At 49.7% G+C, this 121,896-nt stretch overlaps 6 protein-coding genes across 11 annotated transcripts; 3 read left to right on the top strand and 3 right to left on the bottom strand.

Annotated features, from left to right (window-relative positions):
* The first annotated feature begins 502 nt into the window (after positions 1-502).
* On the top strand, positions 503-25,826 carry LOC310903208 (uncharacterized protein). Its single transcript, XM_083845963.1, has 31 exons — positions 503-1,091; positions 2,304-2,417; positions 2,972-3,115; positions 3,428-3,561; positions 4,304-4,510; positions 4,902-4,942; positions 5,501-5,625; positions 5,852-5,977; positions 6,815-6,912; positions 7,286-7,385; positions 7,669-7,709; positions 8,496-8,535; positions 9,066-9,174; positions 9,378-9,523; positions 9,616-9,741; positions 12,267-12,270; positions 12,544-12,773; positions 13,779-13,892; positions 14,231-14,374; positions 14,747-14,880; positions 15,252-15,458; positions 16,051-16,091; positions 16,721-16,845; positions 17,568-17,693; positions 18,817-18,914; positions 20,234-20,333; positions 20,758-20,801; positions 21,462-21,501; positions 24,164-24,272; positions 25,099-25,244; positions 25,534-25,826. Exons 1-31 carry the CDS (start codon positions 909-911, stop codon positions 25,660-25,662), a joined length of 3,525 nt encoding a protein of 1,174 aa, XP_083702089.1. The 5' UTR covers positions 503-908; the 3' UTR covers positions 25,663-25,826.
* A 7,937-nt stretch (positions 25,827-33,763) lies between these two features.
* On the top strand, positions 33,764-43,848 carry LOC310903041 (vitamin D3 hydroxylase-associated protein-like). Its single transcript, XM_083845599.1, has 15 exons — positions 33,764-34,076; positions 35,554-35,667; positions 35,989-36,132; positions 37,120-37,253; positions 37,633-37,839; positions 38,620-38,660; positions 39,019-39,143; positions 39,392-39,517; positions 40,058-40,155; positions 40,329-40,428; positions 41,315-41,358; positions 41,824-41,863; positions 42,493-42,601; positions 42,919-43,064; positions 43,185-43,848. The coding sequence occupies exons 1-15, from the start codon at positions 33,867-33,869 to the stop codon at positions 43,308-43,310; spliced, it is 1,764 nt and encodes a 587-aa protein (XP_083701725.1). The 5' UTR covers positions 33,764-33,866; the 3' UTR covers positions 43,311-43,848.
* An 877-nt stretch (positions 43,849-44,725) lies between these two features.
* NSUN4 (NOP2/Sun RNA methyltransferase 4) lies at positions 44,726-47,852 on the bottom strand. The gene is made up of 6 exons (XM_083845600.1): positions 47,700-47,852; positions 46,860-47,269; positions 46,396-46,550; positions 46,067-46,221; positions 45,420-45,544; positions 44,726-45,213 (listed from the first exon to the last, which is right to left on the bottom strand). The coding sequence occupies exons 1-6, from the start codon at positions 47,823-47,825 to the stop codon at positions 44,940-44,942; spliced, it is 1,245 nt and encodes a 414-aa protein (XP_083701726.1). The 5' UTR covers positions 47,826-47,852; the 3' UTR covers positions 44,726-44,939.
* A 1,234-nt stretch (positions 47,853-49,086) lies between these two features.
* On the bottom strand, positions 49,087-50,356 carry UQCRH (ubiquinol-cytochrome c reductase hinge protein). Its single transcript, XM_083845598.1, has 4 exons — positions 50,220-50,356; positions 50,116-50,139; positions 49,806-49,967; positions 49,087-49,360 (listed from the first exon to the last, which is right to left on the bottom strand). The coding sequence occupies exons 1-4, from the start codon at positions 50,259-50,261 to the stop codon at positions 49,328-49,330; spliced, it is 261 nt and encodes an 86-aa protein (XP_083701724.1). The 5' UTR covers positions 50,262-50,356; the 3' UTR covers positions 49,087-49,327.
* A 13-nt stretch (positions 50,357-50,369) lies between these two features.
* Positions 50,370-60,232, top strand: LRRC41 (leucine rich repeat containing 41). 2 transcript variants are annotated; one of them, XM_083845596.1, is made up of 10 exons: positions 50,370-50,719; positions 50,811-50,897; positions 51,527-51,597; positions 52,397-53,549; positions 54,963-55,208; positions 56,101-56,265; positions 56,840-56,938; positions 57,401-57,523; positions 58,452-58,527; positions 59,243-60,232. In XM_083845596.1, the coding sequence occupies exons 1-10, from the start codon at positions 50,551-50,553 to the stop codon at positions 59,475-59,477; spliced, it is 2,424 nt and encodes an 807-aa protein (XP_083701722.1). In that variant the 5' UTR covers positions 50,370-50,550; the 3' UTR covers positions 59,478-60,232. The 2 variants fall into 2 exon arrangements, with proteins under 2 accessions (XP_083701722.1, XP_083701723.1); XM_083845597.1 differs by lacking the exon at positions 56,101-56,265.
* Positions 60,088-83,541, bottom strand: RAD54L (RAD54 like). Of its 5 annotated transcripts, XM_083845591.1 has the most exons (21): positions 83,361-83,541; positions 82,769-83,277; positions 79,316-79,359; positions 78,556-78,636; positions 77,985-78,104; positions 77,249-77,309; positions 75,315-75,450; positions 74,466-74,535; positions 72,341-72,629; positions 71,697-71,821; positions 69,605-69,688; positions 69,348-69,498; positions 68,011-68,137; positions 65,877-65,951; positions 65,320-65,450; positions 65,102-65,212; positions 64,839-64,962; positions 64,442-64,520; positions 64,156-64,335; positions 62,319-62,482; positions 60,088-61,113 (listed from the first exon to the last, which is right to left on the bottom strand). In XM_083845591.1, exons 2-21 carry the CDS (start codon positions 82,869-82,871, stop codon positions 60,912-60,914), a joined length of 2,457 nt encoding a protein of 818 aa, XP_083701717.1. In that variant the 5' UTR covers positions 82,872-83,277; positions 83,361-83,541; the 3' UTR covers positions 60,088-60,911. The 5 variants fall into 5 exon arrangements, with proteins under 5 accessions (XP_083701717.1, XP_083701718.1, XP_083701720.1 ...); XM_083845592.1 differs by lacking the exon at positions 69,605-69,688 and having other exon boundaries at positions 83,361-83,538; XM_083845594.1 differs by lacking the exons at positions 79,316-79,359; positions 82,769-83,277; positions 83,361-83,541 and adding an exon at positions 78,753-78,842.
* Between the last annotated feature and the right edge of the window lie 38,355 nt (positions 83,542-121,896).

Raw genomic sequence — 121,896 nt, 5'->3', positions numbered from 1 at the left:
CGCCGCGAGAAGCCCGAAGGCTGAAGTGAAGCAGGTGGCCTGAGCAATGACAGCAGGAAAAATCAGGTCCGGGGGCACGCAGCCCTCCGTGGTGTCTTCTAGCTCGGCACTGCATCTGGCTCAGGCACAGCGGGAGCCTGCTGGGAGGCAGCAGGGAGATCCCAAACCCTTCCCAGCAGGTTTTCCACGAGAGCGTGAAATATTCGGGCGTGAACTTTTTTTTTTTTGCAAATGGTGAGGATTTTTAAGGTCAGACCCCACGGAAGGCTGGAGAGAAAGCAATTTTAAGGGAGTTTCCCTGAAAAGTGAGCGCAGGGCCCCAGCGAATACTTGTCTGCGGGAGTTCACCACTTTGCAGGCTGCAGCAAAGCAGAGCACGGCCACACACCCGTGCCGTGCCCGGGATGAAGCGGGCTGGCCTGGAGGTTTCGTCTCCTTTTTTTTTTTTTTTTTTCCCCTCGCCCAGCTGCCTGGCTGCGGGAAGCACGGAGGAGCCAGGCATCGCTCCTTCGATGTGCCTAGCCAAGGTTATTCCCCGAGAGCCGAGAAATCCCAGCGAGGCGCTTAGACAGCCGCAAATCCCAAGCTGAAAGCCACACTCGGAGAAAGGCAAACCCCAGCAAGCCTTATCAGAAAGAGCCCACCCACCAGCACAGAGCGAGGGACGGCTTCTGGGCTTCTTATCTCTTTCCCTACCAACCCTCCCCTCTGCCAAACCTCCTCCTCCCGGCCCGCCGCTGCCGGCGATGCCTCGAAGCGGTTAACTCCCTTCCGAGCTCGTCCAACGCTCGGCTGCCAGCCGCTCCTCCCCGGGGCTCTGCCTCCCCGTTCCCCGCCTCCCCGGCGGCCGGAGGCAGCCCCGGGAGCCGGCGGGGAGGGAGCGCGGTGCCCCCGGGGCCGTGCCCAGCATGCGGCCGGCGCCGCGCTCCCCGCCCGCGCTGCTCTGCTGCTGCTCCGCCGGGCTCCTGCTGCTGCTGCTGCTGCGATGGAGGCGCTGGAAAGGGTTCTGGAAGAAGGTGGAGGCGGCCCGGCAGAGGCAGGAGGAAGGCTTGGACAGGATGGAGAAGGCTGTGAGAAGCTTTCGGGAGCAGGTGGGTGGAAAGAGCCGCGCCGGGCGATCCAAGGGGGAGGGTGCAGGTGGGAGCTGGGCCAGCGCCCCGGAGCTAAATGGGGTGGGGATGGATCCTGGAGGGTGTAAGGGGGGGGCAGATGGGTGGTTTTTCGGCGGGGTATGGGCAGGTGCTGGTGTGCAGCTCGCTGCAGAGGCTGAGTTTTGCCTGGGAGCGAGGCGGGATCCCGACTCCTCATCCGAAGTTATCATTTTCTTTTTAACCACGCGTGCCCACACCCCCCGGAAAGGCAGCGACCCCCTGCAGCAGGAGCATAGCCAGGACAGGAGGAGGCAAGGCTTTATGGGGTCGCGCGGGGCGGTCCGCACGGTGGGGGCTAACAGGCAGCGGTGCAGGCGTCAGCAAAAAGAAACTCGCGGCGAGAGGAGGAAAATTCCAGCCTCTCATCTAAAAGTGCTATATCTGCTTCCACCTCTTCCGCCATGGCAAGACAGTCAGCCCGATTGTTAACGAGGCTGTAGGAAGTGGCAGAGGTGGTGTTTTATAGCAGAGGCCAAAGTCCAGCGGCACAGACGTGAGGGACGGGGAGCCACTCATGCCGAGGCAGGCTGCCATAAATCCGGCTCGCGCGTGCCATTCCCTCTGCGGTCCCACTGAGCTGCCCGGCTTGTGGTTCGAGAGGGCTAGCTCGGGTTCAGAGCCCACCCTGAGGGATGGGTACGATGCACTTGTGTGCGGGTTAGTAGATGGCAGGGAAATTTCTGCCAGCCCAAAGTGAACCCTCTGCTGTCAGCTGAGGCTCTCGCTGGTGTGTGCCTCCTGGTTTGCTAATTTGATGGTGCCAGGGGAAGAGCTGTCTGTTTTCCTTCCTTGCTGGAGCAATATCTAATAATATAGGCAATTCCCACTAGAGTTCAGCACTGCACTGAGCAGCTCCTCCAGGCCCCGCCAAGACCTGTCTGAACAAGGCTGGAGAAAGGCTTTCTGCAGGGGCTGAGTAATACCGGTCCGGCCGGGAAGACAAGGCTTTAAAATGCTTGGGCTTCTGCTGGCCCCACAGGTTTCCTTCCATGCTCCCCAGCACTGGGGCAGGAGCAGGACTGCAGTCTTGGGGCAAATATTGCATTTGATCACTAAACAGCAGACATTTTTAGGCTGGGATACAGTGGGCACTAGGGGGGGGGAGGAAGAGACAGCAGCAGTGTGTCATTCCCTGTTCATCATTTCCCTTAGCATCCCTCGGTGAACATGGTGTCCATCCTCTCTCTGTCTCTGCCGGAGCTCTCCAGGAAACTCCGGGATGGCTCCCTCCCTCCAGAGCACGTCTTCTACGCCTACCTGGGCAAGGTGAGGAGCGAGGGCAGCAGGGCAGGGTCTTGCCCAACGTGGGGCTGCCTCTCCTGGGAGAAGCCCAGCGCAAGGTTCAAATGCTGATTCGAGCCTGGTTCAGACACTGCTGAGCTGCCACCGCTTGGGGAGGTTGTGGAGTGCTGCTGTTGTCTCCTCATCATCTCCAAATGGGTTGGCAAACCTCAAACACTCAGTGTGCGCTTTCATTCTCTAGCCAAAATGCCCTGATCACCTCCTGGGTTCGCACTTTGGGCTTATCATTTTATGCCACCCTACAAGCACGATCCAGAAAACAGCCTTTTGTAATCTGCTGTGTTGAGTGCCTCTGCCCATCATGTCCCAGCTGGTGCTGTGGCCCTCCTCTGTCCAGACAAGAATTTGGAGTTTGGCACAAAAACCTCTTGGGAAAGACCAAAAAGGGCTGCCCTGGTACCAGCTGCCCATGGGGAGGTGGAGAAGCAGGAAGAGGCAGGTGTGCTTTGCAGAACAGAAAGCACTTGTGCAACACTGCAGGCTGTGTCTCACCCGCGGCTTTGCCTGCTTCCCCCAAGGCCCTCCAGATCACCAGAGAAACCAACTGCATCACGGAGTACATGCAGGAAAGCGAGACCCAGCTCCGGCAAGCGAGGCCACCGGGGAAGCCGGGTTTGCTTTATGGGGTGCCTGTCAGCATCAAGGACTCCATCAACTGCCAGGTACCAGCAGCACAATACCACGCATATCCTGAAACCCCTGGGGTTTAATTCTGGTGGCGGGGGGAGGTTTAACCTCACCATCTGGCTGGACTTTGTCATAGCTGATGGCAAGTGATAGGATTTGCTGCCCATCTCCCATACAAGCAAACAGAGAAGGCTGGTTAGATTTTATTACCACCACAGTATGCAATGTGTACGTTCTGGATGTGTTGTTGGAGATGCATGCATGTGTTTCTAGATTTAGATAAAAATACTGGGGGCAGGGAAAGTTGCAGTCCTTGATCTGTGAACCTCGTTGTACTCTGCTCCCAGGGCCATGACTCCACGTTAGGGTTCGTGAAAAACATCAATCAGCCCATGGCAGAGGACAGCGTGCTGGTGCAGGTGCTCAAGAGACAAGGGGCAATTCCCTTTGTGAAAACCAATGTTCCCCAGTCCCTCATCAGGTGGGTGAGCAGCCCAGGTGCCCCCTCCCCATTCCCACATCAGGAATGGCAGTTCTCCCTCCCTCCTCTCCAGTGAGGGCTTCTATCAAGTCTAATTCTCACTTCCCACCTCTTTTTTCAAGAACAACACCTAATCCATATCCCTAGTGTCTTTAAGTTTTAAAGCTACTCGGAATGATCATTCATTCTGCTTTGAAATAAAGAAACAGAAGAGGAGAAAAATTGCTGCCCTTCTGTCTTGTGCTGGCTGGTTTTTAAGCCACTTTTTTTTTTTTTAATCTAGTTAACCCCTTAGTGGCAGTTCTGTCAACTATACAGTACCATTATAAATGTACCCAAAACTTCCTGCCATATCTGCCAAGACCACCCTGGACATCACTGGCGTGGGGTGAGGTCAGGTGTGCTCCCCTGGGCAGCCGCTCTGCTCGTGTCCCCCTGCCCTGCCAACTGACCTTTGGTAGAGCTGCTCCAAGGGCAGCTATTGCCCAAGCCCTACGAAGTGCCTTGCCTTTCTTAACCGTAACAGGGCAACGACTGACCCTGTTTTTAAAAAGCCACACAGAGGGGTTGCCCTGGGGATTATCAAATTTTGCAAGTCACTTTTTTTTTTCACACTTTTTTTTTTTCACTCAGATTTTGCAAGTCAAAAAAACTTCTCAAAATTTTTTTTTGAAGTGACAGGGTCCATCCACATCAACAGATGTCTGCATTCCCCTCATTTGCACACTCTCTGTCTCTCCAGCTTTGACTGCAAGAACTTAATCTTCGGTCAGACGTTCAACCCCCTGCTCTACACCAGGACTCCCGGAGGTTCCTCGGGTGGAGAAGGGGCACTTATAGGGGGAGGTGGGTCCATCCTGGGCTTTGGGACGGATGTAGGAGGGAGCCTGCGTTTCCCCGCTGCCTTCTGTGGGATCTGTGCGCTCAAACCCACTGGGAACAGACTCAGGTACTGCTGTAACCTCTTGGGGTGAGACCCTACGGTCTGCTGTGTTGGGATGCTCGGGCTGCTGTGGGCAAGGGGAAAGCTGGGAGGTACCGGGAAGGGCTCACTTCTCCCTCCTGCCCAGACATCTTCTGAGGAATGAAGCACCAGTTCCCCCAGAACAGAAACAGAGGAAATCTCCCCACCTGCATGCTGGGGACAGGGGGAGCAGTTGTTCCTGACTGACCAGACATAAACCATTCTGGCCTAGGCTGGGTCTCGCTTGGGCTTCCCCTTGGCCTCTCCTTCTGCCAGCATCTGCAAAGGGAGGGCAGTGGTTTCATGAGCACTTCCTGCTGCTTAAAGCCTTGTCCTTCTCTGAAAAGTCAGCTGCTGTCTTTTTGTCTCTTTGCAGCAAGAAAGGAATCATTTCTGGTATCCGAGGGCAGAAGTCAGGTAGGAATCGATGGTTGACTTCCAGGGAGGGGAGGAAGGCAGGGCTGGGAATGACCTCGAGCTGGCTATGGGGAACCTTCTCCAGTACATCCAGAGAGGGAAGCAGGTTCCTTTTCAGGGACTCTTTCAGAGAGCTACGCCAATAGCACAGTTCCTGAGAAATGTGCTGGTGTGTGCAAGAGCTGAGAGGAGCGGTTTGTGTAACACAAACGCAGATACACCCTGTAACCCTCAGGGTGCTGTGCTGCCTGCCACAGCCTGGTGGGAGGTGGGGTTAGTGGTCAGAGGGGATGTTCTTGTGTCGTGATTGATAAAGCTTTTTGCTCACTTTGTAAGGCATGCAAGGGAGGCATCAAGGGCACATATCGATGGATAACAACCATGGGCCTGTTGGTGGGAAGGGACCTGTAGGCATCCCAGCCCCACTCTCAGAAGGGAGCTGTTGATAACACTAGGCTAAGTCAAAGCGATGCCTAGAGGTCCTGCTTTTACAGGACATGCTCCATGTAAGCCATAATCGACCCTCAGCCATAATCACACTCTCCTGGTCTCCTCCAGTGGTCGCAGCGGTGGGGCCGATGGCAAAAGACGTGGAGAGCCTGGCGCTGTGCATGCGAGCACTCCTGTGTGAGGACATGTTCAGCCTGGACAGCACGGTGCCCCCCCTTCCCTTCAATGAAGAGGTAAAGGACCTGAGAGGGGCTGAAGGGCTGTGAGAAAAGCTGCCATCCCTTTGGCTCAAAACACTAGTGGCTCCTGGTAGCCCTGTGGGACATGCCAGCCTGCCACGGACCGCGGGCTGGCACGTTGGTGAGGCGAGTGCTGCTTTCCAGGCCTGCAGCACGGGTGTACTGCTGGCTCCTGACACAGCTGACATCCTTCCAGCTGGAGCTCTTCCTTGCTCCGCAGGTGTATTCCAGCACACAGCCCCTCCGCATAGGCTACTACGAAACCGATTTCTTCACCATGCCCAGCCCTGCCATGAGACGTGCCATTCGGGAGACGAAGAAGCTTTTGGAGGATGCTGGCCACACGGTAGGATGCTGCATGAATCCGACTGTCATGCCAAATCTCTGCTTCCTTGGCACCATGTGCATTTACTCATGCCCAGGCCAAGAAGCACATTGTGTTGGGTGCTGTACAAACCGGGTCCTGAGGCAGTCTCCTCAGGGAGCTTTCAGTCGTGGTCTGACAGTGCTGGTCTGAGCCTCAGGGAGCACCTCTGTTCAGTGGCTGTGATCAGCTGGTGTCCAAGTATTTCTGTAGTTTCTTCTCAAGCCCATTTCACCTCTTTTGTATGACGTCCTTTGGCAAGCAGTTCCACAGGTGCACTGCACACTGCATAGGAAGCCACCTACTGATTGTGTATCTGGAAACAGGGGCCTAGGGAAAAAAACAGAAAGGCAGCTGCAGATGACAACTCTCCTGTAGCCCAGCAGTCTTCTACAGCATCTCAGTTTTCTCCTCTCCCCCATTTCAGCAAGTGAGCTGCTGTGCGTGAGGCACTGTGGTGGCTGCAAACCTTCCCCCTCCCCTTGCACAAGGGTCAGGAGGGAAGAGAAGAGCACAGACTCCTGCTCTCTGTCCTCCCCTGCCAGTTTTGGAGGGACCTTTGTCCCCTGGGGCTATTCAGGTGATGATGGTGGCAGAGCCCATCCTCTATCTTTTGACAAATCAGTTACTGCTCAGAGGGAAAACTGCATTTTCAGGGAAGGGTGGATTGGGTGGGAGAACCTGGTGGCCACGTGCTGGAGAGGGCTCATGTCAGGATTCCTCAGCCCTTGCGGGAAGGAGCCCAGAAGCCCATAATGCCTTCTCCCACGCAGCTTGGCTGTGCTTGCACCCCTGACACCTTTTCCGTCATCCTTCCAGCTAGTTCCCTTTGAAATCACAAACGTGGACTACGTGACTTACAACTTCTGCATCAGAGGAATGTTTGCAGACGGGTGCACCTCCTTCCTCAAGAACTTGTAAGTGCAGCCCAGGAAGGTTTGTGTGATTGGTGCCTCTCTGGGAAAGCCCTCGCTAGGGGGCCTGGCCAGCGTCTGGGTACGGGTAGCAGATCCACTGCATATAGACAGTGGCTGATGTGCAGAGGGTTTTACTGGGGAGCTTATGTTCAATTGAACCTTGGGGTCGTTTGGGACTGTTATCAGCCCTGACAGATCAAAAGAAACTGGGTGCCGATAGTCTATAAATACCACGGGAATCTGGGGAGCCCAGAGGAATGGAGAAAACCTTTTTGTCACTTAGGTATGCTGTTCAGAGGGGTTGGTCCTCTACAAGTGATCCACTGTAATTGCTTCCCAACACTGCTCAGCTAAACATCCTCTTCTCTTTCAGTGAAGGGGAGCTCGAGAGAGGCAGCATGGGGACATTCTTCTGGTTGGCGAAGTTACCAAACTGCCTAAAAGCTTTCGTGTCCTGGATTGCCAAACCCTTTGTAAGGTCCACTTTTTCCTAACATAATTGTAGTCAAGCAATAGGTGTCTCCTGTTGCAGTAAGACTTCACAAGAGGGAATTCTCTAAGCTTGGCTTCCTGGCTGTGCTTAGGCACATCTCCTCCAAACTGGAGTGATGCTGTTTCTGTTCCCCCTCTTCCCTCTTTGGGGAAAATCCACACGTCCTGCCTGAGCACTGAGTCAACAGCTTGCATTTGTGATAGAGCTGCCTGAGAGAGTGGAGCTGGGATTAACGTAAGGTATTTTCTTTATTACTTCCTCAGGTGCCTCGATTGTCAAATATCATAAGCAGTATGAGAACAAAGTGAGTAAACCTGAGTCTAACCAAATACTCCCTATCTAACCAGGATACTTCCCTAGCTGCATGCATCTGTGAAAATACAAGGCAGAAAATACAAGGGTGGGAGCAAACTGAGAGCTGTTTATGTCAGCCTCATAACCCTGAAGGGTTTGGCCAACTGTTCTGGTACTGAGGATGGGAATAAGGGTGGGGGCTCACAGCCTATTGCTTATGAACTGGATGAAGCTTGTGGGAATGAAACATGCTGGCAGCTTCGGTACTGGTTAATACATCTTCCATGCAATGACGTAGGAGCCCCATAAGATAGGATGAGAGGAAAACACACAGAGAAGAAGGCTTGCTCTTCCTTCCTGCGTTGCTGATGTTGGGCATTTAGGGGTGAGAAAGCACTCAAATCCTGTAGCAGAGAGAGTGAGTTTTGTTCTGTGCCTCCACGACACAGTAGGTCTGTGTTCATGGTAAAGGATCAGGCTGTCTCATCCAGCCTGGCCTTTGCGAAGAGATTCGTCTGGGCTTCCACCTCCTCAGCACAGTGGCAGTAACAGAGCTGGACACTTGTCAGGCCAAAGCAGCACTGCAACTAGATGCCATTAGTCTTCAGTCCTCTGTCACGGGCAGAAGCTGAAATGAGACCACCAGCCACTGAGGGGAAAGCCAGCACTTTGCCAGTCCTCCCTTCCCTTGGCTGCTTCCCTTGGCCCACCTGCTTTTTGATGCTCTCCCTGCCGCCTAAAGCTGCTCTTTGCAGTACCTCTCAGTGACTTTCGTTGGTTTTGCTTCCTTTTTCAGCACAGTGGATGAACTCTGGAGTCTTCACCAGGAAATTGAGGTAAAGTACTGAAATTTGGGCTTAGATAGTTCTTTTATTTCTGGAAACAAGTTTCAGTGCCCGCCAGCATTAGGAGATGACCAAGTCAGTGGTGTGAAGTAAGAACATGTGCCACTGCTGAACAGATCTCTCTTGGATGTACAAGTTTTCAGCACACTTAAAGATTAGAAGAACAATTCATGCATTCATGGTCCTTAATCAGGCCTGAATTTTCTTCTTGTACACCTGAAAATGTAGGCCATCAGCTGCAGCACCATTTCTATTCTGGTTTTCTCAGAAAAAAAGCCCTTATCCCAGCTTGCCCCTGCACTCCCCACCTCCAGTTTTAGCAGGGGACAGGCTGCTTTGTCCACTGGGAGGACTGCTGGCTGAGCAGCAAAGGGTTGCTGGATTTTAGCAGGGTCAGGCCTGATGCAGCTCACCCCACAACTCCTGCGGAAAGGCCAGGAGCCCAGCGGAGAGCCCAAGAAGAGCCTCAGCCCTGGGGCAGCACGTCCACCCCACTGACCACTGGTGCATTTGCTCCTCAGGAGTCTTGCCACCAGTTCATCGCCCAGTGGAAGAAGCTGAACCTGGATGTCATGCTTTGTCCCATGCTGGGCCCAGCTCTCGGTATCGGCTACCCTGGGAAGCTCTCAGGTAGGAGAAGGAAGCTCTCAGGCAGTGGCCAGTGCTGGGAAGAGCTCCAGCCCATGGGGTGCACCCAGGAAAACCACCCTGGTGTCTGTGGGAGCCAAGGGGCCGGTTTCCATCCTGCAGCCACTGACTTCCAAGTGCACACAGCCATTAACTGGAGGTGGCGTTGGGTGTTTGCCCTGCACTGAGCTCCCTCTCTCCCGCAGTGGCAGTCAGCTACACCATGCTCTACAACTCCCTGGACTTCCCGGCCGGGGTCGTCCCCATCACGATGGTGACAGACGAGGACGAGAAGGAGCTGAAGGGCTACCAGGGGTACTTCCGAGACTGGTGGGACCGGACCCTGGCAAAGGTAAGTCACGTCACGTCCCCTTGGGGGCACGAGCATCCCCACCTCACCCCAGGATGCCTCCCTGCCCTCTTCCCCCTGTGTTTGTGCCTCAGGCTTTTCATGGCAGCGTGGGGCTGCCCGTGGCCGTGCAGTGCGTGGCCTTGCCGTGGCAGGAGGAGCTGTGCCTGCGCTTCATGAAGGAGGTGGAAACGCTCACCCTGAAGAAAAACCAGCTCGTCTGAGTCCCCATGCTCGCTCAGAGTGGGATCCGGGCTAGCAGAGGTGCTAGCTGTCCTCTTGTCCAGCCCACCCTCAGGACAAGCGTTCCTGCCTGCGAGGATGCCCTGATGGCTGGGGTGGCTGCCAGCTTTGGGACGCGCGGGGAAAGTGAGACGAGCTCTGCTTCGGTGGAGCGCTTCCAACAATTGTCCTAATACAGTATTTTTTTGTTAGTGGAAAGTCTGTTATTTCAGGTGTGTGTTTGTGTGGAGGTTTGGGGGAGAATTGAGCAATCCTCTGAACCCCACCCAGGGAAGTGCAAGAACATTTTCCTGTTACAAAATGGGGACACTGAGGCACGGGGACTGGTTTTGTCTAACACGCCCAGACTCCTACTTACAGTGCCATAGGGAAAAGGTTTGTTCCCGTATTTCTCAGCTCCACAGAAAGCTCCCTGAGGAAGAAATGTTTTCCCTGCCACACACCAGCAATTGGAGGTCAAAACTGAGCCTGCAGCCTCTGGAAAGCAGGGAGGGAGCTGGACTGCTTCCCGCACGGGGGACTGCTGACACCCTGCCAGCGTGGGTGAGCACCAAGGGGAAATCTGGAGCGTGGAGCAACTCCCCTGTCCCTTAGGCACCTATACCTGCTTTCCACAGAGCAGAGGTATAAATTGCTTCATCTCAGTGCATTGCACTTACCAAGCAGCATGCCAGTGTCAGAGGCCAGCCTCTGCTGCACGGCCAGGTTTCCAGCGAGGTTCCCCAGCCGCTGGCAGGCACCCCCACCAGGATCTGCTGCTCCCCGCAGGTTTCCAAGGGTGCCTGAGAAAAGCGGCTCCACAATGCAAAAGCGTCTTCCCAGAGCAGCAGTTCCCAAATAGATCACAGCAAAGCTTTGACAGGAAAAGGTATGGGTGTTTTTGTTTTGTTCTTAAATGTGTTATTGTTTAAACCAGAGTCATGCAAGAACATAGTTTTTTTTTTACAAGGTCTGGGCAAAGAGTTTACCCTGGCCTATCCAGGACCCTGATTCTCTCTCAGCAGGCTTTAAAAAAGGAGTCTGTGTGGGGGGGGAACTCCAGCCATCCCAGGACTGAGTGCTATGTAACGAGTAGCTACAGAGGATCTTGGACTGAGTTTTTCACCAGTTTTAGGCAATCACTGCCCACACAGAAAAAGCTGGACGGGGATTTTCTATTTGCATTTTAAAATCCAAGCCTGGGGGAGATTGTCCCAGGAGAGGCAATGCCAGGTGCTGGCCCGAGCTGGCTGGATGCAGCCCACAGCCCCAAACAGCCAGGAGCTGCATTGCCTCATTAGTTTAATCAGTCTCTTCTTGGCGCAGAGGTGGGCAGGGTACAGGAGTCCAAGCGATGGAGATGCCAGTGGACCTGAACCAGTAAACACTCCTCTGGAAACCCCGAGCAAAGGCCTCCAGCGAGCTGTGCCCACTGCCAAGGATCACTGCCAAGGAACAGGGCTGAGGCTGCTGCATGGTTTTAGGGACTTGAAGTGGCTGAAAAGGGAGGTTGTGGCCACCAGAGTGGCCAGAGGGAGGTTGGGGTGGTTGGTGGCACTGAAGCTTAAGGCTGGGATGTGGAAATGAGGATCAACTCCCGAGTCATTGGGGAGAGGTTGGTGACATCCACATTGAGTTGTTTGACTCTTTTTATTCTCCATCACGGATGGCAGTAACACGACAGCAGTATGAACACTGGCTTTCAGCCCCCAGACAAGACCCCTTCATCAGAGAGCACTAATTACCTAGGACACAGCCTCCTTACAAGCTCTGCTGCCCTACTGCCTGCAGCAGAGGCACGACCCTACAGACCTGGCAATGCCACCTTGCATCTTGGCAATGAACTTTCAGAGTCATCTCCCATTCCTTTCCCATGGGCTTTCAGACCCTTGTGGTTCGAGAGATGCTTGATTTTCCAACCCCCTCTTTCCTCGTGCACTGCTTGGGAATGGTCCTATGGCTGCGGAGTACCCGTGGCAGGGGGCAGCTCCTGGACTGCATGGTCCAGCTCCTTTGCCTCATGCTGCCTGGAAGATGGCTTAGAAACTGGGAGTACATGGGATGCTGGGCCCATCAGAGGGGATTTCCCTGATGTGGATTGCCAAAAGGTTTCTCAAAGAGGCTTGACTTGGAAATGGCACAGAGCAGTCATACTCCTTGAAGGCATCTTCAGATAGCTCCAGCCAGACTGCCTTTCCAGAGGCACCGTGTCCTGCTTGCACCTGACCTTCACTCCAGCCCCTTCGTTCTCCCGAGCTCCCTGCTCTCTGAGAGATGTGATTTCAATCCCTGCTCTCTGATCAATGTTGATTTCACTCCCTGCACCAGGTCCCCCAGGGCAGGCAGGGCTCTGTTGTCCCAGGCTCAGAGGGCTGCACGTGCTGCTGTCAGGGAAGAGAGGTGACAGCTGGGCGCTTCTTGTTAATGGGCTTAACTGCTAATGAATTATTAGATGCGGGGAAAGCCCAGACCTGGCTTTTGCAGATGTTCAGCCCCATTAATCAGCTCTGTCCGCTCTGTGTAGCCGGGTACAGCAGCAGTCAGTGGCTTGGGGAGCCACAGCCTTGGGGGACATCCCCTCCAAACCCAGTGTGATCTGAGCACACTGCTTGCAGCCCGACCCACAATGGGCAGGCAGACCCTTTCAAAGTCCATGGTCTAAAAAGTCCATTCCTGGACTTTGTTAATGCAACTCTGTCTCAGAGCTGATCTTGCACAGGAGGCAACTGAGAGGTCTGCATATATCGGCTCTCCTTAGGAGAAGGTGGGAGACCCAGGTGCCTGTAGCTGACCCAGAACAGGAAGGACTGGGGGAGAAATCATGACCCAGGAGCGACTGTGGCAGGTCCTAGACCCATCATGGGCAGACCCTCGCATCCTCTCAGCCTTGCTCTGCGGTTCAGCTGCAGCAATCGTGCTGCTGAAACGGCTGGGGCACAGGAGGATCCAGCAGAAGATGGAAGAGGCAAGGAGAACACGGGATCTGGCCCTGGAACAAATGGAGAAGGCAGCTCGCAGGTTTAAACAAGAGGTAATTTGGGGGAGGGTGTGTGTGGAGGGAAGAGACTGTATTTTGGGTAACCGAAGAAAAAGGGGAGTCCTAATCAATCCCTCTTTGAATAATAGTGAGGGCAAGGGCAGGGATGTGCATGTTTTGGGTCATCATCAACCTTTTTTGATAGTCAGCACCCTGTATTGTCACTGAAAAACCCCAACCAGTAAAGGCAACATAAAGAAGTTATTTCTTAATACTGACCTGTTGTGGGAATCCTAAGGGTCCAAGCTGGGGACACTCTGAATCATGTCACCAGCCGAGAAAGTATTCCCAGACCTCCCTATGCCCTTTTCTCCTCCCTTGTTGCTCCTGCCAAGCCTTTCTGCTCCTATCCTCCTCACTCCGCCACTCGCTAGGAACCTGTCCGCCCCATCGCCCTCAAAGTACAGGTCCCTCCAAGGTCTGCACATCAGTGACCAAAAGCCATTTCATTCTGCCCACTTAGATTTTAGGAGGTTCAGTCCTTGGATTCAGGATTTGCCTTAAACCCCAGATAAACACTAGTTGCTATTCTTTTCTTGGGGAAGGGCAGGGGGAGGTTGCAAAGAGGACACACACTTTTTTTTTTCCCCAAGTTAATGATAAATTTTGTAAAACTTTAGCTGGCTTAGCTGCCATCCAACGCATTGTCTGTTAGTTAGAAGGTGGGTGAGGCCCTGCAGGAGGGTAAACAGAGACAGGCCAGGCCTCTCAAACCTCTTACAGATTCATGCAGTTCTCTGGTCAAGAGGCAGCTTTCTGCCTGTTTTGGATCTATCCCTACGAAGCAAGACTCAGCAAATTCCCCATCAGCAAATTCCCCGCTCCAGTACACAAAGTGCTATGTGGCAGGTCTGCATTTCTACAGGGAGTGTCTTTTAAAAAAAAAATCTCTGTTCAAGGTCACTGCTGGGCAGATGCTAGAACCGGGGATTCACAACCTCAACACCAGTCTTTTCGGTCATGTTCATCCCTCTGCGCCAAATTTCTTACCCTTTGCAGAACCCAGGCACCCAGACGGCACACATCCTCTCGCTGCCCATGGTGGAGCTGGCGGAGAAGCTGAAGGAGGGGTCCCTGTCCCCAGAGAGCGTCCTCTACTCCTACATGGGCAAAGTGAGTGAAAGCTACAGCGTGGGAGGGATGTCTCAGGGCTCTTCTGCTGAGGCAGCAGCAGGGGCTTTCAAACTGAAAACCAGCCCATTTTCTGGGAGAACCAGCAAGGCCGGAGACAGTAATTAGTCAATGCTGAGAGAGATGAAGGGTGGCTTGTGGGTGAATGAGTAGGACAGGGATCCAGGGCAGAAAATTATCCCAGAAAGAAATATCTAAAGTTTATGGGTAAAGTCTGAATAACGAATGCTGGAGGTTTGAGGACATTGAATGCTCATCTTGAAAACTCTATTTAAATGCTGTTTTCTTCCCTCCATCTACTCACTTGCTGCTCTGGAGAGGCTTTGGAGGTGACTCGGGAGGTGAACTGTGTGATAGACTTCATTCATGGCTGCGAGGATCAGCTCCAGAAAGTGAAGAAGCAGAAGGAGAAGGGGCTGCTCTATGGCATTCCCGTCAGCATCAAGGACCACATTAACTGCAAGGTACATCCCTAATACCCTTATCCTTGGTCTGGAGCTGGGAACAGAGCAGGATGTCCAGTCCTCTACCCTCATACAAGGAATCCAGCCTGATCCTTTTTATCTCATCACGACTGGCCAAAAGTTCCCTCAGGCAAGGATGTTCTGGACTATTTATTTGTGGGGTCAGCAAGCCTGTCTTTCTTCTGACAAAAACTCAGTTTTCTTGGAAAATTCCTAACTTGCTGTGATCTGGTTTCCATCAGGTAGTTCTGGCTGTGAGAAAAGTCAGGTGGGAACTTCGTCACAGGAGGTGTCAGGGCTTATGTCTGTAATTGCTAAGCTCTGAACAGCATCTGTACTGGTAGCTAAAGAACTGTGCTTCCCATCCCCAAGGGCCACGTCTCCTCTGCTGGGCTGGTGAAGCTTCTGGGCCAAGTGAAGGAAGAAGACAGCGTCATCGTCCAGGTTCTAAAGAGCCAGGGGGCAATCCCCTTCGTGAAAACCAACATCCCTCAGACAATGATAAAGTAATCTCGTGTTTGCCTTCCTGAAAACACTGTGTCATGCAACTCTTGTGACCTAAGGGTGGGTGGGGCCCACATGCACACGCTCCCACTCTTGTCCAAACTAATTACGCACAGTGAGTTAATTGCCTCCTTATTTCAATCTGAGTCATTCTGTCCTCAGTCTTGCTGCAGAATACTACAGATAAATTGTTTCTCTTATATTTGATGCCTCTTTCTTCCTAAACTAAGTGTCCCAACAAATCTACTTCACACTGATCCTACCCTCCAGGATTAATTCCACACTCATCCCTGCGCAGACGCTCAGTGCCTTGCATTTATGGTCTGCAGAGACAGAAGTACCTCACTCACCTGCTGTTTTTCCCTCTCCCCAGCTATGACTGCAGCAATCTGATTTTCGGCCAGACCCTGAACCCCCTCAACCACCAGAAGACCCCCGGAGGCTCCTCAGGAGGGGAGGGAGCTCTGATCGCAGGGGGAGGCTCCATCCTGGGCATCGGCTCAGATGTGGCGGGGAGCATCCGCCTGCCGTCCAGCTTCTGCGGGCTGTGCGGGCTCAAACCCACAGGCAACAGGATCAGGTACAGCCTAACTTCTGTCCCCTTCTGCGCCCACTGTGGAGGCTGAAGTGTCCCCCACTGTGCATAACCCTACAAAACAGACCCCACCGTGCATAACACTACACAACAGATGTCCACGTTTTCCTCCAGGTTTAAGTTACCACACTAATCTGCCTGTTCCCTTTCATCAGCCAGGCTGAGGACTCTGTTGATGATCTCCATGACACATGATGACCTCCAACTGTTAACGCAATAAAGACTTAATTTATGAGTCCCAGTCGGGAAGCTGAAAGGAAATGCTGCAGGAACATCTACTTTTTAGATGTTTTCCAGCCCTTGCATTTTTTGTAAGAGTTCTCTGTGTATCAGAGCTGGTTTACTCCCACGTGAGGAATTTCATGCACCAGGGAAAGAAGATAATAGCAACCATCTCTAACCCCTAGCAGCTCACAGCCCCTGATAGTCTTCCTAGTCTAGAAAGTGTCAAGTCTCTGCAGGACCTTTTGTTCTCTTGCTTGTTGCCTGGGGAGAATTAGGAAGTCTGCAGCCCAGCGTGGTGACTTGCCTTACAGCAAGAGCTGCTCCTAATCTATTTCTCCCATTACGTTCCTAGCAAACTGGGTGTGGTTTCTCCTATCACAGGAATGTACTCAGGTAAGTCCATCCAGATGATACATTACTACTGTCAAACCTTCACTTCTTGCATCTCCTTCTATTGCTGTGATGCCAGCTCAGTGTGCTTGCTCAGTTATGTGTTTCGCAACCAATTAAGACAGGTAATCTATTAGACCAGAGCCTGCCTTATGCTATTACCTTTTTGCACCATTTATTCTGTTCTGGACTGTGATAGGGGTTAACTGCATCACAGCAGAATTGAAGCAACAGACATTCAGGCAGTGCAGTGCATAACAGTGAGAATTGTGAGACGTGGATCTCAAAGGCCTGGAATATTTCACTGGATGGTTTGAAGACTCTGCTGGCCTCAGTTGCTGCCAGGCAGTATTGCTGTTGGCAGTATGGCTGCAGTCCTCTTGAGTGGGACTTGTGCCTGCAGAAGCCTGGCCCAGAAGGTCAACCTCAGTAGGCAGCACCAGGCCTCTGCTCTGAGACTTAGGGACTGTTGCTGCTGTGCTTTCTTGCTCACTTCTTGCACAGACATTGCCTTCATTTCCCATTCCTCATCCCTGACCTGAATTAAACTCCTCTCTGCTGGGTCACCACCAGTTACTAGAAGAGAGCTCCAGGCCCATCTGCCTGCAGTGATGGGATCTTTGTGCTTGCAGTGACAGGGACGCTGGGGCCGATGGCGAGAGATGTGGACAGCCTGGCCCTCTGCATGAAGGCACTGCTCTGTGAGGAGATGTTCCGGCTGGATCCCACCTTGCCCCCCATCCCCTTTGATGAGGAGGTAAGGCTCAGAGGCAATGTGACGCCTCCGTTTGCCCATCACTGAAGTGAGATCTTGGGAGAGTCTCAACTGGTTTAATATCTCAAGATAGTGAAGGACCTGGAGAGGCAAGCCTCCTTCTGAACAGAGGAGCCCCACATGAGCAACCACAAGAAGAATTCACACAGCAGGGTTGGCAGGCCCCTGCTGGCTTGCCCTGATGAGACCTGCTTGATACTAACCCCTTACCCAGCAATGACCAGGACAAGTTTGCTGGCTCCATTCTGGCTCAATTTCTAAAGGAACTGTTTTTTTCCTGATCAGAGAAACTCACCCCTCACTCTTTTAATGAGAGCCTGGTTTAACAGTCACTGACTTAAGAAATCTTTGCCTTTTGGCTTAGGTCCTAGGATCCTAGTGTGCTTCAATTGTCCCTGATATATGGACAATACAGATCAGACAATTACCCTCAAGGAACAGGCTGTAGCCAAGTGAACTGTTCAGATGCTATCACATCTGCTATCTCAAAGTTGGGACAAGTTCACACGGCAGGACGTAGTGTTTTTCTGACCACATCAAGACCACTGCTGTAGCTCTGTCTTCTGGGCAACAATGCTTTCCACCAGACCTATTGCTCCTGCCATTCCTTCAACCCAGGACACCTCAGCTGCTGCCTTCCTGCGCCCTAGAATGGTCTGATCTGGTACATCTCATGTGTCAAGCAATGGCTCCTCTCCTCACAGGTTTATACCAGTTCAAAGCCACTTCGGATTGGGTATTATGAAGGAGATGGCTACTTCCAGCCCTCACCCAGCATGAAACGGGCCATCCAGGAGACCAGAAAGCTCCTCCAGGAAGCAGGGCATACGGTGAGTTTTTATGCCTGTGGTTACCAGGAGCTCTTGTCCTTCTGTTTCTTACAAAATTTAGACAAGTCATTTCCCATCTCCTTTTTCACTGCCCATCAAACAGGGCCATCTCTCCCTGGCAAAATGCAATTGTCTGTTTCCCAAACCAAAGTGATCTTGCTTATGTTTCTGGCCTAGCAGACAGGAAAATCACCTTCAGATACCTCCAAGTCACTCTTCTCTAAAGTACAGCATGGGGCACGTGGTTTTGTTTGTTTGTTTGGTTGTTTTTGTTGTTGTTTTGTTTTGTTTTTGTTTTGTTCGGTTATTGTTGTTGTTGTTGTGTTGTTGTCGTTTTGTTTTTTTTTTTTCCCCATCATGTTTGGTGACCCCATAAATATCATCCTCACAGCAGCTTTCATAATCCCTCAGCTGCTGAATACAGTTTACAGATTTCTTGGTGTGCAAGGTTTTTGGAGCAGTTGACCCCCCAAGGGATGCTATCTAGCCTAAATTATACAGTGGTTCCACTGATGGTAATTTCTATATGGGTGCTGCTCCAATAATAATTATAAATGAGAAGTACTTGGTGTTTTGAAGCCTCTAAATATTCTTCTCAAAGGAGTGGAGACGTGGAGCCCATGCCAAGTCACATCATAAATAAGTGCTAATGCCTTGGAGACAGGAAAGGACAGCTGGCAGATGGCACCAGCCCAGGTCCCTCTGAAAATGGAATTTTGCAGAGTGGCACAGCCCCTACTGCGAGAACCCCACCTCCATCCTGCTCTGCAGCCCTAGGCGCCAGGAGCAGCTGGTAGGTGGCCCACAGTCATGGTGCCCAGCTGTTTCTGGCACATTGCTCCATAACTGTGTGAGCCCCAGGGGAGCCTGAGGCAAAAGACAGTGGTGTGAGCTGACCAGAGTTAACCTACTATGTCCCTTACGCTTCAGAAGGCATCACAGTGGTAGGCTGCAACCCAGCATGACCCAGGTAGGGGTGCAGAACTGCAGGCCACACACTCCTGCTGTGCTGCACCTTCCCACCGCTTCCCACTCACCTCACTGGTAAGGCAGGGAGGTTTAAGGAGAGCTCTGTGAATCATTTGTCTTTCTTGCTTCCTGAACGGGGATGGTTTTCCTGCAGCTGGTTCCCTTTGCACCGCCCAAGATTGACTACGTGGTAGATGAGCTGTTCACCAGAGGGATTTTCTCGGATGGTGCTGCTCACCTGGTGGACTGCTTGTGAGTAAAACCCGCTTGCTTTCAGTGCTGGCCCAGGGACTTGGCACTATATGGCCAGTGGATACATTCAGAGTGGTTTTATTCCTGTGGGTGTGTACTAAAGAGCGGGCAGCAGAGGAGCTATTTTTGGAAGGGTGAAATTAACATGGGCAGCAGCTAGTTCACAAGGGTGAACTCATATGCACTGGTAGCCCTGGAGGGTAAAAACATGCCATGTGTCCCCAGTGCCGTGGCAACTGTTTTTATGTGCTTAGCCTGTCATGCATAGGAAACACCACACACTGTAGGACGTCCCTTGGAGGTGGGTTAAACTTGGAGAGCAGCTCACTCCTCCTAAGCAGGAAGAAAATAGGATGAGAAAGATCGTGGGTGAGGATAAAGACAGGGAGATCGCTTACTGATTACCATCATGGGCAAAGCAGACTTAATTTATTGACTAGATTTGATGTTATAGATTTGGGTAGTGAGAAACAAAGTCAAGCATTAAAACAACACCTTTCCCTCCCCCTTGCCCAAGCTCGGCTTCACTCCTGACTCCTCTGCCAAGCAGTACGAGGGGACAGGTAACGGGGCTTTGGTCAGCCCATGACAACTCCTCTCCGCCGCCCTGTCCTCCTCCTGCTCTCCCCTGCTCCAGCCCCAGTCAGAAGGCCGGCTGCGCCACCGGTGCTCCTAAGGCTGCACGGGGGTCTCTGCCTTGGTGCCTGGAGCACCTCCTCCCTACTGCTCACCGGGCTGTTTCTCATTTTTTTTCCCCTCCCTTCTCTGCCTGTACTGTGTTTTTGCCCTTTCTCGGATACGCTTCCGGAGAAGCACCACCAGTGTTGGCGAGGGGCCCGGCTGTGCCCTGAGGTGGGGCCGGTGGAGCTGGCTGGAGCCGGCCATGACAAGCACGGGGCAGCCCCGGCCTCTCCTCACAGAGCACCAGGCAGCTCTTCCTCCGCACACCACAGTGGGTGCCGAGGCCATCCCTCTGCTCCATTTCAAGGACATCTACCACAGTCCGACCCTAATTCTTATGCATTTCGGTGGCTCTGAAACAGCAGAGCACAGCAAACAAGCACCCCTGCCTAGGACTGGGAGGCTGCTGGTGGCTGGGCAGAAGCAGCACACCCATCCAGGTGTCATACCAGGAGGGTGAAGCCTGAAGAACCATCTGTTATCTGGAGAATGTCCTCCTGGCTTGTCTTCTGGGCCTGGGGTCCAAGCTGAATCCAGCTCTGGACTTGGCTCAGGGATAGCATTGGCCGTCCCCAAATCTGGTACTCTCTGGCACAGGCGGCTTTTCCTGACCACTCCTTCACTCTCTGCCCTTCCAGCAAAGGAGACATCGTGGATCCCAACCTCAAATCCCAGTTCAATACGTACAGGCTTCCTGCTCTGGTGAAAAGAATCTTGGCTATCATTTTGAAACCCATAGTAAGTATGCGGACATTTTGTCTGTGTTATAGGAATTGTGCAAGGTGGGAAAGCTTCCACGTGAAGGGTGGTGGGCTGCTCCACCCAGAGCTTTGCTGCTTCATGTCAAAAGTCTGATGGTTTTTAAAGAAAAATGCACTTAAGTAAACTTAGTCCCTAAGCAAGGATCTGAACAACATCTCCACATCCAGGAGATGCTCTCCAGGGCTAGCAGTGTTGTCTAGAGCCTTATTTCCATGCGTTGTTGTGATTGAATGTATAAACTAATGTTGGAGTAAAACCACCTCATCGGAAACTGTACCTGTTCTTCAGAGCCACATCTGCTAGGACAAGAAGTGTGCTCAAAATACAGTGGCATGGTAGCCGTCTATTTCAGCTGCACTGTTTTTGACTAATCCTAGATTTTTCCTCTTCCCTCTGAAAGTACCCACGAATCGCTCGGGATCTCAGCGCTCTCTGTGGAGTGGGGTAAGTGGCACTAAAGTAGCTCTAGAGGAAGGGATGGATGCACATGAAAGTATGCCCTGGCTTCGTGCAGATAGATGCCAGCTTGCTGGACAAAGCCCTGTCATGGGGATGTGCAGCACAGGCTAAGCCTGCATGAATACATGCTGCCTCAGCACCACCTGGGCTCAGCATGGTGTTATCCAGGGCTGTGCAGCCAGAGATTATTTTAAGAGCTCATCGTGGCAGGGCTAGGAAGTCTCAGCACAGGCAGACACAGGCTGCTTTCCTCAGTGTCAGGGGAATTCTGGTACCCAGAGCAGCATGTGCCAACATGATGGAGAGGTGTCTGCATGTAGATGCAGTGTGGTGTGAAATACAGACCTCTCTGAGAGAGACAAGAAAAAGAGGAAAAAAAAACAACAAAAAAAAAACAACTGAGAGCAGCTGGATGTAAAAGACCACCATGATTTTTGTCTAGGTGCCAGAACAGGTGGAAGCATGGTGGTAAGCTCTTGTGGTGTACCTGTAAGTACTTGTGAATCTGTGCTATCATCTAGGTGATACTATAGCTTGTTCCCAGAACGGTCAAACAGTTTCCATAAAAATGGGCTAAAAGTGTATTTTTTAAAATGTTTTCTGTTGCTACAGTCCCATTGCTGATTAATTCTGCCACCTTTCCAGGTCTGCCAAAAACCTCTGGGATCAGCATGCAGCAGTAGCGGTAAGATGATTTCTTTTACCTTACTAAGTATAGTGAGATCCCTAAAATTTCTGAGCAGTTGCTTTCAGCTCTGTGATGGATTTGGTGTTAGAAATGGATCATGTGGAAATAAAAGGGCTGGGCTTTTCTTTGAAATTCAGTCTTTGCAAAAAGTGGTAAGAGCTCAAGGCAATAGATAGTCATGTGGACGTCTCTGCTTCCTGGAATATGGGGAAGAAAAATTATCCAGTGCCCTGCATTTTCTAAGCAGAAATAGCATAAAAATAACCACTAAAGATGAGGCTTCATTTTTAATGATTTCCATCTCTTGGTTCAAATCCCTCATCTCAGACATTAGGTGCTCTTATCACTAGTTAAAACCACACTTGAACTATCAACCAGAGATGCTAGGAGTCTGTTATGATTTAACCTGTCAGGCCGCTAAGCACCACAAAGCTGCTCACTCACTCAGAGTTGCAGGATGTGGGAAAGAACTGAAAAAGTTACAAGCGAGAGAACTCATGGGTTGAAATAAAGATATTTTAATAAGAAAAAAAAAAAAAAAGTAAAAGCAATGCAAAACATTATTGCTTGCCACCAGTCAACTGGTGCCCAGCCAGTCACTGAGCAACAACAGCAGACCCCCTCCCAACTCCCCCCTATATTTGTAATTCCACATGGCACACACGGTATGGGACATCCCTCTGGCCAGCCTGGGCCAACTGTCCCAGCTGTGTCCCCTCCCAGCTCCTCGGGCACCCCCAGCCCCTCGCTGGCAGGGGGCTGTGAGAAGCTGGGAACGCCTTGGCTCTGTGCAAGCACTGCTCTGCAACGACTGAAACAACAGTGAGCTGTCAACATTATTTTCGTTCTAAATCTAAAACACGGCACAATACCAGCTACTATGAAGAAAATTAAATCTGGCCCAGCCAAAACCAGGACAGAGTAAAAACTTGTGTTTGTGAACAGTTTGGCTCAGGTGTATTTTGTATGAACTCATTCTAGTTCAGGAATAAAGGACAGGAAGCGTTGTCCTGGACAACTGAGTCCAGTACTGCCCACAAACCAATCAGATTCATCTTCAAAACTAGTTGGATTTTTCATTTGTATTTGTTTTATTTGGCCATCTCCTCTCCTCCCTGCTCTGATAATTGTAAAGCTTTATATTTCGCTTATTTATTCACTTGCAGTTTATTCTCATTTTATTCCCGTCCTTGAGATTAAATAGCACCTCTCCTCTCTGGTATTTTCCACTGCCTCCCTTGTCCTTGATCTATTTATAGACAGCAGTTGTATCCCTTCTCAGCTGGTGTTTTGCAAGGCTGAAGAAGCCGAGCTGTTTTAGTGTCTCCCCACAAGCCAGGATCTGTGTTCTCTGGGACACCCTCACAACCCTTCCTGAGCACAAACACAGCCCCAGAGCGCACCATGCAGCTTCCATCAATGTCGGTCACAAGACGGAAGGGCATGCTCACTTGCAGCAGGTCTGACAGACCATAGATCATAGGAAAAACTTCTGTAAACCAGCGTGGGCAGATGGAAGGAAAAGGTTTGATTGTTCGGTGTTGGATTTTTCTTTTTTTTAAGGTGAAAACAGATAATCCTTCCCCCACTCCTATCCCTCTACTGCTCCCCCCCCAAAAAAAAAATCTCAAAAAGATTTGTCAACCGCAATGATATTTTGGATTGTTTTTCTTTAGCAAAACCGTTATTCACAGTTTCTACCGCAAGCAAAAGCTGATCCAAAAATTTTGGCTAGCTACCAGCTTTCCTCTGAGAAAAAAAAATGAGATTAGCTGCATTGACTGTATTTCCTGGAAACCCTTTCTTTTGTCAAACTTTCAGCAGGAAGGATCTCAGAATGCTGATGGAATTTGAGGTCAGATAAAAAATAGCCTGGTGGTCAGGGCTTTCATGAACGATGTGGGAGACCCTTGTACCGAAAAGTTGGGGTAAGATTGTACAGAACAGGGTCTGGAACATGGGACAAATGTGTCCTATAGCTAAGGTAGGCTGTGGAAGTAGCCACACTCTGGTCCATCTGTATCTATTTACTAAGAGAAAGTGGAACAGCTCTTTTGAGGATTGATTCATTCATTGCCTGATGTTCAGCAAAGATGTAGAAAACCAAAATGCAAATCTAGTTCTCTCTTGGATGTACAGTACAAACCCAAGGCTGTGACTCCTACATCATAGAGGAGAAGACTACAGGCTTACCTAACTGTCTCTTGCTGCTCTTTTTCTTACCTGTAACCCGATGCAGAATGAAAGAAGAATTTGTGAAAATATTTGGAATTCATGTCTTCTATCCAAGTTTCTTCTACCTAAATAACAAAGCTTTTAGGAAATGGATTTTTTAGTGAGCTGAACATAATTCTTTGTATTACTGTTGATTTCCATTCAATCAAATCTGAAGATAAAACTGTAAGTAAGAAGGATCTGGTTAATACTCAAAGGAATCAACTCTGAAATGCCCACCTAGCACCAATGTCTAGGTCTGAGCAGGACATGGTATTCTGCCAGAAAACCTAGAGTTGGAAGAACAAAACCCGTTGTGTCTTTCAAAGCACAGCTCAGATTTGATCTGAGTTTTCACTTTTATCCTTTTTCCATGCTGTAGGCATTGATCTGTCACTGCTGTCCAACAAACATTGTTCATCATTCGCTCTGTCTTTCCCTCTAGGTTTACCGTACCGAATTCATTGCTAAATGGAGAAAGCAAAGACTGGATGTGATTCTCTGTCCTGCACTGGGTCCAGCCTTTAACCATGGCTATGCTGGGAAGCTGTTTGGTAATCTTCAGTGAGATGTCTCTGGATGCATCCACGGTGGTTTTTATGGGCACAGCAGGAGCAAGATATTTTGGTCTCATTAACATTCCCCAAAGCATGTGCAGTGCCTGCTCTTCCTTCCAGGGAAAATAGCAAAGGGACGTCTCCTCTGGGTGGGCCTCCCCATGCCCCCACCCCATCTGAGCTGCAGATGTTTGGATTAGTATGGAACAGCATTAAGTGACTCATCTGTCCCAGCCACTACTGGGTGACTTTCCCTTGTATCATCTGTCCAGCACAGAGTGCTTGCGAGGATAGTTGTTAGAGTTCTGGCTGACCTTAGCACAAGACCAGGCTCTTCTGACTGTGGCTATCTATGTTCCCCAAGACTTTGCAAACAGCAGAAAGGTTGCCTCTGACTTGGAGAAAGAGGCAATTTCATAGCTTTCTGTGGTCAGGGTCCTCCGTTTCTCTAGCAGCAGCCCTCTGAGATCCAAAATGCCCAAGATGGTGGTGTAGTCTCAGACCTGGACATCTGGATTATCTTGAAAAGATAGCCAGGATTTTTCCCTGGGGTATGGATGACATAGATTCAGACTGTGTCACAGACCTAATCTCCACCATGACTGACAGTTGAAGTCACGGGTCTCTCTCTGATTTCAGCAGCCATGCAGCCCTCAAACTTCCCCACCAAAAGTCCCTTTGAAAACAGCACGTTTTCATTGTCCCTTTAGGTCCAGCAACTCCAGTTCAAAATCCCTCTAAACCAAATTATCACCTGAAAGTCCTTGCTGGCCCAGCACCTTTAAATTCTGCCATTTTATATACTCTGTGTCATCTTTTCCAGCTGCAACCTCCTATACCAACTTATACAATGTCTTAAACTTCCCTGCTGGAGTGGTGCCAGTCAGCACAGTCACAAGAGCTGATGAAGAAGAACTGAAGCATTACCGAGGGCACTATGGGGACCCTTGGGATAAGAGGCTGAAAGAGGTGAGCAAGGAAAGAACTTAAGTGTTAGCAGAAGGCTATGACTGGCACGGTGGCACATTGTCCCATTTCTTCTCTCCATCTCATAATGAGAGTGGAAACTTCTTCAATGATGTGGTTGCATATACCATGTTACCACCCTGAATGTGGTACAGATAAGCTGGTGTACGCCAGCCTGTCAACTGTCCCCTTGCATATCTTTCCTCATCTCTCTTTCTATACTGTCAAAAGACAGCATTTTCTCATGTGCCTCCTCTGGTGCTCTGACTAAACACCACACTTACTTTTGCAGGCTGTGGAAGGAGCTGTGGGGCTGCCTGTGGCTGTCCAATGTGTGGCTTTGCCGTGGCAGGAGGAGCTGTGCCTGCGGCTCATGAAGGAGGTGGAAACACTTTCCCGTGGCACAAGGAGAAATGTGTGATTTATCAGGATCTGCCTCCATGATGTTAACTTTTCGTTCCCTGTCCTTCTCTCCAGTCACCTTCTACCTAATGCACAAAGCAAAGTAGATAGCGAGCTGCAGACTCCAAACCACTGTTTCAATAAAATGGCAACAAATGCTGTTTAAAAACAATCAGCAAAATCTCATCTCTGTCCAAACTGTCCTTCTTTGTTAAATTGGGACAAAACTAAAAGAAAGGAATGAGAGTTCATGTTGGACCAAAGGAGTCCAGTAACTGCAGTGAAGTTATATTTGTTGTATGACATGAGGCCGAAGAGGTGTTTACGTCATTATTTTTTGCTTCCAATAGTGGGAGTAGCAGGTGTTTGTGGAAGAGTGTAACCTGCTAAGTGCAGGATTCTTTCTTTAGCTGTGCCATTCGTTGGCTTAGATACTTTTTGGCAAAAAGCTTTAGTCAGCCCATCAGTTTTAATAGCTGCCAAGAAAGCTGTCCTTCATGAACTTGTTGGGTCCCTTTTTGAACTGTTGGTCTCCACACCATCCAACAGCAGTGGGCTCTATGGTTTAATTGGACAGTGTGTAGTGGAAAGCTTCGTTTTCTTTGTTTAAGCATATGCAATCTGAAATGGTAATTAATCTTTCTGTGCTCCTGTTCCTCATTTTTTCTTCCAGTTAAGCAATTGGAAAATGAGGTTGGTCTTTGTTGTTGTTTATTTGTTTTTTATTTATTTGTTTTGTTTTTAATTGCTTGTAAGCACTTAAGAAAACCTAAGTTCAAAAATTTCTGTGGCTATGTTTAGGCCATTTGCACTTCTGGTACTTCCAGCTTCCCTGTGAAAATTGTATGCTGTTTCTTGGCCTATCCATTGCACTCAAGGTGGATGAAGAGGCTGGGAGGGAAGGTGCAAGCGATGGAGGAAAGCGAAAAGCTTTGAATAAGCAAGTGTGTCTGGAAACAAGACATCAACCTGAGTGATGTTCTGTGCCTCCTCCAAGCCTGCCTGTCTCTCCAGGTTACAGGGGCTGGACATGGTATTTGCCAACGGGAAGAGAGGCACAGGGCCAAGGGGCAATTCAGCTCCTGTTATTTATCTGCCCTCTGCCTCCTCAGGGCTGCGCAGGGATGCTGTGGTCATCCAGCAGCCTGACACGCTCACAAGTGGGTCTGAGTCACACAGTGAGTCCTGGCTTCTCAGCCTAATTCATGGACCTCTGTTCAGCACAGAGCTGGGAGAGGAGCCTCCCAGAAGAGGTTGTGCCTCGCAGGCTTGCTGCTGGGTGGCACGGACACAGAGCTTCTGCCTGATGGGGGTATGCCAAATTGCAGTGACTGTCTCAGGTCAGGAGAAGAGAATTTTCAGCTGTCGTCTCGCAGGGAAGATGGGAGCTCACTACTGAAATGATAACCTGGCTAGGAAGGGCACTGAGCGATCTGGAAGCACAGACCTTGTTTTGCAAGGAAGGGATGTTGTCCTGTGCTCCTGTATCCCTCCCTATCAGTGCAAGGCTGAACGAAGCAAAGGGGTGCTATTTCTAAAAGGACTTTCCCCATGCATATTTGCTCTTTGCTTTCCAGCTGCTCTCTGTGGGTGGCTCTGAAGGGGTCTTACTGTTCCTCCCACTCTCCCCTCTACAGCTTCCAGACAGTCGCTAGACCCCAGGATCCTACAGTGTTAGCAGCCGTTCCCAGGACCCATCACCCAAAGGGCAGGCTCACCACAATGCAGCAGGTCCTGCCTGAAGCCAAGACAGCCCCAAGGGTGCTCTCAGACATGGTCAGCAGCTCAGCTGGAGCCCTCCTGGTGCTGAAGCAGATGAGGTGAAGACAAGGTCAAGAAGAAGATGGGAGAGGCATGGGGGAGAGAAAATATGGGTTTGGACCAGATGCAGAGGGCTACTCAGGAATTTAACGAGCATAAGGAAAAGCAGAGAGGGTGATGCTGAGAGAAGGCTGGTGAGCTCAGGCACTGAAACTCAAGGAGGGAAAGGCCTTTTGTAGGGCATAACTTTAGGTCTGCAGGAGACTTCTTCCTGGGCTGGAGAGAGGATGTCAGCTCCCTCCCGCTCCCATCAGCACAGTGCCACTGTGCTTCAAACCCTCCTGCAGCCCCTGCACCGTAAGCTCAGGCTGTGCTGCCCTCAGAGAGCTGCTGTGCCTGTTTGCACTGTGCTTGCCCAGCCTCTTGGCACCAAGTAAAGTCCAGACTTTGGTCTGCCTTGGAGAATTAGGTGGAAATGCTGCTTAGGGCAAAAGGACTTTGTTCCCACTAGTTCCCAGTTCTGCTTATCTCCAGCACTGTGTCTTGGCTGTAGTCTTTGCTTTGATCATTTTTCCTCCTCCTGGTTTTAATAAGGACTTAAGCCTGCTAAATTTTCTCTTTAGTTTGCAGGGTAGACTCTACCTAGTTGCAACATCATGAGCAAATAAACTCTCCAGAAAAACTGATAGGAGCCAAACATACGTTGTTTGGACACGTCACTGGTCTTTTATAATATCCAAAGCAGACAGAACCATCTGTGGTGTAACATAACAGAAAGTGGTGGAGGATATTAGAGACATTGAGGCCCCTGGGATCCTAGGGTTACTTAACAAACAGGGTTCAAGGAAGGAGGTAGTTGAAGTAACTAAAAGCAAACGTTCAAAAATAGGTGGCATGAAAACTCTTTAACATAGGGAGATTCATCCCTGAAACACAAATGGAAAATGTGAGAATTAGGACTGGGCCATCCTTCACTCTGAAGCAGCTGTTTCATCTTTCCAAGCATGGTTTCAATCTGCTCTTCCCCCCTTCCTTTTTTTTTTTTTATTTTTCCACCTGCTTGCCCAGGATGAGACCAGTGAAAAGCCAGACTTCTCTGGCATCTCTGTAGCTGGAGAAGTTGTAAGTAGGATGCATAAAACCCACTTTCCTATGAAAAGGACCAAGGAAAACAGTGTAGGACTGTAGGAAAACAGTACCCATAGAAGTGAGAAAGCTGTAGGGATGGTCTGGAGAGAAGGCACGCAGGCCCTGCTATCGGAGGTGTGAGGGTTGGTATGGGACATTTCTCTCCCCATCTTATTGCAGCTTATTTAGGGAGAGCCAGCGGGGTCCTGGCTGAGTAACATAACAAAGGGGCGATAGAAACACCTCTCAGATGATCTTCTTGGTTGTTGGAAAGGTGCAGATTAAGTAATGGGAAGTTTCTGATCGACTGTTTCGTTCTGTGATTGTTGGTGGGTTTTGCCTGGAATTAAATTGTCCGTTTTTATGAAGGTCTTATGATTCCAATAAATATTTCAGGCTGAAATGAGTCAGAAACTGGAGAGTGCCCAGAAAATACTTATTCAGCCCTCTGAGTCAGTCGGAACAACTTCTGCAGAGGGGACCAGCCCATTTTCCTGTGACTTCAGCAACTTCTGAAGTACCTTTAAAGATGTTTCCGAACAACATAGTTAACACACTTCATTTTGTAAATTGTTTGCAAAACCACATCACAGTGTTTGGATCCAAAAAAAAAAAAAATAGAATATGGGATATAATTCTCGAGGTTCATTTTTTGTCATTTTCACCAAAATGGAGTCAAAGCTGACCTGACTTAAATATATATATATATATATATATCTATCAATTTTGAGGGAAGACAATTTACTTGTAGAAAGATTCTAACGGAAACCAGCCTACCTGAGAACTGAAGGTGTTGTGTGGAGTGTGACAAGAGTAAGCCAGTGCAGTTTTGCCTCTGCAAGCTGAGCTTTGCTGGGGACAGGAGTGGACTGACTGGGTTGGTCCAACTGCCTGCCTCTGTGATGGTCCAAAGTGAAGGAGATGCAGATGTCACAGTGAAATCCCAGATCAGCTGCCTTTTCTTATGTAAAGGTCTTGGCTTTCATTTTAACTCCTCTGATGAGTTTGGTTAAACCAGGAAATTAGTCTGGATCCCATCTTAATCTCCAAGATGGATTTATCTACATAGGAAATTAATCTGGATTTGAGGGGAGTGCAGATCTGGAGCAGAATAGCAACTCTCATTCATATGGGTATCAGTGCTCTTCTGAAGTCACACCCAGGAATACCATACCCACACGCATTACCACACTTGGCAAAGTATTTCATTGGTGCGAATCAGCCAAACTCCATCTGGGCCCACAGAAATACCAGAAGTAATAGTGGTGCCATCTGCCCTAGGGGTCAGATGAGTACTGAAGAGATGGGGATTCTTTCCTTTCTGTTTTGCCTCCATTCCATGATCCATCTAACTGTACTTCCTCTTAGTTTCCCTGCATTGCCAAAAATCTGAAAGCCCCAAGTGGAGTCAGGTAAGCGTTTTTATCTCTACATACCAGTCTAGCAGCAAAAAGAGGAAACTGTGAAAAGGACAGCAAGGGAAATCAGTTAGATGATTATTTGAAAACCTCTCTCTTCTATGTCACCAACACAGAGCTTGAGGCAGCGGGTCAGTGATGCAGAAAAAAATTATAAATGTCTCTGGACACTGTGTGATGGGACTGGATCAACTTTGCCTCCTTTAAGCTGATGCAGCTGGGACAATATCTGAATTAGAAGAGTGTTCAAAACTGAGAAAGGTAGATGTCATTGGAAAGCCAGGATCTAGGATGTTCCCCAGTTCGGCATCATGGTGGTATCTCAGTAGTGCTGAGGTGAGTCCTGGGATTTGGGTGTGTTATTTTCTTCATCCAATTTTGAGAGCCTAACTGAGGTGCAATGAGAATCTGTGATTCTGAGTTAGAACGTAAGGAAAGTGCTTAGCAATAAATGAGGCACAAGACTGTGGGACTACCTGTGTCCCATCTGAGCACAGCCACAACTACTTTGATGTTGTGACCTTGGACCTAGATTAAGTCAGGTCATAAAAATATCGCAGAAACATTGCACTTGGCCTTGGTTGATGGTCATCAGTGCAATGTGGAGGAATGAACACAGCACTGTGAGTCAGGCAGGCTGGCTCCTCTGCTAGGGACCTGAGGTTTGACTTGCGACATTCCGTGGGACATTACCTGCCTCAGTTTCCCCATGAGGACAGTGGTCTCTCTCAGCAGACTTTTCTCCCAAGCACCCTTTGCTCCCCTTTGCCTAGTCATAGGACCACACAAAGCCTCCCTCACCCCAGCCCAGCCCATTTGCCTTCAAGTAGCTGCTCCCTTCCTTGTTAGGGACTTGTCCTGGTTTGGGCTGGGCTAGGGTTATTTTTCTTCCTAGTAGCTGGTATGGTGCTGTGTTTTGCATTTAGGATGAGAACTATGCTAAACACACACCAATGTGCTAAAACCCATCGGGGACCCAGCCGGGACAGCTGGCCCAGACTGGGCAGAGGTATGTGCTGTACCATATAGCATCATGCAGAACAATAAAACTGGGGGGGGCGTTTTCCACCAACCCTGCCATTCGGGTACCTTCCACAATGTACAGTTCTGCTAAACCCCAGATGGGCTGCTGTCCAGCCTGCAGGGTCTGAGATATGGTCAGGGAGGGCCTGCTCGTACTCACCCGTTATGCCTGCTGCCCATTGCCAACAGAGGACTGATGTAACATTAGTTAATCTTAAACCATAGCCGAGCCGGGGAAAAAGCTACTCCACTGCAGATATCAAAGGTTATGGCCCCCCACAATCTCTGGAAAGCTCAAATAGGCTTTTCTCCAGCTGATGTATTTATAAGATAAAGTGACTGGCAAGTAGTCAAACTCAGATTCCTTGCCATTTTCTACTGTGGGGTTGCTGAGGCTGAAGAACAGCAGGTGCCGATCGCTCCCACAATGGTGTGCCAGCAGCAGTACCGCACCAACCGGCTCCCTGATTCCCATCCATGAGCTGAGGAAGTTTTTGAGAAAGGGAAGAAAATAGTCCGAATCCTTCTGAATTCTGGTTTTGCCATAAAACAAAATAAAGTCAAAGGACCTGCACAAGAGATCCAGTTTTTAGGAATAAAATGGCACGATGGACGTCATCAAATCCCAATGGATGTGATCAACAAAATTACAGCTATGTCTCCACCAGCTAACAAAAAGGAAACACAAAGTTTCTTACGTGTTATGGGTTTTTGAAGAATGCACATTCCAAATTACAGTCTGTTTGTAAGCCCTCTCTATCGAGAAGCCTTTGAATAAATTAAACAGGAAATAGTTCGTGCAGCAGCCCTTGGCCCAGGCCAAGCAGGACAAGATAAAAACTGTTCTTTACGCCGCAGCTGGGGAGAATGGCCCCACCTGGAGCCTCTGGCAGAAAGCACCAGGGGAGACTCAAGCTCAGCCCCTAGGGTTTTGGAGTAGGGGAAACAGAGGATCTGAGGCCCGCTACACGTGGAGACTGGCAGCAGATGAAGGGGTTCGAGCTGCTTCAGAAGTGGTTGGTACTGAAGCAGAGCTGCTCCTGGCACCCTGATGCTGGGCTGGATGTTCAAAGGGAAGGTCCCCTCTGCACATCATGCAGCTGATGCTGCGTGGAGTAAGTGGGTCACATTGATCACCCAGGGGTTCAGATAGGAAACCCCGGTCACCCAGGACTCTTGGAAGTGATCGTAGCTGCCTGCCAGGTTAAACCACAACGGGACTCTAATTTCATACGGCTTTTGGAGTGCCTCTGCAGCCCGAAGGTCTACTCGGAAGGTGCAAACCAGGCTTGGATTTTGAAGCCATCCCATCCCTCTGGGTGGATTCAGCCCTCTCCCCCCTCCAGTTGCTCTTCACTGCCTGTGTCCTCATTGCAGGCTGTGGCAGAGCCGTGGGGCTGCCCGTGGCCAGGCAGTGCATGGCCTTGCCGTGACCAGAGGAGCTATGCCTCCGGCTCATGACAGAGGTAAAAACACCAGTCCACCGATAAGGAAAGGGGCTTCCTCAGCAGCATCCGGCCACCTGGAAGCGCAGCTGCGCTTGCTAATAAAACCACCTTCTGAAATCCCGAGCTGGTTCGGACACAGCTGGCTTTGTCTCTGTTAAACATTTGCAGAATGTCTAAAGGGCAGGATCAGAGCACGGGACCCAGCGCGCAAGCGGATGTGGGAAGTCCGTGCCCTGATGCCTGCCAATATGGGGAAAAAAACTCCCACATCCGCTCAGCCCATCACAGGGGTCGTGTTGCTGTCACATACACAAAGAGCTCACCTCTGACTCAGGAAGCCTTTTGCATGGATCCCAAGAGGCTGGGAGAGGGTTTGGGTACTGCTGCGTGCTGACCCTGCTCACACGCACCTTCCTGAGGCACCTGCCCTACCAAGCACCGTGCAGCGGGAGCTGGGGGGACTGCAGACATGTCCCTGTGCTGCTGCTCTCAGAAAATGAGCAGTGCCTTCGCTGAGGAGGCATCCTCTGAGCAAGGATGCCACTAAAAGGAAAAACAGAAGGTGGCCAGCTTAATTTGTTACCAGCTTGCTAGTTGCCATCAACTCCAGACTATTTCTTAGAGGATGCCAATGTCAATTTTGTCCACAGTCCCTCATAAATTTTCCCGGTTAAAAACAAGGAGAAGAACACTCCCTACTAACACCAATTTCAAGATGAAACAGGGCATGGTACTTGTGTGCTTGTAGTGAGAGGTGTCTGTGCTGGAAGGACCTCAGCAGCGGCCATCTTAATATCTGATGGGAATAGTTTGCTTCTGGACTGCAACGCTGTGGGATTTTCCACTTCTAAAGCAGTAACCGCATGCTCTGTTGTGGGGCGAACCCACCTCTCCTGGTTCGTGCAGACACTGTGGCAGAGCTGAGCCCTATCACAGGTCTCCTGAAGCAGCCTGTGTCTGCCACAGTAGCAGCATGGGGGGTGGATGAGTGGGTACCCCACAGCCATGCATCCTCTCGTCATACCGTCTTCATTCCTGTGCAGGGAAATCTTGAGAGTTCAAGCTGTTTTTTCCCCTTCTTCCATTGTCCTCCTAGGCTATGCAGGAAATAGGAGTGAAGCTATTTCCTTGCTTCTTTTGACCAGCCGATCCCCCAGCCCTTCCTCCCTAGCAGAGAACTTCCCACAGTCCGGACAGCCCGTATAAACCCAATACAGCCCAGGGTTCACTGGCTGTGCAAACTTAACCTTTTGAACTTCTCCGTCAATCATTCCCCACTGCATGCCCCCATGAAGGCATCTCTTGCAGGGGTCAGCTTTGGATTTATAAACTACTCGCTGAGCTGAGACACTGGTGCTGGAAGAAGCAGATCTGGGGAGGCAGGGGAGCTCTCTGCCTTGCTTCTCTTTCTCCCTCCATCCTCAGAGATCAGAGGGTCCAGCAAAATGATCCAGCAGCAGCTGAGACAGCTCCTGCCAGAGCCAGAAGTGGCTTCTTCTGCTGCCCTCAGCCTTCTCTGTGGCTCAGCGGTGGCCGTGGTAGTCTGGAAGTGGCTGGGTGAAAGGCAGATCCAGCAGAAAATGGAAGAGGCTCAGAGGACCCGGGAGGAAGGTGTGAAGAAAATGGCAAAGGCTGTCCGGCAGTTCAGGGAGCAGGTAACCCATCCTTGTGGGTAGGCTGAGTCCCACTGATGTGTCTTCTGACGTTGTTCTTCAGCTCCTGCTGCTAGCTTTTGTCACAGAGAACCCAGGGGAGATGTTCCAGCAGCCTTCAACAAGGGGTAAGGCTGCCTTGGGAGGAAGGGAGAGCGCTGCTTTTCTCAAGCTGTATGAGATGTGGTGGGAGCCTACAGCCAGGGAGACATGAGTTACACACTGGACGAGGTTTTAGACAACAAAGGTGATGAAGCACTGGACCTTAATCCATCCAAATCTTCTAGATCTTTAGGGATCTAGAAATATCTCTCACCTCCATGGGTAGAAGAAAAAAGCTTTTTCTCTTCCTGACTCTTAAGTTTATACATCCGTCCACACCCCTCTGTCTTTGGCTCTAAAACCTGCCTTCTAGATAGCTCTTGGAGAGTCTTCAAAGGAGGAAGTTTCACCAGGATTCCCAGCAAGTGAGGCCTCCCGGCCCACCAATCTGCCCAGGAGATACTTGGCCTAACTTAACACTCATGAAGCACGGGGCACTTAATGCTTCCTGTGAGCAACCAGGACACAACATGGGGATAAATGAGGCAGGCACCCAACCAGCATGGATGTGGCCCCCAATTCCTGCAGTTTTGCAGCACTCATTTCTAACCCCCCTTTTCTCCCTGCTCTGTTTGCTTCTGCATTTGTGCTGGTTCAACAAGATCATGTCTACACAGGTAATGCACTTGGAGATAAATCAAAGCAACTACAAGTGATATATATCTTTACAACCTTTTTTCTTAAATATTTTGAAATATATATTTATATATATACATTAGAAAAAAAATGGTGTCACTGAGAACTGCCAGTTGCCTTCACCTAAGCAGTTTACCCACCTGTAAGTCTTTATTGACTTCTTCAATTTGCTTGGCCTGAGCTATTAGATGTTTTTTACCACCCTAGGTTGATGCCAGGGCTGTCAGCACAGTGCCTGTACCTATACCAAGGGTTGAAGGGCCAGCCTGAGGCTTGTGTGTAAGGACTTTGGTACCTTTAAGCCAGAAGTTGGACTCAATGATCCTTGTGGGTCCCTTCCAACTCTGGATATTCTTCTGGCCAGATTGCTTTCCTCAGCTGAGATTAACTCTCAGTCAATGGATAAGTCCCACAGTGTGGGAAGGGAGGCTCAGATGTGATTGTGATTGTCCCTCACTGCAATGGATGCATGAAGGTCTTCTACACTTTCAGAGACAGGTGGATTCCTGGGTTCGCATCATGATTGTGACATCCATGGGGCTTACAAAACAGCTCAAATTCATGTGAAGCATTCATCAGTTCAGAGTCTGATCCCCCTCACGCATGATCTGCCTTTCTGGAAAGCTTTGCTGTTAATGTTAGCAAAATACAAGGGACTTGTCTCCTCTGAACCCTGGCACAGGCCCGTGCCATGGGTACCTGGAGATGATGTCCCGCCATCCTTGCCGTCATCCTCTTGCAGGTCCCCAGTGTCCAGACAGATGCCATCCTGTCCCTACCCCTGCTGGAACTCGCTGGGAGACTACAGGAAGGGTCCTTGTCCCCCAGGACTGTCCTCTACACCTACATAGAGAAGGTGAGTGCCTGTTTGCAGCATGAAGGACAGATTGCTTATGTTCTCCTTGCTGTGGAGCATGGGCTGGTGATGGAGAAGACTTGGTGGAGCTGCTGATTATGGCAAGTCTTTAATCCAGCAGATATCAGAGGAGAAATATGAAAGGACAGGGATACCTCTGTCTCCTGGGTCATACCCATAACGAGATAGCCCTCTGAGATGGTCTGAGCTAGGATGCTCTGGGAGGGGCCACTTGCTTCAAAGATCCAAATAGCTACTGAATGCAGCTATATCATTAAGATGTTCTTAACTAACACCTCTTCCTCTATGTGTATGGCAAAGGCCCTGGAAGTGACCCAGCAGACAAACTGCGTGCGACATTTTATCCCAGAGTGTGAGGAGCAGCTCCAGGAAATACAAGGGCAGAAGGAGAAAGGGCTTCTCTACGGCATCCCTGTCAGCATCAAGGACCACATCGGCCACGAGGTGCTTCCTTTTGTCCCCCTGAAGCATCCCATCATGGGCTAGGCTGGGTGGTGATGTGGGGTGAAACAGAGGGTGGGGAATGGGCCCAGTCCCCCCCTTCCTTATACCACAGGAAGCCTGGCTGGGCCTGGGGCTGTAGCCCCACATCTCATTGCAGCTGCAGCCCTGGCAGTTGGGAGTTGCTGACCCCCTCATGTGAGGTGTGTGGATCTGGTGGGTGCTTTCTTTGAACTGAGTTAGGCCAGACAGAGTCATTGAAAGAGCTGATTTCAGTGACTCCACTCATGCTGGTGGGAGCAGGCTCGGCATTGATCTCACAAGCAGTTCTCCTGCCAGAAGATAAATCCTGAGCAAAGAGCCCCAGTTGCATGTCTGTTGCAGTGCCTCCATCTGTGAAAAAACAAATGATTTCTCCTCTGATACATGGGTGAGCACGAGCTGGGCTACATGGCATTTTGAGCCATAAGTTGGACTTACGCTTCAGCATTTGCTGTGTGATTGATAAGAACAGGGCTCAGCTTCCAAAAACTCACTGGCAGCAGGAACCATTAACCTTGAATCCCTGCAGCACTGTAGCTTGTCCACTGAGCCCTTTAGCAAAACAAGACCCAGGCACCAGAACTAAAAAGGACCACGCTGTGTTAGCCTGGACCTTATGCTCTCTCCCTAAACATTCGCTGGTGGCTTCACTTGGACAGCAGGACACTGGGTTTGATCCTGAGCTAGTGGGTGAACAAAGACTGCCTATAAAGTTGCATCTAGGTCAGGGGAGAGAAATAGCAGGAAAAAGAGCAAGGCCAGGTTCCAAAGAAGCCTTAACCCTGTAAGTGCATAGCAGCCCTCTGCTAAGGATGGAAGGAGAAGGAGTGCTTGGCCCTTTTTGCAAAGGAATAGATTAGTACTCCCCAAAGGGGTCACCAGATCTTCCTTCCAAAACTGCAGGGGAACTGTGCTGACCCTGTCCACTGTCCCTTCTCCTCTCTGCAGGGCCAACTGTCAACCTGTGGGCTTGTGCAATACCTGGGCACTCCAGAGCAGGAGGACAGCGTCCTGGTCAAGGTTTTGAAGAGACAGGGGGCCATCCCATTCGCTAAGACCAACGTGCCGCAATCCCTCTTCAAGTAACATACATAATTAGAAATCTCCCCTCTGGCTGTGCTCCTGAAACTAAAACCCATCCTGTAGGTCACGGACAGGCTCCTTCCTGTCTTCTAAGATGTTTCCCAGATGAGTCCCTCTTCCATTAGCTGCCAACTATCTCAGTTGAACTGAAAATGGCTTTTCTATAAGATTAAGGGGAAAAAAAACACCACGACACAACAAAAACTAACTGTACTTGTGCATGGGAGGTGGGGTCTCATGGGAATGAGCCTTGTCCCAAAGGGTATATGGGGTGGAAGGAGGAGTTGGGTATGCTGCATAAGCCCAGTGCAAGAGAGAGACAACAAAGTCAAGGTGCTGGACTCTTCCTGACAGCCTGTTTGCTGGTTTTCTCCTCAGCTACGACTGCAGCAATACCATCTTTGGCCAGACCCTGAACCCTCTCAACCACCAGAAGACCCCCGGAGGCTCCTCAGGAGGGGAGGGAGCTCTGATCGCAGGGGGAGGCTCCATCCTGGGCATCGGCTCAGACGTTGGTGGCAGCATCCGCCTGCCGTCCAGCTTCTGTGGGCTGTGCGGGCTCAAACCCACAGCCAAAAGGCTCAGGTAGGTGCTGTGATCTGCCCTTCCCACTCTGCAAGGAGCCTGCAAACCCACGCTGCTCCTTCCCAAGGCACACAGTGCCCCTCTGAGCTCACACCCACCTTGTGCACCTACCCACCGTGTTCAGGGAGGGCTCAGCAAACTGATGGGTCTGCCGTCTGGTCACACAGGACAGCGTGTTCCTTGGTGAGGAAACGGGAATTCAGACCTGCCTGAGTGTCAGTCCCTACATCTCTGAAAGCAAATAAAGGAAAAACCTAACTTATAAATTAGAGACAGAGAGAAATTTATTTGGACCAAACAGTCAAGTTGCCCTCAAACTGCAGTTTTGGAGGGACGGATGCTAATTGCCAAACTCAGCTGAAGGATGATGTACACAGCGAGTATTTGGGGGAAAAAGAGGACAGTTTCATAAATGCTGGCTTGCTTTGGTCAAAACCTTTCCCAAGAGGCAATATTGCTAGGTTCTGCCTGGAAATAGCAGTGCTTTCACTGTAAAACTGACCTGGAGTTTAAAAGAAAGAGGGACTAAGGTGGTTCAATAACTCCGAAATGGGACATTTTTGGTTAAACTACAACTAAGAGTTGTTGTGGTTTAGATTTATTTTTTTGTTGTTTTGTTTGACCAAAATTTTCTGTTTTACTCAGCTCAGATCAAATACTTTTAATAATTTATTTCTGGTTGAGGTCCTGAATGGAAGACTGCAATGCCCTGTTCAGATGTATTGAGAATATCTCCCTGTTACTGGAATTACAATATACTTTTTTTTTCTTTTTCCACAGCCTGTCTGGAGTGAATGGCCCAGTCAATGGGATCCTGTCAGGTATGTGAATTTCAATTTGTTTTTTTTTCTATATGCTGTGAAGAGCAGGAAGAATGGAATATGCCTGTCGGCTTTGTAGGGCAGGATGAGACTCTGGCCGGGGTTCAACAAGCCCAAGTGCAGAGTGCCATGGCTCCTGGGGGTCACCTCAGAGAAGTTATGTCATCTCTAAAGTCTTAAGTCATCCTCTAGGCAACAGGAAGGCCTGAGGCAGCCAAGACCTGTGTGGAAGCCACCTAGAACACCCCACCTCATTGCCTGATGGTTCCTTGCAGTCACTGTGGCCATGTGGAGGGACAGACCAGTGCCTGACACACTCCTTTGCTTACTATGGACATTTGCTCTCGTCCCATGCCAGTTCCCTCTGCGCTGGGGCCGATGGCGAGAGATGTGGACAGCCTGGCCCTCTGCATGAAGGCACTGCTCTGTGAGGAGATGTTCCGGCTGGACCCCACCGTGCCCCCCATCCCCTTCAACGAGGAGGTGAGCCTGGTCCTTAACGGTCCTACATGCCTTAAGGATCCAGTTATCTTTGTAGCACTGGTTTCTAGTAACTTCCTAGACCTCTTTGAGGGCATGATTCATAATTATCAGGGGGACAAAAAATGGTTAACAAAAATAAGTAGTTATTATTTCCGTTCTCTCAACTGGAGTGTGGTTTACCAGACTGAGAGACCCCGGCAAAGGGTAGGGAGGAAGGCAACGGCAGACTGGTGTCTCCTTTGCTCCAGGTGTACTCAAGCTCTGCTCCTCTGCGGGTCGGGTACTACGACACCGATGGCTACTTCCCGCTGCCTCCTTGCATGCGCAGGGCGGTGCGTGAGACCAGGGAGGCTCTGCAGGCAGCGGGGCACAAGGTGAGCACCACCACCCCACACTCGTCCCCACGGGGTGTCCCCAGCTTTGCCCCTTCCTGCTGTAGTCAACCTTCAGAAGCTACACAGAGCCCCTCGGCCCTGCTGTGGGATAAATTAACAGAGGCGCCATTTTAAATTACCACGGTACTGAGGGGAAAGGGCCACGGGACACAGGATGGGAAACACCTTTCGCTCCATGTAGGCATGCTTGTAGAAACATGTTAGTACTTCATAGCAAAGTGAGGCCATGTCTAAGGAGGCATTGATTCAGCTGGGACACACGGAAAACTGGTGCAGTTTCTGGCTCAGTGATTGCCTGGAACAAGAGGGAGGAGGAATGGAGAGGTCTCAGACCTGAGCCAAAAAGCTGCCAGGGAGGAATAATCTTATGGGGAGATGGCTAAAGGGCTGAAATGGGCCCCTCCACCAGTGTGTGGAGCCCAGGGAGGCTCCTGTTCTGCCTGTGAAGTATATCCCCAGTCAGGCCTTGGAAATTATTCACATCCTCAGGCTGCCGCGTGATTTTGTGTTTTGGTGCAGCTGGTGCCCTTTTCTCCACTTCGGATCCACTATGTCATGACTGAACTGTTTTTGAAGACATTTTTTGCTGATGGAGGCCGTGCTTGGCTGGATGAGTTGTAAGTAGGAGCCCTCTGGCAGGAGTGCTCTAAAACACCCCTATCCCCATGCCCCTGAGCACAACACACAGGCAAAACTAGCTCCTCTCACACCCCAAACAGGAGACACTCGGGTTTCTGAGAAAGGGCAAACAGCTTCTCTGGCATGATCCCCTCCTCTTGTCATCTCTCAGCACAGGAAATATTGTAGATCCAAGCTTAAAACCACAGGTGACTTGCTACAAGATCCCAAGGCTGGCGAAGAAGCTGCTGGCTCTGATTCTTAAACCTCTGGTGAGTTCCTGGCCTCAGGCTCAAAGCAGAGTGGTGTAAACAAGGCCCTGAGATGCTTAGAAGCATGACGGTACTGGGAGCCACCTCTAACTGCAAACACTGGGATTTTAGGCCAAAGCACATGCTGTCACTTTGGAAGGTCTTTTCTAGAGCCCTGCTGGGGTTTACCCAGTGCAAAGGGAAATGAGAAAAGGACCGGCCAAGAGCTGTAAAGAATAATGCAGAGCCAACAGCAAGTGGTTCTTTAAATGCTACATCTAGCGGTGCCCAGTTTCCTACAGATTCATACGTTGGGATTGCTACAGCAGGGGAACTCAAGTTTGAAGCTCTATCCCTGCTTTGAAGGCCTTCCAAAGAGCACACCTTCACAGGGGTTTCCTGGTGATTAATAAGAGCTGATCTGCACTGCAGCCCCATTCATACAATATACAATAAACATCCTCTCGTCCTGCATCCTCCGGTTTTCACTGCCTTTCTCTCCAGTTGGGTTGTTCTTAGCTAACAGGATCAAAAATGTAGCAGTGAGTGGGAGGCAACCAAAGCAGAAATCTTGTTTCTATGAGACACCAAGCAAAAAAAAAAATAAAAAAATCTGATTTATCAGAAATAAATGTCTTGGTTCAGGTCAGTGCATTCCTCTGTGAGTAGGAAATAGTGAGCTGTAAGGAAAAGAAAAAAAAAAAAAAGAAAAAAAAAGGAGAACCAACAACGTGAAGTTGGAAGCCAAGCAAAATGAGAACCATGTGGAGCATTCTTAAGCAATGTCATTCACCCTTAGCACAGCAGCCCCATAGACTGAGTCAGGGCATGAGCAGAGTTTCCTGGGATGGCACAAGTTACTGCACCCTCACATCATGCCCCTAACGGGAATCATTTGCCTTTCCAGTTTCCCCGCCTGGCTGACTATCTGAATGCCTTGTGTGGAATGAGGTAAGACAGCACCGTCCCAAGGGATGCCTATGGAAATGAACTGTGCTTTCTCCTCTAAGTGTCCACGATGGAGTGGGGGGCACTGGGTTCACAACAGGCTTTCTGCAGGTTTCTCTGTCCTGGACAATGCTTCAGTCTTAGGAACACATCTCCCCACTTCCCTAGTGTTACACTGCCCCTTGTGTTACTCTGAAAGGGTAAAGGGACTTGGACAAGGTCGTACAGCAAGCTTGTGGCAGAGATAAGCACTCAATCCAGGCTCACAAGGGAAACCTCTCTTCCATTTCCAGACATTTGTTGCTTAATAGCTTGGCTAAATGCCTAAGGAAACTTCAGAGAAATTGAGGAAGATGTATTGTTTTAAGTGATTGCTAAAATCACTGAGGCTTATCAACGTGGAGGATTATTGAAGCAGTTTCCCCTCTTCTTAAAGCTTAAAAATGTTACTATGATTTCCGCTTGCAGGTCAGTGAATGAGTTGTGGAATCAACAGCATCAAATAGAGGTATGTTTTGAGTGCTTTTCTCTCGGGCATCATGCTATGAGTTGAGGCATTATGGTGTCAGTCTGGCAGATAGGAGGGGGGTCAGTGTTTAGGAAAGGTGTTGTGCAGTGGGGTGCTGGGGAAAAGACAAGGGGAAAGACACAAAAAAGAGGTAAGAATAGGCTAGTTGGGCTTTTTGGTCAGTTCAGCCAGGACTTTGTGGGTTACAATGCTCATGCCCAAATACCCACACTCAACAGTCCCAGAGCAACAAAGGCTGTCCTGAGAGCAAGTCTGGCAAACGAGGAACCTTGCCAGCTCCCGCCCATAATTTGGCTATGTGCTGTGGAGGCAGACACTCGCACACAGTGTGGGTCTCCCTTTGGGGATATCTGCACTACAGGCTGCAGGAGATGAGTCCAAGGAGGTTCCTTTAGGGCTGGGCCAGCGGTGACACCGATCTGTCCTGATAGCACTGCGACCCAGCAAGGGTTCCTCCATCAGGCAGACACGCTGCAACCAGCCCTTGCCTCTGCTCTGGTGCACAGCTGCCTCCTCAGCCTTACCACAGCCTGGTGCATGCCCCAGAGAAGCCAAGGTGTTCCAGGCATGGACATGGCCTCGGTGTCATCTCCCCTTTCCTCCCAAAGGCGTACCGCTCGGAATTCATCACCCAGTGGAGGGAACTCCACCTAGACGTCGTGCTGTGCCCTGTCCTCGGGCCTGCCTTCACCGTGGGATTCCCAGGGAAACTCCTCCGTAAGTGAGCCTGAGACCTTCCTGGGAGGGGAGAGGACAACCATGGTTGTGACTGGACAGAAATGTCCACTACTGTGGAGCTTCACCACCGAAGCATTTTATGGGCATTAGGAAGGAAAAATAACTACCGTAAAGCTTGGCAGACCTCTGGATAAGGTGGATCTGGTGGCAGTTGTTTCTTGCAGTAGGACTGGGACTCAAGGATGACCATCCCTAGGCAGTTTTGCCTCACAAAAGTAGCTGGTTCTCAGGGCTTCAAGGAACACGTCTGAAATTGAGTCTGTAGCTGCCTGTGTTGTCTGTTTTGCTTCTCTCAGCTGCCGTCTCCTCCACAATGCTGTACAACGTCTTGAACTTCCCCGCTGGGGTCGTGCCCGTCAGCGTGGTGACAGAAGCTGATGAGGAAGAACTGAAGCTTTACCGAGGATGCTGCGATGACTCCTGGGACAGGACACTGAAACAGGTATGTGACACGGAAAGCCCTTGAGTTGGGAGGGACTGGCCACGTGCCTAAACAAAGCTCCCCAAAGCTGCTGGAGGTCCGAGCTCCACCACGTAACCCCTCACTGTGTCCCCTCTGCAGGCTGTGGCAGGAGCCGTGGGGCTGCCCGTGGCCGTGCAGTGCGTGGCCTTGCCGTGGCAGGAGGAGCTGTGCCTGCGCTTCATGAAGGAGGTGGAGACCCTCAGCCGTGGGAAGGGAGCAGCGTAGCCTCTGCAGTCCCACCTCTGCAGGGCCAGAGGCAGCCAAGACACAAACAGGACAGCTCTGCATCAGTTTCCCCTTTCGCAATCTGAATTGCATAGATTCCAGCAAGGAGGGAAGGAGGAAAGAAAACGCATTTCCTGCCCTTCTTCCTGCTGACAAGCACAGATCCTGTAAAGGACACAGCAGTTTCCTCAGTAGCCATTAAAAGGACTGTAAATCTGCCTCACTGTCCTCTGTCTTGGCTGACACTGCTGGATTCACCTCTAAACAGCTCAGCAGCTAATGCAGAGACCAAAACATCAGCACAAATCCTCCAGCACTTCATCATACAAACCCTTCACAACACCAAACTCCTTTGTTGAAAGGAAACCCTGTCTTGCCTGCATCACATTCTTCCTTGGAAGAAAAATGAGAATATCTGAAGACTCCAGATGGACACTGCAGCTTCACAACTTATCCTGTCATATGTTCCCCACCTCTTCTGCTGCTCATTCTTCTATCTCCCCTGTTTGTCCCAGTAAAGTGATATGGCTGAAAACAACCAGTTCCTTTTGCTGCATTAGCGACTGTTCTGTGTTCCCCACCAGCACACTCTGCAGCCACACTAACACCCGCGTTGGTCAAAGATGTGATGCAGAGGGCTAGAATGTCTAATGTTGGGTTCAAATGATCAAAAATCTATGAAGTGCACCTTCCTGAAACAATGGACATGGGTGGGAGTTACCCTCAGTAGTATTTTCTTGCTGGCACTGGATGTAAGCATGGGCTGCTGAGGCTAACAGCCCTGCTGGGAATACAGCCGTGTCTACCTACCCTCTCCATCACCATTTTACTTGAAAAAAAACATAAAATACAGATATTAAGCAAATGTTATTATAAACTTGAGTAACCCTCCACTGATGGATGAGATGATGAGATCATATAAGTGCACAGTTACTCCTCAAAATCATACACCTCCCCACTGGACATTAAACGGCACCTAGCACACGTGGCAGTGCTCACACCTCTCTCTGTCTGTGGGAGACGGCAACAGTCACTTGCCTCTCCACAGCACTGAGCTGTTTCCACCAGCAGGTCTCAAGCATCACAGGTGTATTTCCAAGCCCAGCGAAGCAGCATTCTTAAGAACCTCTTCTTTAAGAACCTCAGGCTGCTGTTTCTAAAAGCAGAGAGGTGACAAGCAGAGACAGATTATGCAGATGGTGAGATCTGGGGCAGAAAGCCTGAGATCCCCGGATGGTGTTTATTATTCTGAACCTGCTCACGTAGGATAAAAACAGTCAGATGCAAGGGAGAAAACAACGTCTGCACAGGACAATTTATCCTGTTCTGAGACAAATGAACTGCTCCATCTGATGAGACCTCTCTCTTTCCTAGATTAAACTCCTCAAACAGATAAATAGGCAGCAGACTCCACAGCAGGTCTTTCTCATTTATTCTCTGTCGGCAGTAAAAAGACTTCCTTAGAGACATTTTAACAAGAAAAATAAATACCAAGTAGTTTTGCTTTCCCTGGAAATATAGGGTATTTCATTACATCCAGCAGTGTGGAAGCAAGTTCCAACTGAGATGGCCCAGAGATGTACCATGAGGAACCTGGAGCTGCCCGAGAGCCAAAATCTGCCACCCCTTCTATGCTCGGCGTAATTTGCAGAAATACATAGGTCCAAAGTTGGCTGTGAGGTGAGGAAGAACGAGCTCCCCCAGCCGGCAATCTGAGGAGAAAGAAAACGTGTCCTGGAAGAGCGTGCGGAAATGGCTCAAGTCCTCAGCGTGGGTCGTGATGTTGAACTGGGTTTCTGCAATTTCTATCGCTCTCTCGATCACATACTCGTTCTGCAGCGGGGAGAGGGAGCATGTAGAATACACCACGTCTCCTCCTGGCTTGGTAGCAAGGATCCCAGCCCTAGGGGATGAAGAACAAACACACCATCACAGGTGGAAAAGGACAGTGCGGGACACCAGCACTGAAATCAGGAAGCCAGCACACGGCACATATGAGGTGGGGAGAGCTTTGTACAGGCACACATAAAGAAGAGGTTTCAGTGCTGACAGTAGCAAGAGCTGTTATCATAACACAGGTAACAACAAAACAGTATCAAGCTCACTCACATCAGCAGCTGCAGCTGCAGCATTGGCAACATCTGACGCTCCTTGGTTCTTCTTCTGTGGAAGATGTTGTTGTCTGTCTCCATCACAGAGTGCCTGTCCGTCGTGCAGGGCACATCCACGAGGACCTGCAGCAGCAGAGATCCTGCATCAATTCTGGCCTAGGATCGAGCTCAGAGGTCACCCAGCACCTCACCCAACACCTCCAACCCTGCCATGCTCCAGGTAGTACAGCAAAACTCCTGAGGGGACACCTCCTGGTGTAACAAAACCCCCTCCCCCAGGCAGAACAAACCACTAAGGGGCCAGAATAGCCCAACACGCTCCTGCCTGACAGGGGAATGGCTACGGGTTGAGAAACAAGAAGCAACCATCTAAGTTTCATATCTAATCCCTTGCAAGTGAAGAATTAGGATGGGATATTTATGGGCAATTATACAGATAAAGGTACGACTCAGGATGCCCATACTCACTAGATGCTGCAGAAAGGGTACAACTAGAGGAAATACTACTCTGTACGTGGCTTAGTCTCAGCATTTCAGGCTGTGCAAGACTAAACAATTATACTGTTGGATGAGCTGCTGTCTTCCTCTGAAACAGGAGGAAAGTGAAAGAGTTGGGCTTATCTTCACCGGTTTTCAATCACTTACCTTATGGAAAGTCCCACCTTCCAGCTCTGCCCAGTCCCTTCCGTCGTACGACGTGACTCTCACGGTTTCCCTGACATTCTTGGGGACGTAGCTATTGAGAATCTGGTACAATCTCTTTGTGCGGGACGTGGAGACATCGTTGGCTGCCAAATAGCCTGGGGTGAGAGGAGAAAACAGCATGCTGAGAAATTCACTCTGGAAAAAAACACACGATTCCCAACTCTTATAACCACAAAAGATTAACAGGCAGACAGGCGGTGCCATGTACCGCAGCACTCTTTCCCATCCCAGTTTTACTCGGCAGCACGAGGAACAGCCCCTTCGCTTACCACAAGCCCCAGTCTGCAGCAGAGCCAGAGTCTTGCCACCCGGAGCTGCACAGAGGTCAAGGACGAAGTCATCCGGCTGCACATTGAGGGCCAAAACGGGCAGGAGGGATGCTGCATCCATGAGATAGTAGCTGAGGAGCCCCAGAGTGTCTGGCCTGGAAACCACCATTACAGAAAAGCAAGCACGTGAGGAAACAAAACTGGAGGTTAAGATGGGCACATACAAAAGAAGCTGGTGCTAACACCCTGACGGTGGCAATGGCAACATTGGTTTGTCCTAGGAATGGTCAATGAAATGTTATTGAAGGCCTAGCTGGGGATAGTGTGGCACATCTCAAAGCCACCTAAAATTTTTTGGTTTTTTTTTTTTCAAAAACGCAGCTTCTTTAGCTAGTTCTATCTCGTGTGCCCGTGTGCTACATCTGGTTGATATCGGTGTGAAGAAAACAGGAAAACCATCTCACCAAGCAGGACGAAAGCGCGTGATGTCGCCCCTGGGGAAGGTGTAGCACTTGATGTTGGAGCTGACGGGGGCAGGCAGCAGCGGTGATGTCCCTGCCTGTGTCACAGTCCTGCCTCCACCAGGCCCTTCCTGGGACGTGCTCTCCCCCTTCTCCGCTTCCACTGCTGAGCCGCGCAGCAAACTCTGCGCCTTTTTGGCGGCTTCGGAAACGAAATCGGTGGCGTTGTGCAGCTCCAGCTCCTGGGCAACGTGGTCGGCGCAAGCGAAGTTGTTGACGAGGGCGCCGTACTTCTGCTCGCACAGCAGGCTGGCGCGCACGGCCGGCCACCGCTCCCGCAGCTGCAGGCTGTAGTTGGTGTCGAAGTGGTGCAGCGCCAGCCGCGTGGCGGGGATGCGGGGCGCCGTGGCAGCCTCGGGAAGAAAATATAGGATGTGTGAACAGACAAAATATCCAACGCCCCAGTGACCCCCAGCCCCTGCATTTCACTCGGTGGCCGCTCCGCAGCCGTGCAAGGAGCGCATGGGCTGCAGGGAACGGGGGAGCAGCGTCACGGGGGTGTGGTTTGGGTGTAAGGGGTGCAAGAGGGTGCAAGGAGAGCCGCGATGGGGTGCAAAGGGAACATAAGCGGGGCAGAGAGGGGCGGAATTGGGATTTGGAATGATGTAAGATTGAGGTGATGGGGGAAAGAGGAGCGAGGGAAGCAGCGAGCAAGCAGAAGGGTGCGGAGGAGGGAAGACACGGGGGTGCAGCGGGGAGAAAAGGGGGTGCGAAGGGCTGAGGGGGGGAAAAGCTGAGCTGCGCGGGGCACAGGCGATGCCCGGGGAGCGGCGGCGCCCTCACCCACTTCTCCTTGTGGCGGTGCCGCCGCGGCGCCGCGCCCAGCCCCGGCGTCCCCGGACCCAGCCCCGGTGCCCCCGGACCCCACCGCAGCAGCACCGGCACCAGCGACCGCACCCCCGCCGCCATGGCCCCGAGCCCCCCCCACACACAGACAGCGGGCACCTTCCGGGGCGGGCCCGGCCCCGGCCCCGGCACCGGGCGGGCGGAGCCGGGGGCCGCGGGGGGCGGCCGGAGCCGCACGGGGGCGGCAGCGGGACGGGGCCGGGGGGGGGCCCGCAGCAAGGTCCACGGCTTCCAAATCGTGGCCCACCGGGAGAATGAAGAATATGAAGGAATAAAGGTGTGCTAGCGTTGGGGTGGTGTTTGGGTCAAGCTCCGTTTGGGTGCGCTAGGGGCTGAGCTTGGGATCCGTCAGAGAAAGGGGGATATATAGGCTGCCGCGCTGCTAAAGAGCAGCCGAATTTAAGAGGTGATGTTGTAAGAGCTGAGGAAGCATTTGCTGCCGTTTCCTCCTTACTGATATCTTACCCCAAAGGGAAACAGAAGCACAGCCTGAACTGATGAGTTGCGCTCGGTGATCCTTGCAGGTCCCTTCCAACTCAGGACATCCTACAGTTCATGAACTCGACCCCACTGCCCCGCAGCCCCAGGCTGGTGCTTACCGATGATGCCACCTCGCAGCGCAGCACTGCCCAAGTCCCCAGGTCACCACTGATGCATCATTCCCTGTTCCTGCACTCAAGAGTAGGGGGAACCACCAGCCTGTGCCCGTCCTCAGCCCCAAAATCGGTCATTCTGGGACAGGACACAGAGCTGACCACAGCAGAGGCTTCTCCAACCTCTGCTGGCAACCTCTGAGGGGCAGCTGCCATTTTTCCCCCAAAGGCACATTAAACAGAAACAACTTCACCTCGCAGCTTTCTAGGGGTGAGAATCAGGTACCAAGTTTGGGAATAGATAGCACTATTTAAAAAAAAAAAAATCACAAAAAATGTCAAAAAAAAAAGGCTTCAATCAGTTTTTAAAAAAGTAATTCTATTTAGCTGTTCATGCATTTTACAGAAATCATGTTTCTTTCCTATAAAAAAGTCAACCTTTCATGTTTTTCCTCTGGAAGGCAGCATTTTTGGAAAAACTGGTTTAGTCACAGCTTATCAAGTGAATAACACTGATCTTGTGGGGCTCACAAATGTCTTCATGGCTTCAACAAATTCTTACCTACGGGATCACAGCAGCCACCAGTCATCAAGGCTGCACAAGGACATTCCCACAGGTGAGGAAAAGTCTCCCCCATGTACACACAGGTGGGCTCTGACCCCCAATCATTTCATCTTAACCCAGTACCAGTACAAGTGAGAACAAGAGACTAAGAAATAAACCAAGAGCGTTTCCACAGGAACTTTGAATGTTTAATATGGAAAATTACAGAACATCAACATGGTTTGTGCAGCTGCACATCTTCCATGAGAACAGATGCAGTGACATGCTGGCACTTGGTCACTGCCAGAAAGCCGCTCCGTTTTTACTTCACATTGACAATAAGCAGGCAGGAAGCAGAACTGTGAATCCGAGAACCGACAAGAGCTCTCTGTCAGATTATGGAAGCAGATGGACAATCACTCCCATGTTCACTTCAGCTTGGTAAAGAGCTTGTGAGCAACCTGAAAGAGAAGACAAAGCACTCGGTCACTGACAGTTTCTGTTCAAAAGGGCTGGAAGCCAGCAGGGTTTTACCACCCGTCTCTTGGTTTTCTGGGCCACCGATGCCCATGGCCCCACAACCCTCTTGCCAGAAGTAATTCCAGGAACTTAACGAGATTTCTTACAAAGCTTCACCTCAGATGAAAAGGGGTTAACTTAGAAAAGGCAAACACAACACTGAGATAGCAAAGTGTCACCCGCATGGCAGAAACATTGTTTGACATTATTGTTGAATAATCTACAAAACTTATGCTGGAACTGCTGTAGCAAACAGGAGAAGCGTTTAATAAGAAAAAGCACCAACATTCACAGCTTTTTGGAGATTCTGGAGTCACTCAAGAGCTACTAAGCATCACACTTTCACGCTCAGGAGCCTGGCTAAAGGCCGGCATGCTCTGCACTCACGCAGTGGTCCCTGGCGTGCAGGAAGTCGAAGAGCTCCTCGGTGCACTGCTCCTCCGTCTGGGACCTGGAGGACACCCTGGCGTCGCACAGCTCCAGCCGCTCCCGCGCCTTGACGCACTTCTCTGTCTGCTCGCAGTGCTCCCGCACGGTGGTCAGGGGGTCCTGGGGGGGGGCACAGGGCTGCGGTGAGCACGGGGAGCCCCGCACCGGGCCCCCCACAGCTCAGCTCTGCCCGTGGGGAGCCCGGCCCCGCAGCTCGGCGGGGACACGGACCGCGAGGCAGGGCGAGGGGCCCGCAGCCCCGGCTTACCACCAGCTCCTCCTCCTCCTCCTCCTGCGGACAGAGCACAGCACAGCCGTTACCGACACGCCGGGCACCGACCCGTCCCCGTCCCCGTCCCCGTCCCCGCTCACCTCAGGCTCCCCGCCTCGCCCGGCGGCGCCGTGCAGCCCCATGCCGGCACCGAAGGACTCCCCACGGTCACCGCCGCCCGCCCCGGCAGCGGAAACGTCCTCGCAGCGCCCTGCGCCCTCCCCGCCCCGCCTCAGCGCTTCCCCTCCCAAAATGGCAGCCGCCGTGCCCCTCGCATCGTGCCCCCCGCCTTTCCCCTCGCTGTTCCTCGCAGCCGCCGTGCCCGGCCGTGCGGGAGCGGTCTGACCGCCGGGCTCCCCTCACCGCCCGCCCCGGCGTGAGGCCGGGGCCCGCCGTTCCCCCGCTCCCCCGCCCCGCCTTGACCTCCCCAAAATGGCCGCCCGCCGCCTCCCCTCCCAAAATGGCGGCGGCGCGGCCCGCCCCCGCCCCAAGATGGCGGCGCGGCGCGGGGCGATGGCGGCGGAGGGGCCGAGCAGCCTCCTGGCGCTGAGCGCCGCGGCCGTCAGCCGCAGCATGGCGGCCCTGGAGCCCGACGTCTGGGGTAAGGCGCGGGGAGGCGGCGGCACAGGCGCGGGGCGGAGGGCCGGGGGCCGGTCCTCCAGCTGCCGCCGTCTCCTTCTCGCTCTCCGCAGCGCTGCCCGGGCACCTCCTGAGGGGGCTCCTGCCGCTGCTCTCCGTCTTCCGTCTGGAGAGAGCCGAGGCCGCCGCGCGGAGAGCAGGTGCGGCCCGCGGGGACGGGGGGCGGCCGGGGTCACCCCCAGAACTGACCCGGTGGGGAGAGGGTTCCTCACCCCGGCTCGGAGGGGTGGACCCCAAATGGCAGGGACCCCCCTCACGGGACCCCAAATAGCAGGGACCCCCTTCACGGGACCCCAAAGTGTAGGGATCCCCCCACACACACTGACCCCAAACTGTAGAGATTCCCCTCACAGGACCCCAAACTTTAGGGGCTCCCCTCACGGACCCCAAACTCTAGGGACCCCCCCCCACACGCACACTGACCCCAGACTGTAGGGACTCCTCTCACAGGACCCCAAAGCTGTAGGGACTCCCCTCACAGACCCCAAGCTGAAGGGACACCTTCACACTGCCCAACCAGACAGGGATACCCCCATCAGGAGGCATGATCCCAAGCTGGAGGAGTACCCCCCAACTTGTAAATCCCACCAAGTCTTTACCTCATCACATTCTACCTAAGGAACACAAAAAACCTTCCTTGTCCTTGTCTGAACCCCCTTCCCCTCTGCTTCCCCCTCACACGAGTGCCATGAGGGCTGAGCTCTGCAGCAGGACTGCTAACTGGGAAGAAGGGGTGACAGCACTTGTTTCTGTTTTTTTTTTGTTTCAGGGCTCTCCACGCAGCCCGTCTGGCGCAAGCTGTGGGATGACGTGATGAAAACCAGGCCCCCCAACTCGGAGGTGAGGAAACGCCGCTGGTGAGAGAAACGGCACGGCGCTGATGTCCCGATTCTGCTGTCCGCTGAAGGGTTTCACTCTGGAGCGTGCCACTGCTCCCGGTCACTGCTGGCGTTTACGTATAAGTGTTTGTAGAGCTCGGGACCGAGGCATGGCCCTGGTATAAAAATCATTTGGGGAAACAGAGTTCAGAATGGGACGTGTAGTGTATGCAACCTTGATTTCACACCAGTGAGTGTGCTGAAAAAATAAACTCTGTCTTTTCAGATGCAATTCTTAGGGAAACAGAAGATAAAAACCAGTATCTTCTGTCACACTTACACCTACGCTTGCAAAAATGTGCTGATGTATTAGAAGGTGCTGGAAAACCCTGACAGAAGAGAGTGAGTTTGAAAGAATTGTTTTGCATACGAAAGCTAAAGATCCATCAATTCAGTATTGCAAAAGAATAATCAACAACCAGCTTATGTGTAGCCTATAAATAGAGACTTGGGAAGAAAATTCCCAAGTTTTGGTTTCAAATCACTTAAGTATATTTAAATTAAGCCAGAAGAAGAATGAAAAGATAGCAACAAGAGCAATTCAGTTTTTGAACAATTAACACAGAAAAAAGGATGCTGGAAGCTAGGAAGGCAGTCTCAGTTGTGCTAGCAGTAGTGTTGTTGGACACTGCGTTTACCAGTGTAGCAGTCAGCAATAATTTGATTTAAACAGAACGAGAGAGATTGTGGCTGACTTTTTGTTCGCATGGCGCTGCTGAGGATATTTTATCCTGGTTGACTCTAAGGTAATTTCATTGCAGAATATAACCTGCTGGAGGAAGAAGTTCCTTGAAACATTCTTCTCAAACGTCCTTCATGGTGTCTTGGATGTTTCCTCTGACTGGCGTCTCAACGACCATCATTTTTCACCGCTGCTCCACAGTTCACCACACGTTACGCAGCTTACTCTGTGCAACATGCTGCAGGGCGCCGTGGAGCTCACTGCTGAGCACAACCAAAAAGTGCTCGAGAACCTCGCCAGCTCCCTGCGGATCCTGAAGTTCCAGCACCTCCTCTCCTCAGACCAGTCCATCAGGCATTCACTGGTTTTGCTTCTTCACCGGCTGATTCACCACGGCTCGGTCAGCCAGGTGTCCATGTATTCCTGGCCTGTTCCTGACACGGTTCTTCTCGTTCTCATTTTGAGCATGAGTGCTGGGTTTTGGCGGTCGGGAAATGCTCTTGCGTATCACAGCAGCCCATGTGGCCTTTGCAGAGAGGAGGGCAATACCCAAAGCCAAGAGTCAACACGAGAGCAACCAGAGAGGGAGTGGAGCGATGGGGAGAACCTGAAGGGATCCTGCAGGGCTCCGAAGGAGGCTGATGTGCAGGTGGAGGTGAACGGACCGGGGGCTGGCCCTGGCCAGAACTCTGGCCTCTCCGGACTGAGCTTTCCTCTGCAAAACCAAGCATATGAGGAGGCAAGCAGCAAGGTGTCCTGTGACCATACCAGCATTCAGGGAGGGTCTTCTCCCCCTTGCTGCTCAGAACAGCTGTCCTGTCGCCCGGTCCTTCGAAAGTCACGCAGACGGCTGAAATCTGCGGTAGGGAAGAAACGCCGCTGCCTCAGACGCAGCAGAGGACTGTGTGCTGACCCGGATGACCTGTATGATTTTGTTTTTACTGTTGCTAGAGAAGACAATTCAGGACTGCTTGACAAAAACAACATCACAGAGGGAGAAAACACTGGTAATTGGACTAGTTCCTCCACTGGATCTCCGTGCTCTGGCAATGCTGGCTGTAAGAAAAGAGGAGGATCTGCTGGGATCGTTTCTCTGAAAGCTGCTCACCGCTTCCGAAGTGTGTCCACGCTTGAATTGTTCTCCATTCCTTTGACTGGGGACACGTGTCGGACTCTGAGTAAACTGCTAAGCTCCTGGGTGTCTTTAGAAAACCTGGTTCTGTCTTACAACGGTTAGTGGTGCGAACAGGATGCTTCCTTCCAGCTGCGGTCTAATGGTCTGACTTTCTGCTCAGGTTTACCCTGATCTTACTTTTACTGGAATGGGCAGTACTGGTTCCTGATCCTGAGAACGGCATTGGTAGAGAAGTTTAATGAGAGGGAGGACTTGCTTGAGGGCAAGAGGAAAACCAAGAATAAGAGAGGAACCTTTATTTGTCAAAGGAAATGGTGCTGAGATGAAAACATGGAACTGCAAAAACATAGCATGTCAGGGGTGGAGAAGGGAGAGATGCGGTGTAAGCCCAGTAGGATCACAAGGGCAGATGGGGTGGCCAGGAAACAAAAGAGAAGATGAACCGAAGTCTGGTCACATACCAGCTCCACCTTCCTGGTGGGGAAGTGAGACAGGCCCTGAGCCTGCCAGTTTTTCCAGGCTGGTGGATTCCCGTGTTCAAAGGAATCTGTGCTAAGCAGGTTTTCATGTGGGCGCAAACCCTTCGTGGCAAGATAGGTGACAGGATGGGAGACCGATAATGGAAGATGGCAATGTGCAGTGAGTGAAGGATAGGAAGCTCTGAAGGTACCGAACTGGGGAGAGCAGAGCTGCAATGGTTTTACATGTCCGTTGGTCGGGACAGGAACCTGTCATTTACTGGGTTTGCATCTACAAGTGTTGCTCTGTGTAAAAGACCAGGGCCAACTGCTTAAAAGTCAAATGCTAACTGCACAGTCCTATAGCCTAGAAGTTATTTGGGTCCATTCCTGCGACATAGATTTTTCTCTTTACTTACGACTTAGTAAAAGACTCCTGGATTAATTTTTACCAGCAGGAGGCAAAGTTAAGTTTTGGCCTTGCATCCTCCTGCCTTCCTGTCTGCCTGGGAGAGACAGCGCAGCAAGAAACGGGATGTCTTGCAGCCAGGTGGGACATAAACAGTGACCAACTCCAGGCAAAACACATTCCTTTTTACTCTGACCAGAGCCTGAGACCTGAATAGCCCTGGGTTAGTGCATTAGGCAGTTGTAAAGGATTTCATCTGCAGTGCCAGGTCCCAGGAGAACTGGAAGTCTGCATGCTGCTGTATTCCAGCAAACAGCTGTACAAAGCCAGCAAGAGAGAACTGGGCCCTTCTGTCCCAGAACAGCACGTGGCCTTGAGCTGAAAGACCATCCAGAGAGGGCGAAGGAAGGAACCAGATCTCCATCTCCTGTCTATATATGCAGTCAGTGCTGTAACTTAATATGTGCATAGAGCATACACAGGAGGAACCTTCTCTGGCAGTTTGTGAGTTTAGCCTTAGAGTCCAGTTGCCTGGCTGGACAAGCTAAGCTGAAAGCTCTGCTGTTGGTGTAGCTCCAGCTGAGTGTGCGCGGTGCCTCTGCACAGGCACATCTAACTCCTCTCTGTACAAATGCTGTTCCAGGCCTGGGTGCGAACATCTTCTGCATCCTCTCGGGGCTCCGGGCCCTCTCCCGACACCCGGACTGCCACCTCCGCGTGGTGCGCGTGAGCGACGTCTTCTCCCACATGCCCTGCATGGAGCTTGTTCGCTGCATCCTGAGCGCCTTTCCCCAGCTCCACACGCTCTCGGTCAGCTTCGACCTCAAAAACCAGCTGGAGGGGAACAGGCCAGAGGGGAATCCAAGCTGCAGCGATGCAGAAATCCCAGGTAGGAGACAGATTCTGAGCAATGCGCAGGATGTGGCAGGCAGATAGGAGTTGTCTTGGCACACAAGAATTGAACTCTGCATTGTCACAGTGGCATGTAATTAAGTGATTACAGCCTCACCTTCCTGATTCAGGTGGTGGTGTGTACTCAGTCATTTCCAGTCTGTGATGCTCTTTGTGGAGCCTGAGTTTTGGACAAAGCACCTTAATGCCATATGCCAGCCTGCCACAACATCAGCTTTGCACAGGACCAGACCCAACCTGCCTAGCGGTGGCCATCCACGCAGCCCACAGGGAGCATATCCCACCAGGTCTTTAAATTGTTCAGGAGCTTCTGCTTTGCCCATTCCACTGACTGTGAGGGTCCAAGCCTTAGACTTTTAAGAAGAGGGAAAGTTTCTCTTGATGATCACAGTACCAGAGGAGATGGCAGAGCGCTGTGCAAGCTTCTGAGTTACAGCTTGGGAGCTGTAGCAGGGTGTTCTCAGCTCACAGGTCTCTCACCACCCTTATTAGCTCTTGAACAAACAGGGGATTAGTAACTAATGCCCGAGGCAGTACGGAGTGGGGTCAGCAAAGGGTTGTGGTCTGGGAAGACACTGACAGGTTTGTGCATAAAGGGTGACCTTTTCTCAAGGACTGTCTCACTGCCAGAACACAGTAGGAATGGGTGGCTCTGTGGTCTCGTAGGACCCTTGAAATAAGGGATTTACGCTACCATAGGCCTGAGTTGCCATACGGTGCTGTGGGGCCAGGCGCTTGGCATAAGCACTTCCTACCAACCTAAATGAGACATGTCAGGCACGCAGATTGGTTGCTCCAGGACCTAGCTACGTTGAAGACAGGTATTCCAGGCCAAGCTCTTTCATTGTTGTTTGTTTTTCTTGCCTTAGAGAGCTGCCTGGAGCAGCTGGAGATCCGATTCCCCAGGGAACCTCTGCACACCATGTTCCTGCTGCCAGTGCTTAAGGCATCAAAGTCCCTCCAGCAGTTGTCCCTTGACAGCGCCGCGCTGCCCTCTTCCCAGGAGCTTGGGCTCCTTTTGCAGGCACTTAAAGGTACTCTGCTAACCTGCAGGTAGCATAACTGCGACACGGAGTAGCTTCTTGCTGTGATCTTCCATCCTAGGAGTGACTGCTTGCTTTTTAGTTGGCTCAGACTCTGCCAGAGCCTGATGCAGCTACCTCTTGCTGGCAATTCTGCTGGGTGAAGCTTCCGTCTGGAAGCAGTTCCGCTGCATTTGTGGGACTCTGCTCACAAACTGCTAGTGCACATCTGGCAGCAGTCCTGAGGTGCTCAGGTACCTGAACCTCCTGTATCTAAACTCTGGGCTTTTGCCATGTCAGTGTCTTGCCAGTCTTTTTAGCATGGAACCAGTTCAGGTGGGTCTGTTGCTTCAGTGTGGACATCCTTGGAGGCACTTGAGAGAAGAAAATGGGTGTCAGTCATCCCATTTCCTGTACTGAGCTTGTGAATGATCTGCACAACAGGATGGTTTCTTTTTAATTATCCACAATCCAGCACAGTTTATCCACTGTCGAGTAGTTTGTGGGTGTTAGCTGGTAGTTGGGTCAGGTTCTTTTTATCCTAAGGCCATACAGTACTTTACATGAGAACTTGTTTTGCTTTCAGAGTGCAATCCAAGCTTGAAGAAGCTGAGCTTTCATGATGTGAACCTGGCTGACCACCAGAAAGAAGTTCTGCTTTTGCTTCAGGATCCCATCTTGCAAGGTACAGTAAACTCCTGGGCGTTGGTGCCACAGCTGGCTGTTTTGGCTGGCTGGCTGATGTTTAAGAGATGATCTTCAGAAGGTTTAGCCAAATGTCAGTGTCCCGGGGGCAGAGCTGTAGATGCTGGCAGAATGGGAATGTGTTGGTTTCTGTGTGCCAGCAGGGCAGAGAGGATCAGCTGCAAAGTTAGCCTGTGCTGCAAAGAGGTCTTAGCTATAAAAAAAGGTTTTTAACCTGCAGAAGACATCAACCTTTAACTGGGTCAGCTGGCAAAGCCACCTCCCTGGTGCAATGACTGCTGTCTTCATGTGACAGAACAGCAGTGATGTCACATGTGGTCTGCTGCCAGGGAAGCTTTGTTCTTTCAGATAGAACTATATGCAGGAATGCAGGATGTAATTAAGGAATAATGAAGCACACAGGGACTTACTAACATGTACTGGCAATCCATTTCTTCTGTAGAAATCACATTCTCTTTCTGCCGGCTGTTTGAAAGCTGCACTACTGAGTTTCTGACGGAAATAATCAATACAGTGAAGAGAAATTCATCTTTGAAGAGCCTCAGACTGCCTGGGAATCGCCTTGGTGCGTATTGTGGATGTTGGTCTTGACCTTGGACTAGCTCTCCTAGAGGTAGCTTCAGGGGTGGAGTTAGGACCATTGCTAGCTGGTGACCTCAGTGCCGAACTTAACATATGCATGGGCAGAGTCAGTTTAGTCACTGTCCCCTCATAAAATGAGGGGGCTGAGTTAATTTTTTTTTAGAGGCAGAATTTCAGTTGCATTCAGCAATGCACCAGGAGTCTTGGTGCTGCACGGGCATTACAGTTGCTTTTCTCTGTAGCTAAAGCAAGTTTCAGCAGGAGTTCAGATTCAACTGAACACTGATCTGCTTCAGCCTCTGACAGGAACAGATACAGCAGCAGATGCACTACTTTTCATCCAGAGACCCAGATTTTACCCAAGTTTGGGCATTTTGGGCCTTAAAAGCTTTAAAAACTCTTGTTAGGCACTGGAGGGGTAGGAACTAGTAAAGGAAGGGGTTGTTTTAAAGAAGCAGAACCAAACTTACAGAAGTAATTGCCTCTATGGATTACAGACCAACTAGAAATGTCTGAGAAATGAATTTCAAGTCCATCCAGCATATTGTTTTCTGATCTATTAATGAAATAAAACAGGAAAGCTTGGGAGCACCTGAAATGCACTTAATTGCCAAGGTTTGTGTTTAAGCCTCTGATTTTGTCTGTTTCAAAACAAAGCTGAATTTTAACTTGCAAAACAAAAAACAGGATTTTTTTCTAGTAAAACAAACTGTCCCATCAGTAAATATTTCTACCCCCTCAAATACTGTTTGGGGGTTGAACTCACTTCAGGGACAAACTGAAGATGAGTCCTTTGTGCTGTGAATGCATGTTCAAAGCCACCTGTCTGCACTAATCCCACCCCCACAACCCTTTAAATATTTAAGATAGTTCCCAGTTTGCATCTAACAGTTGCATTTCTCCCCTCTTAGGGAATCACAGGCTGGTTGCCCTGGCAGACATTTTCTCTGAAGATTCCTCCTCTTCTCTTTGCCAGCTGGATGTCAGGTACTCTGCTTAGTCAGTATTCTGTACTTATTGTTTCAGGAAGTCCAAGAGCTGGGCTCAGAACAGCAGGAAAAGCCAGAGCAGGGTTTTGTTCCTTCCTTAAGGGAGGTGTGCACAAGAAAAGCTTAGAGAGTGCTGCATTGTGGCTTGAGAATGGGCACTTAGAACCTCAGGGACCTCCAGTGCCTCTGAGGCCAGGCCATACTCCCGGAGGGGTTGCACTGCACTTTTATAAATGAATCAGGCTCCACCTTCAAAGTAGCTTTCATGTTCTGCTCCCCTGGGAGACTGCTGCAGCCCCTCCTTGCTCTGAAGGTTAGAACTAATGTATCTACATACACTTAGTCACAGGCATCAGCATGAACAGCTGTTTCCACCACCCCAACACAGGGAGTGAGCGCTGTCGTTGCCCCTCTCAGATCCTATGAATGCCTCTGCATTCCTTTCATCATCTTTGTTTTCAACCTGAAGTGCCATTCTTTTTTTTTTGAGCCTGAAGGGCCCTAAACAGAGGCAGTAACCTGCACTACTGTTTATTTTTTAAACTGACATTAAGGGATCATTCCTACTTTATATTGTAGAAGGAAGCTGTATTTTACATTGAAACATCCTCACATCCTTGCATAGGTAATTACTTGCTCCTTCTAGTAACGTAAACTGCTCAAATTATAGCCTAGACTCTTAATGACATTTTTGTCCTCTTTTTCCTGGAAAGCTCAAACTGCATTAAACCTGATGGGCTCCTGGAATTCACCAAGAAGCTAGAAGGCCACATCCAGCAGAGAGGGGGACAGATTCAATTCACCCACCTCCGCCTCTTTCAAAATTGGCTGGACCAGGATGCTGAGACAGCTCAAGAAGCACTTCGGCGTCTCAAAGCAGTGTGCAGCGTGGTCAATGACTCGTGGGACTCTTCCCAGGCCTTTGCTGACTACATCAGTGTCATGTGATGGACGCAGGAGGAGGAGAAGACAGATCAGCTTGAACTTGATCAGTTCTGTCCATGGCCAATAAGATTTATCTCAACGCAGGCAGGGTTTTCTTTCCATGGTTCAACCAGGGTGCAGTTGTCTTGTCGCTTTTCTGTTCCTTTGAAGAAGAGCTGCCACAGTGAAGTGATATAGGTGGCCATTTGTGTCAACAGCTGTATTTCCAGTTTGTCTGTCATCTCCAGTTGTAGACTTTAAGTGGATAGATACATCAGCTAAGCTTCTGTGACATCCTGCAGATCTCTGGACGAGCAGTTATTTATTTCACTGGGGTTTTTGTGCAAATTTCATGTTGGTTCAGCCAATATCAATAAATATCTCAGTCCTTCAAAACACTCAGAAGCTATCTGGACATGGACCCTGACAACTCAATCTAGGTTACCCTGCTTTTGAGCATGGCGGTTGGACAGAATGACAGAGATCCCTTCCAACCTCAGCCATTCTGTGATTCCTGAAATAAGAACTCCTCCCTCCACTTAAAATGAGTAATAAAAAAAGCTAAATAAAGCCCCCACATTTGAGCTTTTGTTTGGAAAATTTTACTTCATAAGAAAATGAAACAGCAGGCTGCTTTGTATATAATTATTTGCAATCGTTTATCAAGGTGTCTGGGAAAAGAATTCTTGCCTCTACCCCATATCTGCACTCATTTTTCAGGAGTTTTGAATAGTTTGTTTTGTAACATTTTTATAATAAAATAGAATTAAGACCCATCATGTACCATGTGTGTGAATTTTATTACTGGATAGTAATAAATTAAAACACTCTGCTAGATTTGGGGATCCCACCCATAATAAAGCAAGTGGTTTTAGAAATGGATTGACCTTAATTGAGCCTGATTTTCTACTGCCTGCGTGTTCTCTCAGGCAAGATGCTCAGCATAAAAGCTGAGGGTTTTTACAGACCCTTTTGTTCCTGAGTAATCACCAAGGTTCACATTTCATGGCAGAAATGGATCCTGCGTGTTTTCCCCTCTGCAGCTTTAAGTAACAGCTATCAGTGGAAAAAACATGACTGCACATGGAGTGCTCTAACACTGCAGGCTTAACATAAACCAGAAAGCAGGACTTCGCTGAGCAGAGGGCGTATACCACCAGCATGAGAACCAGCACTGAATCTGTGATCAAGTGCACAAGGTCCAGTTATTCCCAGTGTGCTGTTTCTCAGGCATAAAATACAGCAGCAGAGAAAAAGCCCTGAACTCATCGCTGTTGCAGCAGACACTGACCAGTGCTAAGGGCATTTCTGAAACCATTCTGTTCTGTTCTGCTAACCTACAGCCACACAGCAAATCCAGCACGTACTGCTATCCACTGCCCCTTTCCTTGAAAGGGATTAAAGTGAGGCGGACTGCCACAGCAGCCTGCCCTTGCCCCCACGGGGGACAGTAACCTGTTACGGAATCCCTCGCTGCTCCTCATGGGAGTGGTGATGAAAGGTGAACGTGACAGCGGCATCCCACGCAGCCTTCAGCACAGAGTCCTGCAGCCCCCGCTTGTCAGCACAGTGGTTCCACTGGGAGAGGTCAGAGGTACAGTCAGACCCTTCAGGAGGGGGCCGCACCTGGTGGCCATTCACGCAGCGACGACACTTGATCCTGGAACAGAGTCAGCGCAAGGTCAGTGCAAGGTTCTTCTGTTTTTTTTTTGGCTTATGGGTTGTTTAAAAACGCTGCCCAGTAACATCTGGATTGCCTCTGTCATCTGCAACACTGCAACTGAATTGTCAGGCAGCATGAATTACTGCTGTGTTTCATTTAGACTCACAACCACCCTCTGGCACGCGTGAAAGAGATGGAAAAATTTTGGAAAACCTGTGGTTCTGTTTCTAATGGTGCTTCCCCCTGCGTTTAGCTGTGTAGAAATGAGGCAGCAGGGCCCAGAGTAAATTTGAGATGAATTTCCCTTGAAACGTGAGGAATGTTGCTTAGAGCCAACCTCAAATGAACACCCCCGCTACGAACACATCTTTAGCATTGTGTCGAGCATTGCGTCAAGCTTTCGGAGCTCAGGAGAGCACGCCCTGCTCCAGGCTGCTCTGTCCTGGCTCCTGCCACAGCCACTGGGTTGTGCTCAGGCTGGCTAGGAGACGTCAGGTTGAGCAGCTGCACAAGGAGACAAGGAACAGCAGCAGTCCTGCCAGCAAGGCCTGTTGCCACACAGACAAGACACTTATACAGAGCTAAGCTTCGAGTCAGCTTAAAACTAATCCTCTTCACTTCTTGCTTGAATTAAGTCTTATTAACCTTCCCAGTGAAGCATTTTCCTGCACTCTGTTGTGTTTCTGGTGACTATGCCACCACAGGCCTTGGGGGCTGGGGGAACAGAAGGAAGGGCAGACAATGGAGCATAGGATTTTCGAGTGCTCAGAGCAGCACTTGGGTTGGCCTCCTGAGCTCTTAGCAGATGGAAAGCCCTGGCAGCGGAAGTAGCTCAGCATCTTGGCATTTGGAAATCAGGCAAACCACAAAGAGAAGGAATGGCAAGGAAGGACCAAGCTGGAGTCCACCAACTTGGAACAGTTCTGATCAATCCCTCTTTCTCAATATTTCACAGCCTCCAAACAAAGGCAGCTAACAAGTTAGGTTGCTCACTCACCCAGCCAGTGCAGCTTTTCTAACATAAAAGTAGGAAGGCAGCAAGGAATTGCTAATCTCCAGGTGGTTAACAGCTTCAAAAACAGCCACTTGAGGCCCTCCATTTTTGAGCTTCCTCCTGCTGCCTGTGGGACCACTGAATCAGCAGACCAAACTGAGGAGCTTTTGGTGACCCCATCCGTTCCGTTACTATCCAGTATACTCACTTGTCGTGGGTGTCACTTGTGGTGGTCTCATTCAACGTGAACAGCTCCTTGAGCTCCCCGAGTGAGAAGTGCCGTTCCACATCCTGCTCCTCATCCACCACACAGCTGCTGAGTGCCTTCTTGTGGGTCTGGCGCTGGAATATCTTCTCCTCTATGGTCCCTGTCTACAGAAGAGAAGGCCAGAGTTGAAGCACAGTCGGGATGCTAGGGTAGAGCACTGCATTGGGGAAGTGTCACAGAGCAAAAGGCAATCAGGACATAAGCTGTCAGGGCCATTGAGTGCCTTGCCAGACCAGTACAGATGTGAGGCACGTGTTATCAGCTGTACTCTGACCAAGTCCCACATGGTTACTGATCTAACCCTACTCTGCTTCTCTTGTCTTTCTCTGTGGCCACAGGAGTGGATCCCACTGGGATACGGATGAGGAAGAGGTGGAACTACCACTTGTGTCTGGAGCTCACACACTGCACCGGGTTATGTTGATGGGAAGAAAGGAAAAGTGCCTCCTTGCAGGGCACAAGCCTTCAAAGTCATGAAACCACAATCCTGGTGACAGCCCAGGCCACTGAGGTCAAGGCAAAAGTTTGCTCCCCAGTTCCTGCCCAGCCTAAAATTCCTGCAAGCAGCTTTCCTTTCCAGCACTTGCCCTTGTTAGCAGTTCATCACTAACACCCTTGCCAGAGGAGGCTCAGTAGTGCGGGAGTTAATAACAGCACTGTTTGGTAGAATCAGCTGGTAAACTACAAGACAAGACATTGGAGAGCCATGAAATCACTAGCATTGCTTGGCATTGCCTGCTTTGACTGGAGCACTCTCAGTCAGACGCTCCAGGGGCCAGACGACGAAAACCAAAAAGCAACAAGAGCTAGCCTTGGGTCAGAAGAGCATCAGCAGTGTTTGCTGATTCACCCACGCACAGATCAATCCCACGTTCTGTCTGGAGGGAGATGACTACTTCTAAAACAGATGTGCATAGAAGTCAGTATGTTACATTTTTGAAGCAAAAAATAAGAAGAAAAACGTCTGTTTTGCAATTAAATGTAATACAAAGGTGTGGAGGGGTTAAGTCAGATTTGCAGACGAGTTTGGTAATTCTAAAAGCAAAGGAGCTGCCTGCTTCCAGGTGCAACCAGGTCAGAGAAAAAGCGGAACAGCGTAAGGAAGAAAAGGGCAAAGAACATCTATTTTGTCAAAGTAAAATAACTATTCATCAAGGAACACAAGTTTACAAAAAAGGTCATCCTGAACAAGATGAAGTAAAGGTGAACTGAGAGGTGAAGGTGAACAAGGGCATAGAGAAGACATTTCTGAAGAGTAATCACTACCGATACTCCCACACGAACTGTTACGGTAGTGGCATGGAAACATTAGTCATCGTCATGCTTCTGCTTACAGAGCAGTTACCCCATGTAGTAACTGGTAGCCCCATTCCAAAAGCTGCTGTAGTTCTGTGAATGTAGTCACTTTTTATCAAGCACATTGATGCCCAGCTACAACAGGCTGCAGCCAGCTTGGTAAACAGCAACTTCAGCATCAGACAGCCCATGAAATTGAAGTCGTCAGATGCCTTAATGACTTCAAAAAAGCATTTAGCTGGAAAGCCTCAAGTGTTTCTATTTCTCAGAAGTCAGTCGTCATTAGAAATCAAGGCCTGCGGTAACGACCTTTCAGCTTGAGCGTTCATTGTTTTCCCCAGCAATTTATCTTAAGGACAAGAAGCAACCAAGTTCTGGTCTGACACAAAAGGGTTCTCTCCCTTCTGGTTCCAATCACACCAGCTGCAGTCCGGGCTGGCACTGAGAACCCCACGGGGAGGAGGCGAGAAAATTAACTCACTGAAAGCAGTCGATAGATGTAGCATGTCTTCTTCTGGCCATCCCGCCACACACGAGCCATGGCCTGTTCATCGTTAGCTGGATTCCAGTCTGGGTCAAACATAACCAGCCTGTTAGCCCCGATCAAATTCAAACCGCAGCCGCCTGCTTTGCTGCTTAGCATGAAGATGAACTCAGGGCTCTGGGGAGAAAGGGAGGCTTGGATTAAACGACAGAGGCAGCTACACTTTACTCACAGCTCTAAGAACTGGCAGGAGATCTGCCCACATCTGGCAGGTTCTACTTACTGAGGGGCTGTTAAATCGCTCCACAACCTTCGCTCTCTTTTTAATGGACATGGTGCCATCCAGCCGGACGTATAAATACCTAGAATATACGATGTTTACTACCATCTGACTGCTGTGACCTTTAGAGCATCCTACTTAGAAGACAAAAACCTTCCCCAAACTGCCTTGTAACAAGGGCCTAGGCTTTAGAAGCTTTTGCATCGGGCCAGAGCTTTTCTGCTGAGTGACCCCAGTAGCCAGAGCCCAAGCCACGTTAATTCCAATTCAGGAACATCTGAGGTACATGACAGGTCAAAAGTTCCTGCTGACAGAAGCTATAAAAATAGGCAGTTTCTTTTACAGTGTAGGCTGCAAGTACAATCTTGCAGGATTAGACAAATGAAGCCCAAAGACAAACCTTCTGTTCCTGCAGAGCTTTTCAAATAGGTCCAGTGTCTGAGTGTAGTTAGACACTAAAACCACCTTGTCATTACTGGTGCTTTTTGTAACAGCAAGGATGTAGTCCAAAACCAGCATCTTTCCTGGATAAAAAAGAAAGAAGAAAGCAAGCTAGAAAAGAAGTTCCCAAATTCCTGACCTTGGAGGGTCACTTAATAGGACACTACGCTCCTCATGGTTGCGTGTTAGTCAGCACATTTGTACCATTAAGCTCCACAGTACCTGAAAGCTGGGGCTCCACAGATTTGGTGCTGTAGCCAGCAGGGAACAAATCCAAGGCTCCCATAAATCCTTCTTCTTCTTCCACGCACTTATCATAAATAAGGGCAGGGTCTAGAGGACAAACAGAGCTCAGAGTCTGTGGAATGCACAACAGAGACCCAAAAAAACACCAGTGTAAAAAAAAAAAAAAAGCCCATTACACCAGTGGAAGAACTCACGATTGCAGAGTTTCTTTAGGGAAGTGATAGAAGAGAGAGATGACACGTTGATCTTGCCCTCCTTCAGCTCCTCCACTGGCTTGGCTTGCTTCAGGAAGTTCTTGTAAAGCTCAGCCTGCAGAGGTGTCAGCCTGAAACAGAGTAAGAGCCCTGCAGTCACCCTGCCCCCAAACCAACACCTCTCCTCCTCCATCTACACAGTGGCTTCATTTTAGCTCTAGTACCCATTTTTAGCTACAGCCCAGACAGCCTAGAACTGCCTCCAATACTGGTGGTGGATTGCTGATCTCTCTGCCCAGAGCTGAGAAAGAAACTCACAGATACTCGGCATAGCCCAGGACTCTGCTCCACACAGCTGCCCAAAGCATGCCAGTCACCTGGCAAAACCCCCAGCTGTGGGTTGTCTATCCCTGCTTCAGCAGGCAAAGCAACATATTGCAATCTTATTCCTAGAGGGAAGCAGTCACCACAAGCATAGACGTCACGGCTTTTTGCAGCTTTTTAGTCCTTTCTGTTGCTCCCCCACTCTCCCAGGCAGGGCATAAGCTTTCCAGTACCTGCAGCAGACCACCTGCTCTATCTTCACTGGCAGGTATTTGGAGAGAATGTCCGAAGTCCTTCGGATTAAACACCTGCAAAGACGAAAACAAAGATCAGATGCTTGAATGACAACAAAACCCTGTTTTATCAGTATCATTCCTCGTGAGCTCAACACAAAGCTTTGACATCTTATCTCTAAAAGTCTGTGACAATCCAACACATGGCAGAAGCTGGACACCCACCACCCGCTAAGCGGCTTCATCAGCCCATGCTACAGAAGCCAGGACAGCCTGCTACCTCTGTGAGGCTCCCAGCTCCTGTTCGTGAGATTTGGAGGGATCAGGCATAATCACACCTAACAAAGCCCAGTCCCTTAGCAGAGAAGTTCAGCTCTTCCTCAAACTACCAACAGCATTATCAACTTGCATGACAGCAGACCAGTGGCATGGACAGCAAACAGGGAAAGGATTTAACCACCACACACAATGGACAGAGCCCAAAGCAGTCAGCTCCTCTGGTAACTCAGTAGCCATCCTCAGCCAAGGTGGGTTCGTTGTCTGGCCCACGACGTGAGCTCACAGCATATCCTTTAGGGCTCTGGAAATGCCCCATGAATAGTTCTACCATACTTCAGAAAAGATGGGATGGACTAGAAAAAGTGCTGAACTGAACAACCAGAATTTAAAAAAAAAGTGCAGAAACCCAGTTCTGCCAGGAAATATCAAAAATATGATGTTACAAAATCCACAGAAGCAAAGACAGCAGGGATGTATCACAGCTCTAATATCTGTCAAAGGCTGTTAAAGAAAAGAATAATCTGGTCTCCAAACCCATAATCAGTAGGATGAAAAGTCACAGGCTTAAACTGCACTTAGAAAGATTTAGGTTACACATTAAGAGCATTTTCTAACTGCAAAGACAGTGATGCCCCGGAAAAAATGTCCTGAGCAATTTGTGAGGTCTCTAGTGCTGAGTGGAAATTAAGTTATGGGATGCTTTAGGTCCAACACCCTCTGCCTTGGTACAGCCAGATGGATTAGAAGCCTTCTCCAGGGCATTCCAGCCTATGATTCCACGTACCTTTGGATCACTGCGACATTTGTAAATCCAACCGATTCACCTGTTATTGCCCATGCATTTCATTTTCCCCATTTGTATATTATGATTGTTGCACAATAAAGGAAAGGACACAGACCTCACCACAGTCAGGCACAAGCATTCCGGAACACACTTTTACATCCCTTTTGGATCAACTAAAGAAATAATGCACCTCAAGAAAGAATAAGCTCTTCTCCTAGCCTTTTCTTTCTCTCAGTCTTCTGCAAGCTGACCTGAGTCAAGGCCACGGCTGTCTCTATAGAGAGGATATACTGTGTGAAATTCAATTTACCATGGCTGTGAGCTGCTAGACTGTATTTGTGATGGTTGCAAAAGCTAAGATTAAGAAAGAAAAAACAATGATGATAGTACTGCTAAGAATTCAGAAGAGCATCTAGTAAGAGTTATTAGGGGGTAAGTGATTGCCAGCAGATGTGGAGACACTGCTTGTATTCATCAACATAAAATAAACCAGATTTAAGCACATACTAAAAGTCAGAGAAATAAGACGGCATTTTGCTTGACAGAGGTCCTACCTAGGGATCAAAAGTCACATCTCTGATGCTAGCATACTAATCCCATCTACAGAGCAAACAGCTGTGAAAGCATGAGCTGGACTATTCTGTGACTTGGGCATCACCAGCAAGCTAAGCAACACCCCTCATACTCTGTCTGCTACTCATAGCTGGGTCAGATGGATCTGCAGTCGGACCCCATCTACGCTGTAGTTACATTAATGCAAATAAAAGGATGCTACCTGACTGTTCAGACACCAAGAGAAAACTGAAACGTAAGAGCCAAATCCCGAGTCAGTATCTGAGTACATCTGCTTGGGGGTGACTGCAGCTGACTGTGCCATTTCAATGTGCTACTTTTCAGACTAAAGCTACACGTCACGTAGATTTCTTAGGCAATAAACACTTGCACAATCACTTACTGAATAGACTTAACTGGCAAGGGAATTTGTTACAGCTACAACTTTAATTTGGGAACGTATCGATGCACCAAGGGTTTATGCAAAAGCTCTGCAAAGAGAAGAGGGATGAAGTTCACCTGTTCACAATGCTGATCAGCTCCTTAAGCCTCTCTTCTCCTTTTTGTCGCTCAGCATCACTCGCATCTGCATCTCTGCCTTTCAAGATGGGTAATTCAAAATGTCTTTTAAATTCCTGTGCAGTCCCTGCACAAACAGAGATGAAAAGGTGACAACTCCTACCAAATAACCTTTGATCAGTACCCCCACAGCCCCACTTATCATACCATAAGCATGTGGCCCAGCAGATAAAACAAACTCTTGCCCCATCAGCGCAATTTGGTTTTTGTTCTGTCCGGGAAAGATTCAAACAAGGCAGGCAAATCTGTACAACAGCAGATTATTTTCTATTGTAACAACGCTGCACTGCCAAAGCTAATGCAAGTTTAGTTAAACCCAGGTCCCATGAGGCACATACTGATTTGCTCACATTCCAGCTACAGTTTTACTCCCAGAGTTTGTCCTTGCAAACACCAGTGCAGACATTACGTGTCTGTTCCAAAATTATTTGCAATCAGTTCCTTGCTACTGCTCACAGGCTGAAAGAGGGAAAGTGACCACTGCACACATATAACTCTGATAGCACTACTTAGAGTGTTAACCTCATCTCAGAGAGAAAGTGCAAGTACAGGGAGACTAGTTTTGCCTAAAGCACAAGTCAAGGGACAAAAAAACATGTACAAAAAAATAAAAAAATGAAGCACGTGGAAATAACATCTGCCACAACATACACCGTATCACCATGCTCCAGCCACTTCAAACTCCTACACCAGATAGGTACAGAGACAGCGGAAGGAAGCTGTCTTCCAGGCCACCTCTGTACTCGATGCAAAGAGCATGTCACGTCAAACCCTGCTCTGGACAGAGCCTCTCCCACAAAGGCATCGTTCCTGGCCTAGATTGCTATTTTGCTATAGCCTTTGAGTCTTGTGGGGAGTATCGTTACAAGCTGGCTCTTCCAGCTCAGCCACTCCTGCAGTATCTCCAAACACTTATTATCATAGAAACTCCTAGCCTAAGTGGACACTTTGGCTGACCAGTATAGCTACGTAAGATCAGCCATGTAGTACTCACGGTCACATATCATCTTACCTTAATAATTAATAAACCCTCTAAAACTGTCTGATTCAAATACTTTAAACTGAAACAGAGCTCTAATCATGACATAATCTTGCCTCTAGACAAGAGGATCTTGACCTAGACTTTTCTAGACTCAAACTGAAGGAGAATTAAGTCTCCAATCTGCATGTGACCTTTCCTCTCACCAATGTCTTGCTTGCTGCTCTCACCGGTAATCAGGGGAGGCCTTGCCAGCAACTTCCCCCTTCCTCATGTCTCACACATTTTTATTTCTTACCTAGGATGCCGGAATTGACAAAATGCACCAGGCTGAAATATTCAAGCAAGTCATTCTGAATGGGGGTGCCTGAGATGAGGACTCGCCGAGGTGTATTTAAGCTGTTGAGAGCCTGGTATGTTTGGTTTTCAGAGTTCTTCAGTCTGTGGCCCTTTGAAAAAGAGAACACAAATGCAACTGATAAATCTAGTGGTCGTGATGGGAAGCAGCTTGGAGACCCTTATCAGGACTGACACGTCATGTTTGTCACAATCTACCTCAGCTTTTCCCGTTCCTGGTAGTACAGTAAGTGTTTTACGTGTATTCAGCTGCTGTGACACACATCTTTTAGAAGGAAGAACCTGTCGGGAAATCTGAAGTCACTGTGATGAAACACGGCATTTCCATTACAATATTCCCAGACTAGCGACATCTGAGTCACCCCCAGGCAAGACAGCCTGCCATGCCAATGCTGACACTCGTGAGCTCCAAGAACTGTTTCCCAATCAAAGCCAAGAACGCTTTCAGTTACCAACATCAGGCACCGAACTCTTGGCCTTGCATCGTCCAAGGTCAAGATCATCAAGTCATTCATACCACCTATACTCAGAACTGCCAGGCCATTGCACGCTAATAAAAGAGGTTCTGCATCAACAGATAGTAATCCAAATACAGGCCCATTTCCTGATCTAAAAAGGGGATGAGGTGGAAAACAAATTGCTCTACATCAGTGTTTCGCAGCATGTGTTCCATGGCCACTTACGGCCTGGAAGAACTGGAAGGAGAAATGAAAAATGACTTTCATGAAAAAGAAAAGAAAGGCTTAAGAAAGAAAACAAATCCACAAATACATGAGAAAATTAAAAAAAAACACAACAACACAGGAGTGGAACAAATCAAAGCAAGAGAAGAACATTTGAAGTCTGCTTCATTTTCCACAAACTGTTACATTGACACTGTATGTACACACTTGGGACTACTGACGCCTCTGATTCCCAAAGGATGACAAACAAAGCCCCCTAAAGTGCTGCAAAACCCTACGAGACAGCTAGGAAAAGCAGTTCTATTAGCATCTGAGTGTCTTGATGTAGGACAAAGCCTAGGTGGAGAGATGCTTGTTACAGGAGCCAGATTACTTCAGAGACAAGTATTTATTGGGAACACAGGCAAGATGCAGAGCCAAGGACCTGAATTCCCAGCAACCCAGCTGCTGGCCTGCCCTAGGGGCATGGAGAGGTGGAGGCAGTCAGAATCAGTGCCTAGAAGGCAGATGCAAGTTATCTTAGTCCTGGGGACGCTCTTTACATTTGTCTCAGCAGTTTCAGCACATACAGAAGCAAACCACCAGGTGGCACCACTTTTTAACAAATCTCTAACAGGCCACAGAGAGAAGACAGAGTTGGCTGAGGGCCCCAGCTTTATCATTTCAGGGAGGCGGAGGGCATTTGCTTTTTTTCAGAATCTCTTTGCCCCTCACTAACTGTAAGCATAAATACGTAAGGAGAGAGGAAAAAGCAACTCAGTTTCAGCCATGTGAAAACGCAGCTTGAAAGCTCAAGCCTGGCAAAGCTAGAGCCAGCAGGCAGCAAGCAGGGAGTCAAGCGAGGTCTGCTTGTTCTTGAACAAGCAGCACCTGAGGTACCCTCCCAGCCCAGATCTCCTCCCTCTGCTGCAAGCAGTAGGCTCCACAGATGAGAAGAGAGTCCTGCCATGGGGGAATCCTTCAAACTCCTTAACAAACACAGAAACAAATCTTCTGAGCTTGTGACTCCAAAGAGCAGGCCACTCCCCTACTTCCTCTGTGCCAAGAGAACAGATACCTTGGGAAACAGGACTGCTGGTTATCTGGCTCTCCTGAGGTCCTGACCCTAACTCCATGAACTGTCCGTTGTCCCCTGGAGAAGCACAACAGCACCTTATTACCCCGTCCTCAGCAGGATTCAGGCCTGGACAAAGAGCCTTAGAATATGGAGATTTGGAACATTACAGCTAGAGCAGCAAAGCAGCCTAGCAGTCAGGGAGTAGGGAAAAGGGTGAATAAAACCTGGGTTCAACAACTGACTTGATGCACTGCCCTCAGCTTCCAACAAAAAGGGACCATGACAGGTACCTTCCTCCACATCACAACTTGAGACCGCCAGACAATGGGCTGAGAGCAGCCAATACAACACACAAATGCATGGTGAAATCATTTAAGGCTTGGAGAGACCTCAGGACTCTCCAGCCCAGCCTCTTGCTCAAAACAGAGCCAAGTTAAAAATTAGTGGAGAGAACATAAGGCTCAATCACCTCCCACCTTTTAAGAAGCAAGATTTGTCCTGATCTCAAGAAAACATCAGGGATGTATTCTCCTTAGAAATTCCCCCATACCTCATCACATATGACCAGCCCAACACTGCCCTTCTGTAGTGCCTCAGCGTGAAGTCGGAAGGTCTCATAGGAGATGATCAGGATGGGTGAAGGCACTCGCACACCACGCTGGTTCATAAAGCCAACTGTGGATGGAAAGGGGGAAAAGGAGAAAGAAGGATGAAAAGAGTAATAGTAAAAGGGTCCAAACTGTGCAATCAAAATCAATCCTTTTGCACTAAAAAAAAAAAAAAGAGGAAAACCTTTTTGTTTGTTTCAATGCTGCTGGGCTCTGACAAAGAGCTGGTTCCTCTGTAGGCACCCTTTCCACCCACATATAGCAATGACACTTTCCCCATAACTGCTCCCATTTCCATCCCCCTCCCACCTCTGCCCAGTCCTGTCCTAGCTTCTGCCTGGAGCAAAGACGGCACACAGGGACTGCCCTGTCTTAATCACACAACTGGACTTGGGTTATTCCAAAAGAGCAAGCATTATCAAACAGGCAGTGACCCGATCTAAACATGTTAGAAGGAAATTTTCATCAGTTTCCAGTGCTCTAATGACAGCTCACAGATGCTCACATCAGCTGCTGTATAGGCTTCTTCCAACACAAGATTTTGACCTACGTCAACCGACCGCACCATTCGCAAACATTTCTGTACCTAGCTTACGGTCAATCTCTTCTTTGGAGCCTCCGTCAATGGCCAGTGGCTGGATCCTTCCCCCCAGCCATTTCTCTACTTCATTGTACCAGTTTCTCACCAGGCTGGAGGGAGACACCACCATGGCCTTCTCAATTTCAGGCTTGCAGTCTGGACTTTGCCGGAGAAGCGTCCACATGAGAGTGATGCACTGCAGGGTTTTGCCCAGCCCCATCTCGTCTGCCATGATACAGCCATGACTCCCGGGGATCCGCCGGCTCGTCACGCACTCCCAGAGGAATTTCACTCCCTGCCAAGAAATTGTTCTGTTAGAGCAGGATGGGGACATCCACAGAATGACAACTTCATTACAGCTTTATTACTGCATTGCACAGGACTGATATTACAACAAACAACATATCCGTGTAGCACGTCCCAAGGGATGTGCAGCATTCTAATGAGAGAGGGAAATCACCCAAGACACAGCTAAAATTCAGCCCCACCTAGTTTGAGAAAACATTACTGGTGCTGACAATTCGTAACATGTACACAATTTCACTATGTTTTAACTCTACAGTTATAACTAGCTCCCTGACTTGAATTCCCCAACATTTCTACCCTTGGCCAGGCTAGTTAGACCCAGGCCATCAGCTAACATGCATCAATCAATGCAAATATATGTTAAGCATCTTAACAACACCCAATGGACTGCCCAGTCTTGTCTCTACTCCCTGATTAACTCAGAATACCCTCAGCAGCCCTCATGCCTTCTGCCTAGAAGCACAGAACCACTATGACTCACTCACCTGGGGACTCAAAGTCCAAAGCAGATTTAGCTTCAGAGAAGGAACAGAGCTGAGGTTATAGCTCATGTCACGTGGTGGAAGAGCTCAGCCCGTTTGTTAGGCTTTGACACATCACCAGGACAGGATAAAAGGGGAAGAAAAAAAAGACTCTGCAAAGTGTTCTATCATGTGACGATAGAGAGTCAAAGAAAACCTGGGGCATTGTCCTGGCTATCAGCCGAGCAGGGAGTGACAGAAGACTTGAACACACCTCTACAAATTCCCGCCTGTACATTCCACTGTACAGGACCAGAAGATAGACCACTTGCACTTCCAAGCCATTTCCTTTCTTTCTTAGGCTCTTAAAAGCATGTTAATGAAGTTTATTAAATAATTGTTCAACTGGTTCAAACGCACTACAGACCAAAAAAAAAAAGGAAAAAAATTGGCTGGGGAACCAGCTCAGTAACCTCCCAGCAACCAGGCAAACTACATGACAAGGAGCAAAGCTGCACCACAGGCTGGGAGCATCAGCTGAAAAAGCAGCGCAGGAATCTCAGCAGGCAACGACTGATCAGTCAGACTAGAACAGAGACTGCTTTTTGAGCAGCTGTCAAAAAACAGACAATGCGCTCAGGATACCAACATAACTATCCTTACCTGACAAAAATGCCAGCAGGCAGGATCTTACCCAGAACAGAGTGCCTCCAGCTATATAGCCGAAGGCCAGCATTATGATGGGTCATGGGTTCAGCACCAACTCTGAGATAAAAGAACAAACCAGGAGCAGCCTACAGCGCTCTCAGAGCCATCTGAAGATCTCCCATGCAGGGAAACAACAGGCTTGACCTGCTTAGCCCGAAGATCAGCAATAACAGCTTCCACCAGTGCTGCCTCTAGGCTTAAATGATATTATACTGCATCCATGATGAATCTCAAACTCTGCAGATATCTACACTAGGTATTTGGGGATTAGTACCCACTGCTTCAATATTGTGATGTTCCACATTTTATGACATAATGTTTTTAAGTGCTCTCCACCTATAAATTCCAAGTCTCCCTAGGTCACTGATGGTTCACAACCACAAAGGACACACAGGACTGTTGTAACACTCCCAGACCACCCTCTTGCTTAATGCAGGACAGAATATTTACACCATACAGGCCTCTACGATGATGGTTAAAACAAATGTTTCACTTTGTTTTTGCAACAGACCAGAGTCTGTTTTCCCAGGCTGCTAGTTTGTGAGGGCTGTGCAGACCTCACAGTTGGTGAGCAACAATTACAGCAGAGGGACTACAGCTTTCTGAAATGCACCAAGTCCTCCAGCCCTGCTCTCACATCTTGGTTGAAGACTTACTTCTCTCTGATGAGGCCGTAAAACACGGCTGAGGACAGGATCCACCACGACATGGACAGGTACTTTGTCCCTGCAGGAGAGTCAAGAAAGATGACAGTATGATTAATGCACTCAGCACAGCATTAGGTTTTGTTTTTTTCTTTAAATCTCAATGCTATTCTGAGGACTCCTCAGTGGCATAAAGGAAGCAACTACCAATAAAAGTGAAAAAAGGATGAATTCAGTTCTGAGAACAGAGTTACACAGGCCTAATCTACTATCTAGTGTCAGTGCCCTAGAACAAGGGCAGAACATTATTCAGAAAGGCATTTAAAAGTCATTATTATTTTCCTTGTCTCAATAAGAACACTGTAATTGCATTACTGGAGAGACCGAATCAAGGAACATCCCCTTCTGTCTATGACTATCTAGCTGACAGCCCTTTTAAAGTTACAATGGCACAGAAGGAACTATGTCAGAATAAAAACCATTAGGCAGCCTAACATTCGACTGTCAGTCATCTCCCTCTTGCTGTCCCTATACACTGATGTTTCCTGAGCCATAAGATTTTCTAAACAGCTTCTACATGTGTGCATCCTCATTCCCTGCAACAGGTTTTAATTTTTGATGAGCGGGAGATCACAGCGGGAGATCACAGCGGGAGGCTGTGGAAGAAGGCAAACAATCTGGCATGGGCATATGCCTTCCTTTGACTGTTGCCATACCTGAAGCAACTCGGAGGCAGAATACTTGGAACCCAGCTTTCCTCGATGTCCAGACCCCAGCTCAGACAAAAACAGGAAGAAAGCACACAAACCTACACGTACAAGGAGGTCAGAGCTGAAGCATTTGCACCAGGTGATGACTCACTTGTCTATTTTCAGCTGTTCGTGGGCACTCAGCAGTGGGGGCTCATACAGAACCAGAGCTCCTTCCTCAAAAGGGTCATGGAGAGGACTCCTCAGCCCTGCCCGCTTGATACCCAGCGCCCGCAAGCCCGTTGGCCCTGAAAGCAAACACAGTCACAAGTCAAAGAACAACTTCCAGAAGAAAGCAGAGCCTTGCAGAAGCATCTGATTAAATTTAGAAATGGTGAATTAACTGGGTGCAGTGCTGAAGTGGAGAAGACAACTGTTGCAGACAGCAAATCTACGGAGGGCACTTGTTTGGCAGCGCTCTGCCGGCACACAGTGGGTAGTTCTGCCACAGGGAAGAAGGAGCAGAGGCAAAGATGGAGCAGCGGCACTGCCCGTGCTGGGTGCACCAAAGTGGGAGCAGCTGGGTGCAGCAGATGCCAGCTATGCTGGCACACAATAGGACACGCTAACTTGCAAGGTGACTGATGTTGTCACACCAGATCGGAGCCACAAACAGGCACAATGCTTCCCTTCGGGCACCACAGACACTCCTAGTACTCAAAGGTGGCTGTTTCACTTTTTTGAAAGACAAGCAGGATTCAAGGAATTCAAGGAATTCCAGAATTCAAGCTTCAGCAGCTCAAAAAATACATTTCCATGTACCTTGTATGTACTGGGACAGAGCCTCTTTTTGGATCATCTAATCCAGGCTCAGCAAGAGCTTTATCTTTTGCACAATGTCAAGAAGAAACCTCTAGACATTAAGAAGTTCTACAGTGTTATAGTTAGAACCATACTGCCGTTACATAGTCTAGGGTATTATTTTTCTCTCTGCTGAGCAATAGCAGATGTTTGGCATTGCAGCAAATCTCTCAGAAAAGTAAAAAAAATAATAAAAAAATAGGAGGAGTCCATTTTCCTAGTGTTATATTTTGATTGTACCATTTTGGAATTGAGATTACCATAGAAAGAACACAGACAAATCACTTCTCCTGTCAAAATTCAGCTCAAAGACATCTGAGTCCTAGGAGACAACTATGCTCCCAGGATTGATTTTGCTTTGGAAAGAATCAAGCGGGGTCAATTCCCCTACTGCTTGCAAAATCAGAGTGTATCACAAGTCGAGACAACGATGCCTCCACATCAAGAAAGAGTAAAGGAAAGAATCTCACCTCCCAGTTAAGAGAGGAAGGTAATGGTCACAGAAATCAGCTTTTACAGTTATAGGTCCACTTCAGGCTCCTGATAATTCTGCTTTTCCTACAAGCTAAGAACTACGTCAAACAAACTCTTCCAGGGCCACTCATTTAATATGCAGCCTGGCTGAACATGCCTACAGACATATTTTAAAACTAATGTCTGAGTGAAACTGACTGACCCATCTTTCAATTTTTCAGCTGGATAGTGAAGGGAAAGAAGGGGTCAAGAAATGCCCCATTTGTTTCTGAGATCTTCCGTTCCCTGATTCAAAACCAGCTGAGGCTTTGAAGTTCAAAACTACCCTTGCTTTGAAGATCACCTTGAGACTCAGCATACCAAGCAAATTTGAAAGAACTGTCTTTTTCACCCTGGCCTTCTGTCTGTTCGTACCATCAGGGTATTGTTTAGGTGATAAATTTCCATGGCTTAGAATTCATCTTGCTTTTGTGTTTGTGATGTGGTGTACAACCTTCTGGCACTACATCAAATACATAACCATAAGAATACAAAATCCAGTTCTGAAATGCAGGATTATCCAAACTAAACACAAGTAAGAAATACGAAGACTTTGCTAAGACTGGTGTATTTTTCTTTTGGAGTTAAATCAGAATTTCTGGAACACATGCATCATTCCAAAAGAAAAAAAACACCCACACAATAATCCCCACAGATATATTTGACAGGCCAGAGCATTACCTGTTTTACTGGAGTCAGAGAACACAGAATCCTTAAACCTCCTCATCTTACCTTTATAATTTGGAATGGGGATTCTGAAGGGTTTGGATAAAATGCTGCGGATAAAAGCCTCCTAAGAATTCAGAAAGAAAACACGCTTCAGAAGTTTGAAATCAGAGATCGGTCAAGACAGCAAGCCCAAAACGTGTTTTGAGAACTCAGTTTTGCCAAGTGTTGAGAGTCCCTCTATTCAATCTTTTCAAGCTCCAACCCCAACTATTTTCAAAAATATCCAAAAGGAAGAAAGTAAAAGAACAGCACAACTTCTCCACCAGCACCTCCACTTTTCAAAGCTATTTTCCTTTGGGTTTTCCAACACATGAAACTGACTTTCATGACTCCATCCTCTTAAATCCACTGGCATTACTCACTTCTTTAAATCCTCCCTAACCTCAGTAATTCGGTCAGGCAATTTACCCCAGCAAAGGGGCTGAGTTGCACGAGTGGAAGCCCAGAGAGCACAGAGCAAGTAGACAGCACCCGCAACGTGTGTGTGGAAAGCCAGCCACATATCTCAGCACAGTCCTTTGCCCAGGCCCTACAGAACTCTTATTCAGGCTTTCCAATGTCAAAAGTACCCCCACCACACCTCCTTCAGCATGACATGACTGGAACAAGCAAAGGTCCCTCCTAAAAACCATGCAGGACTTGTAACACCACTGAGCGTTACATATAACCTGAGATTATATGGATCTATGGAACCACCCGGGCTCTCCATACGCAACCCAGCCGCTGTGGGCCCACTCACATGCTGACTGCTATCCAGGCAGCGGGGCCCGTTGGTCAGCTGAGCCAGGGGCTTACGGAAGGGCGACCTGTAGCATTCCCCGCTCTCTGTCTCGCTGCCAGCCTTCCGTCTCTTCTGATTCTGAAAAACAAAATCAAAACAAAACTCACGGCCGTCTGGCGAGGCCGGCAGACAGATGTGTCGCTGTCACGCTCGGTAGGCGCCCAACCACGCAGACATCCCACAGCTGGCTGCGCGCCTGAGCAGAGCCCATCATCACCACCCACCTCAGCTGCCAACGGGCAGCACCGGGGTCACTAAACCCTACAGCCAAGCTGCACGAAGGCTGCAACCCCCTCCTCATCACGAAAACAGCCCCCAGACCCCACAAAAGCCCCCCCCGGACCCCACAAATGCCGGCTTGTCCATACCAAGACCCACCCCACAGCCCCCCAAGGCTCCCCCACGAGCAGCAGGCGCCCCCCCGACTGAAATCCGCCCCAAATCCGCCCTGTTCCGCCACCTTCCCCTCACACAGCGGGGGAAGGAGACCCCTGGGGGGGGGGGGGGGGGGTTGTCGCCCCTCACTCACCGCCGGCGGGGCCGGGTGCCAGTCCTCCTCCTCGCCGCCCGCCTTCCTCTTGGCCAGCCGGCTGGGGGCCAGGCTCCTGCGCTGCAAGAGAGGGGCAGGGGGACGCAGACGGGGGGGATGCGGGCAGGGGGGCGAAGCGTGAGGAGGGCACCGGGGCTGGGGGGGCCGCGCTCCCCCGCCCCACACCCCCCACTCACCATCGCCTCACGGAGGGAGGGGAGGGGGCGGGGGGGGGGCGCGGAGCGTTGGGCGCGCGCCGTCCCCGAGGCGGGAAAAGCGCGGGCGCGCTGTGGCACCGCCCCCCCCCCCCCCCCGGCAGAGCGCTAGGCGCGGCCGAGCGAGCGCCGAGCTGCATCGAGCCGCTCGGCGTGCTGGGGGGGGGGGGCTGACAGACTGACAGACAGACTGACTGACAGACAGACTCGCCAAGGAGGCCTGGGAAGGGGCAGCTGCCCTCCCTTTATAACCCTAGTGATAAATAAACTGCCGATTCTGCACCGTTTCGTGTCTTACCTACCTACTTCCCCCCTTGGCCACACAGGAGACCCCAGGCTCCGTGAAATGAGCCGATTTTTGTTGTTGTTTTAAAGCGTAACAGCAAAAAGCCAAGCTTGCTCTGTAATCCAGTTGATCGGGTTGCTGTCAGCAGTGGACAGGGCCACCACCTCCCTGTGCAGGAAATCCCACCTGTGGCCAGGCAGGGAGCGAAACGTGGCCTTCAGGGCAGTCTAGCAAATAAACATTTCAATAGGCAACGCACCACCAGCATAGCTCTTAGAAGAAGTTTGTCTTTCCTTCCTCCTCCTAGGATGAAAAGGAAAAGAGGAGAGAAGGATGATTTCCCATTTATTGATTGTTTCACTGGTAAAGTCGAGAAATAAATGCAAAAACTTCAGTCACAGTTGCACAGCTGACCTTAAATATCAAGAAACACAAGAAGCCCCTTTGGCAGTATCCCCACTTCACATTACCTAATAAACTGAATAGAAAAATAGTAAATATCTACATTAATACATTTATGCACCCTCAAAGCATAGATCATAAAGCAAAGCAGATACAAAACAAAGCTAAATTCTTGCAGCTTCAGGACATCTGAGGTGGAAGAGGGCAAGGACTGCCTGCAGCCATTTACACCAGCTGAAGATCTTGTACCTTGACTTAAAAGAAAAGGCCGGAAAAAAAAATCAAAACCATTTGTCAGTATTTTATTCCAGAAGTGCTTTCAGAGCTCAGTGACAAATGTTAGATGTTGCAATTATTGTTTCGCTGGGCAGAGAGTGGTTCTATAGGAAGCTAATTGGCTATTTTTCCTGGCATGAATAATATTCACATTAATCGCCTTCCTCACCATGGCTTAGAGAGCAATTCTGCCTTGTGCTTTTTGCCTGCTATGGGAACAGACACACTTTCTGGCCTAGGCAGGCTGGATCAATAATAAGAGGAAGGGGAGGCAAAATGCTCTTGCCTGCTCTGTGTAGAGAACTGCTACAGCAGCAAGAAAGGTCTCAGCCGTCTTACATCCAACACTGAACAGCTGAGTCCTACGACAGCTTTTCTCTGCTAATCATTCATGGAAAGATCCAGAGGGAAATCTGTGGAGATGCTACCATCTGAGCACAGTGGTGGGCTCGCTTATAAGGGAGCCACACCACAAGCCTGGAGCAAGGTGGGCAGGTGTGTGGGACAACCCCTTAAGATGGGTACAAACACGCTGGGAAGTGTTCCCAAACCTAAAGATCCTAAGAGATACAGCAGAAAGAAGGGGGTTTTGTTTTGTCTTCCCATCCTGAGGGAAGACTGAAGGACTTGCCAAGGCGACACAAGCTGTCAGTGACGAGGTCAGCAGTAGTGCTTCCTGGTGCTGTGGAGCCCAGCTCAGACACCACTCTGCGCTCTCTTCTCCACTCTTCTCTCCAAACTATCACCTTCAGGCGGAGCTTAAGTCATCCTTTCTTCTCCCTGCCTAATTACACAATTTACTCCTTCTCTGGTTGTAATCAGGTCCCATTTATACAGCCCTGAGAGATCACAGGATAATCACCAGGGGGAATAACCCCGTGATTTCCCTTGCTGCCTCTGCAGAATGCTGAGTCCCTCCAGTGACAGGGGAGGATGCCAAACACCTTCCTCAGGGACTCTGCAGGATTAGCCTGGTGTCCCTCTTCTCCCTCCTGGTCCCTATCCCACCCAGTCCCAGGTGGATGCAGTGACTCTCCAATGATTCCCCCAGCTTTTGGGATCTTCCTTCTTTAATTCTGCACACACATATTTTTTTTATTTTTTTTATTTTTTTTTTTCCTGAGGCTCCTTCATTTTGCTCTGGAGTTGAGAAATGCCTTGCAGGAATCAGGGTCTCATATTTTTTCTCAGCTCTTTGCAGGCACCAGGTAACGAGGACAGGTCCTCCCCAAGAGAGCTGACAGCCTCCGCTGCCCTCAGGAGAGCTTGTGAACCCAGGGGCAGACCAAGAACAGCATGAAGGAGAGGTAACGTGACAAAATGTCTGCTGATGGAAGCAAGCCTCAGACCTCATCTAACAGCTTCAGCCATACTGCAACAACAACAACAACAAAAAAAAACAGAGGCAAAAACCTGTAATCATGCTAAGGAGAGCAGAGCTGTAGCTTTAGCAAAATTAAACAGTGCCATGTGGATCTTCTTCGGTGAAGCTCTGAAGGGACCAGGGCTGCAGGATCAGCACCCTAGCCCACCAGTATAGCTTGGACATACTCAGCCAAGAAAGTAATTAGAAAGTAATTAAATATCCCCAGTTAATTCCTGAACAAACCACAAGAGGGAAACTGAGTACGGTCATACCAAGTTGCTGTCAGCCGGCGTTGTAATCCCATTTCATCACTGTCGGAGACAGCTCAAATGCCCTTCCACCAAAGCCACTTACTGAGAGAGAGGAAACATTAAGTGCTTTAAAAATATTCACTTCAGGGAGAGAAAAATCCTGTTCCTTTCCTGAGGTCGGATGCCGCTCACCATGGAGCCGGGCTGCACGCTGAGCGCCGGATGGAGGCGGCGGTTCAGCAGCAAGGGCCCAGCGCTGCAGCCACTTTTGGCATGTTTGCATGAATATCACCCAAAAGAAAACTGAATCACGAGCCCAGATTGGTTCAAGCTGGGTGGCTGGCATGGTTCACACCTCGGCTGTCTGCCTGCTGAGCTGCCCCAGCGATGAGCACTGGGCTGGGGCTACACCCGCAGTGCAGCACCCATTGTACAGGTGGGAACAGCCAAAGCAGGTCCCTGGTGCCCCCCAGCCTGGGGGCACAGCTGTGCAGCTGCTGCCTGCTTCGACCTCGAAGCCCTTTGCCACCACATACGAGATTTCATGGTGTCTTTCGATTCATTTATGACTGCTGTCCTTTTGGCCCAAGTGGTACCTAATCCTTATTACTGCTAGAGGAGAAAAAAATAAATCTCTGCTAATCTCGTTTATTTACAAAAAAAAAAAAAAAAAAAAAGACCCACAAAATCCTATTTCCTTAAAGCGGCAAAGGCAGAAGGAGCAGGGAGATCTGGGGCTGAGAAATCTCCACGGGCACTTCTCTAGTGAGCTCTGAGCCCCAGAAACGCTGCACTCCCCACTGCCATGGGTCTGGGGCTTCCCTCTCCAAATCCCTCCTGGCCCCTGTGGTGGAAAGCAAGCCGACCACCCCTCCATCGTGCTGAGCCACGTGCCGTGGCAGGGGAGCCATGAGGTGGAGAGGGAGCCAGGTGGCCTCCAGGAAAGGCAGCAACCTCCTCCAGGGAGGAGGGCCTGGGGCAAAGCCCTGGGCTTTCTCCTTGCACTTTGTTGCTGCATCCAGCACTGCTCACAGCTCTGTCCCTAATTTGACACAAAGCAGCTGATTCCCTTGCAGGCTCATGGTGCTGGCTGAAGAGTGGAAGCAGAGGTGCACCCTCCGACCTGGCTTAGCATCACTCACAAAGCAAAAGACCCCCTCAGAGCCCCCAGGACATCGCTCCACTCCACAGGACTGCTTTCAGGAACCAACCCTTCATTCACAAGGAAGGCTGTCCCCACCAGGGACTTCGCCCCGCATCACTTTTGCTTCAAGGTTGTTTTTTTTCCCAAAAAAAATATTTTTAAGTGCGCACAAATCTGACTCAGGTTTTGAATCAGCTCAAAACATTTCATTTGATGCAAAGCAAAGTGTTGTATTTTGTTTACAAGCTAATTAGCCAGTCTTATCTCCCTCACCTTTATAAGCACAGGCAAGCCAACAGCACAACCTGCAAATGTTAAAAAGGCTGGGTTTAGGAAACATCATACTCAAGCTGTGTTGGCACTTCCAAAAACACATCCCTCAATTCTCAAAAGGAAGAGGGAAGCTGAAATGACTTCCCAAATTCAGCTTGATTTTGCAAATTGGCTTAGCCCTGCTGAAGGTCCCTTTTTGCAAGAAATTTACAATCAGTTGCAATTTTCCTTGCCAAGCTCAGACACTTACAGAGCACTCAGAGAGCTGCAGAACAAATCCAAGGACAAATCTCAGCTTTACGAACCAGTCCCTGGTCGCATTGGGTCCCCTGTGACCCCCCCCCATCACCACCACCAGAGTTCTTTGGGGCTGTGTTCAGGATGCTGCCCGCAGGTACAAATGCACCTCTAAGTGAGTCCCAGCGCAGGACCAGGACTGAAACGAGTAGGGTTGCAACCATCTTCACATAACAGCTTCTACCTCCAACACATCACCACAAGTGTGAAAGCTGAAAGACAGAATACACATAAATGTATAATATATATATATATACATGCTTACTTTCTAAGTAGTTAATCTACCGGGTTTTACCGGACAGACAGAGCTTCATATTGCTCAGCCAGGTGCTCCAGAGCTGAGAAGGGAAGTGCCACCCCCAGCCACATGTCACTGCTTTCCCCAGCTGCTGTGCCTTGGCGTGGAGGAGCCCTTCCTCTGGCAGGAGGCAAAACATTATCCTCTCTGCCCCCTTATTAAATCTCAAACAGAATTAAAAAATAGAAAAATAAAACCTGGCTTCTATAAGTAATGGCGCAGGACAGAGGAAACATCATTTCATTGGGGCAATTAGCACAGGCTAATTAAACCCTAGCCTTCTGATCAGGCTCTGCTGATTAAGTTGGTTGCAGACACTCTGGATTATATTAACAAAATGAATCAGTTAATTACACGACAATCAATAAGAACCAAAAAGTAGGACAAGCAATTTGCCTTTAAATGACCATCTAAATTCATCAACATGATGCATGTTTGTAAATGTTAAGGAAAGGGGCAGACGTGACAGATCTCTTAGGTGCTAAGATAATCATTTCTGATAGCTGCTATTCACAAAAAGCAGGGAACTTACAGCATCCCCCTGAACAAAAAAGAAGCCATTATTTTCTATAATAGTTTACAAAACACTGAGGGCACAAACAAACTCAGCTACTGGGAAAAAAAATACAAACAACTCAGCTATTGGAAAAAAAAAAATCACAAACTTAGTCCTTTAATAAACTGAAAGTCTTAGTTTGGAGTTGTGACCTAAAATGATCAGCATTGCTTTGAACCAGAGACATTGTGGTCTTGAATGATTATCTGACTTAGAGCTCCCATCCAAATTGAAAACCTTGGTGAAGTGGAAGCTGGAAAATGACATTGTTAAAGAAGCAATTTTGCCCTGAAAAGCTTAAAGCCTGAATGGAAGGACTTAAAAAATAAAGAGGAAAAAACTATTCTGTGAAAAAAAATATATATATATCTGTTGTTCTCATTTTGCAGGGTTCAAAACAGGCAGACCATGAGGGATTTTGAGCATTTGTAATGAGTGCTTTTAATCATTAAAAAAAAAAAAAAAAAAAAAAAAAAGCTATATCAAGATGGCTATTGAGAATTTCTCCTCTCTGAAAGCTGCTTTTCAGTCAAGCTAAAAAGCAATAACATTTTCAAGAAAAAAAAAAAAACAGTGAAAATGTCATAAAAAATGAAATATCTGACAAGCATGACAATCTCCCCAACCCTGAAAAAAAGGAATTGGGTATTTTATTTTTGACTCTTTGCTTTATGCTTTTGGCTGCCAGGATAATGCAGAATTAGGAAGGTGACTTTTCCTTCTTCCTGGAGACCTTGGGAGCAGAAAGATGAGCCTCACCCAAAATGGTGCCTGCAATCACAGTCTCATTTGGGTGAGGGGAGACCTTTGGAGGTCTCTGGTCCATACTCATGCTCAAAGCAGGGCCAGCATCAAAAGTTGTTTGCTCTGGGCTCTGAAGACTCCAAGGTTGGATGCTCCAGCACTTCCCACAACCCCTGATCTCAGTCACAGAGGAATTGCACCCAACTTTTCAGCCTCCAGTATCAGAGCCCTGATAAATGCCCCTCACTGCCCTGAGATAGCCACGGCAGAACCAAAGCAGGGTCTGCACGCTTGGTGGCATCTACAGTCACAAGGGAAAGAGCCTCGAGAGCTTTTTGAAGGCTCTGGTCCACGGCCTTCAGTAGGATGTGAGAAGTGGAGAGCAGGTGCTCTCCAAACCAGCCCCTTCCAACCAGCCATGCTGTGGACACTCAGCCCCACCACAAGCCGGCCTCCAAGCCGTTCTCCAAGACTGTCATACCTGGTTTCTCATCCTGCTTTGTTTTCCCCCCTTTCAGTCTGCTAGCAGTTGCATTTCTGAGGGCACAGCGGTCACTTGTCAGTCCCCGCAGCACTAAAACAAAGAGGCAGAGCTGCAAAGCCACGGCCTGGCCGGCCAAGCAGGAAATCTTTCACATTTGTGGGCAATCATCTGCCACGTGCTGTTTGGTCTGTCTCGCACGGGGAGCAGGGGGCCTTCAGCTCTAAAACCTGCTAGAAGACTGAAACTGCCCGGGAGGAGAGCGGATGGCAGCGAGATGGCTCAGCAGCAGCTCTCACCAGTGCTACGAGCTCCAGGCTCCTGCAATTGCTTTCCCAAAGCCTCTCTAGCTGTCTGCCGAGGTGGAGCCTGCAGAGAGTTGAGGCAAATACCTTTCATCTTTTTTAAGCTCTGTTTCTGAAGGAAGCAGAATGATGCTGTTTTTCTCTTTTTTTTCTTCCTAATAACTTTTAAATCCTTTGGCTGCTCGCACCAGGTTTTTCACGGGGGGACTGGAGTAAACAAGCACCCGGGGAGAGGAGGGAGAAACTCTGCTAGTGCAAAGTGCCTCTCGGTGACAGTCACATGAAACATATCCTCTGACCAGAGCCGGGCCTCCAGGATAACTCCGCGGGAAATGGGCTGCTCTGGCTCAGCCGGCTGAGTCCCAGGCAAGTTGTTCTGCTTCATGGAAGGGTTTTGCAGCTTGATCTGAGCAATGCTCAAACAAGCAGGCGTGAAGAGCTGATCTGTAGCATGGAAGGAGGTTGTGCTCAGGGCATCTTCAGTCATGAGCTGCTTCAGCCACCCCATGTGCACCCGCTGAAGAGCTCTGCTGCATCCTGAGGTGTATCATGAGGCATAAGCCCTCAAATACATCAAGGTGTCATCCTTCTTCTCTACACAGTTGCAATACTGTGTCTGCTTTTGGATACCCAGCGTCAGTGCATACCCCTGTCAGGAGGAAAGAAGTGACCAGCGTTGTCAGGGCCCTTGAAAACAGGAAGCATAGAAGGGGACTCAAAAAGTCTGTGATTGTTTAGTCTTAGAAAAAGGGAAATATGAGAGCAATCTGCAAATCTCAAAATGTTCATGTGAAGGACTTCTCTTTGATCATAACAGGTAGGGGAAGAAGTGGTAGGCTTCAGTTGCAGTCCAAGGAGATACAGGTTAGAAATTAAGGAAGACCTTGCCAAGAGGAAAAATAATCCTGTCTGGGCAGGAAGGGCATTCCAGCTTTGCAGTTTTTAAGAACAGGTAATACACCCTTTTTTTATGGCTATGCTTTGGGTGCAGGTGACCCCTACACCTCTCTCCTGACCTAATTTCTAATTTCCAACCTAGTTTCTACCTTTCTGTAAGGAAGCCACTGTCCCTGAGAAGACCACCAGCAGGTTTATGCACTGCCTGAAATAGATGGGCAGCAAACAAACCTGAAAAGAGAGGATGACAATGTGTCAGCTTCTAGGGCATGCGTGGTGCTGCACAAAGCCCAAGGACAACCCCTGTCCCATTGCTCCAGACAATAAGGATGCTGCAAATTCCAGGTGATAATTCATGCCTACATTAATGCCAAAATTGTTGTACGTACTGGACAATACCAATGCTCCTCTGAACATTGAGAAGAAGGCTTTTCCTCTTCAAAGGCATCCTCGTTCTTCTTGGACAGTCTGCTTTGAAGGCACAAGGACCTTAAAGCCAGCTGACTGTGCCACACAGTCACATCAGCAAACCTGGCACGTTTGTGTGCAGAAAAGAGAGAAAAAAAAAAAAAAGAAAGAAAAAAAAAAAACTTGATCACTACTTGCATTTTACCTTAACTAAATCTGCCTTGATCTCACAAAACCCAGGGTGCTTGAGTACAAAGGCACGAGTTCAAAGAGACAGCAAGAAGATAATCTGAAAGCAAAAGGTGCTCTTCAGGAAGTTGGGAAGAAGTAATTAGAAAGCGCTGCTATTCCGAAGCTTCAAAATAAATGACATCAAGTCAGCCATTATATACTCACTAACCTAAGAGTATCCTCTGCTCTTGTCAGTCAAGAAAAAAACCACAAGACTGTAGACCCATGGGATTGTAAAGGCAGGAGCTGGGGCTCCTCGCCACCCTGCTCGAGCAGGCAAAGGCAAACACTGCAGGTGAGGCAGGAACTAGAGGCTTTAGGAGGCCCACGTCCATCAAGGCTTTTTGGGTTTAATTGTGCTTCTCTGTCCCCTCCACCATCAGTGTCCACTGTGCTCCATGAGCTCCACAAGCGTTCAGCATTCAACAGCAAACGTCCTGTTTTCATGTTATCCATACAAAATATGCTGGCTTTTCAGTTCTGTATATTAATTATTATTTCATTTCACCTTCAAAAACCATAGCTTTGCCTAGGAAACCTGGTGACAAGTCAGAGGACAACTCTGTATCTTCCAGCCCCAGTTAGAGGTAACGCCAGAGCTGCATTCAGGATCCTATTGCTTCAAAACTACAGCAGGTTCCCTGGACTGGTCACACAATTCTTCCCTCTCTAGCTTCCCAGCTGTAAAACGCAGCTAATCATTGCACAATTTTTGTCCTCTCAGACTGAAAGCTCCGGGGGCTATCCAAGGACACCGCGCAGGAGGAGCCCCTCCATCAGACAACCAGAGGCTGGCGTGCTTAAGCTGAATGCAGGCAAGGCTGGCAGTGAGGGATGGCATCTTTTATCAGGAAAATTGATCCACAGAAGTGAAGAGGAGCGGTTTTGTCTCCAGCAGGCAACATCAATACACACATATGGGTGCAGAGCTAGTATTTCTCCCACAGCATTTCACCATCCCCTTTCCACATCCCTCCCTACCCCTGTCTCACAACTGGTCAGCGCTGCTCCTACAGCCCCATGTGCTGGGGGTGCAAACCCAAAACCCCTTTCCCATGCCAGGAGGATTGTGGAGGTGCTGAGCAGGCTCCCAAGGTGCTCAGAAGATGCCCACGTGAGCGTGTGGTGCCACTCTCTGCTGTCAGCTCTGCTCGGCAGATCTCCACGAGCCTCCCAAGCTGGGGCTGCCGGCAGCAGTAGGAGCTCTGTCCCCTGCCGTTAGCGCTGATCCCTCCTAAAACCCAAAGTGATTGCATTAATCAGTTTGCTCCGAAGTAGGCCATGCTGAATGTGTTTGAGCCGGGCTGATAAAATGGGGAGAGGAAGAAGCGCAAGGAGATTAGAAAGGAATCGTGCTTAATTTGGGAACGTCTCTGAAGATTTATTCCAAAGCATGAAAGCCACGGGGAACGCTCCCGCCCAGAGATTAAAGATGCTCTGACTCACGTCTCCGAGGCCTGACAAAAGCCTATTCAGGAGCACTGCCTGCAGCCACAAGACAGGGGATACAGTTTTCCCAAAGCATTTCAATTTGCGAGAGAAAGAAAAGACGAGATTTCATTAGTTTCACCACATAACATGAGACGCGATGGTGCCCATCGCTCCCGCAGCTGGCTGTAGATCCCTGCCCTTTCGTGGGCCGGAGGGGAACCACAGAGAGCAGCTGGGCACAGCTTCTGAATCGCCACTTTCTGGTGTTTCCTATTGCTTGTGGCCTCTGAAGAAGAGCAGAGCAGAGCCAGCAGAAGGCAACCAGAGAGGAAGGGGGCGATCATCACCCCGTGCCTGCTGTGTCCCCTCACGTCTCCATATTTCACAGAAAATAAATGCATTGGGTATGTGGGTGGTGCCAGGGCATCAGCATCTCTCCCCCTGCAAGCACACGATGTCTGTGCCAGATCCAAGAGAGCCTCCAAGGGAAAGAAGGTGGCACCTGCAAGAGGGAGGGTGTAGGAACTGGTCTTGCATTTTCTCCTTTTCTTTGAGTTTGGGAGCGATAGGATGGGATCCATGGGGGCCTGTGGCATTTCTGCTGACAGACTGCCCGTGCTGCAGGTCCCTTTGGGGTGCTGGTGTAAGCAAGGACAAGCAGCACAGCTCCAGGGCATCGGGATGAAGAAATCAACACTTGGCTGACTCAGCGACAACTGGAACATCCCCTGTTGCAGTCACTGTAAGCACAGCCCTGTGTTTTTGCACACAAGGGCCTTCTGGTAGATAACCCAGTGAAGAGCTTGTGGCTGACCCTATTATCACCAACACCATCGGGATGAAGGCTAAGATGGGCTACAGCAGCTTTAGCTGCATTTGGGAGGTGATGGCTCATGTTTGGGGCTGTGTCTGCAGCGAGGGCTGCCCGTGGCTCCCGGCACAGGACCACACACCAGGTACTACAGCTCGGGGCACAGGGCACCACCGAGCAGGAGAGCAGACGTGGCACCGTGCTGCCTACACGTGAGATGTTCCCCTGCATGGCAGTGCGGCAGGTCGTCCTCAGCACAGCGTTACAGACGGTCCTTTCTGAGCAGCTGCGATTGCTGCTCCTTGTTCTGTTCTCCAAGACAGCTGGAGCTGAGACAAGTCCGGCACCGTCTGAGCCTCTGCAGAGTTTGTTTTGATCTTCCTGCTGATGGGGAAGGACAGCCAGAGCCAGCTGAACAGAAAAGGCTGTGTACCAGCTCTCGGCGTCCAGGTAATTGTACTCATCTTCCATCCATCATCCTGGGAATGGCAGGCTCTGTTGCAAGACCTAATGCCCTTTATGCCATTTCTTTCATGGAACGAGCTTGAAATTGATTTTGAAACAGAAGCAAGAGCCTGTATCAATTTTCCCTTGGAGGTGTGACAGTGTGTCTGCCTTCTGCCAGGTTAGTTTATTTTTGTTCTCTGCTGTGCATGTGTTCCCCTCCCTTTATTCACCGAGACAGGTAGAAAGGATCCCATTTTTCTGCAGTCAGGCTGCTGGGGGAGAGGAGATGACTGATAACACAGGACAGCAGAACAACAGCCACCCACACACTTCATGCCATGTCCATCACCATCACCCTCACCAGCTTTGTTTGCCATGGGAAAAGTTCAAGGAGGAGGTCTGAGGCAGATCTGCTCTCTATAGCTCAGTCAGGCCCTTCCAAATCACAAATTCCAGCTGCCAAATTGTGGAATAAAATCAAGTTTAAAGGCTAAAAGCACAAGGGGTTTAAAAAGTGGCAAGGGGACCCCATTAAAAGGCACCCACAGGTTTCTAAACAGTGCAAGGTCATAGGACTGCTTCTTGGTGTCATTCTTGAGCCTCTGAGGTTCAAGCTTTAAAATTTATCTCTCTGACATATGAACCTGTAATGATAACATGCAAAGAGGTGACAGGCATGCTCACAGGACTGCTTTTGTGCAGCCGTGGAGCGAGATTATGAACTTCTGTCTCGAGATGAAGCCTGAGGTGGAACTCGACCCTCCAAATCCCCAACAGGAGAAAAGTGCATCCTCCAGTTGTCAACAGGATCGAAAATCAGAAGGATTTATTTGTGTTTGTCTGTTTGTTGGTTTGTTTGTTTTTCTTCCAGATCTATTTTGGATTAAATACTAACAGAGCAATCAAGATTTCCCCCATCCTTAAGCAGAAATCTTATAACACCATCTGATGCTGAAGACTCCTGTTAACAGCACACTGTCAATCACCAAATAGAGCTTCCAGATCTGGTTCGGTGGCAGCTTGAGATACTGCCAGCTGGTATGGACCTGGTAGGATTTTCATGGCCCTTCACTGGACATGCTCAACTTGGTGTCCAGCAGGACTCACAGATATTTTTCTGCCAGACTGCTTTCCATCTGGGTGGCCCCCTGCATGTCCTGCTGCTTGGGGTTGTTCCTCCCAAGTGCGGGACCTTCTCCTCCTCCTTGTGAACTTCATTAGGTTCCTGGCAGCACATTTCTCCAGCCTGTCCTGGTCACTCTGGATGGGAGCATGACCTGCTGGTGTATCAGCCACTCCTTCCAGTTCTATATCATCAGCAAACTTGCCGAGGGTACATCATCCACATAATTTATAAAGATGTTGAACATGATTGGGCCAATATTGACCCCTGGGATACACTGCTAATCGCTGACCTCCAGCTGGACTCATACCACTGACCACCACCCTCTGGGCATAGCCACTCACCCAGTTTTCAATGCACCTCGCTCCCTGCTCATATACAGTGGTGGAGATTTCTTGATTTTGTCTGCAAAACCATTGTTGTGCTTCACTGTCCTTATTTTTTTTTTCCTGCCTCACTGCCTTTTGAAGCTGACTTTCAAACAGTCCATATTGGCACCTGGTGAGACCTTGGCGCCACATACAGAGGGAAGCAGGGAGAGGTGTTGCTTTTCATGATGTGCTCTGTCACTGAAGGAAATAGCAGTCTTGTAGCGCAGGTTCCTTCATCGCCATTTCATGTCTGTGCATCTGAACTTCTTGTTTTCAGATTGCTCTGGGGCTGGCTTTAACAGCGGTTGATTGAGAGGTCTCAGCATGGCTCTCGTGGAATACCCACGGAGCAGACAGAAATGTTCTCAGTGAAGCATTCGTGCATATGCAATATGTACAGAGGAAAACATCTCAGATCTTAGTGCCGCTGCCAGCGGTGCTGCGTGTCAGCTGCTGGATGGACTTGTAATCGGATCCTTATTGGGCAGTGTCAGACAGGAGCACGGGTAGAAAACTCCACAAGTCACGTAAAAATGCGATTGATGGTTCTGGTAGAAAATCTTCGAATGTTGTAAATATTGAGATTGCTTATTTTGTCAGCAGGTGTTGAAAACCTGACAAAATGCTTGAGAAAAAAAAATAATTATCCTTTGATAATCAATATTTTGATCAGCTTTTACAGAAGAGTGTGATTAATAATTGCAAAGGATGTCTTCCTACTTGAGCAGGACTTTATACTTTCTGGAATCATATGGGTAAACAAGAATAAGGTATGAAAGACTTTGGGAACCAAAACCACCAACAGTTTCAAAAAGCGCAGGCGTTACATGGCTGAAAATGGACATGAAGCAGTGTTGTGATTAGAGGGCCATGCTTTTGGTTCCCTCATGTTAGGAGAAATGAGGGAGCGAGGAAACCAAGCAGCAACTGCTCCCTCACCAGCTGGAAATGGATGCTGTGCCTGATGCGCCTGCCCAGCATGAACTTGTATGGATTTATACTGGACTGAGTGAAGTGAGGCCCTGAATATTCCTCATATTCCTCTTTGTTTGTAACACAATAGACCAGCTGTCCTCTCTCACCTGCCCTTCTTGATTTATTTTTTTATTAATTATATTTTAAAAGTCATGTTTTCCATCAGTCACGTCCATTCTCCAACTCTCATCCTTGTTCCAGACCATCCCTCCACTGACCACAAACATCCTACAGTCAAAAGTCTGGTGTTCTCAACAAGACCCCAAAGCCATAAATGTTTTGTTTTGGCAGAAATAGAGTTTTTCTGGACCTCCCACATGCAGGCACAAGTTTCTGTAACTGCTGTCCTGAAGCCTGTGAAATGCTGAATGGCCGAACAGAAAGGCAGCGGGCTCAGGCAGCGCTTGCATTGATTAGCTGGGTCCTGATTGATGTGTGGATGCTTTATGATTTGTTCTCTAATGTACTTTCAGCAGCGCTAATAAAATTTCCTTTGAACAAGTGGGAACAGGTGATCACACAATTATGTGTGTCTTGTCTGTCTGGATGATTCAGCCTCATGTTGTTGTCATAGCAGCGTGTCCCCGTCGCGGGCTCTCGCGCGGAGGCAGGGCACTGTTGTGTATGTGCTGTTTGGCGATTTGCAAATAATAAACAAAACCCAGTCACCTGCTCTGTTAGAAGAGGGTTTGCTTTGTTGTTGGAATTGTAATTGCATTTAAAGGTGGGAGGAAAAATGGAGCTGATTGTTAACGCCCCTAGGACACCCCTGGAAGGGTTTCCAAAGATAAAAACATAGCCCAGATTTGACTTCAGTTCTGGGAGCCAAAAGCACGATCTGTTAAATTTGTTTTCAAATCCTCTGGAGTGAGAACCTGGTTCCCTCTCCTTCTGAAGGAGTCGAAGCGTGCTCTTTGGTGGTCCTGTGTCATTTCCCACCCAGCATGACCCCAGGAGCAGGACTCAGTTACCCAGCCAGCTCTGACACGTGGCTGCCTCCAGCCCCGAGCCGCAGACCCACACCTTGTGCTGAGTCTGCACAGGACACCGTCGTCCTGGCACCGTGTGCTGGGATCCGAGGCTGGGCACTGTGATGGCATCTCACATCAACTGCCGTCACCTAATGCTGCCCTGGAACTTGGTACATACCTAAATTTGCACCTTGCCATCCTGGCCTGGAGAGCCGCGTAGGTGTGGAAGGGCTCCACAATGCAAAGGCAGCAGGGGTTCCCAGAGATCTGAAACAGCAGGGTGCCAACTCCCCATGATAAAACATGGTGTAAGAACAGAGCCTGATGAAAAGGCACAAGGTTTCTGGCCTTAGTCACAGAAGTAGCCAAGTCTGAAAACTTTGGAGCTTCCGAAGTATTGTTCCCCATATATATGTAGGTGAATATTCAGTGGGGCATTAAATATCTGGAGACCTGTGGACATGAAAGAAGCCATGTCCCTGGCTGGGATCCTTGCAGAACTGACAAACAGAAAGGTCCCACAGTGACCAAGGGGTCGTCCAAGCCCCAGCTGGGCACAGCACCAGGCTGTGGCAGTGCATGTGAAGGACTCAGGTGTGTACCAGAGGCAGGTTCTCACTCAAGGTGGATCTCAGTCAGTGACTAGTTCTGCTTGCACCATACAAAGAAGGCCTGAGCAGCTGCAAGTCCTTTTGAGGTTGATCACCAGCTAGCCATGTTTTGGGAATGTGTTACAAAACATTAAAAGACAACACACTCATGCACACACAGAGCAGCTAAGGAAGAGTGGAGATTCTAGAAGATACCTAAATCTAGGAGCAATCTGACTGTCACTAATTTTCCTTTTTTTTTCCCCCCCCGATTTTTAATCATATTTTTTTAAAAAAAAAAAAGAAAGAAAGAGATTGAGGAAATCAGAAAATGGGATGGGATTGCAGTGTGGTGCTGTGACCTCTGTGTGCCCAGAGCTCCACCGTAAATTGAAAGAAAAGTGCCAATTAATCTGACGCTGAGGAAGGCACAGGCAACAAAACCATTTCATGTTCGCTCATTTCCCCCCATGACACGCGGCACTCTCCACCTTGCTAATTGGAGAAAGCTTGCTAACAGCTCTCTGATGTGGGTTTAATTAAATACCTTTTGAATGCCTCTGAGCTGTGGGAGAAGTTGGTGGAGCCGTTCCAAGTGTGGCGGGCTGAGGGACGGCTTCTTCGTCGCTGAGAAAGTGCAGATGCTGTGGGAGCAGTGCGGGAGTCTCCGAAACAACAGAGCTAGAACATCTGGCTGTGGAAAGGAGGACCTTCCACATCCCAACAGGTCTTGTAACGCTGCAGAGAAGGTGTTTGGTCATCCTGGGAGAGCTGCAGCAAAGGAAGGGCTCTGAGGGAGAGGAAACACCTCTACAGGGCATATCTGCAAGGCCAAAGACTCAGCCAAAGCCTCGGCCATAAGACAACATTCCCTGCTTCTTTAAACACCCATTTCCCCACTCCATCTCTCCCACATCCCAGGCTGAGCACTGCAGGAAAGAATTCGCAAATAATCTAAGAGCGAGGGAAAGAGTCTATTTAGCTTATCAGAAAGGAGGTCAAGAGGTGATTTGATTACAGTGCATAAGAGCCGTCAGTGGAGGAAAACACCAGTTTCTAAAGAGCTTTTTAATCTACCAGAGAAAGCCGGAACAAGAGCCAATGACTGAGAGATGGAGCCAGACAAATGCAAATAAGACACACAGCACGTATCTTGAGCAGAGGGGGAGATAAAGGAGAAGAGCAAGCTCAAGGAGAACAGCACTCAGCATCTCTGGGTGCCTTCAGCTCGGGGCTGCGTGACAGGCCTAAGGCCTAAGGCAGGGAGAGGCTGGATTGGTGCCAAGGAGGTGTTCAGGAGCCTGCGGTAGATATCATAGATATTCTGGAGATATCCCATAGATATTCTTTCTTTCTTAATAGCAGTCCCTGAATATTCAAGTTCCTTGTTATTGCGAGGGCAGAAAAATGCTTGATGTTCTTGGCTTCTAAGCCAAAGCCGTATACAGGACTTGGTGGTCTGAGAGTTTGACATTCCTCCTGCCAGCGAACCAGCCACATCCTGGTGAGAAAGTCCAGCTGAGTGGAAGGAGAAGCTCCACCATGGTAGGAATTAAAGGATGGCCAATAAAGCATAAAAAGAGATGTACAAGAAGTCCATCTCATCATGCACCTGGGTCTGGCACTTGTGGGACTCTAGCAGGGGTGTAGGAAAAAAAATAAAAAAAAAACAAGTCTGGAGTGATCCTTTGCTCAAATTTCTTCCTCACTTCCAGCAATTTGTGGCTGCTGGACTCCTGAATTGGAGGTTGACACACAGCTACCAGCAGGCCCTGAAGGATGTGTCTCCCATGAAATTCTCAGGCTGCTTTTGGATCTATTTACACTTTTGCCTGGAGCAATAGCGTTCATAATTTAATAACACAATGTGTGAAAAACTACATCTTTCCTCTTGTTTCAAATCATCGGATCTTTTCACCGAGGCTCCTATTTTTTTGTGTCAGGAACACAATATTCTTACTAATTGCCATTTTTTGTAGGAGTCAAGATTGTTCAGGCTTCTCACCCACCCTCCTGGGCAGAGCATCCTGAAGGTGTCAGTCCCCTCCAGTGACGAAGTGGCACATTTGCTCCATCAGGAGGTGTGTTAGAGCCAGCTCAAATGAACAGCCAGCTGGTCACTGCCGCAGACCAGAGACACATCCTAGAGTCATCCTCCAGAGCTGGATTGCAAAAGGGCAAGGAGAGTATACACAAACAGCATGCTAGAAAATAGGTCTTATCTTGGGTTGGCTGTGAAAATTATTTATTTCTTTTTTTCTCCTACTTCTAACCTCAAGATCTCCGGGTATCTCTGGCAGAAATGACACTAAGCCCAAGCAAAAGAACTTCCCAGAACTATTTTCTATGTTTCTCATCTGAATTCTTCCTGTATGATGATAAAATAAAATAAAATAAAATAAAATAAAATAAAATAAAATAAAATAAAATAAAATAAAATAAAATAAAATAAAATAAAATAAAATAAAATAAAATAAAATAAAATAAAATAAAATAAAAAAGGGGTTCTAAGCCTGGATCCTCCAGCAATGTCCAGACACCTACCTCCTTATTATTGTTGCCACGTTTTCTCCTTTCTCTCTGTAAAGCTCTGTTCAATAAAGGAAAACTTCTAATGCATAAACCAAGCAGGTTCCTTTTGCCTTAGGGGTTATTTGCTGGTGAAACCAGTATTTAAATATTTATCACTTGAATGTGAAGGAATACCCTGGGTTGCACTGTCTGGCAAATAAGGCAGTTTATTCAGCTCTGAGTTAAAGTCATCATTAAGCCTTGGAAACAGTTTCATATCAGCAATGGGTGTTTGCTAGCAATTGGGTAAATTGTACCACAAACGAACCCATCTTCATTTTCCTGTGCTGCGTGGGCTGTCAAAACGAGGGTCCACAGGTGGGAAAAGTAGGCTGAACGTGGCTCACCCTGCCAAATGTTTGCCAAAGCCCGCTGAAGGCAGATACCTTGACTCAAACAACAACAGCAACAGCAAAAACACATGAAGAAAACAATTTTGATTCAGCCCACATTCTTTTTTTAATATGTTTCTAAGAATAAAATAACCCAGCCTCGTACATCAATACTTTTTCTTAATTTAAATGTTTAATCTTTTTAATTGAACTTATTTGAATTTTAATTGAATTTATTTAATTGAATGTATTTGAATTTTAATTGAATTTATTTAATTTATATAATACAAGTTCAAATAAAGTTTAACGAGTCAAAAAGAAAATAAAACATCATAGTATCTAAAGGAAACATATTGCTTGACCCATGCTGAGAGCTAAATAGTTTGGGCGTGCACAAAAGTAAATGTTTAGACTTCCAATCCCCTTCACGCTAGGAAAGATTTGTCAGCTCTTGAAAGGTATGTTGGCTGTGGCAGCTGCTTCCTGCATTTGTCTGGGTGGCGTGAACAGTCCTGCCTATCCGAGTCAGGAGGGACGTGTGGGGACTTTCCTTACTGCTCGTTGTAAAACTGCGTGTGCGTAGGTCCCATCTGAAAATTAGACCACCAATTCCCAGCCAGACCAACTAGGAACGGTCTCGAGATGGAAGAGTTCACAGTCTGAATACACAGGCCAAAGACTGTTAGTCCTGTCTTACTGAGTGGATAATAAAGCCCAGAACCTTAAAAAAGCAGAAATTAATAATTTCAGAAAGGGCTAGAGAGCGTGAATAGAAATTAAAATAAATTTTCTAAATCTGTGTGCAGCTTTGAGTAGGTCATCCTTGGAGCAGAGAAGGGACGGACACATCAGTTGGGGCCTCTCTGTGCTTACCGTCCTTGTTGAAACCTGGAAACCTGCAGGGACTTCGTCTCGGCGACATGCTGGGGGTGGCAGACGGTGGGCAAAGCACCTGCAGTGGAAGCTCTGGCGTTCGGCACTCCAGGAGGGTTTTATCCCCGGCACGGTGAGGTGATGCTTTTGGTGGGTGAGGAGAGGACTTGCTCCCTGCTGAGCTTTGAGAAATATTGCAGTCTGCGGGCAGAGACAGGATGATTAAATAAACAACATATGGCATTGACGGCCCCAAAACACAGGCTCTGGGTAAAGGAATAGCTCATGTTGAATTTCCTCCCTTTTCTCACCCCAAAGAGTGCATTTCAAGGGTTCAAAAACACACGTGTCCAGCTTCAAAAGATAATAATACATTTAACTTTTTACTATTGTTATTATTACTATTATTTTTGTTGTTGTTATTATTATTCCTCTGACTTTCAGGGGCCAACCTGGTTGGCTTCCAGCTGCTTTTAGTCCTTTCCAGAATTTTAGGGGGCAGCCGGGATTCCCCTGCCGACTGGGGAGCTGGGTGTCCCTCAGCAGACCCCAGACGTGGGCAGTTAACAGCGAGAGGCTTTTTGAGGCTTTTCGGTGAGCACAACATAAAGGGCTGTTGATTTTTTTTTTTTAAAGGATGCTATTAGTGTTCTGGGAAGAGCCTGGGCTTATACTCATTAAGTCTGCAGTCTCCAAAGCTTTTATAGAGAGGAAAAGAGCATAACTGGCTGAAATTCTTATTGTCGTAGCGAATGATCAATGCACTTATTCGCAGAGACATCGTGTCTGCGACTAATTCATAGCCAGAAATAATAGCAGAGTACCTGCTATGTTGCTATTACCTTATCTCTGCCTCGCTGGTTGGATCTCAGGTACGAGCAAAACCAACCCTTAATTACTTGGTTAAAGACCCGTCGGCTGCCAGGGAACAAACGGAATGACAGAGCTGCGTTTGCCGCGGCGTTTCACTGCTCACAGCGATAATTGAATGGAAGGAAAAGTATCACAAAGTCCCACAAAGGCCAGCACATCAGCACGGACAGTAGATACCAGGATGTGCCCCAAGAAATGGACAGGGACCGAGAAATATCTGGACAGAGGGACTGCCAGCCCTGGGGAGCAAGCTTCACACGCTGGTGGGGAGATGGATTATTTCTATTCTGCTTTCAGGAGGACCTACTCCAGCCTTCCTCAGCATCCCATCTGGATACTTCTCACCTCTTGCACTGTCATCTTTGCTATTCCCTGTTTTTTTAGAGAGGAGTTGATGTCTGGAGAGACTCCAGCTGTGTCTGGCACCTTCTCCAGGTGTCCGTCCCTGTAACCCTGTGCAACCCGCTCCCCCTCCAGGCGGCGTTTCCTAACGCCCAGGCAGCAGATCAGAGGAGGCCACCCAGCACTCATCGCATCTCTGGTACAGGCTAGGGACACCGCGAGCACCCCACAGCCTCCGCCAAGAAAATTCAATCACAGCTCCACTGTGAATGGGTGTCCTGTAGTTGTGCACAACCCTGGCCGTTGATGCCAGGGCTCTGTCCCTCAGTCTTGCTGGTGCCATACCCAGCCATGACTTGTTCACAGGGTCAGAAATTGACTTAGGTTGGAAGGAAACTCTGCAAGTCTCTGATGCAACACCCCTCAAAGCAGGGCCAACCCAGGTCAGGTTGCCCAGGACTTCATCCAACCCACAAAGTTCACTTTCATGAACTATTGGCTACATCACCATCAGACCAGCCCTCTCTTTTGGCGATGTGCCTGCACTGCACTCCTCCAGGTGGTGAGAGCATCCCCCCAGAGCCCAAGATCTCAGGGCTGTGCGGTGATGGAGGAGACATTCGGATGTCCTTGACGGGGCAAGCAGACGGGCTTGTTCGTGCTGCAGTAGGACACGTTGCGGGACGGAAGTGAGAGCTTCTGAGACGCTCTCGTTAAGGACACGGGGAAATAAAAATGCAGGAGAAAATCAGCCATGTTACATGGTGATGCTTTTAATTGCCTTGGCTAAATGGGAAATTAAATGCCGGGAACTTCAAGTCCTGTTTGATGTTTAGCATCCGTGCTCTAAAAGGATGGGCTCTCCAGGCACAGCTTTGGTGTGCCCAGGGAGCGTGAAATCACTCCAAAATTGCTCAACGTGTCAGGTAATTGTCCTCCACCACCTGAAACGCCCTGGTTGCAGACTGGGGGAGCAGCCACCATCTCTGTTGAGATGATGGGGGCTGTTTCCACGTGCCTGGCATCGAGGCAGGTACAGACGCCGTCTCCCACCACTGCGGAGGAGCTGAGCGCCTGGCAAGGCTGGGGAGCCAGAGCAAAACAGAGATTTCCTATCAGCCCTGGGCTATGCACTTTCCATTTTCTCCTTGATATGCTCAATCAAGACACATTTGAGTTGAGATTAAGGAGGATAACAGATAGAGATTTATTCCCTTGCCAGAAAAAGGAAAAAATCGCAGGTGTGCATTAGAGCGTGTTCCTGCTCACAGAGCACCACGTGCCACAACGGCTGCCCCAACCTGAGAGTTTTGTTCCCTCAAACAGGATCCGTGATAATCTCTCACCTGCCAGTTTGGTCTGACTAGTGGCCATTTCCACCTCCTGCAGGGAAAATCTTCTACTCGCCTCCAGTTATAACACCACAGACTCTGCACGGCTATCGAGAACCGTGGTCGCAGGGCAGCCAGGATGCAGCCACCACAAGAAGCAAAGGCTCCCAGATAAAGCAGCCCCGTCCCACATGTTCCTTGCACAGATATGTCGCACACCAGTGACCATCCTTGCTGCCTCTCCCAGTTCTGCCATGCCTTTGGAAATGAGGACTTTGGGGCTGGGGATGAAAACATACACCGTCTTCAAGATTCAGGTTCATGGGTTTCTCTAGTGGCCCAGAGACAATCCCTGCTCTGCTCTTTCGTCCTTTCCTGGTAACTTCTTGCTAACAGGAGCAGGGCTGAGATCCGGTTCCAAGCTCAAATCCCCTCCTTCCACCCCAGGACTGCCTCCCCACAGCCCGTGCAATCTCCAGAAGCCCAGACCCCCTCTGGGGACCGTGCAGCAGCTCCCATCCTTCCACACCTCTTGCAGCTGTCTCGTTAGCAGCATTCCTGGCTGCAATCTGCTCCGAGCTGCAGGAAATCCTGGCGGGGCGATGGGATAGCAGGGCTTGGGAAGCAGCACAACCACACGCGGCCCCTTTTCACCTACCCCACCCCTACAGTTTGATGCTGTTGGCCTCTCCTTAGTTTTCACTCTCCAAATATTTGCTTAGAGATTAGGAGCAGCAGATCAGAAGGCAGCCTGCAAGACCCAAACACGGCTTTGGGCAGCAGAAAGGAGCTGGCTGCCTTGGGAGGAGGTGTTCTTCAACCAAAGGAAAGAGAAAAAAAATCATCTTTGCAAGTTTGGTCTTTTTTTGGCACAGAAGGCCAGACTCTCCTGTGGTGTAAACGGCTGGAGCTGCATTAAAACCAGTTTATAGCTATCAAAAATATCAATTTATCATTTTTTGGGGTTTTTGTTTGTTTATTTTGTGGTAGGAGAACAGGAGAAGGGAGTCCACCGGGCTGAGCAGAGGGGACACCCTCACCCCTCATGCTCCAGCTGCCTCCCTGCCAACCCCAACCTGCTGTGACAAAACGCCCCGATGCTTTATCCCAGCAGCGACAAAGAGCAGCCCATCATCTCCAACAAAAAACTGTGCAATTACAGAGTGCCTCTGAGCCCACCTCCTCCACTAGCTCACTTGTTTATTTTGGAGGGTTTTAACGCACCCAGAGCCAGTGGAACTGGTGCTAATCCAGCCCACAGGAGGATCTTGGCCAGCAAAGAGAAGCCGTCACCACCACCACATCCTTCCAGACAGACGCTGTAGAGATCGACGGCTCTGATAGCATGCAGGGAAACTCCCAGCTGCCTCTCCTGGCATCGCAGCCGCCTGCTGTCGCTTGTCTTCGTCCCAGCTCAGCTCCTGTAACCAAACCGTTGCCCTCCAAGAGCAAAAGGAGGGGACCCGCATGTCCCTTACAGACACCTGCCCAAGGCTCTGCAGGCCAGCAGGGAGAGGGCTGCGTTTGGAGTCAGAGGAATGCAAATAACATGAGCAGATGTTTATTTTCCCCGCTACAGCTCAGCCACTGGAACAAGCTGCCCAGCAGAGCAGCGAGGTCTCCAGGTTTTGATGGCTTCAGATCACAGGCAGATACTTCTGTGGGGTTTTTGTTTGTTTGTTTTTCTGGAAGGGACGTTTTAGCTGGGCTCAGATGGCTGGGCACAGCACAGGGTAGGCGGGAGAAACGAAACCTCCAGGTTGGACGACCTCTCCAGCCTCACAGGCCTGTCACCTGCTCAGAGCAGGAGGCCAGCACCCAAGCAGGATGGGACCTTGCCTGCCCTGAGCTGCCGTGGGGATGTCTGCAAGGAGATCTGCTGCAGCCGCTCTCCCCATGGTCCCTGCTGCACCACCAGCATATACCAGTGAGCGTTGCAGAGAATTCTGCCCCTTTACTGGGCCATGCTGGGAGCTCCCCGGCAGGGGATGCCCCAGGTGCTGCGGCCGATCCGTCACAGAGCTGGCTGGGGACACATCCATCAGGCCTTTCCAAAAGCCCACGGAGTTTTTCTCCTTGCTTTCTTCCTCCTCTCCCTTTTATTTTTTTTTTTTTTTGCAGTCTCAGGTGAGCGTGAGATACTTCAGAGAGATCTCTGCCAAACTCCGGCGCTTTGAAGGCAGCTGGTGGAGCAACCTCCAGAGATGGGGAGAAGGAGCAAGGCTGGCTGGGTGTCTTCACAAGGGAACAGAATCAAAGCCAGAAGAGACGGCAGCATGAGCTGATCCAACTCGGTCCAACAGGGTTTCCTCCCTCCCTTTGTTACCAAGCCCAGCCCCGTGGCCCTTCCCGCTTTGAAACCAGTGAAACCTTTGCTAAGCTTCAGATTATGTTCCTGGGTTGCCAGTGGAGATGGCCTGCAGCAAAGCCCTGGGTTTTATCTTTAATTACCAGCAGGAATTTTACATTCTTGCAGAAACAGAGCTGAGAAAAAAGCCAGCATCTGTGGTCCCTGCTGCGGAGCTGAGCACCTGCTCAGGGGAAGGCTGGCAATAGGAAGAGAGGGGTCGGCAGAAGATGATCGTCTCAGTCCTCCTGTACAGACTGCGTCTCTGATGTGTTTGCTCAGCCAGAAGCAAATCCCTTTCACAAACTCGTGGCACTGCTGAGGAAAAGTAGGCACAGAAAACTAACGAAGTGGGAGCATCAATTCTTTGTCTGTCCCCAGTAAGAGCCTCCCGAGGACTACGTAGGTGGAGGAAAACATTCTCTCTCCGATGCCCAGGGAGACAAGGCTGTGCTTCCAGCAGCGCTATCCAACTCCCTGCCGAGGGTTTCCATCCCCTGCATGTTGTCCTGCGCTGGAAGTGGTGCACGGGTTGGTGTACTGGCATGTGTAGGAAGGGGCAGGAAGGAGCAGCACGAGCTGAGCTGGTCACGGTACAACGGGCTGGGGCAGGGCAGCGTATTTGGAGCTTATTTCCTAACCATTTGTTTTTCTTGCTGTTCTTGACAAACAGTGCGCGGGTCTACGTGTGTTCCTCAGGTTCGAGGTCACCTTGTGTTCAGCTGAGCACAATAAAACCTCAGAGGAATGGGGCGCAGCAAAAGAGCTGGGTGGCTTTGAGCCTGAAGGAGCAACGGGCCTGGAAATATCACAGCTCCTAGAGGTCAGAGAGCCCTACATCTGCTGCCTTCGCAGGTGGCTTCCTAAGACACCCTGCTCCTGCAGTGCAGAGGTCTGGGGATCCCCTCCGAGCTGACGGTGACAGCCAAGGAGGGGTGAGAGCCTGTGCGATGCCATTCCCACCCTGGCCAGCCTGGTCAATTAAAAAATAAAGGCAGAGGCCCTTGGTCCGGGCCTGCTGTCCCTATTAAACTCATTATCTCCCCCCAACCAACAGAAAGAGGGCAACTGTTCACGTAAGACACAGCTAATAATATCTGAGTACAGGACATCGCTGCTAAATTATAGGGAGGGCTCGGGAAGGGAAATTAGTGTCATTTGCAAGCCCAATAATAGGGGCTGTGCAGCACGAATGCCGATGCGGGAGGAGGGTGCGTGGCTTATGCAACTGTCCCCGTCCTCCTCCGGCAGGGCACAGCCACCTCCTGCCCCCGGCAGCTCTGACTAACGGGACCAGGGTGCCCACGGTGGGGGGGTGCAGGATGCCAGCTCTGCCCTCTGCGTTATTCCTTGACCTTGGGGACCCTCCGGCAGCTGATTAGGAAATGCCCCCTTCCCCTGACACATGGGTGAAGCTGTGATTACACTAATCAGCTGCTCATTAGCGTTACTCGGCTCAGGCTGATCCTACACCCACCGGGGGATGGAGAAGCCCCCTCAGCTCCGCTGCTGTACCCGCTGATGGGGAGGGCTCTGCAGGGCACTGCTGGGGTCTGGCAGGCAAATCTCCTCCCAGGGGATGGGAGCCCTGCCTCAGACTGAGGGTCAATCATCACAGCACTGTGCCTCGGGGTCTCAGCTACGGAGTTTTGGACCCCAAGAGGCTCCCAGAGGATGCTGAGGGCTGAGAGCCGTGCAGGAGGTGCTGCAGATCTCAGCACGGGGACACAGAGAGGTCTACAAGAGTCATTTCATGGGAAGAGTGCTGAGCCTGTGGTGGAGTCAGAGCTTCCCCAAGAGTCCCATCCCCATGTCTAACAACCAGGGTTCAAGGAGGGACACCAGGGGAAGGTATTTACGACAATTGTATCCCCCAGAAGCTGAGCCAGAGAGGACTGTGCTCTGCAGGGGCCATCCCTCCCCTTATCCTCACACCCCCACACCCTGCCAGCGAGCAGGAGACCCCTGGTGCATGGCAGACCTCCAGGATGCCTGGGGACGGCGAGCCCCAAGCCCTTGGCTGGAGGGAGCGGAGACCCTCAGCACCGGAGCCAGGGGTGGCTCCAGCTCCTGCCCATGCCCCTGTGGATGTGGCAGCCCCAAGAGCCATCAGGCCTCCTCCTCTGAAGTGTGGGGCACAGCTGTGCTCCTCCTCTGCCTCCTTCAGCATCCCAGAGTCCCTCCAGCCCACCAGGCTCTGGCTCAAAGGTTTCCTCGCGCAGCAGCCACCCTGGCTTTAGAGAGATGCAATTAAGATGAAACCCACTTACTGGAAGCGGCTCCTCGCCCAGCACTGCTCCCATGTCACCTCTGATCACTGAGACCAGCCCAGCGCGTGGATTTGCAGGGATGCTTCCTTTCGTTTCCTCCCTTTTACCCTCACTCAAGGCCAGGGAGGTCACGCAGGTGATGCTGGCGCTGGGCTCAGGCTGGACCTGCAGCGGGGCAGGGACCCCTGCACCAGCACATCCAGAAGGAAAGGCGCTGTGACCGTGGTGGGGGAAAATCACTGCTGGGGGAAGCTGGGCCTTCTCCCCCACCTAAAACACTCGGTTCTGCTCACCCCATCACCAGCCTGGTTTTAAGCGCGCAGGTGCTGCTGGATCAGAGCCCTCCTGCTCTCATCAGCTCCCCCCAACCTGACTGCCAGGCACTGAGCCCCAGCTCTCTCCTCCGCCGCGTGCGTTCATCAGGTTGCATTTTCCATTAGACGAGAGGTTTTTCCTGCTTGTCAGCGCTTCCACCCACGCACACAGCTCCCTCCTGAACTCTGTCTCGCTGCCTCCAACCCTCCCCGCTTTTTTTTTTTTTTGGGAAATGGAGAGCAGATCCACATGCATCCCCCTATCCCCCAGGGAGACGCAAAGCTATTTACAGGGCTCCCTGGGTGGAGAGGCTTCTTCCCCGGGGCCCTATCTCCAGCGTGTTTTGATCTCCAGGAGAGATGTCTCCTCCTTGGGGTGGAGGGAAGGGCGAGAAGCTGCCCCGCTACAAAACACACTGGTAATTTGCAATTCATCACCAGCCCAGGCCCAGGTGCACTCTCTGCTGCCATTACAGGATGACACTTCCCTCTAATGCTTGGGAACAGCAGCTGTCACGCCACAAGTCTGAGCACTGAGGCTACAGGCTGCTCCGCGTCTCTCCAAAGGTCTCGGATTTAGCAGCTTCTGAGGATTTCTGAGCACAGAGCAAATTGGTGTCTTACGTAGGTGACAGCTCCAGGGCCAGGGGCTGGGTCCTGGTGTGACCCTGCCAGGAGGAACCCTCCAGGCTCAGTGGGGCTGATCAGGACCCAGGGGCTCCCCCTACACAGTGGGTCAGGACAGGGCCTACGCATTCAGCCCCAAGGCACCACAGTCTCAGCAGCACAACCCTGCCAGCAGCAGCCCCCCAAGGCTGTCCCTGCCAGCCCCTCTGCCCTCCCGCCCCGTGGGAGCAGCTCTCCTCGCTTACAGGTGCGAGCAGGAAATGGGGGGCTTTCAAAAACCCTGCTATTAACAATAAAAATAATAGAGCGGGAACATATGTCTCTCCGCAGGCCCATCACTTTCTGCTCGCTTGAATTGAAGTGTTTTGCCATCAGCGTGACAGCATGCTGATACATCGCCGGAGCCATAAAGCTGCTGGGTTTATTACTGTTATTAACCAGGTTTTCTAAGGAAACAATAGCACACCGTGTGGGACTGCCTGCATGTCAATTCACCCTCAGCTGGGGAATTGGTCAACCAATTTCAACCCGAATAGCTCCCAAGTTGGAGGCTGCCAGTTTGTATGTGTGCCACTGGAACAGAGGGATGGGACAGTCCCAATGACAGCCCTGCTGGGTGAGCTGTGATGGGACCAGACATCACTTTGGGAGAGCCTCACTTTATACATTTTTAAACCCCAAAGAAACAGAAAACCAACATTTTGTTGTACAGTTGTTTTCTTTGTTTAAGCACCAATGTCCCTCATCCAGGATGCAGCCAGCACGGAGTTACAGGACTAGGGCAGGCTGGAGCTGAGCCCTCTCCCCCATTTGTCCCATCCAGGTGTCAGCATCAGGCACCTCCCAAAGCTCCAGTTCGAGGTAGGTACTGAGATGTCCTTTCTCAAAGAGACTCCTGGGGGTCTTTTCAGGACCTCTCCTCTGGCTGAAGAGGGATAAGTGGTAACCCTAGCTCAAGGTTCCTGCCCAGGGACCCAGTCCTGGGCTGACATACCAAGCATCTATTTTTACAGTCTTTCTTCCAACTCCACACAACTGAGCCACACGGCTAACACCACAGCTCCTAGTTAGACCTGCTTGGATACTGGCTCTGGAAGGCTTTCCACCTCAACACCCCATATTCTTTGGTTAGTTTCCCCCAATAAATTTTCATTTTCTCATGGGCTGCTCAGAGAAGCAGGGTAGATTGCTCTGGGAAGGTCAAGGCCACCCAACTCCTTTACCAGGGGACACATCTCCTGTTAGCCTAGGGGAACAGCAGGGAATGTGGACCTTTGCATACAGCCAAAGGCAATGCTGTATGCCCAAGGTTGCATTACCAGGGTAGCATCCAATCCATCATCTGTCACCCCAGCAGTAACCCAGACAATCAGCCAGACCGACAAGCACAGGGAAGGCTTCCCATGGAAAGATGAAGTCAGTGCAAACCATGGGCACATCTCACCCAAGAACCCTTGTACCTCGTGCTGAGGAGCCAGGAAAACTCTCCATTGATCACTTGGAGCTCACATGGTTTAGTCTTCCAGTTCAGACCATTCCTACACAGCTGTGACCAGGCTTGATCCTGCAGGGAAAACATTTACTGATGTGCACACAGGCTTAGCTAAGCATCAGGCCTGGGGCTCTTTGTTCTTACTCATTTCTTTTCATTAAAAAGGCAAATATCTGTAAGTAAGCAGGGGGTGTTGCTCTTCCTACTTCACTTGTTTCTTGCTGGAAGCAGGGTTGCCCTGATAAAGGTCTGGGTGAGGCAGATAAGACTTCTTAACTGCTCCTCCACTGGTGAAGGCTTATTACTGCCATGAATTAGCTTTTGTCCCCTCACTGGCAGCAGGAAGGGATGATTTCATGCCATACAGCAATTTAATCCCTGGCCCACATCAAACCACTGTTCGTTGTGGCAAAACAATGACGTTCACAGATTGACCAACTTCCTTACAACGAGGAACCCACATGTCCACATCACCCCTGGGATGAAGCATGTCCCAGCACGAGACAGTTTAGACTGGCAATAAGCAACTATTAAAAAAAAGGGGGGGCTCTCAAGATTAATCTACATCAAAGGCTTAAAATTGAGCTCAGCTTCTGTCCAGCAGCATCCCCTCAAAGTACAGCAGCAAAATAAATGAAGCATCACAACAGTCACACTCCCAGCGCCTCCAAGGTCAGGGTTTTCACACCTCGCTCCCCTGCGTATTGGCGTTTGGAGTCCATTTTTCACAGGTACAGACAGTCACAAGCTTGTGAGAAAAAAACTTCGTCTGTTGTCATTCCCTGTCTCCAAGCAACAACCGCATCTCCTCTGCCTTGCACCCTCACCACAGCTGGCGGAGACCTTCCCACCAAGCAGCTTAACAAGAGGATGGTCTCTTCACCTGCAGCAGTGCTGGTTCTTGGCTTGCTTCTCGCCAAGAGACAGGCATTTGAGAGCTGAAGGTCCCCAGTTGCATTTTGCAAGGGAGAAGAGGCACTTTTGTAGGGCAGAGCAGCTGGTGGCCGTGTCTGGGCTGACACCCAAGGGTCATAAATGCAGCGCGGGGAATAACCCCATGAGGACCCCAGGAAGGGAGGAGGAACAGGCACACAAGGACACTGCCACTTCACTCTGTCTAACCAGGGATGTTAACCCCAGGAGGAGTCTCCTGGGTGTTATTACAGTCACAACTAATCTGAAGGAAAGCTCTCAAGGGAGCGGATTTTGCTTGGGGAGACCTTTCAGTACTGTGTCAGGGTGGAAATTAGCAGTCTGAGCCTCCCCCAGAGCTTTTTCTTCTGCCAATTAATACATGAATAATCAGCATAATGTTTTGCCAATTGTTTAATGCTCCTACACCAGAGGCTGCCCTCCCACAAGCCCTCCAGCCCTATTGAGAGAACCAATTAACTGCTTAAACACCTTCTATACCCTCAAAATCATTCAGATAGCTCTTCCACAGCAGGCATGGGCAGAACCACACCCTCACAAGTCCATCAGCACATTAAAGCCAAGCACAATCAGCAGCTGAGGACTTGCAGGAAAAGTTTGAGGTGAAATTGTGTCTGGGCACCTCTTCTGGAGTGGCTCTGCAATGGGTTCATCAGCTTTCCCTCGTGCATGGTCAGCTGTGCCTGCTTGCAGAGACCGGAGTTTGGCACCTGACAGGTGCTTTCCTGACATTTGCAGCTGTCAGAAAATACCAGAGGAAGGCCAAAGAACTGTACTGGTCTGTGCTGGAAACCTTGCTGTCAAACATTTAATTCAGCTTCCAGCTGATTTGGAGTGCCTGTGTGCTGGGGGGATTACCACTTTACTAAAGCAGTGCCTGAAATATATTGTGGGTGTCCATCCATTCCCTAGTCATAGTGATAATGAGGGTCCAGAAAGATTTTCTTCAGCGCGTTCCTGTGGGCTTTCCTCCATCCCTTTATCTACCCTAAGAATAAGGAAGGAAAGTATTCTTTGCAGTGAGATTTCCCCTGGGAAATTTCACATCAGAATCCACAGACAAGCATAAAAAAATACTCCTGTGTAGCTGAGTCCCACAGAGCCTCTGAGCAACTTACAGACATCAAATGGTACCAGGTAGACACAGCAAAAAACAGTTCAAGTTTCTATATTCCTGAAGGCAGACCCGTCTCTGACCAGCTGTTACGTGACCACCAGGCTTGGTGCCTGTGTGCACTACCATCAGCAAAATAAACAATAAGTATTGGTAAATGCACTCAGCATGCACTAGTGGTGCAGTGTCACAGCCAGAGAAAGGACTTCAGGATCCCTGAGGAACAGTTTTGTTGTTATGTTCAGAGGAATTGTGGCCTATGCTGGATTTAACCATGAGAGCTAACAATATTTACAGGCCACCACGAATATGGGGCCATATCTGAGTTCAGTTTTTCTACCCTAATGACATATCATGCTTGGCTTCACAATCTTGCTGAAAAAAAGCGGGTTTGGCCCTGCTCATATGTGGCACATCCCTTTTAAGCTGACGTGAATCCCTCTGTTGTCATCCAGGGATGCTGGATCAAGGCCTCCTTGGATGCAAAGCTGCCAGGAGGCCGAGAGCAGTGGGCCAGGGAGGAAACTAGGCCCAGGCCACGAAGCCAGAGCTGCTTACAGGCACAGCAGGTCATCTGGCTCCTTCACCCCAAGTGAAGAAGCAGAATTGTTATTAAAGCACCAGCTGCGCTGGCAAAAACAAGCCTCTCAAGCCATCCTGCAAAGCCAGAGTGGTACAAGATGACTCCTGACTTCCCATTAGGTGTCCCTCTGGGCACCTGCTGTCTTCCCTGCCACGTGTGTTTGTGGGCATACCCTCAAGCTGTGTTTACAAAGGGATTTCAGGCTCCTTTTAGGATAAGAGGTTGCTATAGAAACAGCAGATAAGAGACTGAGCTCACTGGGAGAAGGCCTGGGCTCTATTGGCTTAAACAATAGGAAAGCCCATCAGGGGAATACATCTGGCTGGGGACTAGAGTGGAGCTCAATGTTTTAATGAACTCACTCTGCTTTTTAGGGGAAGACTGAGTTTCTGCAGCACTGGAAATCTTTTGGCCTTCTGGAGGATGAGGTCCACTACCCAGGGAACATAAAGATATGTCCACACAGCGGGGTCCTGAGCCCAACCACCCACCAGGAAGCTTCTGCCCAGCTGGAGCCTGGGCTCATAGCTCAGCCCTGCTGTCGCCATCTCATGGCTTTGGGTTGCCTGTGAGCAGGCAGAGGTGTGACTGGTCATAGAAAGTGCAGAGAAACGGCGTCAGGATGCAGCTAGATACATGAAACTGGTTACAAATAGATGAGGATGTAGCCTTGAAGAAACATGCACCAGGATCATAAAAGAGGTGCTCAATCCTGATCCAGGCCAGAGCCATTTCAAAATGCAAACCAAGACATCAGTAAGTCAGCCCCAGGAGCACCCTGTCCCAAGGGGGAACTCTGACCAGAGGCACAGGAAAATATCCCCAAGACATTTGGCTGCAGGTGGATGTTTGCATCTTCTCATTCCCTCCTGCAGCCAGCCTCCAAAAAGAGAAATCCACCTGGAAAAACACTTCCAAAGAGAAACCTCTGTACAAAGCACAGCCAGGGCTCATCAGCAAAAGGCAGTGATTAACTGCTGAAATAGCAGGGCATTTCCATTTCCAAAGGCAGAGCTACCACACAGTCCTGAGAAAACCTCTTCACAATCAGCCTGTGTTGAAACAAACCCAATCAGTTAGACACCGAGAATGAGTGTCCCTCTGCGGATCCCTGCGGGGAGCTGATCTGATTATAGAGTCAGCCGGGGAGGTACTGGAAAGCACCCAGCGGGGGTTCACAGGGAAGAAAATCACAGAGGAGTCTCAGACCAGACAGCCTGTCAACAATAAACTGGCTACAAATGTGTGGGGAGTCTGCCTTAAAAGATGCAGGTCCTCCCATAGCCTTCTGAGCGGAGCAGTAGGGTAGGAACAAGTCAGCACAGGAGTGCACTCTTCAGAGTGGTCTTTGGGACCTGAACCACTACCATAGGAAAGCTCCAGCCCCTGGATAGCTTCCTGAACCCACAGGCCACATCACAGAGGCTTCAGAGCCAAGAATTGACTCAATCCCTGGAAGGATGAAGACTTAGCACAGTCACAGCACGGAGATGGCATTTCCTTACCTTCACGACACAGGACAGGGCAAGGCCATCAGCCAGCTCCCAAGGGATTCTGTCCCCAGCAAGGAACCCGGTCACCCCACAGCCCAGCCAGGAGCTGGAACAGGGCTCGGGTACCTCACAAGCAGCTGTAGGTTCAGCTCCAAAGAGAGGCCACCATCATTGATCATTGCAAACAGCAATGATCATCTTCTGCTCCTGAGCTTCTTGTGGAGCGACACTAATGCCAGGGCTTGAATGCGCAGGACCCTGAGATACACCAAACCTGACCCTAAGATGAGCGCTCCAGCACCTCTTGTATTCTGTCACTTGTCCCTCTCCCCACAATTATTTCCCACAAACACTGCCAGCAGTCACAGCCACCCCCAAACAAAATGAAGCAGAGCTCGTGCCCTCAGCCAGCCACTGCCATCCATTTCTGCCAGTGAGGGCAGCTGAACTCAGACACTTTCACCCCCTGGCTCTCCTCAGCTAGATCTAGATCCACATCACACATGCTTGGAGCTCAGCTCGTGCACAGGAGCGGTGCTTTGGTGGTGGGGGTCCTGTGTTTGCCCACATCAGAGGGGCAGAAAGCAGCAGCAAGGACCTGGAGTGGTGACTCAGTGCCCACCGGTCTCTGCCACAGCACGGCGCGCAGCCTCTCCTGTCACCCTGCAGCTGGGAGCTACGAAGGACCTTTTGAGACAGGCACCAGGGGGAAGCCATGCAGAATAATCCACAAACCAACATCTAATAATATTGTCAGATCCCCAAAGGGAAGGAGGAAGAGAAGCAAGCTGAAACCAACTGCCAAAACAATACGCTCCCCGATGTGGGCAGGGAATGGGTCTCTCACTAGGTAAGAGTCACCGGTTTAACCTTGCTGCTCACCCCCTCTTCTCACTTTAAAGTAAATCCTTACTTAACAGCAAGAAGAAAAGAAGAGAGGAAAAGCAGTATCCTCTCTGGAAGTGGAGATCAAAGGGCACTAGAGGACAGAAATAGACAAGAGAAAGGACGGTGCTTTTGGGAGGAACGCATGCTCTGCTTCTGGGTCAGGACATCCTCCCCTTGGCCAGATCCTATTACAGGCAGCAGGATTCAGAGATACTCAAAGACACTGATGGTAACTGAACAAATCCTGCTGGAATCAGGCAAGAGCTTCCTCCCACAGCTTTCAGGTTCAAAGCACCCATTAAGCTGGCAGAAGGGGCTTCGAGTCATATCAGGCAATGGGACAGGAGGAACCAAAAGAGAAGGTAAAAGAACACTTAATCCCTTCAGTAAATACTCAAGCTAGCACTTGTATTTGTAAATTTGCACATTGCTATTCAACTGAAAACAGACAGAGGCTGGGTGTCCAGGAGCAGCAAGAGCTGGGCTGCTCCCCAGGGGACAGCAAGCAGGGAGCAGAGGGGCCCCATGAGCCCTCACAGACCAGGGCACAGCACCCCAGCACCTCAATAAGGCAAGCAGAGCAGGGTGCAGGTGACAGGACCATTGACAGCCCCACATGAGGCAAGGTGACGAATCAGGCCCAGCACCCACCCAGGGAGCCCCCAGCAGGAAACGGGGCAAGTTATTTACAACACACACACAGGGTTCATTATGGAAACAGAATCAGAAACAAGACCAGGGACAAAATTGTCTCTTCCTAGTTAAGCACCAGGACCAGAGAAGAGGCTGGTAGATACGCCCTGAGCTTAAACGGAGCCCCCAGACCAATGTGCAGAGGGTGTAAGGGTGGGGGTCCCACCTGAAGCTGCTTGGGGCAATTAAAGCCTATTAATGCGCAAGGGGGATTTGCTTAGCAGAAAAAGCAGTTATGACTAGACAGAGGGCCCTTGAGAAGCAGCCGGAGTCCATTAAAGAGACAAGCAAAAATAAATCTAATGTAGCAAGGGGAGTTTCCACATCTCTTTTTGTTAATAGCCTATTGCCAACCAGCAATAAAAGGGAGGAAAGAATTAACTTCCTTACCATATCTTTTCAGAGGTCTTAGGCAGGGTAATGAAATAGAAAATTCATTTCCAAAATACATTCAGCCCTGAAACCTGACCATGTTTCCATGGATGTTTGAGAGGGGTGCAGAAGGAAATAAAATAAGGCCACGGGCTCCTAAGGTCATGTCAGAAGTGGAAGCGTTCATTTAAAAAAAAAAAAAAAAGGGAGCTTGTGTTTCTGGAAGAGTTCATCGAGGGGAATCGTCTCGCTGACTCTTGCCAGGCAAATTCATCCCATGGGAGGCCACAGCAATGAGAGCGATGGGAGATTCTTCACATTTTTACTACTGTTTGAAATGAAACACCAAATTTGGGGATTCAGGGAACAGGTGATTCCTTCTCTTGGCTGCACTAAAAAACGTATTTTACATAGCCTATATAGACAAAGCCACAATACAGTGCATATCTACTGAGTTTGGAGCGTGGCACAAGCTGCAAATGAAACGTCTGCATAGGGAATAGCTTGGAAACTTTGCCCTCAGAGTCCTGCTGTCTCACAGCTCGCTGAGGCTACCGATAAGAGAAGCGGGTAAATTCCCCGGGAGCAATAGCTTGCCACAGGGACACTGCCCTCCCCTGTCCTCCTGGCCAGCTTGTCACCGTTTGGCACTTTTCTCCCCTTTTAATGTAACACTGCAGGTCGGTTCCCTGCTGAAACATGTGCTGAAAGGCCCATCTGCTTGCCTGTAGGACAGGCAGCTCCTGGCAGATGAGCTGCCCATGTCAACACTTTTCCATCACTCTCCTGTCTGCCGCTGCCTCTTGGATATTAAAAACCACCTGCAGTGATGTTTCCTCGTTGCTCTGTGCTCCCTCCTCCAGTCTGTCACCTTCAGCCCCTTGGCAGGCGATTAGCTGGTCGGGGAAGCCGGGCTGAAGGAAATTACCATCTCCCTAAATAAGCACGCAGGCTGACTTAGCGAGGGTTTCACCATGGACAAGCGGGCTATTTCGGGACTGCATCACTAAACCGCATTATGGCTTTGTGGATGCACAAAATCTGCGTAAGAATGAGTCTCAGGGTCAGTGTGGCTGGCCTGCTGGCCTTTTCACCTCTCCTTGCTCCTCCCTTGGAGCGATGAAGCACTGCCAGCCCACGGCCATGGTTTCTCCAAACCTTTTGGTACCACATACAATGGTACAGGCCGGCCGTGCCCACTGGGTTTCCCTCCCAGCAGACTGTATTTGTCTGGCATGGCTCTTCCACACCGTGGATGTCAGGGCTCTGTTCCCGGGCTGGAACCTCATCTGGGACACTTCTTCAGAGCAGATCTGTCCCACTGTCAGGCTCCTGGTTTTCTCCCTGCATGGCCACCAGCTCAGTGCCTCCCTTCCAGCCCTGTGGTTGTTACTGGGCAGTGGCGGTTTGGCTGCTCATAGGCACTCAGAGTGAGTCTATAGCACTTAGTGATTTATAGGTTTTCCCAGAGCCAGATCAAAACCCTTAGCACTGGAAGGCCTCAGCCAGTTTGTTCCTTGCCTAATAATTCCTCCAATCTTAATTTCACTGTGAGATGGATGCTGTTTGTGCTTCACCCTCTATAATCCTGACTACCCTTGCTCTAGTAAAACACCATCTTCATCTCTACCCCTCAGAAAACCCATATAACAGAGAAGAGGCAAGAAAATCATGCTCTGCATGTTTTTCAGGCAGCTTGGCATTTAATAAGGATGCTCTACAACTTGAAAGGTCAGCTAGATCCATACTACAGCTGTGGCACCTTGTTAGGTATTTAGGAAACTAATTAGGAACATGGGTACTATGGGGGAATTCTCTTCTGTTCCCGTGTTGCTTAATCTATTGTCCTTTGAGACACAAAGGAAAAAGAGAGGGAGAGAAACAGAGTGGATGGTACTTGAAAGAACAGCAGTACAAGGTCCTACCTGCATCTGCCTATCCCAGAGATCAGCATTAAGGCAATGCTGCAGACTTCAGCCTCTACCAGTCCGTGGCTTGCTGCAGGGGGAGCTGAGCAGTGCTCAGAGCACGTCGGACACCACAGGAAGCAGGGATCGAGCAGCCTCCCCCATGGAAGGGACTTCTGCCTTGGTTTCGTGGTCTGATGAGCCAAAGTGGGTTTGGAAACACCCCAAAATGATATTCCCAAACGTATTTTTTGGAGAAATTTTGAACCACAGGGAAAGAAAAGGAAATCTGTTTCAAAGGAAGACCAGAAAATAAAGAAAAATAGCTGTGGGATATCCTGCAGTTCTCCTGCTTACGAGCTCTGCAGAGCCACGCTGGTTAAGCAGTGGGATGAAAGTGAAAAGATTACTTCTGAGGCTGTGGACGGGTTCATTGGAACCAAATTAACATCCCCTTTCATGTTCAGTTTCCATCCATGCTTTTATTTGCTGTCAGGAGAACTAAGCCGTGCCTCTCACTCGCTGAGTCTCCCCCTTTCCAGCCTCCCATTCCCCAGGCCTCCGCTCGCCCTCACTCGCCCCGTCGCAGCGGCTCCGCGCACCCACTCCCAACGTGACTAATTGTCCCCGGGGCTGGCAGCACTTCCCACGGTCTGGATTCACATCCCCGCTGCCATCTGTCCCTGCTGTAACCTGCTGCCTGCCTGCAGCCCGCTGCCGCACAGTTGCTGCAGAGCCTCCCTGAGAGGCACTGGAAGCACAAGGTCCCAGTGGCACAGCCGTGGCCAGCCATGGAAAGCCCACGCTTATCTCTGGGGGGTTATTTTCTTCCTTATTTACACCATCCCATAAGATTTCCTCAGCCCAACGGCCAGCCCAGCCCTCTGAAGAGGAATGGTCTCTGTGTTTCGTCACAGAGCAACACCTGAACGTGCCCTGCAGGCGCCCTTTGATCCCCTCAATCTGGTACATCCTCATGAGCCATTCAAAGGGAATTTTCTCTGGCTGCAGGAGCTGCTCTGGCTGGATTTCCAGCCTGCCTTCAGCTGCCTCTTGTGCAAAGGTGTATTAGAAATGACATGAGAGTGAGCTTCTGACTTGACAATCCTTTTAATAACGACCCCATAGTGGGCCATGATTACTGTCACACACCAGAGCTCAGATCAAACGCGATCAATTTTCAAGAAAGATGGTTTTCCTGACCGTGCTGCTAACAGCACTGGTCTCCTGCTTGTTCTGGGTTGTCACCAAGCTCTGCTCACTATCAAGACCCAAAGTCTGCTGGTGTGTAAATGAAGGCAGAGATCAGCTCTGCAGCCCTGGCTTCACAAGCTCCGTGTTTCCACCACGGCCACTTTCAACACCCAGTAGCTTGTCACTCCCCTTCTGCCTGTCAAACTGCTGTCGCTCAGCCACGCCAACATGGAAACAACGCTGTTGTCATTCATCCCTTTTAGAAAAGCATCCCTTAAAAAAATATCACCCCTGGCATGAAGATCTTCCCATCCTCAGAGCTATGCACTGACTTCACACCGGCTGCAGGAGCAATGCTGTGAGCAGGCAGCAGCAGCACAAGGGCTTGGGCATAAGCCAGACGTCAAGGCACGAAGCACAGCAGCAAGTCCTCTGCACACACCCTGTACTCAAGAGCACAGTACTGTTAGCAGGGGCACTGCTGGAGTCATTGCTGCTGGGTTTGGAAACTTCCCTCTGAGGACTGAGACCCCACAGAGGATGCTGAGGGCTTGAAAGCACATCCCAGAGCCATGAGGTGTCCCCCACACAGAGGAACCCCAAAAGTTTGAAGGAAACTGAAGGCAACTGATGAAATACAAATCTCTGCTTCTCAGAGAAGTCCCTCTGGCTCGGATCGGGGTCAGGTCTCTCGGATGTCCCACTCCCTCTGACTGAGCAGCCGCTCACAAGTCACAGGCTCACATTGCCACCACAGCTGGCAAGTGCCAGCTCCTGAGCAGACCTAGAAGAAAAGAGGCACCACAGAAAAGGCAAACAGTGCTAGAGGGGGAGAACGTTAAAACGAAACATTTAGAGCTGCCTCTTGCTGTTTTGTCTTCCCCCACACCATCAGCCCGGACTTTTCTTGCTCTGCGCTGCGGGTGTGACTGGCTCTGACTGATTGCCCCTTATTTCCATATTAAGCGAGGCAATTGGAAATGAACGCCTTCTTCTGCCATGAAATTCTGCCTATAATTTTTATTAAAAGGTCATTAGCATCTTTTTTGTGTTCCCTCCTTCCGACGTCTGTGTTTTTGCATGCCATTAATAGAACCATAGGAGAGAATTTTAAGAGTTATGAAATGCCAAATTATGTTAAGTAGATTCCGGATGGTCTTAGCAGAAATCTGGCACCTCGACAAACCTGCTCCACTGCCTGGGGCGTGCAATACTAATTCAAAACCCTATATAAATATCCTCCGTGGATGCTGCATGGAATCCCACCAGTTCAAGGGATGGTCCCACCAGGTCTTGCCTGGCGAATACCACTCGGTGAACCAGAAATGGCCTTGCTGTGGTTACCCAGCTCACCTGACATTACAGCACAGGCCAACTTCTGGAGCAGGCCCAGCTCTACAGACTGGGCTTTCATTAGCCAAGGGTCTATCAAGATGCTGAGGCTGATGAGTTTTCTCTCCAGAACGCCAGGCAGCTCCGCTCCCTGGGAAGGGCTGCTTCTCATAGCATCCCGTAGCAGATAGGTGCAAGACAACACAGAGCTTGTGTGACTGCTTCAACAGAAGGTCCCTCCATCATGAATGCGTTCTCCAGCTAATTGGAAAACTCAGTGGGAGCTGAGGAAAATAAATAGCTGCCCCTTAACACGCCCGAGTGCTTTCCTTTGTCAGGGAAGGCTCAGCATTCAAATGAGCTGCTTATTTACAGCTGCCATGCGTGCCTGGAGAGCTGTGCTGTACACACTTGGGTGAGTCCAGCAAAAGGTCATCTGGTCCTGCTTCATGAGGAGCACTGCTGGTGGGCTCTGAGCTTCTGCACTCTCATGCATGAGCACCGCAGAGAGCCTAGACATACATGCTCAGGGAGGAGGGGTAGTGCAGCCTTTCATCTCCTTTTCCCACGGAGTGAACACCACCAACCTTAGAAATCCAGGTTAGGAACATTTTGGTGAACAACAGTGCCCGCTCACCTGCCTTCTGCTCTGGGTGACGTCCCCAAACCTGCAACAGGAGCAGCCGAAAGGGACACGTGCCCATGCCTGAGCCTCCCCAGCTGACAGCTGCCTGTAGTTGCTTGCAGGAGGATTCCCAGCTGAGATCTGCAAGTCTTTTTTAACTGGAAGAGAGGGAGGTTTGGGGAGCCCACCGACACAAAGAGACAAGCCTTTCTTCTGGGTATGAGCATTACGAGCCGAGTGGGTAAAAGGTTTACTTCACAAAGCTTCTGGAGATTTCTTCTTTTCCCTCCTGTCCCAGCTGATGATGAAAGATAAAATCTCAAGCTTCTGTGAACTGCAAATGAAACGGTATTAAAACAAAACCAACTGGTTTGAACCAATTAAAATGTTTTGTTTCAGTAGTTTCTGACCATGCTGTTAATAATCAGATTAATTTGCGGAACAAGGGTGTTTCAAATTGCAAAACTAAAAATCTCGCTTGTTAAAGTGGCACTTTTCAAGAATTTCAGGGCTGTTTTTTATCTGAGACGTTTGTCAAAGCTATTCTTTTTTTACCCACAAAAAGTTTCAGCTTCAATAGGTCTGCCACACTTCTGACTCAAATAGAGAGAAAAGCGAGGCTGCCCTTGCTGGCTCAGTCATGGCCCAAAGCCGGTGGGGAACCAAGGTCAAACCCAAGGTCACTCCCTAAGTCAGCATCACATCAAAGGTTTGAAGCTATCGGACAAGTCCTGGATCCCCCACAGGATTTCGCTTTCGGTTTTCACCTGGATTTTGTTAATGCCTTAAAATCTCCGGCCCCTCTTTCATCTCCAGGCATTACATGCAAACCACATTAACTTCTAAAGAGATTAATGGGACTGTGTTGTACAAGAGCTGGTGGTTTCCACTTCATTTGCACTGCTGATCCAGGTGACTTCTTCAGCATGCTCCGTGATCGACCTACCTGGGCAGCTTGGATGTGACTGGAATGACAAGCGAGCCTGTGGCAGAAGACAAACCTCCTCGGCACTGTTGTTACTGCTGAGGCAGAGCACATGACATTTCTGCTCTTCCAGACATCAGCTCGGAGGCCTGAGTGCTGTTCCAACAAATGATGCTTTGACACCTGAGGTATTGCAAGAGGCCCCAGCAAATTCAGGTCCCTGAGCGAACAGCAGAGCAGCGTTCAGTAAGGAAAGAAGTTGGAGAGATGCAGCAGTGGCGTAAAGAAACCTGCACATCTGAGGTCACAGACAGCTCTAGGATTCCTGGAAAGCATCCTAGGAAAATCCTGGGAAGCAGCATGGACAATCCTAGGAAGCAAAGGGGAGATTCCCACAGGAAAGCCTAGGAAATCCTGAGAAAACATCTGCAAAATTAATGGTAAGCATGCTAGGACTTTTCTTTAGAGTAACATGAGAAATTCCTTGGAAGCAACACGGGACATTTCTAGAAAGCAAAGGGGAGATTTCTAGAAAGCAATGTGGAAATTCCTAGGAAGAAACATAAAAAGCCCTGGAAAGTAACAAGAATTCCTAGAAAACATACTGATCTATGACTTGGAAGGAACCTGAGAAATTCCTGGGAAGCACCCCAGGAAAATCCCCCCATAAATAAATAAATAAATAAACCAAAGAAGAAACTCCAGGTAAGCGAAGTGGAGATTCCTAGAAACCAACATGAAAATTCCTAGAGAACTGCTTGGCAGATTCCTGGAAAACATCCTGGGGTGTTCCTGAAAGCCACATAGGAAATCCCTTGAGAGCACCTGGGGACACTCCTAGAAGGCTGGGAGCAAATCCCTGGAAACCTTCTGCCCAAAGCAGGGTCAGCTCTGGGGTCAGACCTGGTTGCGCAAGGCTTTGTCCAGCCAGGTCTTACAACCTGGACAGGGATCACACAGCCCTTCTGGGCCCCTGTGCCTCTGCTTGACTGTCCTCGTGGGGTAAAACCTGTGCCACAGAAAGAGGATACATAAAAAAGAAAGAGTCTGAACCTCTCCTGTTCCAGCTGGTGTCCATGGCTACTCATTCTCCCCCTGTGAGGAGCTTGACTTGATCTTCTCTGTGTATTCCTCCACTCTGCCCTCACAGCCTCCCATCCTCTCCAGCGGGCGCTGGGCCTGCCCGCCTGCCTCCTGACTTGCTGTTTTTTTTTTCCATGCCTTCTTCAGATGCTGCTTCTCAGCCCACTGCTGCTCAGGAAGAAGAAAAGATCACAGAGAAGTTGGTGGCATCACTTCGGTGATGTTCGTCTCCCCAGCACGGCAATTATCTCCAATAGGCCTCACTACATCTGATTGCCTTCCCTTTGCTTTCATGCCTGACACTTCAAACATTGGGGATGGTAAAGCAGGGAGGCTTTGATTAATCGAATGAAACGAGGACTCCAAAAAATGGATTTGCCTCATCTGGAAGGTCCTGGTCTGCCTGTCCCCATCGCTGTGCCCAGCCACTGGCTAGAACCAAAGCAGTGCTCAGGGGCATGAATACAAGGAGAGAGGACGGACAAATGCAGGACGGTGTTTTTGGCCCCTGTGGTACTGGTGTATACCCCAGCAGCGCTGAAGTCACCTCCGAGGGAACTGGTTTCAGCATCCCCGTGCTCAGCCTCCCCCTCACCACCTGCAGAGCACGCCGGGCATCTCAGCAGGATGGTGGCTGCTCTCCAAGGGAATTCCTGCTCTCGCAGCCTGTGCCTTTCTGCCTGCAGGATGACAGCTGCTGCTAGGGCAGAGCCACGCACGCCCACAGGCTGGCTGCATGATGAAAACAAAAACTCCTGGATCCTGCAGGATGTTGTTTTTATCGCCTGGTTTGTGGCTGCTGCCGTGGGACTCCCCTTCAGGGAGATGTCCCAGCACTTCTGCTGGAAAAAAAAAAAAAAAAAAAAAGGAGAAATGTTTACGGAGCCCGAGCTGCTGTACAGTTGGGAAAGCAGATCAATGCATCTTCAGCAGATCAATCACTGTCCTGGGCAAGGGATTTCTAGCTGGAAAAAGTCCCCTGCTGGGCCATTAGTAGAGCACCCTGTTCTAAATCAGGGCCTCCAGCTAACAACAGCGCTCTACTTGATTAATGCTGATTAGCCCTGCTTTGCTTGGTATGTTGATTAAAAAGCAAGGTTCATTTCCCGGGTTTCCTTCCCAATCACATTCCCTGATTTCTTTTGGCACCTCCACAGCCTCTTAATTCTTCAGTCCTCCAAGAAGCTCATCAGGCAAGGACAATGCTGAGGCACCAGCAAACAAAGGTCAGATGTGAACCGTGTCCTGAGGGAAGCTCTCTCCCACGCCGTGTTACTCCATATGGTAGGCTGGCTGGTGGCATCTTGACCTTAAAGTGTTATTTAGGGACTTCAAATGCAGATAAATAGCCAAGGCTACTCAAGATTTCCTTACATCCCAGTGGGGCTTTGGGCCTTCCTTGGTTCTCACCAGCTCTGGAAGCAAAGGGGCCCATGTTGCCTCTTCTCCAAATTATCAGCTGGATTGTTTTAGGAGGCTGAGACCAATGGTACACCCAGGCTGTTCAGTGGCTGCAGCAGACGCACATGTACAAAGTGGTCTTGACTCAAACTTCTGAGCTTTGGAGATGTGTGGTTTGGGGCTTCATTAGCTAGAAGCTGTATTCGTCTCACGGGGTTTAGCAGCCACGGCTTTGTCTAATCCCTCCCTGAACTCACCCCAGCCTCCACAGCATCCT

The sequence above is a fragment of the Anser anser genome, assembly GCF_964211835.1.
Source record: "Anser anser genome assembly, chromosome: 8".
Lineage (NCBI taxonomy): Eukaryota > Metazoa > Chordata > Aves > Anseriformes > Anatidae > Anser > Anser anser.
The sequence above is the reverse complement of the archived record's forward strand: the minus strand, read 5'-3'. Positions and strand labels throughout refer to the sequence as shown.

Bases quoted from the DNA above. Each gene is read 5' to 3' on its own strand.
- LOC310903208 (XM_083845963.1), top strand. From the start codon at position 909: ATGCGGCCGGCGCCGCGCTCCCCGCCCGCGCTGCTCTGCTGCTGCTCC. The intron at 3,116-3,427 runs GTACCAGCAGCA...CTCTGCTCCCAG, and splicing joins AGGACTCCATCAACTGCCAG to GGCCATGACTCCACGTTAGG. The intron at 6,913-7,285 runs GTAAGTGCAGCC...CTTCTCTTTCAG, and splicing joins ACCTCCTTCCTCAAGAACTT to TGAAGGGGAGCTCGAGAGAG.
- LOC310903041 (XM_083845599.1), top strand. From the start codon at position 33,867: ATGATCCAGCAGCAGCTGAGACAGCTCCTGCCAGAGCCAGAAGTGGCT. The intron at 39,518-40,057 runs GTGAGCACCACC...GTTTTGGTGCAG, and splicing joins TGCAGGCAGCGGGGCACAAG to CTGGTGCCCTTTTCTCCACT. The intron at 41,359-41,823 runs GTAAGACAGCAC...TTCCGCTTGCAG, and splicing joins AATGCCTTGTGTGGAATGAG to GTCAGTGAATGAGTTGTGGA.
- NSUN4 (XM_083845600.1), bottom strand. From the start codon at position 47,825: ATGGCGGCGGGGGTGCGGTCGCTGGTGCCGGTGCTGCTGCGGTGGGGT. The intron at 46,551-46,859 runs GTGAGATGGTTT...GGTGGTTTCCAG, and splicing joins ACGCGCTTTCGTCCTGCTTG to GCCAGACACTCTGGGGCTCC. The intron at 46,222-46,395 runs GTAAGCGAAGGG...CTCTCACCCCAG, and splicing joins GCTGCAGACTGGGGCTTGTG to GCTATTTGGCAGCCAACGAT.
- UQCRH (XM_083845598.1), bottom strand. From the start codon at position 50,261: ATGGGGCTGCACGGCGCCGCCGGGCGAGGCGGGGAGCCTGAG. The intron at 49,968-50,115 runs GTAAGCCGGGGC...GCCCCCCCCCAG, and splicing joins AGGAGGAGGAGGAGCTGGTG to GACCCCCTGACCACCGTGCG. The intron at 49,361-49,805 runs GTGAGTGCAGAG...CTTCTCTTTCAG, and splicing joins TGCACGCCAGGGACCACTGC to GTTGCTCACAAGCTCTTTAC.
- LRRC41 (XM_083845596.1), top strand. From the start codon at position 50,551: ATGGCCGCCCGCCGCCTCCCCTCCCAAAATGGCGGCGGCGCGGCCCGC. The intron at 55,209-56,100 runs GTAGGAGACAGA...TTCTTGCCTTAG, and splicing joins CAGCGATGCAGAAATCCCAG to AGAGCTGCCTGGAGCAGCTG. The intron at 56,266-56,839 runs GTACTCTGCTAA...TTTTGCTTTCAG, and splicing joins CCTTTTGCAGGCACTTAAAG to AGTGCAATCCAAGCTTGAAG.
- RAD54L (XM_083845591.1), bottom strand. From the start codon at position 82,871: ATGTGTTTTTGGAAGTGCCAACACAGCTTGAGTATGATGTTTCCTAAA. The intron at 79,360-82,768 runs GTGAGGGAGATA...TTTTCATCCTAG, and splicing joins GCTTGCCTGTGCTTATAAAG to GAGGAGGAAGGAAAGACAAA. The intron at 72,630-74,465 runs GTAAGTCTTCAA...ATTTCTTGGCAG, and splicing joins TACGGCCTCATCAGAGAGAA to GGAGTGAAATTCCTCTGGGA.